Source organism: Nannobrachium achirus, assembly GCF_963921795.1.
Source record: "Nannobrachium achirus genome assembly, chromosome: 17".
NCBI lineage: Eukaryota > Metazoa > Chordata > Actinopteri > Myctophiformes > Myctophidae > Nannobrachium > Nannobrachium achirus.
Window position 1 is genome coordinate 56,111,734 of NC_137824.1, and position 144,179 is coordinate 56,255,912.

Consider the following 144,179-nt stretch of genomic DNA (forward strand, 5'->3'; position numbering starts at 1 on the left):
TGTGTGTGTGTGTGTGTGTGTGTGTGTGTGTGTGTGTGTGTGTGTGTGTGTGTGTGTGTGTGTGTGTGTGTGTGTGTGCAGGGGTGTCGCACCAAATTCTGGGCCCGGGGGGTACGAGGATTCACTGCGGGGCCCCCCCCCCCATGAATGTTCTTCGTAGGGGGGAGGGGGGTTTAACCCATTTAGACTGGGGACGCATTAGTACGCATTATTTTGGGCTTTAACTATTGAAAAATAGCATATATAAGCTCACAGTGTGGCACCGAGTGCCGCGCTGCGAGCTTGTAGATCTGGTGCTATTTTTGAAAAAAATCGTGAAAAGTCTTTGAATATTTCAAATCCTTCCAAGGTTTTTTGAAAAAAAAACATATGTTTCCCATCTCAAAATATTTAGTTCCGGGGACCCCCACAGAAGCAAAATTTGAGTTACAAATGTTCGCATAAAAAATACATAGATTCGAAGATTTTCACTACTTTTTCAAAAATAGCAGATCTACAAGCTCGCAGCGCGGCACTTGGTGCCGCGCCCCTCCACCTTGGGCCCTAGTAACTCAGTCCCACTCCCCCCCCCCCCCCCTTGTGACGCCCCTGTGTGTAGGCCTATGTGTGCGCTGGAGTGGGGGGGGGGGGTCGAAGGAGAAATAGATAAAGCATGTTTGGAGGAGGATAGAAAGCTAAAAATGGACAGGGGGGAAAAAAGGTTAAAAGAAATGTGGGGCCAAAGGCGTGAGAGAGCCCGGCGGGAGGAGACGGCGAAAGGAAGAGGGAGATTAGAAGTGATAACGGATGGAGGGGGGGGGAGGGGGGAGGGAGGGGGGGGGGGGGGGGGGGGGGGGCAGGCTGAGAGGAGTGCAGTGGACAGGGGCGTCACAAGGGTGGGGGAAAGTGTGACTGAGTTACTAGGGCCCAAGGTGGAGGCCCGGCCGGGGGCCTGGATTATTTTATACTTTAGCTATTGAAAAAATAGCAGATATACAAGCTCACAACGCGGCACAGAGTGCCACGTTGTGAGCTTGTATATCTGCTATTTTTGAAAAGTCGTGAAAATGTGTGCAAATCTTTGAATATATGGAGTTTTTAAGCGAACATTTGTCACTCAAATTTTGGGGGGGGGGGGGGTCCCTGGAACTAAATATGTTGAGATGGGGGTCCGTGGCCTACTACATATAATTTTGGGGGTCCTTCAAAAAATTGCAGACCTATACAAGCTCGCAGCGCGGCACTTGGTGCCGCGCTGTGAGCTTGTGGATCTGCTATTTTTCAATAGTTAAAGCACAAAACAATGCGTAATAATAATGCGTTCCCAGTCTAAATGGGTTAAACCCCCTCCTCCCCCTATGAAGAACATTCACGGGGGGGCCCCGCAGTGAATCCTTGTACCCACGTCCCAGGGCCCAGAATTTGGTGTGACACCCCTGGTAGTGGACACAGGCGAGTGAGCATTACGCTGCACTGGCGGAGCGGAGCGACGTTGAGACGTTCCGATAACATCACACATTATCTTAAAAGCATGCTTTAATAAAACTCCTGGAGAGAAAAGGGAGGGGGGAGGGCTGGGGGGGGGGGGGGGGGGTGCAGGCCCCATGCAGTTCAAAAACATGTTACTGATAGATGTACTTTCTAGGGGTGTAACGACATTGTAACTGAATCGGAAAATCGATTTTAATTTGCAATGATCTATACTACAGGGGTCTTCTACAGGGGGTCCTCAGAGTTACTACAGGGGGTCCTCCAAATCTTTGAGCGATAGAAACTTTGTCCATATTCGGAGAACTTGAGCCAAAAATAGCAGATCTACAAGCTCACAACGCCTCGCGCTGCGAGAGCTTGTAGATCGGCTATTTTCGGCAAAAGAGGTTTGGTGTAGAGGGGGAAAAAGAACAGACTAAGTACAGAGTGAAAGGTCAAGTTTATTCATTATTGACCGTTCAAGTGGTTAAATATCAGAAAACACAAATTGACATGAATCCAAAATACACTGATGACTGTGCTGTCAAACAATGAAACTACAGTATATGGAATCTATGAACAGGTCGTGGGGGTCCCTGCTTCATGTCTCTCTCAACTCTCTCTCAAGGGGTCCTTGGCCTGAAAATGTTGAAGACCCCTGATCTACTATATCGATATGCAACAGCATATATCGTACCGTTTTGGCTTTGTATTGTATCTGTATCGTTTAAAATACAGATAATCAGTATCAAATCGTTTTGCAGTGCAAATAATTGATTGTATGGAAACCAAGTACCGGTATTTGTGCCTTGTATTTAGCAATTTTAAGAAGGAAAATGAAAAAGAGGGGTTTAATTACTTCTCCATTCCATATAGCTACTCTTGGTCTATCGATAGATGTGTGTAATCTCTGTGGTCAAGGTGCAGGTTTGTCCATATGTGTTGAAATATAACGTCCATGTATTTGCTAGAGAATCACAGTGTTTTCTTATTTATATCCATAAAAATAGATTCTCCCTTCAAAACATGCACTATTGACACGTTTCACACAGATTTAATGTCTTTGCTAGATAGTTACTATATCGATTTTAAATCATTGAATCAAATCGTATCGTATCGCCATGAATGAACCAATATCGTCCATGTATCGTATCGTCAATCATGTATCGTGATGCGTATCGTATTGTTGTTAACCCATTCAGAACGGGTACACTATATTGTGTATCATTATTTTATGCTTTAACTATTGAAAAATAGCAGTTATACAAGCTCACAGCGCGGCACCGAGTGCCGCGCTGCGAGCTTGTAGATCTGCTATTTTCGAAAAAATCGTGTCTTTTGAATCCTTCTAAGATTTTTTTTGAAAAACCTATGTTTCTATGTCAGCAATCTGGCCGGCCATCGTCAAAGAAAAGGTCCTTTTCACTTAACTGGAGCTCAGTTAGTCTGTTCTTGAGAGACTACTATGTCAGTGGTTCTCAAACCTTTTCATGTGAAGGACCCCCAAAATGATATTTATTTGGCCACGGACCCCCATCTCAAAATATTTAGTTCCAGGGACCACCCAGAAGCAAAATTTGAGTTACAAGCGTTCGCTTTAAAAAATACATATTCAAAGATTTGCACACATTTTCACAACTTTTTTCAAAAATAGCAGATCTACAAGCTCGCAGCGCGGCACTCGGTGCCGCGCTGTGAGCTTGTATATCTGCTATTTTTCACCGGTTAAAGCATTCAGTATCGTTACACCCCACAAGTACTTTCCCCTCTTGTATTTGTCTAACCCCTGATCCTTGTTCCTCACCATTCCTTTGCACTCGTCAGCTCCGTTTACAGTCCCAGCGGTGCGTCCTGGATTACTTCTTATCCACTTATCACATTGACGTTTTGTTCCCCTATTATTATTATTTTTTTAAGTACAACTGACTTGAATTTCTCTGTAGAAAATGTTATGACTCGTCAGGCGCCTTGGTGAGAGGACACGACAGACATCCCAGGGAGCTATGACCTAATCACAGGGTTCAAACGGGTGATTGCTTGAACTCCGACCTCTGACCTCCTATTGGAATCATGTGTGTGAGTCTGAGATGAGTCAGTAGAGCAAGGGGGGTCTTCAACGTTTTCAGGCCAAGGACCCCTTATTAGTTGAGTGAGAGATGAAGCAGGGACCCCCACAACCTGTTCATAGATTCCATATAGTTTCAGTGTTTGACAGCACACTATCATCAGTGTATTTTGGATTCATGTCAATTTGTGTTTTCAGATATTTAACCACTTGAACCGTCAATACTTAATAAACTTGACCTTTCACTCTGTACTTAGTCGGCTCTTTTCCCCCTTTACACCACAGCTCTTTGCCGAAAATAAAAACGCCTCGCAGCGCGAGGCGTTGTGAGCTTGTAGATCGGCTATTTTCGGCTAAAGTTCTCAGAATATGGACGTTTAAAGTGGTTAATATAAAAAAGGCGAAAAAAAAGTTTCTATCACACAAAGATTTGGAGGACCCCCCTGCAGTAACTCTGAGGACCCCCTAGGGGTACCGGACCCCCCTGTTGAAGACCCCTGCTGTAGAGCTTTTCTGAGAGAAAGTGGAGACATTGTGGAGGCGTCTTCAGCTAATACTCGCCTCCTGCTTTGGTTGGGAAATAAATAAAAAAAAAACACAAAGAACCATAATTAGAAAGATGTAATTGATCTGAGGGCACAAAATGTGCTGAAGCAATTTTAAGTGAAATTGACTTTTATATTGTCCTTTTATAACTCAATATCCTATACCATTTGCCACAATGGCAAACCTATAGTAAAATATCAGCTATAGCCTAATGGATATAAATTGCATCTGTGCTCCAACTAATAAACTTTTGACAACGTGCCGGGGAAGGAAAATGTCCCCATACATGCCTTTTTTTTAAGCTCTGTCTCTATTTTACTGTCTTTCTCTATATTTTCCTTCTTCATTCGTATAGTTCTCTGTTCCCTAAACCACAACAGTTGTGGGGAAATCAGTCCCAGCTGTCAGCACTTTGATTTGATTGTAGAATGTGTCAATCAAGCCGGGACATGTTGTGCAAAAATCAAATTCTAGTCCACTCGTTATTTCAGCTCCCACCAAACTCTTTGTCGTTGGAATTATCTTTTGACTGTCACACGGAATTGTCTTCGAGGCCTGCAGGACTCAAGGCTAAACTGACCAGCGCATCTAATCTTTTTTTTTTCGTTCCTTCTCTGCCAAAGCAAACCGAACATGAAAGCCCAGATTTATTCAAAACAAGTCGTTCGTTCTGGTTCTCTTTAAATGTCTTTTTGCTCCTAGCGGTAATACCGAAGTTGGAGGACAGATGTGAGATTATTTAACATCCCGAGATGTAAGAATGCTCCAAATTCAGAATGTCAGCGTCGAGAGAGAAAACCTGGAGTCAAACCTTGTTAATTTATGGAGGTCGTTGCTCAGTCTCGAGTAGGACATGCAGGGGTGTCACCCCCAAATCCTGGGCCCTGGGTGCAAGGATTCACTCACATATTGCGCTTTAACTATATTGAAAAATAGCAGATATACAAGCTCACAGCGTGGCACCGAGTGCCGCGCTGCGAGCTTGTAGATCTGCCATTTTTGAAAATCGTGAAAAAGTCAGAATATTTCAAATCCTTCTAAGGTTTTTTGAAAAAAAAAAAACTATGTTTCTATGTCAGTGGTGCTCTAATATTTTAATGTATGAAAGACCCCCAAAATGATACGTATTTGGCCATGGACCCCCATCTCAAAATATTTAGTTCCAGGGACCCCCTAGAAGCAAAATTTGAGTTACAAATGTTCGCTTAAAAAGTACATATATTCAAAGACTTGCACACATTTTCACGGCTTTTCAGAAATAGCAGATCTACAAGCTCGCAGTAGATTGTATAGAGCTTTTTTTCCCCCGCTATTTTTCAATAGCTAAAGTATAAAATAATTAGGGCTCCCTCCACCTTGGGCCCTTGTAACTAATTCCCACTCCCCCCCCCCCTTGTGACGTCCCTGAGGACATGCCTATTGCTTTAGCAGTAATGCAGGTCTGCCTGGAAGGGTTCGAGTCCCCTGCCTCTGCCAAATGTCACTCTGCTGTCAGGAGGAGGATGTGGATCAAAACCAGTCAGGCTCATTCAGATCTCTTTCTCTCTCTCTCTCTCTCTCTCTCTCTCTCTTTCTCCTCTCTCTCTCTCTCTCTCTCTCTCTCTCTCTCTCTCTCTCTCTCTCTCTCTCTCTCTCTCACTTTAACTCTAACTCTCACTCTTTAAAGCAGGGGTCTTCAATGTTTTAAGGCCAAGGACCCCTTAGCTGAGAGAGAGATGAAGCTGCAGGACCCCCAGATTCCATATGGTTTCATCGTTTGACAGCACAATCATCAGTGTATTTTGTATTCATTTCAATTTGTCTTCTCAGATATTTTACCACTTGAACCGTCAATACTTCATAAACTTCACCTTTCACACTGTACTTAATGTGCTCTTTTTTCCCCTCTACACCAAACCTCTTTGCGAAAATAGCCGATCTACAAGCTCAGCTTGTAGATCTGCTATTTTGGCTAAAGTTCTCAGAATATGGAGGCAAGGGTTCAAGTGGTTAATATAAAAAAGGAGAAAAAGTCACACAAAGATTTGAAGGACCCCCTGTAGTAACTCTGAGGACCCCCTAGGGGCCCCGGACCCCCTGTTGAAGACCCCTTGCTTTAAAGGGATAGTTCAATAACTTTTTTTCTATCAATTACTCACCCCATGGAGACTTAAATTCATGGATATTTTTTTGTGTCTTCAGAGAACAATGCCGTCTCCATAGGGAACCACTGCTGGTCATCAAATGGTTGTCATAAGAATGCGACAAAAACTAAAAACTATCCATGAATTCGAGTCTCCATGCGGGGTGAGTAATCGAAGAAGAAAAAAACTATCCCTTTAACCCCCCCCCCTCCCTGGTCTGTCTCTATGTTTCCAGACAGACAGAATCATGGCTGCTTCAGTTTGTTTTGGTCCTGTCCCGTCTAAATGTGTTCTAAATGGCGAAATCCAAAAGGGAATTAAAGAAAACTCAGACAGCGCGACGGAATGGAGAACCAGCAGCATCGTATCACCATGGGGTTTTAAGAGGATATGCCCTATGTATGTACTTTCCAGGATTGGAATGGGAAAGCATTTAGTCCTTCGCTTTGTTGGCGCCTGAAATAGTGTTCTGTGTGAGAGAGGGAAATATCCAGCATTCATGAAACATTTCAGAAAATGAAAGATAAATCCGTGTGTGCGTGCGTTCTATATCTCTTCTGTCGGGTCAAAACCTCCTAACTCCAAAATGTTCATTTTCGGGAAAATGAGCTCAAGTGGAGTTAGGAGGTTTTGACCGAAGGGCTTTTTACTACTTTTCATTGGTTCAATATTATTTTAACCAACACTCAGATGTAAAGGGTGTTCAATAATAGCACATATTTATGAAAAGAAGAGTTGGCCAAACAGGTGGAGTTAGCTGGTTTGGCAGAAAGTGTGGAGTTAGGAGGTTTTGTCCCAAGCACTTTTACTACTTTCCATTGGTTCAATATTATTTTAACCAACACCGACTCAGATGTAAAGGGTGTTCAATAGCCCTGATTCATGCCAAAAAAAAAATCAAACCTCAAAAATTGAGTTAAAGGTGTATTTAGTGATAATGAAAGTGGCCGGGGGTCATCTTGTCCCTTACTGGCCTTACAGCGTGGAAATGTTTAGTTTTTTATAGATTTTTTACATCATTAAAATGTTCTCGTTTTGATCATTAGACCCAATCGCTGAATATCGGTAGGCCTACGTCTCCAGCTTCAGGATATGTATGATACAGATTTACTGTGGCATTTTATGAGTTCAGTAGTTTACAATCTAGGCATTTAGCAGACGTTCTTAATTCAGAGCGACTGTGGTTATTTTGACCATCATAACTAAACATCATAACATAATTACGGCCATACTCTACCCTGATTGGTCGAGGACTGGCTGGCCACCTCTGAAAACCGAATCTACCGGTATAGCTATGCTCGTAACAAGGGCCATGGTGGAAGTCCTTATATGGTCAGCACACATTCTAGTGAGGAGAATGAATGGAAAATGTACCAACTATATTTTTATTTGAATGGAATACAATCACTGAATATATACACCTTTAAGAGGTTTTGTCCGATTATGTTGTTCGAGTGGGTGTAAGGTAGTATATATGTTTGAAAACTTGTAAGAATATATCGAATTATATAAGCATGCCTCCGTGCCTATGCGTGTGCGCGTGCATGCACACCTTCCTGCAAATGGACCGGCCCGTTGGTAAAAGGAAGTCTTTGGCCCTTCTGTGATCTCCTGTCTTTATGTGTCCTGGAGAGCCACTAAAAGCTTTCTATTTACCTTTCACACTGTTCCCCCCACCTTCAGCACACAGGGAGAGATGGGCCCACGGAGAGAGAGAGAGATAAAGAGGCAGAAAGACACAGAAAGAAAGATAAAGAGATAAAGCGAGAGAGCGACCGAGGTAAGAGAAATAATAAGCCCAAAGGACTGACTGAGCAGGGGTGTCGTGTCGCACCAAATTCTGGGCCCTGGGTGCTATAACTATTGCGCAAGCTTGTAGATCTGCTATTTTTTGAAAAATCGTGAAATTAGTCTTTGACTATTTCAAATCCTTCTAAGGTATTTTGAAAAACTTATGTTTCTACCGCTATGTCAGTGGTGCTCAAACTTTTCAGGTGAAGGACCCCCAAAATGATAAAAAGTATTTGGCCACAGACCCCCATCTCAAATTATATTTAGTTCCAGGGGACCCCCCCCCCCCCCCCCCCCCCCCCCCGCTTAAAAAAAAGATTTCCACACATTTCACGACTTTTAAAAAAAAAATAGCAGCCGCGCTGTGAGCTTGTATAATCTGCTATTTTTCAATAGCTAAAGTATAAAATAATCCACTGAGCATGCCGTCTAAAAGTGGTCTAATAGTTGTATAGATTTGAACGTTTTTTTTTAGTCGTCTAAACTTAGACTAGACGACTAATAGATGTCTAATAGTCGTCTAAACATTGACGGTATACATTTAGACGACTATTAGACATCTATTAGTTGTCTAGTCTAAGTTTAGACAACTAAAAAACTTTCAAATCTATACCACTATTAGACCACTTTTAGACGGCATGCTCAGTGGGAAGGCCCCTCCACCTTGGGCCATAGTAACCCAGTCCCACTAACCCCCCCCCCCCCTTTGTGACGCCCCTGGACTGAGAGAAAAGGAGGGAGAGAGAGAGGCTCCTCTGGCGTGGGGGTGGACAGCTGGTCCAAAGCAGGCGTTTTTAGACTTTAACAAACCGTGACACGTCAACGTGTAACACAGACCACGACACAGCAACACGTAAAACGCCTCATTGACTCCTTCACAAGGCCTCAAGGAGAACACAAAGAAAACCAACCACGCTTAAGCACACTTCAACTGCAAACATTAATCAGCGAGGAAACTTTATGAGTCGATGGAAAGAAATATGATTGTCATAAAATGAGCAAAACAAACAGGGCAAATTGGAAGTTCCTTGGCTATAGCTGGAATCACCCCAGGACGGACGGCTTTGGCGCGGTGAACAAAGGTGTTCAGAGACGTACCCTGTGTTTGGCTGTTGTCCTTCACTCCTCCCTGGTTTGTATTTGTTCGTTTGCCAGCGTGCTTGTCAGATGTCAGGCTTATTAGGAGTCATCAAACATCATCTGTCTGTCATCTGGCTCTGCTCTCTCTCTCTCTCTCCTCTCTCTCTCTCTCTCTCTCTCTCTCTCTCTCTCTCTCTCTCTCTCCACTCTCTTTTTCTTTCTCTGGCCCTCCATCGGAATCAGGCATGTGCACACATAGACATCAAAAGGGGGCTTGAGCCCCTGCCCTTTTACCCGTCTGTAAAAAGTGCCCTCTCCAGACCATGAATGCGTTTTTTACTATGGTGAAAGAAATGTGAAATTCCCACTTTCCATGCCATACCCGAAGGGCAGCATTCAAGAGCATTGCCTTGTCCAAACTCTCCTGAACTTGAATGTAGCATCTTACAGTTTTTTTCGATTGCTAAAACACAAAAAGCTAAAATTAGGCACAAGTTTCACAACCTTTACTTCTGTCCCCAATCGCTTGACTCAATTTGTTACTACTTTAGATTATCTTATCATATTAGACTCTGACTTCATGCGGCACTCTAGGCCAGGGGTTTTCAAAGTGGGTGACGGGGCACCCTGGGGTGCCGTGACGGCAGTCCAGGGGTGCCGCGAGATAATTTGATAATATTTGGAATTTATTTGGACACTTGAAAAAATATTTTAGTATCATTTTCAGTTATTTTCAGTCAGTTCTAACCAAAATGCCTATTATCTCAACATTTTCCTCGCAACATAATCACTAAAATATCGTCACTGTCTGGCAGAAACCTCGTATCACCAAGTTTCAAATGTATACGTCTTTTGGTAAAGTAAAGCCCTGCTTCATCATACAAGACTGTCGCGCAAATAGTGAAAACAGCCGATCTACAAGCACACAACGCGATCGCGATGCAAGGCGCTGTGTGCTTGTAGATCAGTCAATAAAATGTTTTGTCTGCATATTTGTGTGCTGTTTTATGTTTGTCTATGAGAGAAGTGGGCATACACTGGGTCATTTTACAAAGAGGGAATTCGTTCATTTACCAGAGTAATTGTCATTCATTCAGTGTTTTCCATTTCTATAATTGTGTTTTTCAATTTTGCTCTTCAGTGTTCTGTACATGCTTGGTAGTGTTCAGCCTAAAGCTTAGTTGTGTTTATTCAATGAATGGTAGGTGTGTGTCATGTGAAAATATGGCTGTTTACCAAATGAACAAGTTTCCATTTTTGTGAACATGTTAAGAGATTTGATGGCAAAGAGTTGTTTTGCAAAGGGATGCCAGGGTTTAGCAATTTGTGTGTGATGTTTGGAGTTTTGTGTGTGCAGTTTTGAAAAAAACATACATTTTTGAAAAAACGTGTTTTAGCAATCGAAAAAAACTGTATGTTGAAAGAATTGCCCTCTCTGTGTAGAAATCCAATGTCGTTCGCCACATCTCCAGTATTCACTTGATTATGCTTAGTCAGTGTGGTATCAAAAACCACACTGAATGTGACGCGTTGTGAGCTTGGAGGTCGGCTATTTTCGGCATTTTCACCAAAAGGCCCTTTTTGAAATGTAAGCCCCTGCCCTCTCTATAATTCTCTGCACGTCCCTGATTAGAATTTCTCTCTCTCTCTCTCTCTCTCCCTCATTCTCTTTCTCCTCCTCTCTCTCTGATTCTTTCTCACTTGACACCCCCCACACAAAATGCAATGTAAACCCAGCGATGTGAGAGAGAGAGAGAGAGAGAGAGAGAGAGAGAGAGAGAGAGAGAGAGAGAGAGAGAGAGAGAGAGAGAGAGAGAGAGAGAGAGAGATAGTCCAAGAAAGAGATAGTAATACAGGCAGAGAACGTGTGAGAAGACCTTGGTATAAACACAACAGCAGCCATATAAACACGCCAAAAAAACACAAGTCCCATACAAAGAATCTGAAAGAATCACACACGCACGTCCGCGCACATTCACACACACTCATACACGTGCGCACGCACACACACACACACACACACACACACGCACACACGCACACACACACACGCACGCACGCACCGCACGCACGCACGCACACACACACACACACACACACACACGATTCAATCTTTTCAATTCAAAGGGCTTTATTGGCATGAGAAAACATACGTTTACATTGCCAAAGCAGAAGTGTACACATGCAGTACAATGCAATCAATCAATAGAATACAATCAAAATAAAACATGTACAGTTTGAAGGAGTGGAACAGTTTTCATGAATGGAGATTACTGGATGCAGACAGTGCATGGATGTGTACACAATGATCGGTAGTCTTTAACACATCGGATGCCCACGTGTGTCTACAAGTCAATTTCTTTGATGTCGCTGGAGGCCCACGACGCGTTTGACGCGTTGTACAGTAAACTATACTGTACTGTATACTGCACTTGGCTACCGCGGTGATGAAACAAACTCCATTTCCCAACATGCAGCGCGCAATTACGTCACCCGGACGTGCTGTGTGTCTCGTTGACTTCCTGTTTAGCGGCTGCACAAAAATGCTGTTTTCTCCGGATTCTCTTCCTTTTTTAATTTTTTTCTCAAAACGGCAGCCTCTTCTACATGCCGTAACACAAACACTGTGGCTTAGAAATTATAAAAAACGGTCCTGACTGAAAGAAAAGATTTTCGCGAAATAAACAGGACATACTCGGATTACATTTACTCTGATTACTTTTCTCGCCAGTACTCTCGCCGGTAGGTAAAATGACGCGTTGCCATGGGCACCAGCAAATTAAGACGTCAAAACCACGTGGGCGTCCGATGTGTTAAGATGTTGTGTTCCATTCGATATCCTCCTCCTATCACAGCAGCTCACACATCTTGCTGCTGTGTTTGCACATTGTCGTACTTCACCCAGCAGGTATGGGAGTTTTTTATCATTGGTCAAACTCTCTTTGTGTGGTTATGATCTTTTGCAGTATGTGTCTCTAATGTCTTGGTACAGTGGGCAGGCGGTTGGGAAGTGTAGTGTGCAGGTTCTCAATTTGGTGTTTATCCCATTTGTCCAAATCTTGATTTGCAGATGGTCCCCAGATCTCTCAGCCATATAGGGAAATTGGTTCTATTACTCCAGTCCAGTATTTTAAGCCAGGTTTTTATGCGGTGACTGCCAATTATCACAGACACTGAAACATTATTAGCGAGAGTTTTCCAAGCATTGCTCGCATCATCTACATTAAGGTTGGCAGTCACAGCTATAGTGTGTCTTTAGATGTTAATACAGAGCCAGTTAAGGTTGAGAAACCGCCATGAACTTTTGCGTGCTGTGTCAGAGACTGTCGTGCTACGGGCATGCGCGCGTGCACACGCATGCACACGCATGCACGCACGCACGAACGCACGCGTGCCGACCTCGGTTGGCTATTTTCGGTGCTTGATAACACACTAAGCATAATCAAGTGAATACAGGAGATGTGGCGTACGGCCTGGATTTCTACACAGAAAGGGAAATTATTTTAACATAAGATGCTGCATTCAAGTTCCGGTTTAGTTTGGACAAGGCAATTCTCTTGATTGCTGCCTGGCTACAGGTATGGCATGGAAAGAGGGGCATTTGCTTTTCTTTCACCATAGTAAAAACTGCATTCCTGGTCTGGAGAGGGCACTTTTTACAGACAGATAAAAGGGCAGGGGCTCAAGCCCCCTTTGATGTCTATGTGTGCACGTGCCTGACACACACACACACACACACACACACACACACACACACACACACACACACACACACACACACACACACACACACACAACACACACACACACACACACACACAGCAATTCAAACCATTCATATGAATCAACACCAAACCCTATTTTCCTCCTAATGACTTTTGAAAACATGTCGAGAAGCCGAGTAACACGGCGGACGACAACGACTCATGTTTTCCTAATGGAACGTTAAGTCAACAAGCATCCATGGGAGGATGAAAGACTCCTCACACCTTTAGCGGCTTAACCTGGCAATTGATTAAATCATAAATCAACCTCATCCCGGCCCTGGGCCAGGCCCCCCTCCCCCCACCACCACCACCACCACCCACCCCCACAAAATGGTGGTGGAAAGGTTCAGCCCAACCCAGCGCCCTCCAGCTAACGTGCTAACGTGCAGTGGGGGTGGAAAACGTTCCATCGCATGCCAGCGGACAAGCTTGAGGTGGAGATGCAGGCACGTGCACACATAGACATCAAAAGGGGGCTTGAGCCCATTGCCCTTTTATCCATCTGTAAGAAGTGCCCTCTCCAGACCAGGAATGCAGTTTTTACTATGGTGAAAGAAATGCAAATGCCCCTCTTTCCATGCCATACCTGAAGGCAGCATTCAAGAGAAGTGCCTCATCCAAACTCTCCTGAACTTGAATGCAGCATCTTATGTTGAAAGAATTGCCCTCTCTGTGTAGAAATCCATGCCGTTAAGGCACATCTCCAGTATTGACTTGATTATGCTTAGTTCAGTGTGGTATCACGCACCGAAGATAGCTGACCTCCAAGCTCACAACGCATCGCAGCTTTCTTGGAGGTCTGCTATTTTCGATATTTCCACCCAAAAGGCCCTTTTAGAAAATCTCAGCTCCTGCCTCTCTAACATTCTCTGCACGTCCCTGGCAGGTATAATGCTTAGGTGCTATGGGGTGAAAGCAAAGGGTGAGAAGGGCGTGTAGACAATAATTTATGTTCGGGGGAGGAGGGCCGGGGGGGGGAGGGAGGGAGGGTGGGGGGGGGCAGAGAGTCAGAGAACAGAAGGTGAAAAGACAAACAGGGATGCAAACGTGTCAGAAAGACAGCGGGGGCGGATAAGGCCTGATTTATACTTTGTCGTACGGCGGCGTGTGACAAATCAAATCAACCCGCTTATGTAGTGCTGCCAAAACAGAGAGAGAGAGAGAGAGAGAAGGAGAGAGAGAGAGGAGTGAGAGAGAGAGAGAGAGAGAGAGAGAGAGAGAGAGAGAGGAGAGAGAGAGAGAGAGAGAAGAGAGAGAGAGAGAGAGAGAGAGAGGAGAATGGAGGGAGGGAGGGAGGGAGGGAAAAGAGAGAGGGAGAAACAGACAGAAAGAGAGAGAGAGAGAGAGAGAGAGAGAGAGAGGCAGAGGAGGAATGCAGTAAATCCCTGGGCGACTCAACAATCCTCTGGAGAAAGAAAAGAGGAATTTTATGTGCTGCAGGTGAGCAGAACACAGAGAGAGAGAGAGAGAGAGAGAGGGAAGAGTAGAGGGAGAGAAAGAGACGGACAGAAAGAAGAGAGAGAGAGAGAGAGATGCGGGGGCGGCCGAGGGAATTTGAGGAAAAGTGTGAAAGGGTCCTGATTGTAACCAAAAAAAAAAGGGGGGGGGGGGGGTAGAGGAGGATGAAGCGTGCAAAATGACACGAAAATGGCTTGTCGTGCAGTCAGACAGAGGGACGGACACGCACACGCACGCACGCACGCACGCACGCACGCGCACACACACACACGCACGCACACACGCACACACACAGAGAGAGAGAAGGCGCACGGATGGACAGAACAAATAAAAGGCAGAGGGACATATGGAAAAAAGATTGGGAAACTGTGACGAGAACAGAGAGAAAGACAGAGACAGCGGAGGAGGTCTGCGAGCGGGCTAGCGGAGCGCATCTGTGCATCTTAAGATGCGAGGCAGAGAGGGGGGGGAGGAGGGGGCGGCGGGGGGGTTTAGAAATGCAGAGAGAAGCTGCTAAACAGGACTCTCTCTCAGAGTGCAAATAAAAGTTCTTTAACAAGAGGGCCCCGTATGTCAGCTCCTCTGTAGGCCATAACTCTTCTATTAGATCACAGACTGCCAATCATATGGATATGGGTCTCGGCGGGCTTAGGAGAGCACAACAGGGATTCTTTTTTCAATCAATCGGCACCAAAGCTGATAGACTGAACAAGCCAATAATGTCAAAAACCTGTCATTCACAGTGTTCTACAGGATCTTTGCAATGGGCCTGGTGGTGTACAAGATACACTACCCCAGTGGTTCTCAACCTTTTCTGGCCACGACCCGCAAAATAATCATATTTGAACTGAGGACCCCCCCACCCCTGATGAGCACTAAGAGTTGAGGAATTACATTTTGTATAACACGGTTCTATTGTGAAAAAAAGCATGATCTACATGTCACAACAACGCTCGAGGCGTTGTGAGCATGTAGATCGGCTGTTTTCACAATTTCTGGCTCTATAGGTATTCCTTAAATTGTCACTTTAGAAATGTGCATATACCCTTTATACACTTACATTCTATGTTGGTTTGTTTACTGTTGAGTGAGAAAACAATGTTGCACATTAAGCTAATCATCTGTGGACCCCCCCAAAATATGTTGGCGACCACCCTGGGGGTCCCGACCCACAGGTTGATCACCACTGCACTACACCACTAAGATACGCATGTACCTGACAAAATACTTTAAAAATGTTAAGATGTCCAAAATTACAACACCAGTCCAGAGGCAGTGCCACAGATCACGTTCAACCCAGAGTCAGCTCAAACAAAGGGTCAAACTCGTCCTTCTGCTATACCACCAAAATGTGGAACGCCTTACCGAAGGCCTTAAAGGAGTGTGGATCACTAGCATCCTTTAAAATCGCCCTGAAAAACCACTTACAAGCGGCAGCCACTCGTAACTGGTAAAAACAAACCTAGCCTTACCCTCCCCCTGACCCTTCTATTGTAAATATCTACTGTATATATATTTTTCTGCACTGTTTTCTTTTTTTTCCCTTCTTTTTTCTGACTATCTACTGCATAGTACGGGGGCAGACCTCCATTCAGAAACACCCCCACTTAGAAACATCCCCATTCAGAAATACCCCCACTGAGGTTAGGGTTAGGGTTTATGTGCATAGTACTGTGTTCTATCCGTCTGTCATTCAATGTTATATGAGATGCTTAAAGTGGTTTCCTGTGTTAATAAGCCATGTGCTTTCTAGGATTTCCCTTTCGTTGACCTTGTACCAGTGAACTGCAAACTTCTAATAAAGTCTTCGATCAATCAATCAATCAATCAATCAATCAATCAATCAATCAATCAATTCTATTCCTATCTGCTGAGTCAACCGATGAATCAGCCAAATACGAGTTAGCCTGTAATGTATCACTTACAGTAATTTGTCTACTTCACTGGTGATGAAAGGGAGAGAGAGGGGCGGTGGAAAAGACAACAGTGAGTGATGGGCGTAAGATAGTCGCGCACGGCGAGTCTCCATTCCAACCCAAATTCTGCACGCAGCTAATGACTCACACACGTGCTGTGTGCCTGCAGCCCACACACAGGAGCAAACAATGCACGCAACTCTGACAGATGCTCGCACGCATACACACATGATACGTGCACACACATGAGGCACATGCGCAAGACACACACACACACACACACACACACACACACACACACACACACACACACACACACACACACACACACACACACACACACTCACTCCACACAAAGCTGCCTTTGTTGACTACTGGTCGCCCCTCTGATGTCTTTTGCTGAATGTAAAAAACACACAGGGCTCTGGTTCAGTGGCGTCAGTTCAGAAAAAGCTAAGGTATGGCAACATGACTGGTGTCTTGCACGCGCGCCTTAGGCGCAAAAGGCATGATACATTTATTTTTAAGAAGTACATTTAATTTTTTTCCCTAGTTTCTACGGTTTCTTGGGCTGAATATGGCAGCCTGGAGTGATGTTAGTAAACGTGCCACAATTAACAATAATGCATTGCACCTGTGCAGCTGACCTGCGGAACCTGGGAATATACCATTTTGTCAAGATGGGGAGAATACAAGTGTGGAGAAAATAATACCTTGTTAAATTGACCTCGTTGTGAAATTTTGAATTTGTAGTTATTTTACTGTAATTTTATATCATAATAACCAGCACAGATAGACAAAGAGACATTCATGGATTTATAGTTAAAAGTAACTTTTATTTTCCGCCCTGGACCCAGGGTATGGCAGCTGCATACCCCTGCCATACCCAATTGACGCCCCTGCACAGGGCTCTGGATGCGTGCGTGTCTGTGCGCGCACGTTTCGGCTGCTGTGCCGTGTGTGTGTTGTGTCAGGGTAAACCCTTTCGCCCCCTTGCCTCTGCCTTAGTCATGAGTGTCACTGAAACTATGTGTCAGTAGGCTAGTGAGTCGTGACACAGCCAAAAGTCTTGCATAAGTCATTTCCTGATTACGCAATGACTGTCTTTGAGGTGTGATTTTGTGTCCGGATGTGTCTGCTTGTGTGTTTCTGTGCACACATGCGGGTGCACTTGCAATGTGGGCCTATTGGTACAGTAAGTGTGTGTGTGTGTGTGTGTGTGTGTGTGTGTGTGTGTGTGTGTGTGTGTGTGTGTGTGTGTGTGTGTGTGTGTGTGTGTGTGTGTGTGTGTGTGTGTGTGTGTGTGTGTGTGTGTGTAGGTGGCTACACCTGGTATTAGGTCTATACTACTAGACCCCTTCCTTTTCCCCTCTACACTAAATCTCGGCAGAAAATAGCAGATCTACATGCTCACAGCACGTCAAATGACATGATATGAGCTTTTAGATCTGATTGCTAAAACGGTGGTGCTGTTAAACGCTTAACTCATAACGTCATTGGCTGGGGTCCCCCAGGGGTCTGTTCTTGGTCCCTGACCCTTTCCCCCTCTATACCAAATCTCTTCCCTGAAAAAATAGCTGATTTACAAGCTTGCTATGTGATGCGTTGTGAGCTTGCTATTTTTGTTAAAAGGGTTGAAGGGTTCATGTTCTTAAGGCTGCAATCTCAGTTTCTTTTTATTTGTATTCTTTTATTTGTTCATTTGCACATTTAAAACAAGACATTTGTAACAACAGCATAACAAATAATGTCCGCGTTAGGTTAGACTACATTGAGACAGATATTGAGAGCCTTTTTCAACTAAGTGCTTGGTCAGAACTACTATAATATAAATATTTCACTACACTTTTATCTTTTTTATTCTTTTTTGGGAGACTCCTCTGTGTACCACGGCACAGAGGGGGGCTCAAGTACCACCAGTGGTAGCATATCATCACTGTCTGGCCAAAACCTCTTAACTCCATTTTTGAGGTTTTAGATTTTTTTTTGGGCATAAATCAGGGCTATTGAACACCCTTTACAGATGGGTGTTGGTTAAAATAATATCGAACCAAAGGAAAGTAGTAAAAAGTGCTTGGGACAAAACCTCCTAACTCCACACTTTCTGCTAAACCAGCTAACTCCACCCGTTTGGCCCTCTCTTTCTTTCATAAATATGTTGAACACCCTTTACGTCTGTGTGTTGGTTAAAATAATATTCAACCAATCAAAAGTAGTAAAAAGCCCTTCGGTCAAAACCTCCTAACTCCACTTGAGCTCATTTTCCTGAAAATGAACATTTTGGAGTTAGGAGGTTTCGGCCCGACAGCAGAGATATGTACCATAGGTTGAACCACTGGTATAGACTATAGTATAGAGGGTATCTGCACATTTTCTAAAGTGACAATTTGAGGACTTTTTGATACCTCTAAAATGACAAATTTAACATTGGCCAAATTGTCAAATATTGGAGGGAGAAATTGTGAAAATAGCAGATCTACATGCTCACAACGCCTCGCAAGGCGTTGTGAGCATGTAGATCTGCTATTTTCACAACAGGAGGATACCTATTGGAGGATACCTATTGGTTGACAAGTGATACATGCCTGAAACTTATAAGCGTGACATCTCCTCTGCCTTTCGGTTGATTGTCAGAGATGTGATCTCTCATGCAGGGTTCAAATTACAGGCAGGACGTACAGTAAAAGTTATGGATCGCAGCTTTAAAAGGTTTTCAACTATTTCACCCAATAGTGGGTGTCAATGGCGAACCAACCCAGCACACGATGAGAAGGGACTTATTATGTGAATATTCTGGAATCTACTGGTTTCCCAAACACTGGGGCGGGACCCATTTTTATGGGTCGCAGACACATTTTTATGGGTCCCTACTTTTTTTGATTTCCTATATTTTGTTTTTTAATATTATTATTACAAAACATTTTTTTTTAAACATTACCAAAAAAAGCATAGTTTTTCATGATAAGAACAGATATATCAATGTGAAAAAGTTATTTCATGAATAAATAAAAGAAAAATCTGAAAAATACCCATAAATTAGAAAATATTGTGATCTTGTGGATCTGCTATTTTCACTAGTTTGGGTCCCAGGGGAAACGTCTAATGTCTCATTTGGGTCAAGGGCTAAAAGGTTGGGAACCACTGTTCTAGAATAGGACACAGTTTATCAAGCTGTGGGCCTTGAGGATATTGCAAATGGGCCCCTAAATAATTGCTAAAACACTAGATTTGAATGACAATGTAACATTAAAGAAGTAGTTCACGGAACTTCACGCCCAAAATGACTTTTTTCTATTGATTACTCATGCCATGGAGACTTGAGTTCAATAATACTTTTGGGTATTTGTCGCATTTGGGTATTTGTCACGCAAGACAAAAAGTGTGTTATAGTAAATTTACCTCCATTGATTCCGGATGGAGACGCGAATGCATTTGGATCCCCATCTGGAATCAATTGGGGGTACATTCATTGTAATCAAATTATTGTCTTAGGAATGTGACAAATACAAAAACATATTATTGAAAGTCAGGTGAACTACTCCTTTAATATAAAAAAGGAAAAAGAAACATGTAAACACAATCTCACTGTATTTTTCTTTAAAGGGGTTCCTGACCTCAATTACACCCCCAAAAAATTAACATTCATCATTCAGTGGTTTTTCTGTGATCTTTAGTTTTTGGAATAATTAGGCTAGATTACAGAAAAACCACTGAATGTTGAATGTTCATTTTTTTGGGTGTAATTGAGGTCAGGAAACATGAAAAAAGCCACACAAAAAAATATATGTATTTTTTGATGTCATGACTCCTTTAAAACCTTGGAAAGTGAGTTTTCACGCCGGCATGGTGATCCGGGCACGCTAGGCTGCAATGCCAGCCTGACGGCATGTCGCGGGTTCGAGTCCCGTTCCTTCCTACTGTCTCTTCCTACTTTGGCTTATCCCTAGTTATTTTAACCCATTCAGAACGGGTACACATTATTGTGTATCATTATTTTATGCTTTAACTATTGAAAAATAGCAGATCTACAAGCTCGCAGCACGGCACCGAGTGCAGCGCTGCAAGCTTGTAGATGAAAAATCGTGAAAATTAGAATTTTGACCCGATCTTTTGAATCCTTCTAAGGTTTTTTGAAAAACCTATGTTTCTATGTCAGCAATCTGGCCAGCTATCGTCAAAGAAAAGGTCCTTTTCACTTAACTGGAGCTCAGTTAGTCTGTTCTTGAGAGACTACTATGTCAGTGGTTCTCAAACCTTTTCATGTGAAGGACCCCCAAAAAGATATGTATTTGGCCACGGACCCCCATCTCAAAATATTTAGTTCCAACTTCCAGGGAATGTAGAATGTGAAAACATCAAAGGCAGGCCTTAAAAAGTGCACTACCATCTACCTCAAGGAGTTCTCTATTTTTCTTGAAAAAAAAAAAAAAAAAAATTGCACTAAAATCTCCATGGTTGCGTGGTATCGAAAATGGTATCGGTATTGACATTTTTCAAAATATATGGAAGTTATAAATCCAGTGTCGTGACAAGCAGTGCATGCGCGCTGTGCAGTGTATGACAGTGGGTGTGTGCAGGTGTGTACCTCTGGGGTGATGGAAGGGAGATCCTCATTGATCCCTTAATATCTGTCCTGAGGCAAGGAGAGTCAACCACAAAGCATGGGAGAGAGAGAGAGAGAGAGAGAGAGAGAGAGAGAGAGAGAGAGAGAGAGAGAGAGACAGAGAGACAGAGAGAGACAAAGCGTTCAAAAAGAAGAGGGAGACTCAATGCGTGTTTAAGGCAGAAAACAGTGAAAGGAACTTAAGGAAGTATATTTAAAGAATATATATTTATCAGGTAGTTTAGATGATGTTCTCACACTAAGAAGGGAATACTGTAAAAGGTCCTGGAATAAATTCCTTACCAAAAAATGTCTTCACCAATGTGTTTGTAAAGGTGTCTAGTAGTAACACATCTCACAAAGACTGAAATTCAGTTTCCCTTGGAGAATCCGTTACAGCTGATGAAAGTTGGGAGTCCCATTAAATTAACAACAGGATAATACACACCAAAATGAATATGCTTTAAGTAGCATGTGAGGGGTCAAACTAGGGATTTTTAATGATTCTGAATCCATTGCAAGCATTTGTTTGGCACAAAAAAAACATTCCTTGGGGTAGAAACAGCCCCCATACAATTATTGTTTAGTGACTGATGAGTCATCACTTTTCAAAGTTTTGTGGGAGCCGCCTTGACCCCAAGGAATGTTTTCCGTGGTGGAAAAAGTACTCAATTTTTTTACTTAAGTAAAAGTATCAATACTGCAATATATAAATAGTCTGTTAAGAGTAAAAGTACGGAATTCAAAATGTACTTTAGTAAAAGTATGAAAGTATTGGCATTAAAATGTACTTAAAGTACAAAATGTTTGAAAATAGCAGATCTACAAGCTCACAACAAGTCACGATGCGACGCGTTGTGAGCTTGTAGATCGGCTATGTTCAAATAGCCAAGGTATAAAATAGGGATAAAGTTGTTAATGTATGTTTTATAATATCATAATTTATACGTGCAAAGTAACTAGTAACTAAAGTAAAAGTAGGCCTACAATATTTGCCTCTGAGATGTAGTGGAGTAGAAGTGAAAGTATTGGAAATTGGAAAAGTACAAATGCCTCCAAATTGCACTTAAGTACAGTACCTAAGTAAATATACTGAGTTACTCTACGCCACTGAGGAAGACACAACAACAGCCACCATAAGAAGGACAGAGAATGAGAGAGCGAGGGAGAGTCATCTCTCGCCCCTCGCTAGAGACACAGGGGCTTACTGAGACGAGACACAAAAGTGTGAGTCCATTGGTGTCGGCACGTGCTGCACACATAGACATCAAAGGGGTCTTGAGCCCCTGCCCTTTTATTCGTCTAGTAAAAAGTACCCTCTCCAGACCATGAATGCCGTTTTTACTATATGGTGAAAGAAATGCAAATGCCCCTCTTTCCATGCCATACCCGAAGGCAGCGTTCAAGAGAATTGCCTTGTCCAAACTCTCCTGAACTTGAATGCAGCATCTTATGTTTAAAGAATTGCCCTCTCTGTGTAGAAATCCATGCCGTTACGCCACATCTCCAGTATTGCCTTTTTTATGCTTAGTTCAGTGTGGTATCAAGTACTGAAAACAGCCGACCTCCAAAGCTCACAACGCGTCGCAGCGCGACGCGTTGTGAGCTTGGAGGTCTGCTATTTTCGATATTTTCACCAAAAGGCCCTTTTTTTTTAGAAATTTCAGCCCCTGCCTCTCTAACATTCTCTGCACGTCCCTGCATCGGTGGGATTATGAGAGGCGTGTACCGTCGGACGGGGCTGTGTTTGTACCTGCGTCTGTCCATGCCAGCGTAAATCCCTCTGTCACATGCAGCTCAGAGAGAGATGTGTTTGGGAAGAGGAGCTTCGTGAGATAGTGGGATGGGGAAATATACAACGGGAGGGTGTGGGAGAAAGAAAGAGAGAGAGAGAGAGAGAGAGAGAGAGAGAGAGAGAGAGAGAGAGAGGGTGGAGGAGGGATACGATGCTGGGGCGGAGGGCGCGAGGGAGAGAGAGATGAAAGCAAAAAAAAGAGAATGACCATAAATTTTCGTCAAGACAGACAAATAAAAACTGCCCCGCCTCTGTCTCTCTCTTTCGGTGATGAATGTGAGTCGGCCTTTGTTTCACGAAATGCCCCGACCCCCGAATTCTTCTCCCCTTGTGCCGCTCACCCAAAACCATCCCTATAAAACTAAACCATCGCAAACAATCATCCCAAATGTACAGTCTCTCTCTCTCTCCTCTCCTCTCCTCCCCACGTCTCCCCGAATGACCAATAACACCACGCTCAGTACAAAAGCTTTATATATATTTTTATTCTATTCTCCTCCTATTATGGTACATACAGCGTTTTCACACCGGAAAGAAATAAATAAACATCTTGATCAATAAATATCATAGCGATAATATGGTCCATAACCTTGATGCATGCAGGCCGAGGCACAGAGGCCAATTTGCCATGAGTTTATATTTACAAATGCAACTTTATGTTGTTCATGTCTTGCCCTTAACACCTTCTAAGCCAAGGGGGGCCCCTTAATGTTAAAACCGTACTATATCGCACATCCCCCCAGGGACTCTCAGCCAGGCCGTCTATTCCCGGACTTTGTCTTTAAAACCGGAATAAAAGCTTTTGATCCGAAAATCGGCGATCGTCTAACCTTCCCTAGTCACCACTCGTGCACTGATGGCTCATGCAGACCGTGCATGAAGCAGAGGTGACGTCAGCGCCTCTCCTTCTCCAAGGCACCTTCCACCCATCCGTTTACTGTCTACACACTCGAGCTCCTCCTGCAGCCATGCTTGGGGCTATGCTAGCGAAACTTTTCAGTTCTGTTCTTCAGTCACACATGGACTATTTGCGGGGACATTTACGTGAAAGGATCGCGCACGCGAAACGCACGGGGACATCGACGATCGGCCAAAACCCCCATTCTATCCCAACGGAGATCGAGAAAATCATGGTGAGTTACTGGCCTGGGGGGGAAAAAAAAAGAAAAAACAGCGGCGCTGTTCAAGATGGAGGGGCTGCGGGGTCATGTTTATAAACATAATATTATGTCTCAGATCACAATACAATAATAGAAATTTCACGGCTAATCTACCAACCACCATTCTATTTCGGACTGCAACGTGTTAATAATAATAATGAATTTTGGTCTATAGAATGCACTTTGAACATTGCTGCTTGTAAATTAAACTTGCCCCACGATGCACATGGGCGATGAGTTCAGCTGCCATATCTGTTACATAAAATCTAAAAACTAAAAAGGAAAGATTGTGGATATAGTACTTTTTGTAGGACGTCTGACCTTAACCGTACGGTAGGTTTTTTCTTTTATTAGCCAGCCTGAATGGAAAAACAACAAACAGGGGTCTTCAACGTTGCCAAGGACCCCTTAGTTGAGAGAGAGATGATGCAGGGACCCCCACAACCTTTTCAGAGATTCCATATACCGGTAGTTTCATTGTTTGACAGCACAATCATCAGTGTCTTTTGGGATCATGTCAATTTGTGTTTTCAGATTTAACACTTGAACCATCAATACTTAATAAACTTGACCTTTCACTCTGTACTTAGTCTGCTCTTTTTCCCCTCTTTTTCACGTCTTTGCCGAAAATAGCCGATCTACAAGCTCACTGCGAGGCGTTGTGAGCTTGTAGATCTGCTATTTTTGGCTAAAGTTCTCAGAATATGGATACTAGGGTTCAAGTGGTTAATATAAAAAAATAGAAAAAAGGTTTCTATCACACAAAGATTTGGCGGGTCCCCTGTAGTAACTCTGAGGACCCCCTAGGGGTCCCGGACCCCCTGTTGAAGACCCCTGTAGTAACTAAATAACACATTTGGCACAAAATACGTTTTGAACCAGAAGCAGCATAGAAATCGGTGACAACTTATGGCACCACTGCGTACCATGGTAAATGTGTGCGTGGGTGTGTGTGTGTGTGTGTGTGTGTGTGTGCATGTGTGTGTGTGTATGTGTGTGTGTGTGTGTGTGTGTGTGTGTGTGTGTGTGTGTGTGTGTGTGGAGCTGTTGTCGAGTTACAGTAACCGTCCGGCTGATTTCTGATTGCTCAGCAAACCCCTCATATACCCCGTCTTTTCCACCCCTCATCCGCTGAGTCAACGGCTCAACGCCTCCCTCCCCCCTTCCCTTCTCCTTTCTGCGTCCCCAGCATCCCCCCGGCCATTACTACAGCCTTCTCACCCTCCCTTTGTCTCTCCCCCATTCATAACTTTCCCCTCTTCCCTCAGAGAAAATGAATGTTTGCTGATTCACGCGTCTAAGGGTCACTGAATCAGCCCTCCGCTCAATAGTCGTACTGTCTGTCCGTCTTGCCTGTCACCCTCTGTGTGTGTGTGCGTGCGTGCGTGCGTGCGTGCGTGCGTGCGTGCGTGCGTGCGTGCGTGCGTGCGTGCGTGCGTGCGTGCGTGCGTGCGTGCGTGCGTGCGTGCGTGCGTGCGTGCGTGCGTGTGTGTGTGTGTGTGTGTGTGTGTGTGCATGACTGCGTGAGTATGTGTGTCTAGCCACCTACAGTGGTATTTCTGTTGATCTATGAGCCGTGAAGTCCGGTAACTCAGGCCAGCCTCGGTGGCTTTGGCCTCAATGAGCTGCTATGTGCATCAGGCCAGTGACAGTGCTGGTAATGTGCAGGCTTTGTGTGTTATATTCCATTAGCGCTGCTGGTGACTTGCCAGATCGTCCTTCATTCACTTTATTCCCCCACACCAGCGGTATGGTATGAATGAACGCACATGAATGAATGTGTTTATGTCTTTCTCTGGCGTGTGTTCATGACTGTGTGTGTGTGTGTGTGTGTGTGTGTGTGTGTGTGTGTGTGTGTGTGTGTGTGTGTGCGCGTGTGCATGTGTGCTTGTTTGTGTGTGTGCTTGTTTGCGTGTGTGTGTGAGTGTGCACGTGTGCTTGTGTGTGTGTGTGTGTGTGTGTGTGTGTGTGTGTGTGTGTGTGTCTGTGTGTGTGTGTGTGTGTGTGTGTGTGTGTGTGTGTGTGTGTGTGTGTGTGTGTGTGCAGACTGTGCACGCTCGCACGCACAAGCACGTGCATGTGCACGCTCATTTGCGAGTCCGTTTGTGTGTGCACGTATAGCGAGTGAGTTAAACATCCGTAAAAAAAAAACGCACTCTCAATCAGGCGCCGCGCGTTCGTTCATACATCACACACAGATCCAGTCCGGTCGTCGGCCTCTAGTCTGTTGCAGGTTTTAATGGACAACCTTCCTCTTCATCCTCTGAGCCTCTTCTTCAGGCGTTTAAAGTCCTTGGCCGAGCGCCACAGCCAGCTCTGCAGCTCCCGCAGCACCCAGAAGCCCTCCACCTTCCTGGAGAAATCGTTCACTCTGTACTTAGTCTGCTCTTTTTCACCTCTTTGCTGAAAATAGCCGATCTGCAAGCTCACAACGCCTCGCAGCACGAGGCGTTGTGAGCTTGTAGATCTGGTATTTTTGGCTAAAGTTCTCAGAATATGGATACTAGGGTTCAAGTGGTTAATATAAAAAAGGAGAAAAAAAAACGTTTTCTATCACTCAAAGATTTGGAGGACCCCCTGTAGTAACTCTGAGGACCCCCTAGGGGTCCCGGACCCCCTGTTGAAGACCCTTGGCCTGTAGTAACAAAATAATACATTTGGCACAAAGTACGTTTTGAACCAGAAGCAGCATAGAAATCGGTGACAACTTAAGGCATCATCCTCTGAGCCTCTTCTTGAGACGGTTGAAGTCCTTGGCCGAGCGCCACAGCCAGCTCTGCAGCTCCCGCAGCACCCAGAAGCCCTCCACCTTCCTGGAGAAGTCGTTGAGCGCCGCCGGCCGCACCGCCAGGAGCGGAGAGGACGGGGGGGAGGAGGAGAGGGAGGACAGCAGAGGGGAGAGGGGAGGCGACAGAAGGGCGACGGGCCCCCGGCGCAGGGACAGCGGGACGGGCTGTGGCAGGAGCGTGTGCCCCTCCTCCCCCGTCCCGAACTGGTAGAACAGGGAGAGCGTGGAGAGGGGAGGGTGGAGGGTGGGGGCGGGGAACAAGGAGCGAGGCGCGCGGCGCTGCTGCAGGTGGACGGGCGGGGACGGCGAGGAGGCGGCGGTGACGAGCGTGGTGGTGGACCCGGGGTCTTGGACCGCGTACCTGTAAAAGCGATATTTAAATCTTACTATAGTATATCATATAAAACTGAATTTCCACAAAGGTAGAATGAGTATGAAACAATATCGTTGTTGTCGGGTGGAAAACGTGGATGTCCAAAACCGTTTGTTTTGTATTCATCATTTTAAAAGGGATTTAAAATAGTGAAAACAGCCGATCTACAAGCACACAACGCCTCACGGCGCGAGGCGTTGTGTGTTTGTAGATCGGCTGTTTTCACTAATTTTGTGCGACGGCTTTGTATGGTGAAGCAGGGATTTACAAATTTGAAACTTGGAGATATGCGGTTTCTGCCCGACAGTGACGATATTATATATTTAACAACAAAGTTGAGAGCTCTCGAGGCACACTCATGCTAGTGTCCTCCCGACTGTCAGGGGCAGTCCCTTCTTATAGGAGAACAGCAGTACAAGAATAGCTAAAGATACAAGTCTATTCTTACAGAAGTCTTCCATAGATGGACTGATGACGTATAGGAGCCAGTCAGCACTTGGCAGCTGTTCGTATCACAGCTGCTGTCAAGTTAGTCTTATGTGGAAGGGACATAATCTAATACACAGTAAGTTTGGGAAATACACAATACTACATATTAGCCCCTTTTCCACTGACATGGCCCAACACCACACCACTCCACACCACACCGCCCACTTGTTTCAGGTTTTCCACTACAAGGAGCTGGGTAGAGTGGTGTGAAAGAGGTACTAAACGTGGTACTAAAAAGTATCCAATCCAGAGAAGCCAAACAGGGTCAAACACTTCATAAAGACTGATGATCACTCATTGACTTTTCATTTAGACCACCATGATATCGTTGTAATACATGATAATAGATTCTATTGTGTTATAAACACTATTATAATCTATTATAAATTATCATAGTAATACATTAATACTTTATAGTGTATTATAATCACAGTTATAATCCATTATAGTGTATTATAATTAGGATAGTTGTAATACAAATGTATATTGTATTATAATCACAGTTAAAATGGTACATTTGTTTCTTACCGATAGGAGTAGATAGATACCGTCGATAGATACCTTTATTATCCCAAGGGGGAAATTCAGAGTACTTTTGTGTAATGGAAAATGTAGATATTTCTATGTGGTGTGGTGTAGTGTGGTGTGGTGTGGTGTAGTGTGGTGCTAAAGCTGCAGTCCAAAAGGGGCTAATTGACAGTCGTATAACTAATTTCCACTACATACCCCCCCTTCTCTCCGCCGATGCGCTCCTCCCTCTCGTCGGCGTCCTGAAGCTGGAGGTGGTAGAGGTTGTAGCTGTATTGGTCGTCGTTGTTGTTGTTGTTGCCGTTGGTGTTGGTTTGGGGGCCTTGTTGTAGCGCTGCAACGATTAACCGATTAATCGTCATCAAATCAATTATTCAACTAATTTAGTAATTGTAATTGAATCGGCAACTAATCGCTGGAATTTGTCATAATATCGTACAGAAATATAGGGTCAAGAACAAAGAATATGACTTGAATATTTATTTTTAAATGACCTATTTGAATAGAGTACTGTTACCCTTTAGCCTTACAAATGTGTAGCTATTCTTTAACACATCTGGTGCCAACCCCGAGTTTCGCGAGTTTGTATTGGTACCAATGCTGTGCCAACCCCGAGTTTCCCGAGTTTGGGCCGTTTTTGAAAAAAAAGAAAAAAAAAGGAAAAATTAAAAAAAAAAAATTGGACCTCCAGAAATGTATTAGGCATGATCGCGATCGCGAAATTGCATGTTTAACCCCCATACCAACCCATTCTTTCAAACATGGCAGCCATGTTTGTTTACATCTGAAGAAAACATAATGGCCCATAAATCATGAATGCCTGAACGGATTTCCAAGCAGATTTTTTTGTTTGAAAGCTGTGAACAGTGTGCACACACGTGGTGCATCAGCTAGGCATGGGCGTGCACTTTTTACACAATTGCGCAATTACATGGAAGTCTATGGTAACCATGGCAACGTGGGACATTGAATAGAAAAAATCATAGCAACATAAGTGTTAATCAGTATGCAGTCAGAAAAATGTATTTATTTTTTGTCTTTTAGTAGCAGACTAATCGGCAGCTGAGCAACATGTCATAAATTATGTATTTTTGAATGAATTATTCATCTTTAATGTCTTTTTTGTTTGTTAAAACATGTCTAAAAGAACCTCAAATCTAATGTATAAGGTAATAGCGAAATATGTGCCGTAATCCGAGTAATCGATCAATCGTTTAAATAATCGACCGATTAATCGATTATGAAAATAATGGTTAGTTTTAGTTGCAGCGAGGGTCTGTCACGATGTGACATTTTACATGACGATTAATTGTCACTCAAATAATTGGCGATTAACAATTTAATTGTGTTTTTGTCGTTGATAATTACATTTCTGTTTGGCTTTTAGGCTCTGAAGTCGTACATGGTAGATATGACACATAACCTAAATATACAAAGAAATTACTGACATATTTGACAACTTACTACTTAAAAAATAACTTTGATAGTGGAAATAGCCGATCTACAAGCTCACAACGCGTCGCAATGCGACGCGTTGTGAGCTTGTAGATCGGCTATTTCCACTATTTCGGACATTTTTCAACATTCACGATTATGACGATTATGACAAAATAATTGCGATAATGTCAAGTAATCACGATTAGACGATTATGTAATAATTGTGACAGCCCTAGTTGCAGCCATAGACTGTAGAAAAATATGGACGAAGCGAAGCCATTCTATGCAGCGCAAATGGCCCTTTCTACTGAGAGGGCCATTTGAATGAGTGTCGCCATCATAGAATTGCAAAGGCATCAGAGATGCTATTGGCTGCCAACGGTCACGTGCAACGCAGAGATACATGGGAGAATGTGTTCGGAGCCTCCCGAAATACAGCACACGAAGAAGAACACAGCCGGCTGGTATCAGTTTAGTTGGCCACGCCCCCCCGCAACTTTATCATTTATTTTAAAATACATTGGACCACATTTCGACAAAACGAATATGATGGTGATTGAAAGGCAATTTTTAACTAGCGATAGGAACCATACAGTATTCATGAAAATGTTAATTAAGGTTAGAAAACGAAAGGAGAAAATGAATGGGATCCAATGGTGGACAATTCTTTTTGCGATCGGCCGGGGGGGAAAACAGCGCAACTAGCGGCCAATCATAGGAAGTTTTAGTTCCGTATTGGAATCATTTTAAATCGGCCCCTGGTTGCAGCCCTACCTTGCTGATACAGTGAGCCGGTGCTCCCGCTCCCCATGTGGGACACTGGGATCAGAGGTCCACCGGGCTGCCCCGGCTCCTCCTCCTCCTCCTCTGCGATGCTCAGCAGCCTTCTCCTCCTCCCCCATCTCTCCGCCCCTCCCTCCCTCTCCAGCTCCTCTTCCTCCTCTTCCTCCCCTACTCTGTCCTCGTCGTCGCTGATGAAGGCCCATGCATCCCAGCTCTCGGGCTCTCCTCTCCTCCCCCTCTTCCTCTCTCTCTCTCCTTTGCCCCTCTCCCTCTCCCTCGACCCGCCCATCCTGGATCCTCCACCTCCTCCTCTGGTCACCTCCGCTCCTCTCCTGCCTTCTTGCCTCCGTCTCTTTCGTCCCGTCGTCTCCCTGGCGCCGCCGTCCCCCCGCTCCCCTCGGACCACCCTGGCTCCTCCCCCTCTCCGCTGGCCGCCGGCGCGGTGTCTGTGGCCTCCGTCTGGGGACGGGACGACATGAAAATGTCATATCGCCATTGTTGTGACAAAATAAATCGTGATTTACGATGTAATCGCGATAATCAAAATCCATTATCCTGGGGTGGAACATTTGCCAAAAAATAGCCAATAGCCAATTGATCAGCTATTCTTTGGCAAAGACATTTGATAGAGAGTGAAAAAAGACTCAAGCACATATATTATAAGTACCTTTTACCAATTATAGAGGGTTTAAGTGGTACCGGATATGTTGCTCGGCAAATAAAAGGTGAATTGATCCCAGTGCAAGACAGAGGACGATATCACAATAAATTAAATCTCCACGATACGATTATCGCAAGTGTTTTTTTATCACGATAATATTGCGTATCGTCCCATCCCTACCTCCGTCCCTGGCCTTGTACAGGCTGTGGCTCATCAGCGGAGCCGGTCTGCTGCGCCCGCTGTCGCCCCCCACCTCTCTCCGCAGGTACTGCAGCTCGCCGCTCCCGTTGCGCACGGCGATGGCGGAAGGAGGAGGCAGCGCGTAGCCCAGGGTGGTCATCAGCCCGGATATGGACCCCAGCAGCCCGTCCAGACCGGTGCAGAAGTGCATCAGGGACGTCTGCAGGTAAGGACACAGCGTGGAGCGGGCCAGCTCCCTCACGGCCCCCAGCAGGATGGAGTAGGCCCGTTGGTTCTGGGCCAGCCTGGCCCGGTTCTCCAGGCCGCGCCAAAGCTCCAAGCGAGTGGCGGCGCTGGGCAGGGAGAGCGCCGTGCTGTTTGGCCGCGGCGGGGAGAAGTCCTTCTCGTTGAACGGGGGGCCCAGGTAGGTCAGCTAGATGGAGGGGAGTAGATGTGTTTTTAGTCTCTTGATTAGGGCAGGGCGATATGGAAAAATACAATATCACAATATTTTTCCAAGCGGTATCACGATACACGATCTTATCGCGATTCTTTTTCATGGCGATTTTTATGGTTATTTTTCAAGTTTTTTAACAGTACAACCACCTATAAGGTAACAAAAACTAAAAGAAAATGGAGTGACAGACCATTTAGATCAGTGGTCCGCAAAGTGGGGTCCAGGGACTCTCTGGGTTCCCTTTGGGAGGTCTAAACTGACCCTTACAAGTATGTAACTCTGACAGTTTACAAATGAAACCAAATGGACCCGTTAGGGTAATTTGTATACTGTCAGAGTTAAGGCGAGACCTTGCCATTGTAAAGTTTGAGAACTACTGATTTAGACCAAAATGCAGGTTAAAACAAATTCTGCAATGAATCTCTGTATTAACAATTCAACAAGATTTTTTTTATAAGGATCCCTCATTGTATCACAATATATACGATATCTCTGAAAAGGGATATCGTAGAGACATTGTATCGTCTCAGCGATATTTATCACCATATCGCCCACCCCTACTCTTGATAGCTATGAACATGCCTGCCTATGTTCAAACAGAATTGTGTCCGCAAATACAACATTGCCATTGACCATCCATGTGCACACAGCTGCCATTTCGCATTTACGTCACGCCTCGAGTGTGACGACGCAAGAGCAAAGATGGCCGCCGGTGCCGGGGCGAACATGGTCAGTTCGCGCACGGCGGCGTCAACGAAAACAACTCACATATGTGTCTTTGATTTCTTTGAGCTGGTGCTCCAGGTATTTGGTCAGCTCGTAGGTTCTCTCTATGGACGTCCTCTCATTGGCCAGGTTGTGGGAGGGATCCAGGAAGTGAGCGGACGCCATGCCAACAGCCAACAGCAGGACCAGCTGGCTTGGACTGCGGACTGCGGAGAGAGAGAGAGAGAGAGAGAGAGAGAGAGAGAGAGAGAGAGAGAGAGTTTGAGTTTGATTAAAAACAGCAGACAGTGCGAGATGTTTCTTTGATGAGATGCATCTCTTAGGGCGTCCAAATAGTAGTTAACACACTCCAGAGGTACCCGTAATCATAACAGCGTGGGGGAAAATGTGTCTCTGGGATTTGTTTTTTCAAGACACTGTGTGATGATTTATCTTGGATGCTGTATCTTTAAGCCACTTAGAACGGGTACACATTTATTGTGTGTCATTATTTTATGCTTTAACTATTGAAAAATAGCAGATATACAAGCTCACAAGCTTGTAGATCTGCTATTTTTTTTTAAAGGCGTGAAAATCTGCTATTTTTTTTAAAAGCCGTGAAAATGTGTGCAAATCTTTGAATATATGTATTTTCAAAGCGAACGTTTGTAAATCAATTTTTGCTTCGGGGGGGGGGGGGGTCCCTGGAACTAAATATTTTGAGATGGGGGTCCGTGGCCAAATACATATCATTTTGGGGGTCCTTCACATGAAAAGGTTTGAGAACCACTGACATAGCAGTCTCTCAAGAACAGACTAACTGAGCTCCAGTTGAGTGAAAAGGACCTTTTCTTTGACGATGGCTGGCCAGATTGCTGACGTAGAAACATCTTAGGACTCAAAAGACACTTATAGAATCGGGTCAAAATTCTGATTTTCACGATTTAAAAAGAATGGCAGATCTACAAGATATATCTGCTATTTTTCAATAGTTAAAGCATAAAATAATGATACACAATAAATAATGTGTACCCGTTCTAAATGGGTTAATAAATGTGATGGTGAGAGGATGTTGCGGCTGGGAGCCGCACACACACACCTATACGCCTGTATGCACGGTTCCCAACCTTTGCTAATGAGCACACGCCACAATGTTTATATAGGGGTTTCTTTTACAATATTCTGGTTTATTTCTTCGTCTCTATGGCGATGGCCTCGTCCGTTTACATATTGGCATATCACGATCACCTGACGCTGCCAATAAAGCTTTTTCCGTTTCCCGTCTAATTTTAGCTAGTTTCTGATTGTCGTGGGTTTACTCTGCCGTCAAATAAAACCTCCATTAATAGCCCGGGACGGTCAGACAAATGGCTCTGTCATGCAAACAATGTGCGTGCATAATTCGTCACTGTCCTTTTCTTCCAATCTACCTTCTTCCTTCCTTTCTTCCTTTCTTTCTTTCTTTCTTTCTTTCTTTCTTTCTTTCTTTCTTGCTCTGGCACACAAATAAGCTCTCACAGATACTCTTATACTCTCTGTCACACACACACACACACACACACACACACACACACACACACACACACACACACACACACACACACACACACACACACACACACACACACACACACACACATTCTCATTCCCGCTTTACAATAGTAAACATTAATGTGTGTTCGTGTCAATTGTTTGTGTGTGTGAGGGACAATGAATGAATGCCTTTGAGTCTTTATTTGGATTCTTTTGAGTGCATGTGTAGATGTTTTATGTTACTGCTCCAGTATTTGTACCCATGTGTATACAATTACATATGTTTAGTGCATTTGACATGCTTTCAGTGTATACTGTACTGTACATACAACAGGACATATTGTATGTGCCCACACATACTGGAAGTGTGCGTGTGCGTGCGTGCGTGCGTGCGTGTGTGTGTGCGTGCGCGTGTTAGTTTGTATATAAGTGCTTGTGTCTGTCTGTCTGTCTGTCTGTCTGTCTGTCTGTCTGTCTGAAGGTGTGATGGAAGATAACAGTGGGAGTCTTTTTGAGGCTTTCTCCTCTGGATTCAAACAGAGAAAATTGGGTGTTGAAAAGGTAGTTTCGTAGCAAGAACTCCATCAACTTCCTCTGGTTCACAGAATGGCTGTGTTGCCACCCTCTGGGACAGTGTTCCCCAATTAGTTTTCCCCAAGGGCCGAATCATGTCTAGGGTACCAAGCAAGCCGAGGGCCACGACATTGCAGGGGGCGACCGCGGCGTTCCCGCTATACTCCAGCGACAGTTCAGATATCGTCGTTGTCGGGTGAAAATCTTATATGTCCAAAACAGTTCGTTTTGCATTTATAATTTTTAAAACTATTTAAACGAGTGAAAACAGCCGATCTACAAGCACACAACGCCTCGTTGTGTGCTTGTAGATCGGCTGTTTTCAATACTTTTGTGCAACGGCCTTGTATGATTTGCGAAAGAACGTACGAATTTTGGAGATACGAGATTTCCACCCGACAACGAGGATATACTAGTGTTGTTGCTGCTCTTATACCACCATTATTACTGGGGTTGGTGGGGGCCAGACAGAACCCTGCTCTAGGATGTCTCCTCCTCCATCATCGTCCATCTCTCTCTGCCTTTTTGTGCGCCTTTCGATTGGAACCCCCCCCCCCCCAGCTCTCTCGCTCTCTTTTGCTCTTTACAAACTTGTAACTTACACAAACTTCTTTGCTGCTATACCCTGCTTCTCTCTCCACCTCTCTCCTTCTCTTAAAGGACAACTTTTTTTTTTTTTTTTACAACAGCGGTTCATATTTTAGATTGTAATTAGAAAAAAGAAAAGATGAGTGCATCTCATGTGCTTTCTATTGTTTTAGCGATTTTAGTATTTTGATTTCAGTTGGTGGGGGGCATGCGTACAAGGGGGGAATATGTATTTTTAGACACAATAAGCCGGCAATTTCTTTGTTACTATTTACACCAGCCCCCATAAGTCACATCTGCCCATGAAAGATTGAGGTGCATCTTGGGAATGAACTTTTAGAAAGGAGATGCCAGCACTCGCTTTAGAATGAAATCTTTGATTCTTCATTTCAAGATGCCCCAGCAGCACAGCAGCAAACACCGGACGTTTCGACCCGTCTGGGTCTTCCTCAGCGTGATACACGCTGAGGAAGACCCAGACGGGTCCAAAGGTCAGACGGGTGCTGGCATCTCCTTTCTAAAAGTTCATGCGTTCCCTGAGCCGTGCACCCAAGACAAGTATTTGATGGAACTGTGTTTGACGAGTGCTCCTCTCTCTCTCTCTCTCTCTTCTGAAGCATCTTGGGAATGGGCTTATTGTGTCTAAAAATACATATTTAGCCACTTGCATGCATGTAACTCCAAATCGTTAAAATCACTAAAACGATAGACAAAGTTTTCCTTTAAAGACAAGGCAACAGATACTTTTTATGTGAAAATTCTCGATGCTGGGACTTTCTGTTTGAGACTGTTTCTCTAAACTCTGAATAAACAATCGCAAGGATACTTATATCATCATCACTATACATTTAAGTTAACATTTTACAGAATTTCACTATTCATCTCATGTGCTGGCAATTTGTAACTGCACAGTTCTATTCTGCTACTTGTACAGTCAGTCACCTTTTCAAAACTGCCATATAATTGTATGAAAAGAGAAACTCATTGGGCCTCATCATTCACTAGCTCGTTTCCACACAAATGTTGTACTTCTGCACTTTTTTGTCTGTGAAGTTTGACGAATGTCTGCTCAAACTCACGTTTGCTCCGAGGGGAGGACTCACATGGTAGGCTACCAAAGCTTGCATATAGCATTAGAATGCTTTATTTTACGTGTAAATACAATTACAACAGTGCCAAAAAATCCAATAAAATATTTAGGTGCCCAACATTATAAACACATATGAATAAAAAAATATATGTCAAACGATTGTGTCTGTGTTTTGTGATTGGCTTTGGGATTTGTTTTCTTTTTCAAGGTTGTCTGGCCCTGTTACAGATGTTGTCCAAAAATCATGCAGGTCGGTACACAGTATCTCTATAGCCATTAAACTAAACAGGTATTTCTTACATTGATGCTCCTACATATTATCATGCAAGCACCAGTTAAAGTTACTTTCCATCCCTCATATACTGTGTGCACAGTGCACATCCCATAACCCACACACTGCACATCATTTCGGAGCTCATATCTTTGACGGGTAAGGGCTAGTTTATTATTAAGAACAGTTATTTTTCATTAAGAAACAGTTATTCTTCGCTGCAATACTTATTTGTAATGTTAAGCTATATTGTTACCATTAACCTCCGTGAGTCTGTATTTTCAAGAGCCTACAATAAACGTATACAAAGGTGATGTCTTTCGCAAAAATGTGTCATTCTCCCGGGAAGCAGCAATGTGCCGCAAGGCATCTAGTCTGCCGGAAACCACAAAAGAAGAAGAACGAAGTGACATAACTTAAGGACCCCGACCGCATTCTCAGTCAGGCCGACCATATTTTCCACCTACACCGCCGCCGCGTCACTTGACAAAAATGTTTAATTTGTGACTGAAAGTTTGTGACGCATGGACATGGTGCCATTAGCAGTTCCCTGCGCTCATTCATTCTTTCCCATCCTCTCTGGTCTGTCTCATCTCTCTCTGGTTCCCGCCCTCCTCCTGCACCACTCTCTCTCTCTCTGACAGCCAGACGGCAGGCTGTGATTCATGCCTGTAATTATGGACCAAACACGCTGCTGTTCAACAGGTATGAAATATGGATTGCACAACGTGTGACCCTGTCAGCTGTTCTCTCTCTCTCTCTCTCTTCCCCTCTACCTTTCCCTTTTTAACACTGTATCTACTGTACACACAGTGGCGTCACGTCAGTTCAGCAAAAGCTAGGGTATGGCAAAGATGGGAGCCCTCATGTGGACAGCCGAAAAAAAATGGTTTTGTCCGCTTTTTCCCCGGGTTTCTACGGTTTCTTGGGCTGGATATGGCAGCCTGGAACGGTTATCAAGTGCAGCTAAACATGGCATGGTATAAAGCGTGCCACAATTAACAATAATGCATTGCACCTGTGCAGCTGACCTGCGGAACCTGGTAATATACCATTTTGTCAAGATGGGAAGAATACAAGTGTGGAGAAAATATCTTGTTAAAGTGACCATTTTGTTACATTTTGCATTTGTAGTTATTTTACTGTAATTTAACAACATAATAACCATCACATATAGACAAAGAGACATTCATGGATTTATATTTAAAAGTAACTTCTATTTTACCCCCTGGACCCAGGGTATGGCAGCTGTATACCGCTGCCATACCCAATTGATGCTCCTGTGTACACATGCTGATTACAAACTTTGATTTAACATTAATTCCACCTTCTTACCTTAACCATAAGCCAGCTCACCCTAACCTTAAAGGAGAATTCCTTTGTAATTACCTTAATCTGATGTTATCATATCCCAGGACTAGTGGTAGAGACGAGTGGAAGAGAGTTTTTTAATTACACATTTTTTCACCTCAAGTCCACCGCAGCACCGATGGCGTGCAGTGTGGTACAGCACTCAATTGTGTTTTCTCCTATGATGTTATCCAAATTCCCGTTGGAGCCACTGTAATCCACTATGGCTACGGTAATCATTTGGGACACAAACACCGTGGACAATATGATGCAGTCGATACAAATAATCGATTTAGCACTATACCCGCATGCGGTCGGAGCTGCGCTGAACGATAGAAAAAGAAAAAAAAAAACAATACAGCTCTGCTCTACCATTTGTCATGGGGTATAATTGATGACATCAGATTAAGTTAATTAAAACACTATAGTTCAGTCAGCGCCTGCTGGCCTACTGGTCTAGGCGCGTAGGCACATAGGCATTGATGCCTGACGGCATCGCAGGTTCGATTCCCGATCCAGACGACCTTTGCCGCATGTCACTCCCCTTCTCTCCCCCCGTTTCCTGTCAGTCTACTGTCCTATAGAATAAAGGCATAAAAGCCCCAAACAAATCTTTAAAACACTAGTCCGGAATTCTCCTTTAACCATGACCTCATAACCCCCTTACCCTAACCTTAACCCTAACATATTATGCCTAAACTTAATCCTGAGTGGCCGCTTGGGAATTGAAAGGTTGCCGTTTGATCCCCAGCTCCTCCTGGGTTAGAGTCTAAATAAGTATGTTTGAGTAATACTCTCAACTCCTAATTGTTCCCGAGCATGTTGGCGCCTTGCATGGTTGACTTCGTCATTGGTGTGTGTGTGTGTGTATGAATTAGGGCATTAACAAAAAAGTACACAAGTCGACTCCCACCAGAGAAAGTCGAAAGTTGGAAAAAAAAGGGGGAAAAAAACGTTTTATTGTGAAAATAGCAGATCTAACACGAGACGTTGTGAGCATGTAGATCGGCTATTTTCACAATGTCTGCCTCTATATATTTGACAATTTGGACAATGTTTAATTTGTCATTTTAGAGGTATTAAAAAAGTCCTTAAATTGGCACAAAATGTGCAGATACCCTTTATACACTTAAACTGTATGTTGGTTTGTTTACAGTTGAACATTAAGTTAATCATCTGGGGAGCCCCCAAAATAATTGGGAGGGTTGTGTGTGATGTGATGACGTCATCAAGCGATAAAGTCGACTTTTTACTGATAGAGCGTTTCAGGCAAAAATCGTGCACTTTATGAAAGAAGCATGAAATTTGGCACACAGTTAGAACATGCCATATGGAACATTTTTGGCTATAGGGCCATCGCAGATTTGTCTTGGGAAACTTGTGGGAGCCAATCAAAGTTGGGCTCTCATAGACTTTACTATACAGGAAAATAATAGTAGCATGTGAGGGGTCAAACTCAAAAGGTGTTTTTTCGGGATTCTGAATCAATGCAAGCATTTGTTTTGCACGAAAAACATTCCTTTCCGAGAACCGGCCGCCACAAAACTTTGAAAAGTGATGACTCATCACTAAACCATAGTTATATGGGGTCCGTTTTTAGCCCAAGGAATGTTTTTCCTGCAAAACAAATGTTTGCATTGGATTCAGAATCCCCCAAAACACCTAGTTTGACCCCTCACATGCTACTTAAAGCATATTTATTTTTTGTATTATTTTACTCTATAGTAAAGTCTATGAGAGCCCAACTTTAATTGGCTCCCACAAGTTTCCCAAGACAAATCTGCGATGCCCCTATAGCCAAAAATTTTCCATATGGCCTGTTCTAACTGTGTGCCAAATGTCATGCTTCTTTCATAAAGTGCACGATTCCATCAAAATACTGCCCGAAACGCCTGGACTGACTTGCAAAAATCACAAGTCGTTAATGCCCTAGTATGAATGGGCGAGTATAAGGCACTTTGGATAAATGTACTACATAAATGCAGCACACGCACGCACACACACACACACACACACACACACACACACACACACACACACACACACACACACACACACACACACACACACACACACACACACACAAAATAACTGATATTAATTATAAAGTGGATTGTTGTCCCTCCTTTTCTTCCTCCTCCGGCCTCATCTGCTTTCAGTCTCTTATCTCCGCCATGCCTCGGGTCAGAATAACAACAGCCTGTTAACCCCGATTAGCTCTATTTTGCTAGGTCCATCGCCCCTTTTCCTCCCTCTTTCATCCTTCCATCACGGAGAGCCCTTGGGGGGGGTTTAAGCGCTCTACTTAAACGCCCGGCCAAAGCGTTTATACCCTCGACACTTTCTCGGCGGGACTTTAAGCAAACATGTTGGGACACTAAAGCAGTCGACAGCTACCTCCTCTGACGCAACCGCAAGCTTTAGCTCGACGTAAACATCAACATGCTCTCCCCGAACTCGCCAATAAGCCATGAGCCAGACCTCCATTACACTGAGGTCTGGCAGGGAGAGGGGCTTTTTTCATGTGCCACTACTTGGTCAGTTGAGTTGTGCATCGTTCAACAATTGAGTTACATAACGAAATACTTGGGTAAATCATTTAAATTGGACAGCGGCAGTTGGGGAGTGGGGGGGGGACCAGTCTGCTTCCCGGGGGGTGGGGTGGGGGTTGCCAAACATCATCAAACATCATCATAAGCAAACACGAAACACAAATTCTTGTTTTGGAGAGAGAAGGGATTCGCTCCAGCGAGCGACACAAACACCCAGGGGGTCCTCAGAGTTACTACAGGGGGTCCTCCAAATCTTTGTGTGATAGAAACCTTTTTATTCTGAGAACCTTAGACAAAAATAGCAGATCTACAAGCTCACAACGCCTCGGCTATTTTCGGCAAAGAGCTTTGGTGTAGAGGGGGAAAAGAGCAGACTAAGTACAGAGTAAAAGGTCAAGTCTATTAAGTATTGACGGCTCAAGTGGTTAAATATCTGAAAACACAAATTGACACGAATCCAAAATACACTGATGATTGTGTTGTCAAATGATGAAACTATATGGAATCTATATGAAAAGGTTGTGGGGGGTCCCTGCTTCATCTCTCTCTCTCAACTAAGGGGTCCTTGGCCTGAAAACGTTGAAGACCCCTGCCCGACATTATGGACTGCAAGCTGTCGGCTGTATTGGAGAAGCTTCTCACAACAACGCGCTAGTCTGTAAATGCAAGGCAGCGCCGGCCCACGCACTCATCATGTACACACCTTTTAAAATCCCTCAGTCAGAGCAACAAGCCCCGCCGGCTTCCAAATGGCCAAACCTCTTTGGATCTACCCGACCGCGGCGCATCATCACCTGTCAGGGGTTATAAGCGTCTCTCTGTGATGCCTGAACATTTGGAGCTCATCAGCCCGCCAAACAGCCCGCCATTAGCATCAAAACACCCTCTGAAATCAACTCGACCTCATCGCCTCCGCATGTAAACAGCCCCAAGAGAGAGGAAGGATGTGCACTTCTTCTTCTTGTGTGTAAAGAGAAGAAGAAGAAAAAAAAGAAACTCCTCGGAAAGGAATAAACTGGTATAAAAAAAAAGAAAAAATACGTCGTCTTGGCAAAATTCAATCCGAACCGTTCCAAAGTGTTTCCTTTTGTTTCTAGCCACATGTCAGCGACGGTTGCCAGACATAAAAGGGTCTTGTTGTTTTGATTGAGCGCTGACACGGCTGAAAGCATCCTCCCATGGGAATAAAGAAAACACTACTCTTTTGTATCATTTGGACGTAAACTGAGATAACTGAAAACCAGAGCCCGTGTTCCCTCTATATATATAACATTATATTGAGTAACTGTAATATAGTTAGTGTATGAATGTCCCCGACTTCAAGGGCAGGCCCTGGAGGCTCGCGGGGCTGTGTCTGTGTACCTGGCACTGGGACCACACTCCACAGGGCAGGGTTGAAACCAGAACATTCTCCGTGGGAGGATTGCGTTACAGCAACACACAGGGTTTCCCTGCAAACAGTCGACCATGACCTGGCGCTGTTCATGTGTGTGCGTCTGTGTATTCCTAAATGCATCTCTTTCTTCATACTCTCGTTGTTGACGGGTGGAAAGCTTGTATGTCCAAAAAACGTTTGTTTTCTATTTATCGTTTTAAAAAGGTTTTAAACTAGTGAAAACAGCCGATCTACGCGAGGCGTTGTGTGCTTGTAGATCTGCTGTTTTTCCACTACTTTTGTGCGACGGCTTTGTGTGGTGAAGCAGGGCTTTACTTTGCGAAAACATTTAGACATTTGAAACTTGGAGATACAATGTTTTTGCCCGACAGTGACGCTCTGTATCTGTTGGCACACTCATATACGGTACATTTGTTAGGAAAATACAGAGAAAGGCACACACTCACACATACACGCTCAAGTGTGCACACACACACATGCACGTGTGCACACACGCACGCACGCACGCACGCACGCACGCACGCACACACGCACACACGCACACACACACACACACACACACACACACACACACACACACACACACACACACACAGGAGTTTCGTTCTTCACAACAGAATCATATTTATCTATGGTTTGATGTAAATTCAGACTCGCTCGTGTCTGGCTGCCATCTGTACGACGACAGGGCTGAATCGAAAGTTAGGGCGCCAAACATTCTGTGCGTCTTTGGCGGGGTCAGTATTTAAATTCTAAGTGTCAGGGTTCATAGTTGAATGCCAGTGCACAAGGTCGTGTTTAGAGAACCAAGAGATCCTTGTCGCCCACTTCATGCGCAAAACCCGGGTGACCAGGGACGTGCTGGCCATTGGGAAAAGCGGGACAACTCCCGAACAGCCGGTTCATTCCCGGCCGGTCCAGACCGGTCATTAGGAAAAAAAATTACTGTTTGCACAAAAGTAAAAATTAAACTGTTTGCACAAAAGTAGTGAAAACAGCAGATCTACAAGCACACAACGCCTCTAAATTTTTAAAATGATAAATACAAAAACGGTTTTGGACATATAAGGTTTCCACCCGACAACGACGAAATATAACTCATGTAATTGGCCCACTGGCTTGTCACTTTGTCACAAATATTTGAGTAGCAGCAGTGCTATAGAGAGAGATCTCTCTCTATAGCGCGCAATGAGGGCCTCTCAAACTCTTTTTCCCGGGCTGAATCAGGGGCCCAGACCCATCCTCCTCTGCGGTTGTTGCATCTCTACCCTGCACGGCGACTAGCATTTCGTATTTCCCAACAATCACCATCATTTTGAGGTTTTAAACAAGCATTTAAGCAGCATTTGATATTGTGGGAAAGGTATGTGCTGGTGGTGAGCCCCAGTCAAGGAAAATGTAGATCCGGTGCCAAAAAGGTTGCCCTTCCCTGTTCCAAACACTTGAAACCATATAGGTGGCCTTAAAGTACTAAACAAAGCCCAGGCCATGAAGCATTAGAATGTTAGAGTTAAACTCTGGATTTTATTGTATAGCCGGGGACCCACAAGCCCAAAAGCTCAAGGAATAGGACCTATTTTTTTTATATTTCTAGTGGAGTCAATGGGACAGTGAATATACAACTGGCCATAACTTTTTTTCGCGATGTTTCCGGCAGAGCAGGCATCTCATTCTGTGGACCTTAATGACCAAACTAATAGATGAAACAGAAATGAAAAGTATACGGCAGAAAATCACAGGTCCCCTCCCATTTTGGTGACTGGGTCCCCGGCTAGTATGTCTCTGTTCCAAAAGTAGATGCTCCACATGATCAGCATACTATCCAAATAGCTAATTATATATTTTTTAATTGTATGGTACATATCGTCACTGTCTGGCCAAAACTCAATTTTTGAGGTTTTAGATTGTTTTTCCATTTGGCATAAATCAGGGCTATTGAACACCCTTTACGTCTGAGTGTTGGTTAAAATAATAATGAACCAATGGAAAGTAGTAAAAAGTGCTTGGGACAAAACCTCCTAACTCCACACTTTCTGCCAAACCAGCTAACTCCACCTGTTTGGCCAATCTTCTTTTCATAAATAAGGGCTATTGAACACCCTTTACGTCTGTGTGTTGGTTAAAATAATATTGAACCAATGAAAAGTAGTAAAAACTCCACTTGAGCTCATTTTCCCGAGAATGAACATTTTGGAGTTAGGAGGTTTCGGCCCGACAGCAGAGATATATTCTTGTGATAGTACATATTAGGGCATAGCAGTGGGTGTGGTTTTCTGGTGCCATTCGTTTGATTTTCAAAAATATTAATATAAATTATTTTAAGCCTATAATCAAGCCATCCAGGATCCTGGAGAATCATAGCCATAAAACATTGGATTCTGTGGAAAAAGAATGTTTAAATATTTAATATGATATAATAATATAAATATAGATTATATCATTTTAATAAATACCCTTTGTTTAGCGGTTTTAACTTTATTTTCCTCTTTTTTTCCACAGAATCAAAGATGTTATGGTCATGAATCGCAGGATCCATGGATGGCTTGATACTAGACATAAAATAATTGACATAAATATTCTTGTAAATCTCTATGGGGAAAACGAATGGCCGGTGGTACCGGAAACCATGCCCTACAACAGCTTTTATTCAAATAACGGTGAAGACATTCAATGTTTGGACAAGAAATTACTCACAACACAAACGACGACGACGGTGAAAATTTACATTATAGGTTAGGCGTGATGGACATTTTGCCTTCATGGTTCAAGATAGTTCACACCGGTACGTGTCATTTTTGTAGAACAGCATCATTACCTAAACATTACCATTCGACGTCTCCAAAAGAAATGTATAGTTAATTCGACATATGTTTTTTTTTTAGGAATATTTTACTCTTTTTAAATCATATTACTTCATTCGCTCCGCTGGTTTACATTTCGTCACTGTCAGGCAGAAACCTTGCATCTCCAAGTTTCAAATTTGTAAATTTGTCGCACAAAAGTAGTGAAATCTACAAGCACACAACGTTGTGTGCTTGTAGATATGCTGTTTTCACTAGTTTAAATCCCTTTTAAAATGATAAACACAAAACAAACGGTTTTGGACGTACAAGGTTTCCACCCGACAACAACGAGAGTAGGGCAATGTATTTGAAGGAGTGGATATATGCCTAACTTTGGTAGCAAGATTCTTCAAATTTCTCGCAGTCCTAAGCCCTTTTGTACATCAATAGGGCTTACTATCATCCAGCTAACACTTGGCAGACCCGTGGTAGGACCCAGGCCAAGATGTATCAGAACTCCCAATTCTAGAAGAAGGATTAGATCTCTGAGCCAGAATCAAAAGAGGATTGTAATGTCTTGTCTTGTGAGAGATTTATTCCTATGTAACCGTATACCCGCTGGCAATCAATCCGCTTTGCCTAAACACTTTGCATAAATATAAACACTGTCATGGGTTAGGGTTAGGAACCGATGCACGGAAATACACGCACGCGTGCACGCGCACACGCGCGAACGCACACTCTCACTGGTGTTAGCATCATAGGCTGAGTGGACAGTGCCATGCCTTAACCCATTTAGGCCTAAAATTAGTGGATGCTTTAACTATTAAAAAATAGCAGATTTGTGCCGCGCTGCGAGCTTGTAGATCTGCTATTCTTGAAAAAGTCGGGAAAATGTGTGCAAATCTTTGACTATATGTATTTTCAAAGCGAACGTTTGTAACTCAAATTTTGCTTCTGGGGGGTCCCTGGAACTAAATATTTTGAGATGGGTGTCCGTGGCCAAATACATGTCATTTTGGGGGTCCTTCACATGAAAAGGTTTTCAGAACCACTGACATGGCAGTCTCTCAAGAACAGACTAACTGAGCTCTAGTTAAGTGAAAAGGACCTTTTCTTTGACGATGGCTGGCCAGATTGCTGACATATAGAAACCTAGGTTTTTTTCAAAACACCTTTGAAGGATTCAAAAGACACTCGGGTCAAAATTCAAATTGTCACGATTAAAAAAAAATAGCAGATCTACAAGCTCGCAGCGCGGCACTCGGTGCCGCGCTGTGAGCTTGTATATCTGCTATTTTTCAATAGTTAAAGCATAAAATATTGATACACAAAATGTGTACCCGTTCGGAATGCCTTAAGCCTGCGGGCACAGGGAGGAGGGGGGGAGAGATGGTGCGGAGGTCAGGGTCATGTTATGGGCCTGCGTACAGTTAGACTGTTAGAGGCCAGATTTATGTGCAGTCTGTACTCAATCAAATGTGCATTCCTTCACTAACTCAACACACACACACACACACACACACACACACACACACACACACACACACACACACACACACACACACACACACATACACACGCACATGTGCACGCAAACATACACACATAAACGTGCACACCCACACATATTAAGACAACCGCATACATGCAATCACACACACACACGCACACGCACACGCACACGCACACACACACACACACACGCGCGCACGCACGCACGCACGCACGCACGCACGCACGCACGCACGCACACACACACCGAGACCAGAGCGACACATGCACGCGTACACATCAAGGATGTGCAACTGGTGAGATGTGCACGGTGCACATGTATGCAAGCAGGCACACCACCAGTGAGTGATAAAAAAATACGCAATAAACACAACTGTTGCTCTCTCACGCACACTTTTCCCATCTACTGTCCTTTGAGATGTTCTCGTTCTGGAGCGGGTTCAAACCCAGATCTGAATTGATCTTTCTTTGGCACGGGGCTGCACAGAGGGGGGTTTGCCAAACAACATCAATGACCCCGGCACCGTGGGGAAATAAAAATAAGTGTTAAAAAATAAAAGTTATGGTTGCGCTTTATCTAGACATGGTCTTGGCGGCCTAAACATCCAACTAGACAATAAAACTAAGCTCTTTGTGCCTTTGTTTAATTGTCTTTCTCACTACGGCACGTCTCTCCCCTCCAACAAACCATAATTTACTCCTTTTAAATCGTATTACTTCATTCGCTCCGCTGGTTTACATTTCGTCACTGTCGGGCAGAAACCCTATATCTCCCCAAGTTTTCAAATTTGTACATGTTTTCGCAAAGCAAAGCCATTGCTTCACCATACAAAGCCGTCGCACAAAAGTAGCGAAAACAGGAGATCTACAAGCACACAACGCCTCGCGGAACGCGAGGCGTTGTGTGCTTGTAGATCGGCTGTTTTCACTAGTTTAGATCCTTTTTTAAAACGATAAACGCACAACAAGCGGTTTTGGACGTACAAGGTTTCCAACCCGACAATTTCCCTTCCTCTCTCTCTCTCTCTCTCTCTCTAGTTATATCCTTGAACCATCAAACCCATGTGACTTCCACTTTAAGGTTTCCCTGCCTTCCCTTACCTAATTACCTTTCTGGTCTCTTCCTTTTCCCCTAATTGGCACCACTCTTTCCCTCCATCCATCCTTCCTTCCTTCCTTCTTTCTTTACCTCCTCTCAGTCAGACTTCGGTTTCTAATTTACCCCCCCAGACACACACACACACACGCACACGCACACACACACACGCACACACGCGCACACACACGCACGCACGCACGCACGCACGCACACGCACACGCACACGCACACACACACACACCCTTCTCTTCTCGGTTACTCCCCCCCACCTCCTCCACTCCCCCTGGCTCTTAATCTTTAAAAATAAATATCCTGAAAAAGCATGCACAAGATTCCCTCTGTTTTGATTTCTGTCCCTCTCTGTTCTTCTTTGCTTCCGCTTGGAAAAAAACTAATAAAATGATAATAATAGGAGCGGAGAAAGTGAGGAAGAGAGAGAGAGATGGGGAAGAGTTTGAAAATGGTATACTTAAAGGGGGGATGGGGACAGTTTACAGTTTAGGCATTTACCAGATGCTTTTAATCCAAAGCGACTTACAATAAGCAGGTAACACACATCACTATAATAAGCAAGATAATGTGTCAGTACATTAACAACAATATAACAAATGCATAGGAATATCGATCTAGAAAAACAATATCATAGGTAGACCATGCACCTAATCAGTAAAAAAAAATCTAAAACCTAAAAATACTATCTAGCTCAGTATTTTCTCACCCACTGTGCCTGGGGACCTTTGGTGTGCCCCTGAGAAGGGTCAAGTGTGCCCCTTGAAACTGCTTGAAAGCCAGTATTGTATTTATCATTTTAAAAATTATTTAAACTAGTGAAAACAGCCGAGTGAGTATGAAACAATATCGTTGTTGTCGGGTGGAAACCTTGTATGTCCAAAACCGTTTGTTTTGTATTTATCATTTTAAAAAGGATTTAAACTAGTGAAAACAGCCGATCTACAAGCACACAACGCCTCGCACCGCAAGGCGTTGTGTGCTTGTAGATCTGCCGTTTTCACTACTGTTGTGCGACGGCCTTGAATGATGAAGCAGGGCTTTACTTTTCGAAGAAACGTACACATTTGAAACTTGGGAAAATACAAGGTTTCTTCCCGACAGTGACGATATTTACACCCCTGTATTATGTTGGTGTGTCCATGGATTCTCTTGGAACATGAAAAGTGTGCCCATGCAGAAAAAATCGAACCTCTGTTCGAAGTGGAGCTGTGTGTGTGTGTGTGTGTGTGTGTGTGTGTGTGTGTATGTGTGTGTGTGTGTGTGTGTGTGTGTGTGTGTGTGTGTGTGTGTGTGTGTGTGTGTGTGTGTGTGTGTGTGTGTGTGTGTGTGTGTGTGTGTGTGTGTGTGTGTGTGTGTGTGTGTGTGTGTGTGCAACAGCGCCCCTCCCTTAACATGTGTGGTCAGAAAAGGTTACTGCAGGCTACATACAGACAGACAGACAGACAGACAGACACGGACGGAGACAGACCCACACACACGGCCACGTATAGGGAGCTTGTGTTCCACACAGCTCCAAAAAAGGTTGAGAAACACTGATCTATAGCTTCATGTATGGTTGAGAGAGTTAGTGTTAGTGTTAGTGGAGAGAGAGAGAGATAGCATAGGGAGAGGTGGAGGAGGAGGAAGAGAGGAAAGGAAGGAGGGAGTACAAAAGGAGTTGGTCGAGGGAGTGTACGATTAGAAAGAGAAAGAGAGAGAGAGAGAGAGAGAGAGAGAGAGAGAGAGAGACGGTGAGGGAGAGTTTGGTGAAGTGAGGGGCCATGTTAATTTGGGAAAAATGTAAACAGCATGTGTAACTGTTCAAAGCGTGACCGACTCATTTTATATCATTCCCCCTCTCTCTCTCTCTCTCTCTCTCTCCCTTTCTGTATTCCCTCCTTCCCTCCTTCCCTCCGGGTGCTGCAAACTTCTGTCAATCGGGAATCTGCACCGCATTAACCCCTACCACCAATTTCTGTCCTCCAACGCCCCCCCCCATCTCTCCTTCTCTCTTTCTTTTATAGTCGGCCTACCTCTGTTTATTTCTACCTGTCCCCCCGCCCACACACACACACACACACACACACACACACACACACACACACACACACACACAGAAAAACACACACATACGCGCACGCACGTACGTACGTGCACACACCCTTCCCCCACACACATCCTCCTATAACATCCCTATATATAGTCCGTGAAGAATCGAGGATGGCGCTGTGCGAGTTTAGGATGTGAAAGGGTTGATTTTTCTCTTATTTCCCCTGCATCTCTCTCTCTCTCTCTCTCTCTCTCTCTCTCTCTCTCTCTCTCTCTCAGGCACGTCGTACACGCATAGACATCAAAGGGGGCTTGAGCCCCTGCCCTTTTATCCGCCTGTAAAAAGTGCCCTCTCCAGACCATGAATGCAGTAAAAGGTGAAAGAAATGCGAACGCCCCCTCTTTCCATGCCATACCTGAAGGCAGCATTCAAGAGAATTGCCATGTCCAAACTCTCTTGAACTTCTTGAATGCAAGCATCTTATCTTGAAAGAATTGCCCTCACTGTCCAGAAATCCACACACCACATCTCCAGTATTGCCTTTTTTATGCTTAGTTTAGTGCGTTATGAAGCACCGAAAATAGCCGACCTCCAAGCTCACAACGCGTCGCAGTGAGCTTGGAGGTCGTCTATTTTCGATATTTTCACCACAAGGCCCTTTTAGAGATGTCAGCCCCTGCCTCTAACATTCTCTGCACGTCCCTGCTCTCTCTCTCTCTCTCTCTCTCTCTCTCTCCCTCGCTCTCCCTGCTCTGTCCTGTCGTTCTGATGTGTCTCAGGGTGCGGGGTCCACCCCATGGCGTGGGCTTTTAGGGCCTGGAGCGGAGGGGATGTTGCTCTTATCTGAAACACACCGACACTAATTCAGCCCTCCCAGGCAATAACATGCCTTGTATTATGTGCAGAGAGAGAGAGAGAGAGAGTGTGAGAGTGTTTGTGTGTGTGCGTGCGTGTGGATGTGCGTGCGTGTCAGTGTCTCAGAGAGTTTATAAACGTGTGATACTGCAGTATGTGTATGTCTCATGTGCACTTTAAAAGCTGTGTTAATTTAACTCTATACCAGGGGTCTTCAACGTTTTCAGGCCGAGGACCCCTTGGTTGAGAGAGAGAGATGAAGCAGGGACCCTCACAACCTTTTCATAGTTTCATTGTTTGGCAGCCCAATGTATTTTGGTGTATTCTCGATTCACGTCAATTTGTGTTTTCAGATATTTAACCACTTGAACTGTCAATACTTAATAAACTTGACCTTTCACTCTGTATTTAGTCTGCTCTTTTTCCCCTCCGAACCTCTTTGGCGAGGCGTTGTGAGCTTGTAGATCGGCTATTTTCGGCTAACGTTCTCAGATTATGGAAACTATGGTTCAAGTGGTTAATATAAAAAAGGAGAAAAAAGTTTCTATCGCACAAAGATTTGGAGGACCCCCTGTAGTGGCTCTGAGGACCCCCTGTTGAAGATCCTTGCTCTATACGAATGGATCCAAATGGACCCAGCACTTTTTACACTGTCAGAGTTGAGTTAATGCTGGGAAGGTTGCTGCGTGTGAGTGTGAGATGGAGTGAGTGAGCGAGAGACTGTACTCTGTATGTCTGCACATATAGTCTGATTGTTTGTGATAGAGTTTGTGTGTGAGTGCGAGCGTGCGTGCGTGCATGGGCGGATGTGCGAGGAGGAGTGAAAGGAAAACAGTGAAGGCAAAGCAATATGTTCTATAGCGTCACTGTCGGGCAGAAACCTCGTATCTCCAAGTTTCAAATTTGTACATTTTTTCGCAAAGCCAAAACCCTGCTTCATCACACAAGGCCGTCGCACAACAGTAGTGAAAACAGCCGATCTACAAGCACACAACGCCTCGCGGTTGCGAGGCGTTGTGTGCTTGTAGATCGGCTGTTTTCACTAGTTTAAATCCTTTTTGAAATGATAAATACAAAACAAACGGTTTTGGACATACAAGGTTTCCACCGGACAACGGGGATAGGCCGTACTGTGTTCTATTTGCTTTCTCAATCTGTCTTTGGGAGCGTTTATTCTCAGACCCAACTTAAGTTATTTATTGTTCTTCCAAAGTTACACAAATGTTTCCGAACGACCGCATGTTTCTGGAGTGGACTGGTGATAATGACCGTACATTTGATACGTTTAGATTTTCAATTAGGACCACCTAAAGCTCGAGACTATAGAGAGGGTATGCGCGTGACATCATCGTCATACCCAGAAATTGTACGGGAACGCCTACTGAGTGGCAAAAATATTCTTTCTGGCCTTGATGGGCCCATATATCCAAACAGAAAAGTCCTATCTGATTGCATTAAACGGCATAAATGACATGACAAACTCACTTTGCCACTCACTTTGCTACTCGATTTGCCATTCACTTTACGCATGCGCGTACCCTCTATACCAGTGGTTCTCAGAGTGGATTCCAGGGACACTGTGGGTTCCTTTTGGGGGCGTCTAAATTGACCCATACAAGTCTGTAACTCTGACAGTGTACAAACGGAACCAAATGAACCCTATAGCGGGTCCATTTGGTTCCATTTGTACACTGTCAGAGTTAAGGGGAGGACCTTGACATGTGAAAGTTTGAGAAACACTGCTATATACCAACAAAACAGAGAGAACGGAGAGAATAGGAGGGGGAAAGCATGTGGAGAGGAGAGAGAGGGGAGCTGATTTTTTTCTTCCCTTTTGTTTTAAAGCTTGTCGCATCATTTCGTCACAGAGCGAGCGTTCAAGCTCATCTCTGCCTGTCTGTCTGTCTGTCTCTCTCTCTCTCTCTCTCTCACTCGCTCTCTCTCTCTTTTCCCCTTTACAGACATGCAACAGCAGCCGCAAGGGTAGTCCCAGGGGGCAGGTGTGTGTGTGTGTGTGTGCGTGCCTGCGTGTGTGTGTGTGTGTGTGTGTGTGTGTGTGTGTGTGTGTGTGTGTGTGTGTGTGTGTGTGTGTGGCGTGTGTGCGTGCGTGCGTGCGTGTGTGTGTGTGCGTGCGTGCGTGCGTGCGTGTGTGTGTGCGCGTGTGAGTGTGTATCTGTGAGTGTCTGCATCCATGTGTGCGTGCGTGTGTGTGTGTGTGTGTGCGTGCGTGTGTGTGTGTGTGTGTGTGTGCCTGCGCGTGCGTGCGTGTGTGTGTGTGTGTGAGCGTGTATCTGTGAGTGTCTGCATCCATGTGTGCGTGCGTGCATGTGTGTTAAGAGAAGGCAGAGACAGAGACAGAGACAGAGAACTCAAGAAGTGTGTGTATTCGTGTGCGTGCGTGTGTGTGTGTGTGTGTGTGTGTGTGTGTGTGTGTGTGTGTGTGTGTGTGTGTGTGTGTGTGTGTGAGAGAGAGAGAGAGAGAGAGAGGGCGAGAGAGAGAGAGTGTGTAATGTATGTGTGTCCTAACACCCTGACTAACGTGTATCATGTACTTTCTCATATCGGTGACAGCTAACTAGACAGGGGTTTTAGCTGCTCTGACCTCCTCAACCCCCTTCGCTTTTTCTTTTTTCACACAATGAATGAGACTTCCCCTCTCTCTTCCTCTCTCCTTCCTTCCATAACACACACGCACACTTGTGCGTGCACGCACGCACACACACACACACACACACACACACACGCACACACACACACAGGGACGTTCAGAGAATGTTAGAGAGGCAGGGGCTGAATTTCTAAAAGGACTTTGGGGAGAAAATATTGAAAATAGCAGACCTCCACGACGCGTTGGGAGCTTGGAGGTCAGCTATTTTCGTGTTTGATACCACAGTGAACTAAGCATAATCAAGTCAATGCTGGAGATTTCTACGCAGAGAGGCCAATTCTTTCAACATAAGATGCTGCCTTCAAGTTCAGGAGAGTTTGTACAAGACAATTCTCTTGAATGCTGCCTTCCAGTATGGGGACTGCCCATAAGTCCGAAGGTTCATTAGTCCGAATTTAGTTAGGTTACTGGGGTTAAGGTTAGGGTTAGGGTTAGGGTTAGGCATAGTATTCTTAACAGATTCAGACTAATGAACCTTAGGACTATGGCATGGAAAGAGGGGCATTTGCATTTCTTTCACCATAGTAAAAACTGCATTGATGGTCTGGAGAGGGCACTTTTTACAGAGGGATAAAAGGGCGGGGGCTCAAGCCCCATTTGTGTGCACGTGCCTGCACACACACACACACACACACACACACACACACACACACACACACACACACACACACACTTCTTGGAACAAGTGAAAAGCACCTTTTAATCTCTAGCCTGCCTTGTTTCTTTGCCATGATCCATTTCTGAGCCATTTTCTACATGGATGCTGAAGTTAAACTATTTCACGGTGATTTCTCAAATAAAACATGTCATGGTCTATTCACATTTGGTATTTTTATATTTGAAGCAACATTGATTTCTCTACATCAAATGTAATGTGTGCATTTTTGTTTATAGTTTGTGACCCGAAATGTCAAGATTATGCCACGTGATGGAACATGTCTCTGTTTTAACTAAAGGGATTAACCAAAAGGTTGGACATTTTCACTTTGTATGGGGCCAATCAATTAAAACATTCAGATGTGCGAGTGCGACATATAGGATCTAAAACATTTCTCACTAGATAGAAGGCGGACAATAAAACATATAAAAACGACTTCATATTATTGTGTATTAATTGTGTATATTAATATTTTCTTTTTCTGGTTATTAAAAACAGTGTTTTAATATGTTCTTGTTTTCTAAAGCCTATGCTTTAGATAAATTCAAAACCGCCTCATAAGATTTTCATCAAGGACTTACCTCCACAAATCCTTTTCATTTTGGACGAAATCCTTTTATTTCCGTTCAGCACGCTCTCATGGGTTCATCCACGTACAAGCAAGCAAATAAAGCAATTACGGTCCTCTTGTCTCCCAGCTCTTTCAATATTTCGTTTCCCTCTCTGCATTTAAAACTTTCGCAAAACTTTCTTGCACTGTTGGCTAAATTAAAACTATCCCCCCCCCCCAAAAAAACGCACACAATTATTGGGAAACGCACAAAATAATAATTTAAAAAAAATCGATCTAATTCGATAAGTAATGTAGGCTATATTTAATCATCTGATAAGCTATAATTAATATAGGTTGAATTAAAATAAATTCTGCGGGTAGCCTATTGTCTCATCCAAGGTGACGGTCCACAGACAGACTGACTGACTGACTGACGGGTGCGTGTGGTCTCAGTGACAGACTGACTGACTGACTGACTGACTGACTGACTGACGGCGGAGCTTTTTGTAATGAGAGAGAAAGTCTTCCCCCCTCCTCCTCTCCCCTCCTTTTTTACTCCCTCCTTCCCATTTTCTTCTCTCTCTCTCTCTCTCTCTCTCTCTCTCTCTCTCTCTCTCTCTCTCTCTTTCGTCAGCCTCCTCCTTGTCTTGGTGATTCACCAGAGTTGACGCATGGGCTAAACTTGACAGAGACCTGCTTGAACCACGGGACTTGTCACAACTCATTTCCATCTCTCGGTGCTCTCATCATCCACTCATCCTCTCCTGGTCGTTTGATGTCTAATCAGTGCCTTTGTAAAGGATGCGTGGTGTGGGTCCAGGTCAGTCAGTGGGCCTAAAAACGTCACACAAATGCACTGCCTCTCTCTCTCTCTCTCTCTCTCTCTCTCTCTCTCTCTCTCTCTCTCTCTCTCCACACCTATGTTACTATGGCACTGTTCTTCTCATTCCTTTGGTATTAGTTTATTGACTGTAAGATTAGTGCGAGCTCCTTTTCTCTCACCTCTAGCTGTCAGTCAGTCAAGTCAACCATTGTAGGCTACACTCGACTCATCACGCGCTCGCACACATTGTGAATGTGCACACACGCGCACGCACGCACGCGCGCGCACGCACACATGCACACAAAGCACTGGTTGACAGACCTATAGACTTTATCCTGTAATCATAAATTATTTCTGCTACCATTTTGCCAGGAAATAACACGACTTCTCATATGTATCACTGTCTGATGGTTTAAAAACATTAGGCTTATTACTTATTACTATGTGCTGAAAGCTACTGACTGACTGACTGACTGACTGACTGACTGACTGACTGACTGACTGACTGAGAGAGATAGCTTAGGCCTACTACACCACAGCCAAGCTTCAAGAGTAAAAAAGAAAGAAAGAAAGAAAGAAAGAAAGAAAGAAAGTGTATATAAAGTATTAGGTTCTACATTGTAATGTGCTGCTTTGACACTTCCACCTGCCACTTGGTGGTGCTATTGTGCATGTTGATTCACAGCATTGTTAATTGGTAGCCTGTCATTGTGAGTGACACCTGTGTCATTTGTTTTCCAAATTTCCACACCTCTTTTTCTAGAATCCAATTCCTTCTCAAAATAGATTTATTTTGCAGTCAGTTCAGTTTGAAGATTTGCTACATCCAAGCTTTCTCTATTAATGGCTCAAAGTTTGATGACTTGATGTCCATCACCTGCATGCCTACAGGCATACATAAGATGTGCACTCAATCTTCTGTAATATCATATGTGTACTTTAGACATTGATTGATTGATTGATTGATTGATTGATTTAATAATTTACGAGAAGTTTGCATATAGTACAGGACAACAGTTCACTGACACAATGTCTAAAAGGATAAAGACCACAAGAAAGCTGTTAGGCTTGTTTGCATTGAGGTGCCAATGTAGGCTACTCAATTCATACAACATGAGCGCTGCTGTATTAAAGGAGTAGTTCACCCCCACAATGACTTCTTTTTCCTATTGATTAGTCACGCCATGGAGACTTGGGTTCAATCACATTCCTAAGACAAAATATATCATTATAGTAAATGTACCCCCATTGATTTCGGATGGGGACCCAAATGCATGGCCCTGGATGGGGATGCAAATAAGGCCCTGGACTGGGACCCAAATGCATGGCTCTGGATGGGGACGCAAATAAGGCCCTGGATGGGGACCCAAATGCATGGCCCTGGATGGGGACGCAAATAAGGCCCTGGATGGGGACCCAAATGCATGGCCCTGGATGGGGACGCAAATAAGGCCCTGGATGGGGACCCAAATGCATGGCCCTGGATGGGGATGCAAATAAGGCCCTGGATGGGGACCCAAATGCATGGCCCTGGATGGGGACGCAAATAAGGCCCTGGATGGGGACCCAAATGCATGGCCCTGGATGGGGACGCAAATAAGGCCCTGGACTGGGACCCAAATGCATTTGGGTCAGAATCAATGGGGTTAAATTTAGGGTCAATGATCGAGTCAATTTATCCCCATTTATTCTCACCCAATTACATTTGGGTCCCCATCCAGGCCCAGCATGCATTTGGGTCCCCATTCAGAATCAATGGGGGTGAGTTTACTATAATCATTTTTTTTTGTCTTGAGAACGCAACAAATGCAAAAAAAAAAAGTAAAAAGATCATTATGGGGGTGAACTACTCCTTTAAGCTAAATATCCTTTGATGAGCAGTTAGCCTTTTTGATTTAACAAATTCAGTGACACTTGAAGATTTGATTAATTGTTTAGTTGAGTAATGTTGAACATTATGTTGAAGATGTTCTTTCATTTGGTTTATCCTTTTTTCGTTTCACTATTATTCATTAAAACCTGGAAGATTATCCCAGAATCTGCACTCTTTGAGGATTTAATTTTGAGTTTATCATGCTGGATAATATGAGCTATAATTCAGGTCAAGACAGCATACACAATACACATAGGTCAAGACATGAAAGAAAAATAAAAACTATTGTAGGACTTATTCTAAAAATACCATGTTCAAGACATAGTCTGTTTTATTGTGTTTACCAGTGATGGAAAGTAAGTACATTTAGGCTACTGAAGTACTGTACTTAAGAACAATTTTTAGGTATATGTAGCCTACTTTTGAAATCTATTTATTTGAAAACTTTAGTTATAGACCTATAGGCCTAAATATATTTGGCCATTTGAAAATCTACAAGTCATGCGATGCATTGTTGTGAGCTTGTAGATCTGCTATTTTCAAAAGATTCTTATAGGGCTACATTTGAAAACATAAAATAGGACATTTTGCATAATGAGTATAGGTCTATAGGCTACTTTCTACTTTTGGATCTATATGCACATTTGGATACCAATACTTTTGTACTTGGAATTCCGGATTTTTACTTATAATGGAGTACTTCTACATTCCAGTATTGATTGACTACTTTTACTTGAGTAAAGAAAGTGAATACTTTTCCCACCACTGTCCGACACTGAGATGGTCATTCATTGGGTCGAGCAAGGTAGAAGGTGTTGCTCATGCCACCCAGTGGCAATCGGTAGCTATTGCAGTCTGTTCCGACCCTTTTTGTTTTCAAACAGGGACAAAATGTAAAATAGAATTTAAAAATAAAATAAAATAAAAAGAAAGATGACTACTTTGTTTCGGATTTTTTGAAAACTTGAAAGCCTTTTTGGTCATGTTTTTTGAAAATGTTTTGAAATAATAATTCATTATTATTAATTATATAATAATAATAATAATAATTAAAAACAAAATGTAGGAAGCAAAAAAAAAAAAATCAGGGACCCATTAAAATTGGTCCCGACTCCCGACCCACTGTTTGGGAAACAAAACATAGACCGTAAAAAATATAAAATGTGCTAAAATGGACCAAAACCTGACCATACCGTACCGGAAGTAAATACTAGCACCATTTCCTTTGCTGTGAGCGATTATTGCTACCGTAGGAGACGGTGTCGCATAAATTAGAAGGCGCGGCTTGTGATTGGCTGGAGCGGAGGTCTGGAGCGCTCGGCTGTAGTCACTTGGAGCGCGCGGTGACATGCCTAAACACTAACCCAAAGTCCAAAACCCCTCAGTGAAACTATGCCTAACCCTAACCTTAACCTCAGTAAAACTATGCCTAAGGCTAACCCTAACCCTAACCTCAGTAAAACTATGCCTAAACCTAACCCTAACCTCAGTAACCGGCGAGTAGCCGACGCCGGTGAACGGAAAAGAAGCGCTCCTTCCCCCACCGTCTCCTACGGTAGCAATAATAGTATAGCTTCCTGCGACGTCAGTGTTAGCCCCTGATGCTACACGCGGGAAACAGGCGAAGACAGTCTGCCGTGATCACACTGACAGTAAGGCATGAAGTTTATACATTATGTCGCTTTGGTTCTGTTGGCGTTTGCTTTAATGTAAAACGGGAATGAACTGCATTAGATCCAAATAGCAAATAGGCTTCCATTGGGTGTCGGGAACTATAACTATCCTAATGACTACTGTAGATCACACATTGTTGCTTTGTAAAACCTCGCTTCACCAGGCTTTCCGCAGCACCCGTGGGAAGCATGGTTTCTATTTGTGAATCAACCCGTGTGATCCGGTCTACAGCCCGCCCACTGTTTCCGGTTATTTACACGCATGCAATACATGCAAGAAACGTTTCCGTATCCGGTATAGACCAAGACCGGATCAGCGACTTGCGAAGCAACTTGATCCCAGTCTAGTTGTTCTGTAGGCTACTAACGGTGGCCTTGCATCGCTTGTTGTCGAGCGCTTGATTTGCTACAAACTGATGCACAGAGCGGGCTGTACTTTTCATATCAAAGATTTTAGGAGATTTAGCCTCTCAGACCCAAAACCTGTTGTCGTTGGATAGTATTTTGTCCACAATTCCATGCTGCATTGACGTTGGTAGCCAGGAGAGACAACAACAGACTTCTTTTAAATGTAGTAATGGAGGTGTATAACAATATTTCTTGAGCTTGTCATGAAACTGGTCCATTTGGTCTCATTTCACACTCCCAAGAGTTAAAGATCTATAAGGGTCCATTTGGTTACCAACTCCATCATTTAGCTGGGGACCACCTGGTTGGAACCTCAGGGGCCACTGGTTAGGAACCACTGTAACTATGATCAAGTCGACAACAACAACACATGCAACAATTAACATGGACACGGCTTGAAACAAAACAGGCGCACCCTTTAGCATTCCGAGTCGGCGCTAGCTTGTCTGTTTCTAATGGTCCAGCAGTGAGCAGTCTGAGCACAGCAGCACTAGTAAGTTTTACCTTTCTGTCACAAAGCCTCGACGTGACCTAATATGTGTTTTAAACTGGCTGGCATCACGTGAAACAAAATACTGGCTCATACGATTAAAATGTTACTGCTGCTACACCCTTTATGTTGTCAGGTAATCATAGCTGCTTAGCTCCCAGCACTGTGCATAAGCATACGTGGTGGAACAAGTAAAAGTATCAATACTGCAATATAAAAATACTTAATTGCAAGTAAAAGTCCGGAATTCAAAATGTACTTACATCAAAAGTATTGACATCAAAATGTACTTAAAAGTATCAAAAGTAAAAGTACTCATTATGCAGAATGTCAGATTTCAAGTTAACACATGTCTAAAATATCTTTTGAAAATGGCAGATCTACAAGCTCACAATGCTTGCATCGCTATCGCTATTTTCAAATGGCCAAAATGTATAGTTGAAGCTTTCAAATAAATGTAGTGGAGTAAAAGTACAATATTTGGATCCGAGATGTAGTGGAATTAATATAAGTAAAACTATTTGAAATTGGAAATACTCACATAAAGTAATTTACCTCAAAATTGTACATAAGTACTTTACACCACTGGTGCATAAAGCTCGTACAAGTAGGCTAACTAATTTGACAAATAAATAACGCCATACTAGATTGAAAATGTATGCAGGTTCTTTGTCTGGGTTTGATTCTTATTTTAGATTAACTTTTAAAGTGTCAATTCTAAACTGTAAAGTTTGTAGTACATACGCTTGATACACGTTTTACTTTATTACTGTTTTGTAGCAGCTACAGTTTTACTGACATGTTTTCTTCATCTTGGGATGTGATCTGGAGCATCTAATGCAGTGTTTCTCAATCTCTTTTGGCTTGAGTACCCCCTTTCCCTGATTTCTGAATCCAAGTACCCCCTTTACCCGACAACATTTTGCTCATAAAATTCCAATTAAGCCAATACATAGTGGTAGGCCTATATGATATTGATAACCCCCATTTCAAGAATATAAAATCACAATAATTAATGGAGTGAAAGAGTTTCAAACTGTGCCTCCTGAGCACTGAGCAGATGTATTTTCAACACTATGGCCAAAACATTTCAGTCCAGTTTTCATGTCAATAACTATAAAACTTTCAAGCACATCCCAGGTGCCTGGTACTATTTAATTTGGGGTGGCACCTATCAGGCTTACACCAATTTCTCCATGTGGCATCACTAAACATAACAGTACGTTTCCCCCCCTCCTAATTCAATGTTTTTTTTTTTATTATTTAACTATGAATAATATCATCAAGATTTTTTGGGGGGCAAGTACCCCCTGCAGTACCTCCGCGTACCCCTAGGGGTACACGTACCCCCATTTGAGAAACACTGATCTAATGTATCCAATAGCTTTTGCAGTGGTAGCCCCAACACTTTGGAATGGCTTACCACTTAGCCTTGCGTAGCCAGGCTTTACTCATCTGCGAAGAGAAAAGCCTGGTGACAATATAAGGCAGAAAGCGTTCAACTTCCGCCGTGTGAGCTTCCCCGGAAGTGAGCTTCCCCGGTTTTCCCCTAACGTAATTTCCGTTAAACGCAGCACTTCCGCTAGAAATCTTGGAACCAACCGGAAGGCATATTGTCTACAAGGTGCTTACCACTCTATAATAAATGCAGAGTCAGTAGATGCCTTTATTAAAGGTTTGCTAAAAACCCACTTGTTTCGGAAATATTATGGTGTGTAAAAGCTTACTGTCTTCGTGTTCATTTTCATGTACTGTGTTTATTCATTTGTATTGTTGCCAGACCCAGGGGGTCGGCCTACATAAGGCTTTGTCGGTCTGTCGGTCGGTCGGTCCCTCTTTTCCTCAGTGTCCCTTTTTTCCTCAGTGTGCCTGTGTTTGCCTCTGACTGCTCATCTGCCCCTCCCTTCCCTTGCTCGGCTGATTGCCTTGAGTGCCGTCACCTGTACGGGACCAGCTGAGTTGAGGTGGCTGACGAGCTGCTGAGACTATAAATTCCTGTGTGTTCATTTGTTAGTTCAGTGCTGCAAAACATTTGCCCCACAGCCATACTAGTGAAAACAGCCCATCTACAAGCTCACAAACATTTCCAGCTGCTCAGCCTATAAAATCCTGTGTGTTCATGTGTTAGTTCAGTGCCATACTAGTCAAAACAGCCGATCTACAAGCTCACTACGCTTTGTTGCTGAGACTATAAAATCCTGTGTGTTCATGTGTTAGTTCAGTGCCATACTAGTGAAAACAGCCGATCTACAAGCTCACTACGCTTTGTTGCTGAGACTATAAAATCCTGTGTGTTCATGTGTTAGTTCAGTGCCATACTAGTTTTCATTGCGGGTCTGGCACAACCAGGTGACCTGGTCTAGTTTATATTGTTCTGCTTGTTCATTTGCATTGTTCATGTAGTTCTGTTTTTGCTTTGTGATGTTTTTGTTTTATTTTATGTATTGTACCGCAGTGTTTCTCAACCGTTTTTCTGCATGGGTACACTTTTCATGTCCCAAGAATCCATGGCCACACCAACATAATATGGGGGTATAAATATCGTCACTGTCGGGAAGAAACCTTGGCTTGTATCTCCAAGTTTCAAATTTGTACGTTTCTTTGCAAAGTAAAGTCCTGCTTCATCATACAAGGATGTCTGTCGCACAACAGTAGTGAAAACGGCAGATCTACAAGCACACAACGCCGTGCTTGTAGATCGGCTGTTTTCACTAGTTTAAATCATTTTTAAAATTATAAATACAATACTGGCTTTCAAGCAGTTTCAAAGGGCAGGCACACTTGACCCTTCTCAGGGGCACACCAAAGGTCCCCAGGCCCATTGGTTGAGAAAGACTGTTGTACAGCACCTGTCCTTGTGACTTCTGTTTTGAAAGGCGCTTTATAAATACTGTTACCTAATGTACTGTATTTTCACCTCTCTCACAGTAGAGCATCGGTCGTGGCCTGTGGACGAGATGGGAGACACACTGGAGTTCAATGAGATCTATCAGGAGATGAAAGGCTCCTGGGTCAGTAACTGAACATACCTGCTCACATTATGCATGCATCCCCTGAACGTCATGTCACATAACACAGCTATTCAGTCTATGCTAGCGTACAAATGGACTCATAAGGAAGGGTCCCTTTGGTTCCATTTGTATGCTCTCAGAGTTAGAGACCTTTTAAGGGTCCATTTGGAACCCCCTCCAGGAACCCAGAGCCCACTTTTGAGAACCACTGCTTTCAAAGATGCCACCTTCTCCCTTTAACCTCTTAAAATCACTCCTGTGTACAGCATGCATACTAGATTATATTCACACAGCGGCATAGCTGAATGGTTAATAGGGCAGGGGTTTTCAAAGTGGGTGACGGGGCACCCTGGGGTGCCGTGACGGCAGTCCAGGGGTGCCTCAGAATAATTTGATGATATTTGGAATTCAGCAATATCACTACATCAATATCACTTCACCATGTGGAGACCTGATTTGCACTGTACTTGATGAGTTATTTTTCCATCTACGGCCTACTACTCTTCACCAAAAATAGCAGATGTACAAGCTCACAACTCGTCACGTTGTGACACGTTGTGAGCTTGTAGATTTTTGGTGAACCTTCCCCCCCGGAATAGGGATACTGGGTTTCAAGTGGTTAAACGTCAAGTATAAAATTATTTTCAGTCAGTTCTGATGGAAACTGATATTTCTCCCTGACCTAGTCTACCGTATCTCAGGTGAAAAGATGTGCATATTTGCGTCGCTTATGTAAGATTCTTAAAATTAACAGTGTAATTCAGGGGTGCCGTGGATGAAAAAGTTATTGCGACCGTAGGTCGCATTTACTACCAAAACCTCCACAGGCTGTCCGTGAGTGAGTCCGTCAGTCACACGTCACACTCTTGCCCTGCTCATATCTCCGCAACCGTTGCCCCGATCCATGCCAAATTTTGCACACACACTCCTTACCTGCCAAACTACAACCTCCAAGGACCCCCGGAGCTCCAGGGACCCCCAGGTCCCTGGGGGACCCCCAGATGTAAAAAATGACCAAATGTGCTAAACTGACCAAATGACCACCCCAACGGGGCTGCTCACGGGGAATTCCCGGGGACCACCGACTCCTGGTGCTCCAGAACGGATGCAAAAGTGGTGCCGCCCCCAGTGGAGGACCCCCTACACTGCAGCTCACATAAAATGCCGTAACTCCGGCTAGGAGCGACCGGGACAGCCGGGGCCGGTACCTATTCGTCCGCCTTGGCGGCGCGGAGACCCCACCCCTCATTTCTCACATGGCCCTCTTCTAGCGCCACCATGAGGCCGATTCTTGCAAAACACATTTTTGGACACTGCTCCTAAAATTTTTGCCCTAAAATCACGCAAATCGGTACACAGTATGTCTACACTCATCCCATCAACATGAATCTCTCCCATATAGCGCCACCTCCAGGCCGATTTTTAAAAACACATTTTTGGACACTGCTCCTACAGATATTGCCCTAAAATCACGAAAATCACTACACAGTATGTCTACACTCATGTCATCAACATGGATCAGGAAGATTTTGGAAAAACACATTTTTGCCCTATTTGTGGAGATAAGTGACCTACGGTCGCTTATCTCCCGATTAGGGAGTCTTACTGGTTTATTTACAGGGGTGACCTGAGACAAAAATGTTTGAAACCGCTGGGTTAGGGAGCCCGCCTGGGGAACTAGAGCCCCTGGTTGTCCCAGGTTCAATTCCAGGCCAGTGTAATGTGTCCCTGAGCAAGACTCTTAAAGGACAACTCCGCCCCAAATCACTTCTAGGCTCATTTTCCTACTTATATTGATCCAAAAAGACTGTCCATGGGGTCTATTAGGCAGAAATGCCCTTGTTGTCCAGTTTCCCCAGCAGAACCCAGCAGCTCTCATGGCATAGAGTGGAGCCCATAAGCCTATCGCTTTTACACTATTTGTTGTGGTCAAAAGTGTTTTTATTTTTCATGAATGTGGTACTAGTTGTCATTACAAACACGTCCATGTCATCGTTGTCCCACACAAGCCATCACACTCGGCTAAACAGGGGTTATGCTTTTATGTGTTTTGCCAAGTCCCGTAAAAGATTCCCTTTGATTGGACAGTGCAGTCACTTTGATTGGCACTTGTGCCGAATGATCACCCCAAAACATTATTTATTAGATTGTGGTGGCTTGTGTGGGACAACCAAGGCATGGATGTGTTTGTAATGACAACTAGTAACACATTCATGAAAAAGAAAATCACTTTTGAACACAACAAATAGAGTAAAAGCGATAGGCTTATAGGCTCCACTCTATGCTATGACAGCTGTTGTGTTCTGAAGGGGAAACTGGACAACAAGGGCATTTGTGCCTAATAGACCCCATGGACAGTATTTTTGGATCAATATAAGTAGGAAAATGAGCCTAGAAGTGATTTAGGGCGGAGTTGTCCTTTAACCCCTAATTGCTCACACGCTCCTTGTGGGCAGTGATCAGCTGGGTTGGGCTGAAAATACTGAATTTCCCTCACGGGAGCAAATGGGTATCTACGATGGTGCCATTTTTGCAAAAAAAACGGGGTGGCAACGTGGTGGTATTTCATTAATTTAACACAGGGTGCCCAGGATTATTCAACATTTAATCGGCAGGTGCCCATGGCAACCCGCCATTTTACCTACCTTTGAGGTCCTGGCAAAAAAGTAATCAGAGTAAATGTAATCCAAGTATGTCCCGTTAAATTTCACGATAATATTTTCTTTCAGTCAGGACCGTTTTTTAAACAATCGCGAGCCACAGCTCTAGTAACGTCCGGTAGAGAAGGCCGTGTTTTAAACATTAACTCTCCTACTGCCAGATTATTTATTTATTTATTGGGTCTGGCGCCATCAAAAAGCGGCTTACCTTTGCGACGTTATAGTAGATAGACAGACAGACATTTATTTTTTTATTTTTATTTTTTTGGGTTGTGCAATAGTGCACTTTGGTCTGCCAGGCAGCAGAGGGCGGCGTCATGCGAGAATGAATGTGAATTTGCCTGTTATGTGTTGAAGAAGAAGAAGACCAGTCACTGGCCACAGAGCCTTACAGCCGGAGGAAATCAACAAGGAAGTGAATTGTTCTCCGTTGATCTAACGCATAATGGATTTTTTACACCATCACCGCGGAAAATGTGTTTACAGTAGACGGCCGCGCGACCCCTCATCAGCTTACAGTCATCAGACGAACGAACCGAACGAGCGCCGTATTGGCATCGAGGTTCTGTAAAAAATGGGGCGAACGTTAACGTTCAAAGCGTGGGAAGAGTTAAGGTGATTTAAAAGTTAAATTAGGAGAAAACTGCATGTTTGTGCAGCAGCGTTACAAGGAAGTAAATCAGGGAGACAGACTTCCCGGTCACGTGACTTCGCGCTGCATTTCGGGAAATGGAGTGTTTTTCGTCACCGCGGTAGCCTGGTACAGTAGCTACAGTATAGCAAACGCGTCAACGGGCACACAGAGACATCAAAGAGTTTGGCGTGTTGACACTTCGTGGACCTCTAATGAGTTAAGCCCGTATCAGAGTGTACGGTGGAGAGCTATCCACCGCAAATTTGAGGTGGAAAGCTTTCCACCTCAAGTCAGAAAATAAGTGCAGGCCATCATAGTCACGGCCCAGCGGGCCCACGGTGAAGTCCTTTACCCCGTCTAGACCGGTTCAGGTCGACCAATCAGTGAACGGGGTGTAGAGCCTGTCTGTCTGATAGTAAAAACAGAGATATGTGTCGGTACTCGCGGTGGAAAGCTCTCCACCGTGAGGAATGATGTAACGGTGTAGTTTCATGACTCAAAAAGACTCGAAAAGACTACACCGCGGTGGAAAGCCTTCCACCGCCCAGGCGACTATGATGCCGGCTTTAGTAGCCAACCTTGGAGGTGTCCATCAGCCTCGTAAAAAGACAATGTTATAGCAAAATGGCTGCTGTGTGAATATGGTCTATGGCTGCCAACACAGTGGAGCTTAATTAATTTGTTGAGGAAATGTTTTTGGGGAAATCTCGCTCTTTCGAACCGCCGTCATTTCGACAAAGGAGCGTCGGGAGGGTTAGCGACTCACCCCACGGAGGTAAGGGTTAGGTTTGGGTGTTGAAAAAATGACATGTAGAAACAGGGAAGCTATCCCATGTTCTTTCACTCCATAACTGTAGAGCACTGTGGTACAGTATGTGATGGCAAACTTTTAAAAGCCTTCAGTATATTTTGCTGCTCTAAATAATGGCCCTGATCTTAAATACATTTATTGTTAACTTGTGGTGGTATACTAAAGTGAGAATTTTAAATTAACAGGTCTTGAAAATTGGTGTTTATTAAATCTGCATCTGATTATACTGTGAAGTTCTTTGCTAAAAGTTGAATTTATGTAAAACTAGCTAACAGTGAGTGTGTACTGTACACAGTAAAATCCTTGTTATTCTAACTCGGAGTTTACAAATGGAACCTGGAACTGTTTTTAATCACTAACATTTTTTATTTCACACATTTTAACACTTATGTTGCAATGATTTTTTCTCTTCAATGTCTCGCGTTGCCATGGTTACCATAGACTTCCATGTAATTGTGCAATTGTGTAAAAAGTGCACGCCCATGCCTAGATGATGCACCACGTGTGTAGATGCTGTTCACAGCTTTCAAACAAAAAAATCCGCTTGGAAATCCGTTCAGGCATTCATGATTTATGGGCCATTATGTTTTCTTCAGATGTAAACAAACATGGCTGCCATGTTTGAAAGAATGGGTTGGTATGGGGGTTAAACATGCAATTTCGCGATCGCGATCATGCCTAATACATTTCTGGAGGTCCAAAAAAAAATTTGGAAAAAAAAGTTTTTGAAAAAAAAAAAAGTTTTTTTTTTTTTTCAAAAACGGCCCAAACTCGGGAAACTCGGGGTTGGCACAGCGTTGGTATCAATACAAACTCGGGAAACTCGGGGTTGGCACCAGATGTGTTAACAACAACCTAAAAAAAATACACATACAGGTGTGCTAGAAATTATTCAACCCCCTCTGACAAATGTGTTCATTAGTGTAACCACTGTTCCTATTACTTGGAACTTGTCAACTATGCTCAAACTGTACTTTTTGGAACATTCAGTGTCTTTGCAATTGTTTTATATCCTTTTCCTTTTTTTTACAAAGCAATAATCTCTTCTCTGAACTTTTCTGACCATTCCTTAAACTTAGCCATGTTTCTAATAGGCCAGTCAATCTAAGCTAAAAAGGGGCATGACCCAAAAGAAACTGCAATAGTAATCATTCAGGGTTTTTTATGATCCTTAGGGTCATCCAAAACACATATTAAAAATCTTCCAAAATATTCTCAGTGGATCAAGGTAAATTCAGGGGGTTCAAGTTTGGGTCCCTTCACTTACAATACAGCAAAAAATACCCTCCAAAAAGTCTTCTTTAAGTAGCATGTGAGGGGTCTAACTAGGGGGTTTTCATGATCCTGAATCCACAGCAAGCATTTGTTTGCTGTTTGTTTTGCTGTTTGGCCAAAAACAGACCCACAACACTATGGTATAGTGACGGTTTAGTGACGAGTCATCACTTTTCACACTTTTGTGGGTCCATTTTTAGCCCGAGGAATGTTTTTTGTGCAAAACAAATGCTTGCAATGGATTCAGAATCATGAAAACCCCCTAGTTAGACCCCTCACATGCTACTTAGAGAAGATTTGTTTTAGGCATCGTTTTCCTGTATAGTAAGTGAAGGGACCTAAACTTGAACACCCTGAATTTACCTTGATCCACTAAGAATATTTCGGAAGATCTTTGAGCCTAAGGATCATAAAAAACCTTGAACCATTACTATTGCAATTTCTTTTGGGTCAAACCTCAGATTGACTGGACTATAACTGCTATAATCACAGTCAACAAGTCAACAAACCTCTAGTCAGGCCAGATTGCACATATGATGCAACTATTTAAGCTCTTGATTAGTCAATTGCAGTTGATTACAGATGTTTTCAGGTATAATTAAGAGTTGAATAATTGAAAGTGAAAATGGCGTTGAAAGTGGCATTTAGCATTGAATTTGGAAAAAAACACAACAGATGTTACTTTTGAGCCATTTACATTGTTCTTGTATGATTTATGTATTTCATTCAGTTGTCATGTTGTGAATTTAGCCAATAAACCAGATTTGCAGAGAAGGGGGGGTCGAATAATTTTGAGCACAACCGTACATAGAAAACCACAAAAGAACAAAAACAACAATAAAAGACCGACACGAAAAAACATAATTTTACATTCTTTTTTTTAATGCTTTTTATTGCAATAATTTCAATTTTACATTTCATATTTCACATTTTATATCCATAGATGCAATTATTTTCTTTTCTCTTTTTTTTATATAACACGTGCAAAAAAAACAAAAAAACACCACCTACTTAACTCACTTACTGCCAATTTAAAATGCCCCTCGAGTGGCACTAGTGCCAGAAGCCTCCATAGACTCCCATGTAATTTATAGTGCACAGATCATGCACGCCCATGCACAGATCATGCACCATGTTTGTGCAGGCTGTTCACAGCTTTCAAACAAAAAAAAAAGATTGGAAATCCGTTCAGGCATTCATGATTTATCAGCCATAATGTTTTCTTCAGATGTAAACAAAAATGGCTGCCATGTTTGAAAGATGGGGTTGTATGGGGGGTGGAACATGCAAAATCGCGATTGAAATCATGTTTACTAGATTTAATTGGGTCCCAAAAAAAAAAAAAAAAAGATTTTTTTTTTTTTTCCTAAGTAAAAGTCGCCCAAAGTCGCTTGGCAGGGAACTCCATAGTGAGAAAGTTGCTCTAAAAGTCGCCTGGCACTGTATGAGTTAACAACACAATAGGAATACATAGAATAAAATAAAAATAAAATAAAGAGGCTTTTTCGTTTGACGTCTGTGCCTAAAACACCCTTGGTCTGAACAAAAACACAAAACGAAATGGATCGAAAACAAAAAGAAGAGGGGTTATGTGGGCATGCCATCCTTACTTAAAAGATACGCGGCCCACCTCTTTTCAAAAACGTTTTCCTTACCATTAATTCTATATGTCACCCTCTCCATAGAGTACATGTCCTCCACTTTGTCCAACCATTTATCCACCCTGGGAGGTTCCAAACTTTTCCAACCCCTTGATATTTGTTTGAGTGCTGCATGTAATTCTCAAAATCCAGAAGAGATATAGATCTCTGCTCTGCAGGCTTTTGGGACGTGTTCCCAGAAGTATATTGTGGTTTTGTAAATTTAAAACTCTCCCAAATATTTGTTCTATTATTTGTGTCACTCTTGACCAGAAAGTTTGTATTTTGGGACATGTGAAAAAAATATGGGTGTGATCCGCATAGCTCTCCCCACATTCCCTCCAGCAACCGGAGTTTGTAATTTTACATTCTTACGCCGCTAATTTTACTGTGTGCCCTTCTGTCACCGCAGAACGATGGGCGCCTGCGTTTCAGCAAGCAGAACGTGGTCTACAAGAGCAGCAAGACGGGCAAGGTGGACAACATCCCAGCTGGGGACCTCAGCGTGGCCCAGTGGAGACGTGTGTGTTTGGGACACGGCATCAAACTGACCACTAGCACCGGGCACGTCTACAAATATGATGGCTTCAGAGATACAGTAAGTCTGTGCTCCTGTGCAGGGGTAGGAAAGTGGGACTGAGTTACCAGGGCCCAAGGTGGAGAGGCCCTAGTAACTTTAGCTATTGAAAAATAGCAGGTATACAAGCTCACAGCGCGGCACCGAGTGCCGCGCTGCAAGCTTGTAGATCTGCTATTTTTTTAAAGTCGTGAAAATGTGCGCAAATCTTTGAATATATGTATTCTTTTAAGTGAACATTTGTTGCTCAAATTTTGCTTCTGGGGGGTCTCTGGAACTAAATATTTTGAGATGGGGGGGTCCTTCACATGAAGAAGTTTGAGCATCACTGACCTGAAAACATAGGTTTCTTGGCACACATTTTCACGATTTTTCAAAAATAGCAGATCTACAAGCTCGCAGCGCGGCACTCGGTGCCGCGCTGTGAGCTTGTATATCTGCTATTTTTCAATAGTTAACATTCATGGGGGGACCGCAGTGAATCCTTGTACCCAGGGCCCAGAACTTGGTGTGACGCCCCTGCTCCTGTGCATGTGTGTACTTGGCACTATGGATTCAGTTAGTTAGGGGGAATTTCTCACCTTTGCTTGTGTGAGAGACTGTGATAGAGTTGGAGTAGTAGTCACAATCCCATTATTATTACAAGTGAATGTGAGCACAAATCCTAACTGATTTCAAACATTTCTTTTTGTCTACCAGGTGTACAACAGTGTTACTTAACGCTTAAATAAATGCCAGCATGCATTTAGGTTTTAAGCCTTCATCAGCCCTCGTGAACGCTTAGCCCTGCAAGACCCGTATTCATTTCTACTTAGCAAAAAAAATTAAAATCAGACTGTGTTGTAGGAGTCCTATTCAGAGGAAAATGTAGTAATGTTATTTTTTTTAAATATTTGTGTAAGGTTGTATAGCCATAAATCATAAATCATGCTCTAATTTACATTTTGAGGATATTTTTCACAATAATAACATATGTACATGTTCTATCTAGACATTCTAATGATCACCAAAAACATCACCAAAAACATTGAAATAAACACGGTTCCTCTGTTGTGCACGCAAACGTCCAAGAACAGCCTTAAAACCACTGTGGAAACACAGCAGCAACGATATGAATAATGTTGATGCAATGTTAACGATGAGACTGATGATCCTAGCAAGATTACTCTCCAAAATTACTTCCATCCCTCTTGTGACACTGGTGTAATGAAGCCTTCCCGTTCTGTTGAGTCCCACTGAGTTCCCTTAAAATGCAATTTGTGCATGTGTGTATGGGCGTGCCCGTGTGTGTGTGTGTGTGTGTTTGGGCGTATGTGTTTGCGCTGCTGGGCCCGTCCCGTCCGTGCGCGTGTGTGTTTGACCTGTGTTTTGCTATCATCAGCATGTGAAAGAGTAGCTGCTCTTTCCCCAAACCTTCTAATGGGATTAATGAGGGAAACCAGCTCCAGCATGTGCGTTCCATAAACACCGCAATCATCGGCTCATGTGAGTCAGTGTTTATATCAATCTGTTGAAACAGTTTGGCTCGGCAGAAAAAAGAAAAGGAAGAAAAAAGGGCTGTTTTGTGTTTGTTTTTTTGTCAGTGTAACTTTGTCTTTTGTTTCCTCTGAAACGTATGCGGTGCACCGCCGCTGTGCCAGTAAACAACCGTGTTTACTGTGGCCATTTACGGGCATTTTTAAAGTTTGCGGCCAGCCAGGGCTCCGCGAGTTGGAGCGCGGTCTCTGGGGTTTAATCAGCGCGTATTGTTGGAGATGGATCCTCTCTCTGTCCCGGAGCGTCGGGCATGAAGTCATTGTTTATTATCCATCGGCCGTGTCAGTGCCCAGGAATCCACTGGAGGTCTTAGCTGCTAGCTACTCCACTAAACCAGCCCACGGGCCTTCTCTGTTGCGGCCAGGGAATGGGGGGGGGGGGGGGGGGGGGGGGGGGGGGGGGGGAACTGGGACTGAGTTACTAGGGCCCAAGGTGGAGGGGCCTTAATTATTTTATACTTTAGCTATTGAAAAATAGCAGATATACAAGCTCGCTGCGAGCTTGTAGATCTGCTACTTTTGAAAAGTCGTTTTAAAATAGAACATTTGTAACAAATATTTTGCTTCTGCGTCGGGGGCCCCTGGAACTAAATATTTTCAGATGGGGGTTCTGTGGCCAAATACATATCATTTTGGGGGTCCTTTAAATGAAAAGGTTTGAGCACCACTAGAAACAAAAAAAGGATTTGAAATATTCAAATATATTTATTTATAATTTTTTCACGATTTTTCAAAAAAGAGCAGATCTACAAGCTCGCAGCACGCTGTGAGCTTGTATATCTGCTATTTTTCAATAATTAAAGTACCCAGGGCCCAGAAAATGGTGCGGCACCCCTGCTCATGTGTTCGTTTCCTACGGCAGCCCTGTTTAAATACGAGTGGACGCTTGTTCTACACGCGTGTAGTAGCCATGTCTGTGTATACATGTGTGTGTGTTGAATGGATAACATTGACGTCATAGTTTATATTGAGAGCATGGGCACAGGACAAGCGGGGGACATGTCTCCATTCCGACATGTCTCCATTCCGACAGTGACTTCTTATTGTCGGAGTGGCAACACTTCCATAGGTTTAGGGTTAGGGTTAGAGATAAGGTAAAGGGCTTTGCACACAGACGCGTTCTGTTGCACGTTGAGATGGGGGTCCGTGGCCAAATAAATATCATTATGGGGTCCTTCACATGAAAAATTATGAGAACCACTGACATAGTAGTCTCTCGAGAACAGACTAACTGAGCTCCAGTGAAGTGAAAAGGACCTTTTCTTTGACGATGGCTGGCCAGATTGCTGACATAGAAACATAGGGTTTTTCCAAAAATCTTAGAAGGATTCAAAAGACACTTATAGAATCGGGTCAAAATTCAAATTTTCACTATTTTTCAAAATAGCGGATCTACAAGCTCGCAGCGCGGCACTCGGTGCCGCATTGTGTCAATAGTTAAAGCATAAAATAATGAAACACAAATTGTGTACCCGTTCTGAATGGGTTAAATACGAGTGGACGCTTGTTCTACACGCGTGTAGTAGCCATGTCTGTGTATACATGTGTGTGTGTTGAATGGATAACATTGACGTCATAGTTTATATTGAGAGCAATGGGCACAGGACAAGCGGGGGACATGTCTCCATTCCGACATGTCTCCATTCCGACAGTGACTTCTTATTGTCGGAGGTGGCAACACTTCCATAGGTTTAGGGTTAGGGTTAGAGATAAGGTAAAGGGCTTTGCACACAGACGCGTTCTGTTGCACGGACAAAACAGACTATTGCATTTTTTTTTTAAGAAAACAATGATTCTCTACGACCTCATGCACACCGGCTCCGAAGTGGCTGCGGCTGTGCGTTTTTTGTTTCTTGATCGAAACCAGTTCGTTTGTGCGTCTTGTCGCATGCGGTAAAAAACTCATTGACTCATTTTATGACTCCTTTTCGGATCCGCGGTGTGGATTCCGCACAGCCTTGCACACCAAATCCAATGCGTTTTGCTCATACAGCAAACGGAAAAAAACACAACGGGTCCCGTGTGCAACGGGCTTTAGTGTCGGAAAAGGAGACATGTCGGAAAGGAGACATGTCGGAATGGAGACATGATGTAACCCACGCATTGTGGACGCAGGGCAGGTGAAAACTACACAGATCGGATGAAAACTAGACCGATCTGGCTGAGGGCTCGTCTTGGCCAAAGGAGGGGAACTAGAGATCTTGAGGCTAAGTTGAGTGTGGCAGTCGGGGGGGGATAGATGATAGTTTCAAGGGCACTTGGAATAAATCATGGGATATGTAGTAATAGAAGTCAGCCGTTTGGGGGATTGAGCAGATCTTTTGCACGTGGTCTGTGAAGGATGTATTGGGAAATTAGTGTTTATTCTGATGAAATGAGGTAAGCAACGTCGATTCTGCCAACACGGTGAATGGATGCGGTACATAAAAGCAGGCCCGATTGTTACGATCTTTGTTTCATTGTCTTCCAGTGAAGAATTGGGGTTGGAAGAAATGGTAAAACCATCCAATCATTACATTACTAAAAAGCTTAAAGGTTAAAAGAGAAATTGCAGGGTAATTAATTGCCGTCGTATATTTTTAAGACTATTATGTAATGCTTTGGTAGTCATTTAATTTAAAGCATTCACAGACCCCTATACTAGATTTGAGTAGGACCTACTGTACAATGGGGAAAATGTAATATCTGTGCACCAAAGGTCTTGCAACTAAACAAAGAAAAATGAATAATACTGAATAAATAAACACATTTTGTATACATACTGGGGATGGGACGATAAGCGATATTATCGTTTATCGTGATAAAAAAACACTCGTATCGTGGAGATTACATTTATCGTGATATCGTCCTCCGTCATGCACTGGGATCAATTCACCTTTTATTTGCCGAGCTGCATATCCGGCCACCACTTTAAACCCTCTATTGGTAAAACATACTTAATAATAATATACATACTTGAACTTGATAGCCTTTCTTTTCACTCTCTCTCAAATGTCTTTGCCAAAAAATAGCCGATCTACAAGCTCACAACGCGTCGCAACCGCAACACGTTGTTGTAGCTTGTATATCTGCTATTTTTTGGCAAATGTTCCGCCCGAGGATAATGGATTTTGATTATCGCGATAATATCGTAAATCGCGATTTCTTTTGTCACAGTAATTGTGATATGACATTTTCATATGGTCCCGTGCCTAACACACAGACTGTCTTTCTCCGTCCTTGCTGTATGAAGCAGGGACCCCCACAACCTGTTAATAGATTCCATATAGTTTCATTGTTTGACAGCACAATCATCAGTGTATTTTGGATTCATGTCAATTTGTGTTTTCAGATATTTAACCACTTGAACCGTCAATACTTAATACACTTGACCTTTCACTCTGTACTTGGTCTGCCCTTTTCCCCCTCTACACCAAACCTCTTTGCCGAAAATAGCCGATCTGAGGCGTTGTGAGCTTGTAGATCTGCTATTTTTGGCTAATGTTCTCAGCATATGGACACTAGGGTTCAAGTGTATGCATATAAAAAAGGAGAAAAAGTTTCTATCACACAAAGATTTGGAGGATCCCCTGTAGTAACTCTGAGGACCCCCTAGGGGTCCAGGACCCCCTGTTGAAGACCCTTGATTTAGATTTATACTTTGGTTGTGTGCCAGTGTCGCGCAACGCCGCAACCCAAGCGTAAATCAGGCGCTACAGACAGGCAGATATCCAGGTGCACAAACTATTTTTCCACACAGTCTCATTGTCTTATCCCCCACACGCGTGTGTGCGCACACACACACACACACACACACACACATGCACAGAAATACGCAGACACACCGCAATCACTTCCACATGTGCATTTAGGACTGTGTGTGTGTGTGTGTGTGTGTGTGTGTGTGTGTGTGTGTGTGTGTGTGTGTGTGTGTGTGTGTGTGTGTGTGTGTGTGTGTGTGTGTGTGTGTGTGTGTGTGTGTGTGTGTGTGTGTGTGTGTGTGTGTGTGTCCTCTCCAAGCCTGCAGGATAAATAAACAGGCTGATTGTCAGTGAAGGGGGGGGGGGGGGGGGGGGGGGAGTACAGTGGGAGCGAACAGATTACGTTCACCTCCGGTGTCCCACGGGGCCGTGCGGTGGGCGGGGTTCTAATTGAGCTGTGATTAATTAAGCCCCCTCCGTAGGGGGAGGACGGGGTGTATGCTTTTTGTTTATGCTAGGTCTTGAACCGTGCAGCCGATGGACTGCTGCGCTAACTTTGATGATCTCTCCTGTTTTGTGTTTTGCTCCCCTCTGGCCAGGGATGTCACTCCAAATCCTGGGCCCTGGGTACAAGGAGTCACTGCGGGCCCCCCCTAAATGTTCTTCATAGGGGGAGGGGGTTTAACCTAGCCTGGCGGTGCCAGCCTCTTATCACACACTTCACTAAAGCCAGGGGGTGATGTTGTGCGGTCTGGTTTATTAACCAGGCTAGGTTTAATTTTATCCCTTTCCGTCACTCTTTCCCTTCTTGCCCTTTCCTCATGCCTCACTGACCCCTGTGTTAAATTCATTTGATTTCTGTTCCACTGTTTGGTTTCTTACGCTTTCTGTCTCTGTCTTCCCTCTGCCCCCCCCCCCCCCTCCCTCTGTCTTTCAGGACTTGGAGAAGATCTCGGACTTCTTCAAGGCTAACTACAAGCTAGAGCTCACTGAGAAGGACATGTGCGTCAAGGGCTGGAACTGGGGCACTGCCAAGTTTTCAGGTAAACACAAATGTTTTGTCTTACGACTTTTGAGGGGTTATCAAAATGTGTTATTAAAGCCCTTACCCAGCAAGCACGGTCGGTCAGGACCTGAACCAATCAGTGACGTCTCCATTGGGGCCAGATCAAGTCAAACCATGACTAGTCAGATCTGGCCATAATATCACCTGATTTCAACCAACATAAATCCTGCCCACGAAAACGGACATCCTGGATTAATTAGAGTGGTTCTGATCGAGGCCAGATAAATATAACTAGTCAGATATGTCCCAGAATATAACCTTATATGCTCATATTTCAACTAACATTACAAACAATAACAATAATCCTATTGTCCATATGACGTCCTGGTAATGACATGAAGATCGTCCCCATATGGACTGTGATCTGGCCTAGTTCTGAACGTCACCGGAGTCACCGGAGGACGTTGTCATAACGTCATTATGATGTCATTTGGCTTGCAGGGTAACCTTAATTGAAATGCAAAACATATCCCCGAATTCTCGAATATTAACCTCAACGTGAATTGTTTTCATGTTTGTAAACTCAAATTCAAATTCCCAACAACCTTTTCATAGATTCCAATATAGTTTCATTGTTTGATAGCAAAATCATCATTGTATTTCGGATTCATGTCAATCTGTGTTTTCAGATACGTATTTAACCTCTTGAACTGTCAATACTTAACTTGACCTTTCACTCTGTACTTAGTCTGCTCTTTTTCCCCTCTACACCAAACACCTTTGCCGAAAATAGCCGATGTGAGCTTGCCTTGTAGATCTGCTATTTTTGGCTAAAGTTCTCAGAATATGGACGCTAGGATTCAAGTGGCTAATAAAGAAAAGGTTGTTATCACACAAAGATTTGGAGGACCCCCTAGGGGTCCCGGACCCCCTTTTGAAGACCCCTGCCATATAGGGGCTTGCTTCCGTCGTGGTCCTGTGTCAAATTCTGAAACAAACGTCTTCATTTAACTTGCTGCCCTTCGGTTAAAGGACCAGGTCACCTCTGGGACAACCAGATCTTATTTTATTGTTGTGTGGGACACGATCAACACAATCCTGAGTTATTTTTTGTGTTCAATCTGTATTTTTAGATATTTTAGTATTTCAGCCGATTTCAGCATGCTACAACTGGTCATATGATGCAAAATGCATCATATGACCAGTTGTAGCATGCTGAAATACTAACATATCTAAAAACACAGATTGAACACCAAAAATAATTCAGGATTGTGTTGATCGTGTCCCAAACAACAATAAAATAAGATCTGGTTGTCCCAGAGGTGATCTGGTCCTTAAAATCATTTCTATAACCCTGTTCCTCTGCTTGTCGTCCACTTCAGGGCCACTGTTGTCGTTTGACATCAACGACAACACGGCGTTCGAGGTGCCCCTGTCCAGCGTGTCCCAGTGCGCCACGGGCAAGAACGAGGTCACCCTGGAGTTCCACCAGAACGACGACGCCGAGGTCTCCCTCATGGAGGTCCGCTTCTACGTCCCCCCTGGCGCGGGAGACGAGGGCCAGGATCCCGTGGAGGTAAGCCCCGTTAACGGCGAGGAGCGGTCTCTAAACTGGCTGGTCTTGGTTGGGTTTCTGCCCCAGTGCCCCCCACAAGAGGGTTGTAACATGTAAAAGCACTTTGTACTAGGGCTGCACAATTAATCGTTTTTAAAGCGAAATCGCAATTTGGAACCACGCAATTAGCAAATCACAAAGGTGCATAATAATCGCAAAAGTGATTTCTGTGTGACGGTGGCTCCCCTCCTCCGTCGCCTGCACACATAGGAAACTTATGGTGTGTCTTAGGGTGTTTTTTTTGCCTTGATGAAAGCAAGGCAACGACATACAGTACTTTCTTCCTTGACAATAATCAACCTTTTAACAAAAAAAAGAAAAAAATGTTTTGTTTTAATTAAAAAAACTATCACTTATCCTTAAAATAAATATATAAATAGTGCGAATAAAATCGCAATCGCAATGAAAAATCGCAATTAGATATTTTTCCAAAATCGTGCAGCCCTACTTTGTACCAGTTCTTCTGACTGCTCTGGAACCGGGAGTCTGAAGCTAACTTGTCTCTGGTCCCGGGGTCTTCAACGTTTTCAGTCCAAGGACCCCTTAGTTGAGAGAGAGATGAAGCAGGGACCCTCCACACCCTTTTCATAGATTCCATATAGTTTCATCACATCACAACAGCACAATGACAGCACAATCTTCAGTGTATTTTGGATTCGTGTCAATTTTTGTTTTCAGATATTTAACCACTTGAGCTGTCATTACCTAATAAACTTGACCTTTTACTCTGTACTTAGTCTGCTCTTTTTCTCCTCTACACCAAACCTTTTTGACCAAAAATAGCCGATCTACAAGCTCACAACGGCTCGCAGCGCGAGGCGTTGTGAGCTTGTAGATCTGCTATTTTTGGCTAAAGTTCTCAGAATATGGACACTAGGGTTCAAGTGGTTAATATAAAAAAGGTTTCTATCACACAAAGACTTGGAGGCCCCCTGGTAGTAACTCCGAGGACCCCCTAGGGGTCCCGGACCCCCAGTGTTGAAGACCCATGCTCTAGTCCACTGTTCTAAGTGAGAACCTTTAAGTCATGTTTACTGGTCATATAACTTGCCACGGCCCATACATCCAGTATGAGTTGCTTGTACAGGCTGTGGTCATTTCTCCTCCCACCAGAGGGAGCTCCGACTTAAATTAAGCCAGTTGGTGCTTGAACCTGTGACTTGAGAGCAACGGGTATCCACTGGACCTTGCCTCTGAATATTTGATGGAAGGACCACTAATTGGCCTGTAAAGCGGCAGCTGTTTTGTCCGCGTAGATTCAGCACTAACAGGAAGTGTGTCCTCCTCAGGCGTTTGCGGCGAACGTGCTGTCCAAGGCTGACGTCATCCAGGCCACAGGAGACGCTGTGTGCATCTTCAAGGAGCTGCAGTGCCTCACGCCCAGAGGAAGGTACGGGAAACGACACACATGCACATTGCACACACAACCATAAACCATAAATGTAAACCCAAAATGTGAGTTTTGTACTACACAGCATGTTTAACCCATTTAGGCGTAGAATTATTGAAAGCTTTAACTATTAAAAATAGCAGATATACAAGCTCACAGCGTGGCACCGAGTGCCACGCTGTGAGCTTCTACATCTGCTATTTTTTTGAAAAATCATCTTTGAATATATCTTTTGAAAGCGAACATTTGTAACTTAAATTTTGCTTCTGGGGGTTCCTAGAAGTAAATATTTTGAGATGGGGGGCCCGTAGCCAAATATATATCATTTTGGGGGTCCTTGGTGTGAAAGAACCACTGACAGAAACTTTTTTTTTTTTTAAACACCTTTTAGAACCTTTTTAGATTTAGAAGACACTTATAGAATTGGGTCAAAAAATTCAAAGATTTGCAAAAAAAAATAAGATTTTTCAAAAAATAGCAGATCTACAAGCTCGCATTGCAGCACTCGGTGCCATGCTGTGAGCTTGTATATCTGCTATTTTATTTTTAATATTTAAAGCATAAAATATTGGATAATGCGTTCAGGCCTTAACCTGCTTTTCAGTGACCGTCATACAAATCTTTTGATGAAATGTTAGCTTAGTATAGGGGCGGCATAGCTCAGGGGTAGAGAAACCGCCATTAGAGCATGAAGGGTTCCCGAAGGGTTCCCAGTTCGAATCCGGGCTCCCCCCGAGTTAACGTCGAAGAGTCCTTGAGCAAGACTCTGAACCCCTAGTTGCTCCCGGTGAGCAGGTTGGTGCCTTGCATGGTTTCCTCCGCCATCGGTGTATTAATGTGTGCGTGAATGGGTGAATGTAATGGGTGAATGTAATGCACAATCTCTGTAAAGCGCCTTGGATAAAAGCGCTATATAAATGCACCATTTACCATTTAGCTTCTGGCACCATACTTATGCCGGGACCGTGTCTTTTACAATAGTGCACCTCCTCTCTTGGTCTTTTCACCTCTTCTTCCACTTTGTTTTTCCTACTCGTTCAGGTACGACATCCGTATCTACCCCACGTTCCTCCACCTCCACGGTAAGACGTTCGACTACAAGATCCCCTACACCACCGTGCTGCGTCTCTTCCTGCTGCCGCACAAGGACCAGAGGCAGATGTTCTTTGTGGTAAGAAGTCTGTCTGCCAGCCCAGCCTCTCAGCCTGTCCTTGGTTGTTGTTTTTTCCCCTTTCATTTAATTGAGAGCAATTATTGAGCTATGTAATGTGGTGTATCATTCTCATATGTTGAGTAAATTCAGCAGTAAATATTTATTGTGTCCACAGTAACGCATGCCGCTGAGAGATTTAGCGCTCTGCCTTTCATAACCTGCGGATGCGTTTCATCTGTCTCGCTGTCACTGCCCTTCCGTTCGCATTCCTTCTAGGGCTGTCATAATTATTACATGATGGTCTAATCGCAATTATTTGACATAATCGCATTTATTTGACATAATCGCAATTATTTTGTGATAATCATCATAATCGTTTACATGTTGAAAAATGTTTATATATGTCCAAACATTTAAAAAAAATAGTGGAAATGGCAGATCTACAAGCTCACAACACGTCGCGGTGCGACACATTGTGAGCTTGTAGATCGGCTATTTCCACTATCAATGTTATTTTTAAGTAGTCAAATATGTCCTTCATTTCTTGTGCAACTTCAAAGCCTACAAGCCAAACAGAAATGTAATTGTCAACGACAAAAACACAATTAAATCGTTAATCGCAATTATTTGAGTGACAATTAATCGTCACGTAAAATGCCGTGACAGCCCTAATTCCTTCTCTTTTCTCCCCTCCTCCCTTCTTCTTCTCTCTTCTCCTTTAACTCTCGTCCTGTGGTTCTTCTCTCTTCTCCTTTAACTCTTGTCCTGTGGTTTCTCTGTGCAGATCAGTCTGGATCCTCCCATCAAGCAGGGTCAGACACGCTACCACTTCCTCATCCTGCTCTTCTCCAAGGAGGAAGAAATCAGTCTCACCTTAAACATGAGCGAGTGAGTTTAACCCAAGACGATGGGAAGCGAAGAAATGCCAGCTTGGCTTGATTTTCCCGTATCTGTATCACGTGGATTTACGTAGGACTAGACCTAGACTGTAGGAGGAAAACGGGCCTGTGGCATGCAAACTTAAATGAAAAATGACCCCTATGTCATAGGGAAGGGTAACTTTTGTTACAGATTTTGTCATTATGTACACCAGTGATTCTCAAAGTGGATTCTAGGGACTCTGTGGGTTCTTTTAGAGGGGTCTAGATGGAACAGGTCCATGTGGTTCCATTTGTACACGCAGAGTTAAGGAGAGACCTTGAAATGTAAAAGTTTGAGAAACACTGATGTACACCAATGCGTCTTCTGTTGGATGTTTTACACATGGGCTTTGTATCATGACATTCCTCTTGTTTCCTTGTCTTCCAGGGAGGAGGTGGAGCGTCGTTATGAGGGGAAGCTCAGTAAGAACATGTCGGGCTCTCTGTACGAGCTGGTCAGCAGGGTGATGAAGGCCCTGGTCAACCGTAAGATCACGGTGCCCGGCAACTTCACGGGGTACGCATATTTTATATTAACCTTTTTGTTGCCAAGCATTACAATCTTCAATGTCTTCAATTGCCAGAATCTTACATTTTAATGTGCACGATGTGCACGGATGATGCACTACACGTGTGCACACCATTCACAGTTTTCTTCAAATGTAAACAAACATGGCTGCCATGTTTGAAAGATAGAGCTGTTCTGGGAGTCAAACATGCATATCGTGATCATGCCATATATATATATATATATATATATATATATATATCGGGAAACTCGTGTTTGGCACAGCCTATACCAAACTCGGGAAACTCGTGTTTGGCACCAAGTAGAGCCCTGCATAGGGAGCGCGCTCCCGCGGGACCTGCAGGACCCGTCACCATATATTGCGGCGCGGGCGGTAGTTTAATCCCTGCGGGAGGGGACGGGCGGTCAAAATAAACTCGGCGGCGCCGCAAAATCCCGCACTCTCCCGCAATAAGCTTTTATCTATACTTTAGCAAGATGTGAATATGTAGAGAATCAATGTAACTTCCCCTGCTGAGCGCCTGAGGAGAACGCATGGACCTACAGCACGTGGAATTTCTCTTTCTCTCTCTCTCGCTCTAACTCCCCCTCCCTCCCTCTCTCGTCTGTTAACGGCTAACCGGTGGGCAGATATTTGCGGCGGCATTGTCACTCACTATTTAGCCTAAATAACAACTATTTATTATAATGTAGTCCCATCGCCTATGTCCAATCGCAATATAAACACTTTACCTCTGTTAACAACCTCACAAATGCTCCTCTCTCGCGCACGTAGGCCTACACTAGTCCTGTTGGTTTTGGATCTCAATGGATTATACAAACGTCAACGTGCCTTCTTTAGCAAGTCAAGATGTGAATAGAGAACGCAATTCTCCCTGCTGAGTGAGGACAACGCACCCACATTGATACAGTACGTGGACTGGAGTCTCTCTTTCTCTCCGCCAAGTTCTCTCTCTCTCTCGCCTCTTGCTCTCTCACTCCGTGCCGTGGCTCCCTCGCTTGCCCTCTCCCTCTCTCTCTCTCTTTCTCTCATTTGTTCTCACCAACTGTCAGTCCGTCACAACTATGCTCCTCGCATGGCGCACACGGCACACTTTTTTGTTTGGTAATGGTTTTGGGTCTCATTTCAATGTGCCTTCTTGGGAGGGAGGCTGTTGGACGTTCTGCGGTAATGTGTGCCGCGGGAGTCCGCGGGTCAAAATTCACATGATTTGTTTGTCGCGGGTGGGAGCGGCGGAGAGGAAATTACAGCGGGCGGTCAAAAATGAAATCATTGGCGGCGCGGGCAGGAGTCGGCAGAAATCAGGCGGGAGCGGGTTCAATAAATCAGTCCCGCGCAGACCTCTAGCACCAAGTGTGCTAAGCAAACGTGGTCCACTGGTGGGACTATTCTTACGGCAGGCCCCTGAACAGTGTTTCTGCAATGTTTGGTGCAGATTGCAGCAACATTGTGCCTGTGGCCCCCCCGAGGGTCCCTGGGGTACCAATGTGACCCCTGGTATGGCAGGTCTCTACTTGTTGTTCTTGGGAGGGTATGGACCACTGGTTCTCAAAGTTTAGTGTCTTCAGTACCCCTCTCCCTGATTTCTGTCGATTTGATTGATAGAAGAGTTTATTAGCAGTTTGCAATAGAAAAAAGTACAGTTTCATGACGGCACAAATCACTGGTACAAGGTCAACTAAAAGGAGATCCTAGAAAGCCTTACGGCTTGTTTACACAGGAATCACTTTATGTATCTCATATAACATTGAAAGACAGACGGATAGAACATAGTACTTTACCAAGGATAACATCAATTTCAAAAGCAGAAAAATGGGAGCATGGGGGCTTAGTCTATTTACAAGTCTCGAGTAGCAGCTGCCTGAAAGTGACTTTTCATACCCATTTTGAAGGCGGCTAGGGATTTGCACTCCTTTAAGGCTTGCGGGAGGTCGTTCCACATGTTGGTGATATAGCAGGAGAACGAGTTAGAGCCTTGTTTAGTACTCCTGGTCCAGACAACCCACATGTTTATTTCTTCAAACAGGGTTCCCACGGTCATGAAATTACTGGAAATATTTTGAAATTAGAAAAATATTTTTCCAGTACTGGAAAAGTTTTGGAATTGATCAAGGGTCCTGGAAGGTCCTGGAAAAAATAGCTATGCATTGTCTTTGGTTATTGATTTTGTTAATACCTCTGAAATGACAAATTAAACATTGGCCAAATTGTCAAATATTAGAGGCAGAAATTGTGAAAATAGCAGATCTACATGCTCACAACGCTTCGCGTTGCGAGGCGTTGTGAGCATGTAGATCGGCTATTTTCACAATAGAACCATGTTATACAAAATTCCTCCACTCGTAGTGCTCGTCAGCGTCCCCAGTTCAAATATGATTATTTCGGGGGTCACGGCCTGAAAAGGTTGAGAACCACTGGCATACACTACCTGTCTTTGGGCATTGCGCACAGGAGTAAGCAACTTGTTAATGAGCTGAATTATTGTTACTAGCCCTTACCCGTTCAAAGATATGAGCTCCAAAATGATGTGCAGTGTGTGGGTTATGGGATGTGCACTGTGCATACAGTATATGAGGGATGGAAAGTAACTTTAACTGGTGCTTGCATGATAATATGTAGGAGCATCAATCAATGTAAGAAATACCCGTTTCGTTTAATGGCAACAGCGCCCCTCCCTTAACATGTGTGGTCACAAAAGGTACTGTAGGCTAAATAGATATAGATACACCATAAAAATGCTATTATACAGCATACGATTTGTGAAAGTGACAAACGGGCTTCACAGTTATGTCAGGTGTGTTCATATGCTGATGGTGATGCGATTTCAGATCAATTGCTCCAGCCACCGAGGAGAAACGCTGTTTCATACAGACAGACAGACACTCACTCAGACAGACATTCGCAAAATTATAGTATAGATATAGTCCTGTAAATTGGGTTAAATATCCTGGAAAAGTTTTGGAAAAGTTTTGGAAATTAATTGGTAAAAATGGGTGGGAACCCTGTTCAAAGCAATACTGATTAACACAATGCTACTCTTCCCTCTCTCTCTCTCTCTCTCTCTCTCTCTCTCTCTCCTGTATTGTTCTGCTCCTCCCTCTTGCAGCCACTCGGGGGCCCAGTGCATCACCTGCTCCTACAAGGCCTCCTCTGGCCTCCTGTACCCCCTGGAGAGGGGCTTCATCTACGTCCACAAGCCCCCGGTGCACCTGCGCTTCGAGGAGATCTCCAACGTCAACTTCGCCAGAGGCACCACCACCACGCGCTCCTTCGACTTTGAGATCGAGACCAAGCAGGGGAACCAGTTCACCTTCAGCAGCATTGAGAGGTACAGTAATGATGGTGACACAGCCACGCACACACATGAACCCGAACCTCGCACCCATCTAGCATAGACTGTTATAGTTGATATGAGTCATGCAAATCACTAATCTACTATATATATCGTCACTGTCGGGCAGAAACCTTCTATCACAATACTGAATCAAGCAAATTAAAATCTGTTCAGGGTGTTCATAAAAGCCTGATTAGACGATAAAATGACCAAAAGTTTTTGTGAAAGTGAAATATCCCTTTAAGCCCCGCTAAAGGAATCCACAGAGTCCCTGGAATCCACTTTGAGAACCACTGACCTCCTAAACCAAAGTACACCGATTATAATTTGTTAAAAGCTTCTACCAGTTTGCTATTACGTCCCATTTAGCTAATTAATCATCTCCTGGATACGTCTCTCTTCCCACAGAGAAGAATACGGGAAGTTGTTTGACTTCGTCAATGCCAAGAAACTCAACATCAAAAACAGAGGCTTCAAAGAGGTAACCGCTTTGAACGTTTTACTTTCTGCACATTTACTGTGGTTTCATGTGAGACTGTATTCCATCCCTGTTCATTGTATTGACCCTTTTTGTTGCCCCCTCTCCTGTGTGTCTGTCATTGTAACACCTGTAGAAGAAGGTGGGTATGGTTGTGGGCGTTCCCTTCATCAAGTGGGCACCATTGTGTGATCTTGGTTTGGAGTGATTAACGCTTGCATGGTGTGTCAGTGTGGGTGTGTATACTGTGTGTGTGTGTGTGTGTGTCTGTGTGCGTGTGCGTGTGCGTGTGCGTGTGTGTGTGTGTGTGCGTGTGTGTGTGTGTGTGTGTGTTGGGCAGCAGGGAGCCTGTCCGATAATCTCTTGAGCTCTTTTGATTGCTGTGATTGACATGGAAAGACCTCATAATTTCACTACTAATCATAGAATACGATTTTGTCAACGTTGGCTTTGGAGGACTGCGAGGGCAGGAAGGAAGGAATGAGAGTTGTGTGTGACTCTGTGTGTGCAATGTACAGACTAACGTTTGGCCCAAAAGTTTGCTTTTTTACTTTAACCATAAAGAAATCTGTAATTGCTACGTTGTCTACAGGATTGACTTCATTTCCCTGCCCATAATGCTCAGTGTAGAGTCCAAACATGCATATCAATCCAGCCAAAGACTTTACTGCCATATGTGACAGGGTCATCTGTTGCCCTACTTATAGTGCGGGGCGTTAAGGGGAGCAAATGCTAATTTCGTGCAAATTTGTCTCAAAGCGCCACATTTTGCACAGATGTAGCCCAGGGCATGCTTTAATGATTCAGCTAGGTTGCCCGAGTTTGCGACCTTTGGGGTCGCCACATCGGCCAAATCAAGTTGGGCTCCCATCGACTTTCTATACAGGAGGAAAATACACAGAAAAACTTTTTTTTTCTGGGTATTTAAATAGGATGTGAGGGGTCTAACTAGGGGCCCCCAGAAAATGATGGTTTAGTGATGAAAAGTGATGACTCATCACTAATCACAGTTTGTTTTGTGGGTGTTTTCTGGCACCCTAGCCAAATCATTAGAGCATGCCCTGTGTGCAAAATGTGGCGCTTTAAGACAAATATGCACGAAATTAGCATTTGCTCCCCTTAACGCCCCGCACTATTACAAGGTCAGCAGAGGATGTCAGTTAGAGAATAAATGAACCTGTCCTCCTACTGTATTGGTGGCTGCTCAGGACATGGCTTATTCTTTCTGTCTTTCTGCCATTCAACCCTGACATATTATATGGTAATAGTAAAATGCTTATTGCTTCCCAGATGACATTACAGTACAACCACTGACATGCTGTTAAATGAGTGAAGTTAGATTGAGTTGGATGAAAACTTGAAACCAGTTACTTTTGGTATCACCCACTTATGGTGCTTTTCCACTGTATAGAAACCGTCTTGACTCTGCTTACTTTTGGTACTGGGTACTTTGTTTCCTACTCTAGATGGTACCCTTCAACATACAGCTAGTCATTATTTTGCTAACGGGTATTTGGTAGACCATATTCACACCGTGGCCATCTTGGATCACATGACTTCCTGGGATAGCAGCCTGCATTACAAACCATTGTGAACAATGGAGCGATGGTCCCAAAATATGAGTTCTGTTCAACCAATTTCTTTTCACCAAATTGACAAATGGGCAGATGACAACATCGACATCCCCAAAATGATTAAATAGAAGGGCTACAGTAACTTGATTGATTACATCCACGGTAACGATATTCAAGGTAAGTTTGGTTGCAACCTTACTGTGTACAAAGACTTGCTATCTGTGCAGTGCTTGCTCCACCATCATTTTTAACTATTTGTTGTTAGATTATTCCTGATTAATATGCAAAAATCACGATACAGTAATATTAACTATATGATGGCAGAGCAAGCACTAGTCTGCACAGATACTGTAGCAAGTCTTTGTACAGAGTAACAGTGCAACCTAACTACCATGAATATTGTGGATGTACCCATGGTAACATGTCATTAGGTCGAACACCCTTTAGATCGACCAGCAAACTCTATCCCAAATCCTAATCCTAACCTCAGTAACTCTATCCCAAACCCTAATCCTAACCTCAGTACCTCAGTAAAACGGTTTCTCTGAAAACCCCGTCATTTACGACCTGGCAAAAATGCCTTCCGTGGACACTGCCCCCTTGTGGTAAACGGAACAGGCGATCAATGTTCTGCGCGACCTCAGCTGTGCTGTTTTAAACGTGGAACAACATATGATGGGAAATGATAATCAAACCATTGAAAGTCCTGCCAAATTTGAAGTATTATGGAAACGGGTTACCACATCTTCAGCTTGACTTAACGCTTTCATTTTGAATCGATTAAAGTGGGATTGCTGTCTGTGCATTAACGCATCTTTTTTGAATTATTATTTTTTTACCAATCAAATAATGAATGTATATCTTTGCAATATTCGTTGACAGCCTTAGTAGTGTCTATAGGGCATAATGATGGCACCACTCCACTTTGTGTGCATCCAGGAAGTGGTGTCTCCTCCTGTTGCATTGTGGGTTGTGTAGTTCCTGACGGTACAGTGTATCTTGCAGGGCATGAAAGGTACCAACAACGAGTACAGTGACTCTGATGAAGACCAGCACGACGCCTACCTGGAGAGGATGAAGGCCGAGGGGAAGATCAGGGAGGAGGGAGACGGCAGTGAGGAGTCGGATGGCGAGAGCGGTGAGTGACAGCCCCAAGTCAGCCAATTGGATTGGTGTGATAGCGTTTGGCGGTATACATCAGTAGCCTGGCGAGGCCCGACGTCATCTGCGTTCACTCACTCATTCCTTCCACAGTATAACGTCTGGCCTTCGGCCTATTGGCAGCTTGAAAAGTGGGCGGGAGTACTTGCCTTGACAGACAGACTCCTCTAACCAATCAGCGTAGCAAAACATCTCTCAGCCAGTCGGAAGAACGGCAAACAAACACGTTTTTTCGGCCGATGAACTCCGCTAGCACATCCCCTGTGTTACTTTTTAATTGTTGTAATTGATTCCAACTCTGAAATAACTGCACTTATGCTTGTTTTATTGTTAGAGCGTTAACTGTTACACTTGTTGCATCGCGAGGGCAGCCATTGTTGTTTTGAAAATGCTGCAGCATGGATCTACGTCACCGTCTACACATGGACCAATTAGGGAAAGCTTTTCACTTGTTGTCAGGAAAGACTACGTTTGTTGTGCGGAAGCAGTCACTAATTGGCCCCGATCAGAGAATAATCATAATACTCGCTGCCAATACCTGGAAGTCCAGACGTTATACTGTGGAAGGAATGAGTGAGTGAACGCATATGACGTCGGGCCCCGCCAGGCTAATACATCAGTGGTTCTCAACCTGTGGGTCGGGACCCAAATGATTTTGGGGGGGTCCCCAGATGATTAACTTATTGTGAAACATTGTTTTCTCACTTAACAGTAAACAAACCAACGTGAACTTTAAGTGTACAGAGGGTATATGCACATTTCTAAAGTGACAATTTAAGGATTTTAATACCTCTGAAATGACAAATCAAACATTGGCCAAAATGTCAAATATTAGAGGCAGAAATTGTGAAAATAGCCGATCTACATGCTCACAACGCCTCACATTGCGAGGCGTTGTGAGCATGTAGATTTGCTATTTTCACAAGATACAAAATGTAATGCCTCAACTCTTAGTGCTCGTCAGGGTGGGTGGGTCCCCACACTCCCTAGTTAGAATATGATTATTTTGGGGGTTGAGAACCACCGGTCTACATAACGGCACCATTGCATTCAGGATATGGTCACTCATTGATCCACACCACATTCAGGATATGGTCACTCATTGATCCACACCACATTCAGGATATGGTCACTCATTGATCCACACCACATTCAGGATATGGTCACTCATTGATCCACACCACATTCAGGATATGGTCACTCATTGATCCACACCACATTCAGGATATGGTCACTCATTGATCAGGATATGGTCACTCATTGATCAGGATATGGTCACTCATTGATCCACACCACATTCAGGATATGGTCACTCATTGATCCACACCCCATTCAGGATATGGTCACTCATTGATCCACACCACATTCAGGATATGGTCACTCATTGATCCACACCACATTCAGGATATGGTCACTCATTGATCCACACCACATTCAGGATATGGTCACTCATTGATCCACACCACATTCAGGATATGGTCACTCATTGATCCACTGCATTCAGGATATGGTCACTCATTGATCAGGATATGGTCACTCATTGATCCTCACCACATTCTCCTCATTTTCAGACGAGTCGTTCAACCCCGGAGAAGAGGACGATGACATTGCAGAGGAGTGAGTGACTTTTTGACTTTTTTTTTTTTTTGACACCAATATATTCACACTTGTCCCTCCCTCCTTCCCTCTCTCTCATCACTACTTTATATAGCCTTTTATTGCGACCGAAGGTCGCATATACTCTGAAAAACCGTGTCGCTTGAGTGACCTTCCTTCCTTCCGTAACCTTCCTTCTGTAACCTTCCTTCTGTACGGGAGTGATGTCAGTGTGATGTCAGCGAGTTGTGACATCACTTCCTGTGCGGGGCGGCTACACGAAATGTGGATAACACTATATATGGAGATAGTCCAGTCCATCATGTCATATGGGACTACCGTCATAGACAGTAGCCAAAAGAGAAGGATACACAAGACTAAGAAAGACAAAAAAAAAGAATAAAAAAGAAAAAAAAGGAGGAGGAGGATAAAGATACCAAAAGGAGAGAGAAGAAAGGGTGGATGAGGTACAATGTGTCTCAGAAAAGAAAATGTAACAAGGAGGTGGCAACGGGGAGGCTAGATAAAGTTATTAGGCCTGGATCCGACTTTAAGTCGACGCACAGGATTCCAGAAGTGTAGCGCTTATTCGCTCTTGTATCAAACTGGTACTCTAAACGTTCTTAGAATTTAATATATATTTTCTAAAGTAAATATGGGGGCGGCTGTGAAAAAAAGAGAAGAATAAAAAATAAAAAAAGGAGGAGGAGGATAAATATACCAAAAGGAGAGAGAAGAAAGGGTGGGTGAGGTACAATGTGCGGTATCCTCCTTGTCAAGCTCGACGTTGGGCATTTGGTCCTATACATGGAGAAATGGAGCGAACCTGTTTGGCCTAAACATGGAGATGTGGTACAGAATGACTCATATATGGGCATAAAAAGTATGTCATGTGACATCACTTCCTGTACAGACAGTCAGACAGACAGACAGCCATTGACTCCGGCCTAACAATGGCTACTGTCTATGACGGTAGTCCCATATGACATGATGGACTGGACTATCTCCATATATAGTGTTCTCCACATCTCCATGTTTAGGCCCAATCGCTCACACCCTAGGTGGGGTTGGCGATAGGGCCTTTCTGTGTGGAGTTTGCATGTTCTCCCCGTGTCTCCTAGGGTTGATACCCTCACAAAACATGAACAAACTCCCCCCAGAATGATAACAACTAGAATCGTCAGAGAAACGCTGTGGTTGGCCAGATGGTCAAGAATTGGCCCTTTAGGGCGAGGTCGCATGTCACCCTGAGGTCGCATTCCACCCTCAGCTGTCTTACTAGTTATATACACAGTTTTGGCAGAGTATTAACTCATTTACCGCCTCTCCAATAGTCCAGAGAAAATCCCTCTGTTCCTCTCCGCCGGGCACGATAATCCTGAGACTTTATTTTGCTTTAATCGCTATAAAACATTTAAAAGTATAGTCGTGGTTTATCGCGGGTCGTGCTCTAATCACCTTCAGAGAAGTGCTTCCGGTCGCATTTCCTTTCCGTATCCGGCTTGATTGGTAACAGTAGTAGAGGCAGCTCGGCGATGGAAGCGTATTTTTCCGATGGCATTTTTTTATTTGAAAGCTGTGATCGGGGGGTGTACACACGCCTGGTACATGATCCATCCGTGCACAGATGTTGCGCGATCTGCACGCACGTCCCCCCCACGTTAAAGGACCTACACCATGAATTTTCACTTTTTCTATTTTAAAACCTTTTTTTGGGGTCCCACTGGCACCTTCTATCCTCACAAAGTCCTATTTCTGACCGTTGTGTCTTTCTCTGGTTTTGGGCAGACAGAGATGAAAAGCTTTCCACGGGTTCTCAGAACAGTGCTGTTCTGAGAGTTGACGAGAGTGACGTCACTCTCGGATTCCCGTTTTTTTTTTCAGTCAAAAAAAAAATGTTTCAAAAAAAATCTTTTTTTCAAAACTTTTTTTTTTCAAAACTTTTTTCTTTTCAAAGAAATGCAATGCAGTCATTCAAATTTTTTTTTTTTTCAAAACTTCAAAAAAAAAAATTTTTTCAAAACTTTTTTTTCAAAAAAAGGTACAATGTGCGGTATCCTCCTTGTCAAGCTCGACGTTGGGCATTTGGTCCTATACATGGAGAAATGGAGCGAACCTCTTTGGCCTAAACATGGAGATGTGGTACAGAATGACTCATATATGGGCATAAAAAGTATGTCATGTGACATCACTTCCTGTACAGACAGTCAGACAGACAGCCATTGACTCCGGCCTAACAATGGCTACTGTCTATGACGGTAGTCCCATATGACATGATGGACTGGACTATCTCCATATATAGTGTTCTCCACATCTCCATGTTTAGGCCCAATCGCTCACACCCTAGGTGGGGTTGGCGATAGGGCCTTTCTGTGTGGAGTTTGCATGTTCTCCCCGTGTCTCCTAGGGTTGATACCCTCACAAAACATGAACAAACTCCCCCCAGAATGATAACAACTAGAATCGTCAGAGAAACGCTGTGGTTGGCCAGATGGTCAAGAATTGGCCCTTTAGGTAGGGATGGGTATCGTTAAGATTTTAGCGATTCCGATTCCGATTCCGGTTCTGCTTATCGATCCGGTTCCTTATCGATTCTCTTATCGATTCTCAGCCCCCTCGCCATGCAGGGGGCTGGTCAGAAATAGTGGCCAATGGTCTTTTCTACCTCCTCCACTCCTTATTCTCCTCCTGTCATTTTCTTCTTTTTCTAGTTTTTATTTATATTTTTCACCCAAAAAAGCTCAATCCAACGTCCCGTTTTTGCAGTGCTCAGAATGTGAAGGCACAACTTATTTTTTTTACAGTGTAGCCCTAATATGGATATAATATTGATGCCAGCTGATCATTCACTGAAAGGCCTAAAGTTAAAAATACATACTACTGTATATAGCCTATATTTGTAATTGCTGTGCCATTGCTGCTATGTCTGTGTCACTGTTAGAGCTGCATGATTATGGCAAAAACTTTATTTTAAAATTATGGCTACATATTGAGATAATTTATTTCAAATATTATTAAAAATATTATTATTGAATAAATATTGTTTTAAAACGATTGTCTTAAAAGCTAAAATAAATAAGGTTGCATTTGTTGTTTTCAAGGTGAGAAATTTACCTTATGTCACAGTAGTCTGACTCTAGTCTATTCCTTTCAAATATTTAAGGGCAAAATATTACCTCATGACACTGTTCCTGTTGTTTGGGTTGTAAAACCTCTGTAAGGGACTTAAAATGTTAAATAATACATTTCTGTTGCTTAATGTACTTTGTGAAACTATCGGAGGATACTATAACGACTTTTAACGGGCTTCACCTGGACATGCATTGATTAATCCAGCGTGCGGACAGACACACAACGACACCACGCAAAGTGAACTGACTTTTTTTTTTTTCAACAACAGAGAAACGGGAGGTGGTTTTCCTTTGAAACTGGCTAAAATAAAGGGACATTTAGGCTATAGGATGGCTTTTTCTGTACCTTGCAGCCTTGCAAGAGCTTTTGCAAAGCTGTTGCTTTCTGTTAAATGAAAGTGAAAGTAAACTCCTTCTGCATGGACCGTCTGGAGGCAGGAAAGCCTGGTGACACGATGCTTTTTTTTTTCTCTTCTTCTTTTTTGAGACGACATTGACAGACACAGGATTATGGAATATATCCGTACATTGCAAAGGTAACCAGCACCATCTGTATTATGTAGGCTGCCACTATAAAGTAGACTGCCTGCTACTTGTTATGTTTGCTTTAGTTAGTCACAGGACCAGAGCATCAGACAACATGTTGGCTGCTTCTAAACAAGGCAGCGCGTCGCGTGTGTGACGTGATGTCATCGCGCATATGCAGGAATCGATAGCAGAATCGTTAAGGACATTGGCTAACGATTCCATGGAACCGAACCACGGGCAACCGGTTCTCAACAAGAACCGGTTTTCGATACCCATCCCTACCTTTAGGGCGAGGTCGCATGTCACCCTGAGGTCGCATTCCACCCTCAGGTGTCTTACTAGTTATATACACAGTTTTGGCAGAGTATTAACTCATTTACCGCCTCTCCAATAGTCCAGAGAAAATCCCTCTGTTCCTCTCCGCCGGGCACGATAATCCTGAGACTTTATTTTGCTTTAATCGCTATAAAACATTTAAAAGTATAGTCGTGGTTTATCGCGGGTCGTGCTCTAATCACCTTCAGAGAAGTGCTTCCGGTCGCATTTCCTTTCCGTATCCGGCTTGATTGGTAACAGTAGTAGAGGCAGCTCGGCGATGGAAGCGTATTTTTCCGATGGCATTTTTTTATTTGAAAGCTGTGATCGGGGGGTGTACACACGCCTGGTACATGATCCATCCGTGCACAGATGTTGCGCGATCTGCACGCACGTCCCCCCCACGTTAAAGGACCTACACCATGAATTTTCACTTTTTCTATTTTAAAACCTTTTTTTGGGGTCCCACTGGCACCTTCTATCCTCACAAAGTCCTATTTCTGACCGTTGTGTCTTTCTCTGGTTTTGGGCAGACAGAGATGAAAAGCTTTCCACGGGTTCTCAGAACAGTGCTGTTCTGAGAGTTGACGAGAGTGACGTCACTCGGATTCCCGTTTTTTTTTCAGAGTCAAAAAAAAAAAATTCAAAAAATTTTTTTTTTTCAAAACTTTTTTTTTCCAAACTTTTTTTTTTCAAAGAAATGCAATGCAGTAAAAAAAATTTTTTTTTCAAAAAAAATTTTTTTTTCAATTTTTTTTTTTTCAAAACTTAGAAAAAAAAAATTTTCAAATTTTTTTTTTTTTTCAAACATTTTTTTTTCAATTTTTTTTTTCAAAAACTTTTTTTTCAAAAAACTTTTTTTTCAAAAACATTTTTTTCAAAAAACTTTTTTTTTCAAAACTTTTTTTTTCAAAAAACATTTTTTTTTCAAAAAACTTTTTCTTTTTCAAAAAACTTCTTTTTTTTCTGGAAAAACCCCACTAGATGCGCCCCTGAGCAAACAGAGGCCGTTTTGGTATTGCAGCTGGAGAGCCTCATTATAGTAGAGCTAGAACAAACAAAAAGAATGGTCAGAGTGTTTTTTGAGGGTTAAAACCTGTCTAAGACTCAATTTTGAGCATATATTTATACAAAAAATATAGTTTTAAAAGCATGGTGTAGGCCCTTTAAAAGGAAGGACGGCGCGGCAGTTAACCCCTTCAGTCGATGTTTAAAAGACGGCAAATGAGTTAATGTCCTCTGCCTCATCACATCAATGTATGTTATTATGTTTGTATGTGTTTTTTTTTTCTTCTTTCTTTAATTATAATAACTACATGCTTGACAGACAACTTCTTTGTTTTGTTTCTTCCTTCTCTATTGGTCAGGTATGACAGCAATGCCGAGGCGAGCGACAGCAGTGAGGGAGGAGACGGCAGTGATGACGAAGGCGGCGCCAAGAAGAAAAAGGTCAAGAAACCCAGAGAAGTTAAAGAGAAGAAAGAGAGAAAGCCCCGCAGAGAGGTGAGAAACTGGGAACCATGACGGGTCCATGGCAGATGATATGGAAACGTGAACGTGGAAAACAAATGACTGTACTGCAGGGTTCCCCAATAGGCAAATGGCCCGCGGGGGGCTACTGTCTGGCCCCCGCCAACCCCAGTAATAATGGTGGTATAAGAGCAGCAACAACACTAGTATATCGTCGTTGTCAGGTGGAAATCTCGTATCTCCAAATGTGTACGTTCTTTCGCAAATCATACAAGGCCGTCGCACAAAAGTAGTGAAAACAGCAGATCTACAAGCGCACAACGCCTCGCGGTGCGAGGCGTTGTGTGCTTGTAGATCGGCTGTTTTCACTAGTTTAATTCATTTTTAAAATGTTAAATTCAAAACTAACGGTTTTGGACATACAAGAGTTTCACCTGACAACGACGAAAACTGTCGCTGGAGTAGTGGGAAAACCGTCGCCCCCTGCAATGTTGTGGCCCTCGGCTTGGTGCCCTAGACATAATTCGGCCCTTGGGGAAAACTAATTGGGGAACCCTACTGTACTGTATTGTATGCCAGGCTGAAGAGAGGCAATGCGTCATTTGTGGTGATAATGCATTATTATCTCTTACCAGTATTATACCCTTCTATGTCTTAGGGTTTAGGACCTTTTAACCACTTACTTACATAAGCGCCCCCTACAGACGGGGCTCGGTTGCCGCGGGCTTTCTCGCTTAGATCAGCGGGGATCGCACCGATTCAAAGGAGCTTTATTGGCATGAGAAAACATACGTTTACATTGCCAAAAACAAGTAATCAAAACATAATAAAAACAGTTGAAAATGGGGAACATTCGTATATACAGTTGGAGGGGGTACAGCATTGTGTAAACAGAGCTATGTCGCATTTTGTCGTTATGTATACACAGACAGGGTATGAAGCTTTTTGGGACAGATATCAGCATTTCTTTTTTCTCAATACAATTTCAATAGCATGGAAAAGAAGGAAAAGAAATCTTTTATCACAACAGTTCACAAATCTTGCTGCTGTGTTCGCACATTGTTGTATTTCTCCCAGTAGGTATGGGAGTTTTTTGTCGTTGGTAATGTTTACAAACTCACATTGGGTGTGCGTAATCTGTGGGAATCAATCCAACTCTTGCCGCCCGCAAGAACGAGCACGCGCGCGAGACTTTCTCACAGGACCGTGCCCGCCTTCCTCTCCGCTCCTGAACTTCTCCGCGCGTTCCAAATAAGCGCCCGCCTCTCATTGTAAATGAATGGGTTCTTATGTTTAATTTTGAGTGCTTTTTGATTCATAAGTTACTAATTGAACAGCGTCTGTATCATGCTTTTACATTTCGTTCAGGTTAAGGTCATGTTTCTACTAGTCAATGTCTCAAGTATAATCAATCCAAACATTTTTATTATGTGTCCACGCATTGCAGAAGAAACGGAAGGAGAAGGATGCCAACGCCCCCAAGAGGCCAATGAGCGCCTACATGCTGTGGCTCAACAACAGCCGTGAAAGCATCAAGTCAGAGAACCCGGGCATCTCCGTCACTGAGATCTCCAAGAAGGCTGGGGAGATGTGGAGACAGATAGGCAAGGAGGACAAGGAGGTGAGAGAGCAGCAAAGAGTTACTATACACGGACACAATGGTTATAATTCAATACGTTTCTCTTATTTTGGATTCTTATTTATTGTGTATATATATTTATTTTATTGTGTTCTGGGTTCCCACGGTCATGACATTCCTGGAAATATTTTGAAATTAGAAAAATATTTTTCCAGTACTGGAAAAGTTTTGGAATTTATCAAGGGTCCTGTTATTGAGCTGAATTATTGTTACCGTATATAGTCCTGTAAATTGGTTTAAATATTCTGGAAAAGTTTTGGAAATTAATTGGTAAAAATGTGTGGGAACCCTGCGTGTTATTCAATTCATTTAGGATGAATGGTGTCAAATAAGGTAATGACTAAAAGTAATACATTGCCGGAAGTTGTCTGAACCCAAACAGACATCTTGAAAATTGCTTTAACAGGTCAGTCAAAATATAATTTTCTGTTTTATATGAAAGGTATACTGAGTAGCATTCTGCCACTTGTCTTCCACTTGTCTGCCTCCCGCTCCTGGTTCTTTGTTTTTGAGTGGTGGTAAACCGCTCCATAGAGTGGCTGTGTGTGTGTCCGTAGCCTTTTTCCTCAGCGTTTTGCCATAGTAAAATGTGTGTGTAGCATAGCCTGTACATCCTAGACTCAAATCCTAGTCTGAAGACGTTATGCAAGCACGACCACCGCTCACTTCACATTGGGTGTGATTTTTCATCTGTACCTGTCTCTGTCTGTCTCTTTCAGGAGTGGGAGGCGAAGGCTGGAGAGGCCAAGAAGCAATATGACATCGCCAAGAAGGAGTACAAGGAGAGCGGTGGAGGAGCCTCGGCCTCAGCCTCACCTTCCAAAAAGTAAGAGCTGGTAACGCACGCGCAAACGGACACACATAGTGCTTGCTTTTCTCGATGCATGATATGTAAGGGATAACATCTCGGAGATGGCATATCAACCTGAAGTGCTCCTATCACTCGATAATGACCGCTGAGCAAGATGTTATCCCGCTTATTGAACGGTTACTTACTAAATAAATGTAATACATTGACCCAAGTAAAAAAAGCAACAAAATATTTCCTTGCTTACAGAAGTGAAAGTGTTGCACTGGCCGTCCACAGAGAGCAACGTCGCCTCGACGCAAACATGGAAGCGTTGATCAAATAGAATCCATATTTGGTCACTGCATTCATTGTCTATTTCTCACTTCAAATGTTTTCGAAAAAAAATCTTGAGAGCAACGTTTAGTTGTAAATGTCGCTGTGTGTTTGTTTACATGGCTGACATGTTGGATACGGCACAAGATTCACGCAGTGCAGCCTCAGTGCAGCAGGTCTTCTGAGCCTTTGATTAGGCATCGGTCTGTTATCAAGCTGAGCGGTCTGTTATCCAGAAATATCAGACCGCTGATTTCAGCGATTGACCAATCAGAATCAAGCATTCAGACAAGCCGTGCAATATACGTATTTAACACACCCTTCAACCCCCTCCCCTCTCTCTCTCAGGGACACCAAGAAGAAGGCAGGCAAGAAGGAGGAGAAGAAGAGGAAGTCTGCAGGAGGAGACAAAGAGAAGGAGCGAGGAGGAGGAGGAGGAGCAGCAGGAGGCAACGAGAGCTTCAAGAGCCGAGAGTTCATTGAGACCAGTGAGGACAGCTCTGAAGAAGACCGGAAGAAGGCCAAGAAGAGCAAGAAGAGCAAAAAGGTAAAAGTTGTTTTCAACCCGTTCATTCACACAATAAAACTCCTTAGATGACATAACATCTAAAGGTATCAGGGATGGGACGATATGAATATTTCATATCACGATTATTATGACGAAAGAAATCGTGATTTACGATATTATCGCGATAATCAAAATCCATTATCCTGGGGTAGAACATTTGCCAAAAAATAGCCGATCTGCAAGCTCACAACGCGTCGTAGATCAGCTATTTTTTGGCAAAGACATTTGATAAGAGTGAAAAAAGACTATCAAGTACGTATATTATAAGTACCTTTTACCAATTATAGAGGGTTTAAGTGGTACCGGATATGCAGCTCGGCAAATAAAAGGTCTCCACAATACGATTATTGTGAGTGCTTTTTATCACGATAAACGATAATATCCCTTATCGTCCCATCCCTAAATGGCTTAATGGATAGCTTAATAGCTTAATAGAATAAAATGTTGTGCCGCTTGTGCATTGAGAGACCCTTAAGAGTGCTTCCCAGAGGGCAGCTTACGTATGTTTTGTATGTTTATTCACAGCCAAAAAAGGCTGTGAATAAACTGGCACCAGAATTAGCCTGTAGCTATGCCCCTCCAAAAAGCTTTTGTCCAGTGCTAGCTTAGAATAACTCCCTGCTTGCCAAGGCTTGCCTATACTCTTCTTTTATTTTGCCAAGAAAAACAATACCACATCCGTCTCTCATAATAAATTATTCTCTCCATTGTCAGGAATCCGATGAAGAAGAGGAAGAGGTCTTGTCCACGCCCCCCAGTTCGGGGCAGGAGTCTGACTGAAAACACACACGCATATTATGTACAAACCTTTCCATCCACACACATCCAGACATCACGGACCAAGGATTTGCAGTACCACTTCTGTGTTACATCCCACAAATAACTCTTGCGCAGACAAATGAACCGAGAGACGACCCAATGGATATAGTTTGTACTTTTCTCAATCGCTTTCTTCTGTCATTTACAATACAATCTCACACTGTGTGGCCGACTCAACCATGAGCCCATGCAACGTTTGAACATTTATTTCACTATTGGGATTTCCTGCAGAAAACCTATTGACCTGGTGGTGTACTTGTGTACTGCATGTCCCACAGTGCTCAAAGGATGTTTTCATGCCACCCATGGAGATGGTATCATTTAGATTTGAAGTTAAGAGTTGCTCATTGTGGATGGAGAGGAAATGGGCGAAGGGGTTTAGGGTTAGACCATTTTTGTTTTGTTTTAGAGAACTAAAAAAAAAAGAAGTCAGTTGATGTGTTCATTTTGTCGTCGTGTCCTGTTTTCCTGTTTTCAGGTTGATTAAATAAATTGTTCTTTTGTAATAAATTTCACTTTTTGAGTTTATTCAACCTCCTATTTTAGAGGCCAGCTGATCTGCTGTAGATTGTCTGTAGCCCAGGCAAAATGGGTCTTACACCCAGATCATTCCTCATTGGATTGTGTTTACACAACGTCCTGAGACCAACCAAACCGCTGTTTTGACCTCACGGGCACCCTTACCTGTCTGTTTGACCCTTACTTGTCAAACAGACGAGAAGATCCTCTGCTCCTCCCCTCCCTTTCTAGGCTCTCCTCTCCCTGCTCTGGTGCAGAGCAGAAGCCGTTTGACAAGTAAGGGTGCCTATGAGGTCAAAACAGCGGTTTGGTTGGTTTCAGGACGTGTAAACACAATCCAATAAAAAAAGACTAACTTTGAAGCTAAAGAAATAACCACACTAGAATAAAGACTATCTACTCTGTTAGTTATGAACAGGGGCAGCTGAATTCTAGCAACAGGGGCAGCTATGAAAAAAATCAACTAAAGCAGGTATGAAGGGGTATGCTAAAAGGCATATGACAATGTGCACTGCACATTGTCATCCGAAACAAGGAATCGTCCACGTCTGTCCATTGGACATGTATGTATCCAAGCTGCATAATATAATGCCTCCTCCATCTCCCTGTGTTTATTAATTCTGCAAGTTAAAGTTCAACTCACAATGTAACTGCAGGTCCGCCGCAAAATTGCAGCGCAGGCGTTAGCCTATTTATCTGCGGTTGACGGTCGTAAACGGGCGATCAAAAAATAAAACCAGCGGCGGCCGGAGGGACTCGCAAAATCTACCAGCAATAAAGCAGACAGCAAATACTTTAGCAAGATATGAATATTTACGAAGACGAGAACGTCTCTCTCTCTCTCTCTCTCTCTCTCTCTCTCTCTCTCTCTCTCTCTGCCCCTCGTCTTGCCCTCCGCTGGCTCCCTCTCTGCGCTCCGCGCAAAGCGTCTCCATTTGGACACGATAGCGACAGAGAGAGTGTGCGCGCGAGCAAGGGCGAGAGACCCACACATCGGCCTATATTATATTAGGCCTATAGCCTATAATAATCAGAAATTAAATCAATGGGGGGAGGAGGCGGCCAGAACGGTCAGAAATCTAATGAGAGCGGACGGTCTGGAGGGGGATTTAACCTTTTATAAATAACAATGGATTTAACCCGCACATGGCTCTATATTGCCTGTATTTGAGACGGATGGATTCACACCAACAGTGAAGCGTTTGCTGTAGCGAATCGAAACCACCGTTTTTTTGTGGATTTGCATTTGTTTCTTTGTTTCGAAAAAGAATACGGATGCATCTTCACACATGCCCAAACGTTGTGTATTTTCCGACAATACGTTAGAGGATTTGTTTTAATCGCAATAAAACGTGCCTGTGTGAATGCCGCCTGAGTGAGTGAGCAGATATTTGGGTATTGGAATTTAATGGCTACGGAGATTCTGAGCGTCCTTCAGACCTGGGGGCAGACGGATGCAGACGTTTGTATTATATTCTTTTGGTTCTCGGAAACCATTGGTTTGATTTAATTGCTACTAACTCGGCACTAGTATGCACATATCCATGACCACCTGTGTCCCCCACGTTTTAACTCCCATAGCCCAGAAAGGAGAAGAACTCATCTATTGAGATATATTGTTCCTGTTGGCTTTAGGCCAGTGGTTCTCAACCTTTTCAGGCCGTGACCCCCAAAATAATCATATTTTAACGGGGGAGCCCCCACCCTGACTAGCACTAAGAGTTGAAGCATTACATTTTGTATACCACGGTTCTATTGTGAAAATAGCAGATCTACATGCTCACAACACCTCGCAACACATGTAGATCGACTATTTTCACAATTTCTGCCCCTCATATTTGAGAATTTGGCCAATGTTTAATTTGTCATTTTAGAGGTATTAAAAAGTCCTTAAATTGTCACTTTAGAAACGTTCAGATACCCTCTATACACTTAAACTTTATGTTGGTTTGTTTACTGTTGAGTGAGAAAACAATGTTGCTCATTAACTCATTTGCTGCTATGGCCGAGGAGCCCAAAAATATCCCACTGTACGGCCCTGCCATGCCCGAGGAACCAGAGAATTTCCAGTTTTTTTCAACAAAAAAAAAACTGACCCCAAAAAATGTAGTAGGCATGATAGCAATCGCGAAATTGCATGTTTAACCCCCATAACAACCCCATCTATCAAACATGGCAGCCATCTTTGTTTACATTTTAGGAAAACATAATGGCTGCTATCTCATGAATGCCTGAACGGATTTCCATTCGGATTTTTTTGTTTGAAAGCTGTGAGCAATGTGGACACACGTGGTGCATTATCTAGGCATGGGTGTGCATGATCCGTGCACTATGAATTACATGGAAGTCTAGGGAGACAGGGGCATATGAGAGTACGAAGGTATTGTTAAATGGCAGCAAATGAGTTAAGTTAATCATCTGGGGACCCCCCCAAAATAATTTGGGGACCCCCCGGGGGTCCTGACCCACTGCTTTAGGCAACCATAGGGCTCTTCATCAAGGCCATTTAACCAGGCAGCATGGTTGGATTTGTGTTATAGGAGGGTAGATGGAATGCAGTGATGCAGAGATGGTGTTTGAAAACAGAAGTTGGGGCTTAAGTACAGTGGTTTGTAAAAGCACGGCCATCTTCCAGTTTGAACCATGGATTTATTGAACAGGGTGGTTTTTAACAGCCAGAGACATTAAGATGTGTGGTTCAGTCCAGGCACGTGCACACACAGAAGACATCAAAGGGGGCTTGAGCCCCTGCCCTTTTATCCGTCTGTAAAAAGTGCCCTCTCCAGAACATGAATGCAGTTTTTACTATGGTGAAAGAAATGCAAATGTCCTCTTTCCATGCCATACCTAAAGGCTGCATTCAAGAGAATTGCCTTGACCAAACTCTCCTGAACTTGAATGCAGCATCTTATGTGTAGAGAGGGCAATTCCGTATTGACATCTCCTGTATCGACTTGATTATGCTTAGTTTAGAGTGTATCAAGCAACGAAAATAGCCGACCTCCAAGCTCACAAGGCTTGTGAGCTTGGAGGTCTGCCATTTTCGATATTTTCACCAAAAGGCCCTTTTAGAAATGTCAGCCCCTGCCTCTCTAACATTCTCTGCGCGTCCCTGGTTCAGTCCCACTTTTACAATGTCCGACTCCAGGATGCCATGCTTGCTTCATCATCACAATCGCAAGAGGCTTGTGAGAGAGAGTGGGGTGGAGATGTTTTTTTCATCTTAATGTATTGTGTGTGTGCGCGTGTGCTTGCGAGTGTATGTGTGCGTGTGTTTTTTGCTAATCATTTCCTGCATAATGATGATCACTTTTACATTACAGTGGTTTCCGCTTTCACAAAAATCACATTAAAGTGGTCTTCTGTCCCTCTCTCTCCCTTGTTTTTCTAGACTCACAACGACATATAGATTTGAATCGTGGCCATTACCGTAAAGCACGTGCCCCAGTGGTCAAGGCGGATTTCGGTGCGCGCTGAAAGGTCCCGCAATTGGCTTCCAAATCCAAAGTATGTGAGTGTAGAATAGGTTATGGTTGTTGAGCAGCCCTGTATCGCGTTACTGTTAATTGACCGCAGACATAATGGAACCACTTAAGAAATGACATCTTGCAGGGGTCTCTCCAGGCACACATCCATATCGGCACTGTCGGGCAGAAACCTCGTATCTCCAAGTTTCACATTTTTACGTTTTTTCGCAAAGCAAAGCCTTGCTTCATCATACAAGGCCGTCGCACAAAAGTAGTGAAAAAAGCAGATCTACAAGCACACAACGCCTCGCACCGCGAGGCGTTGTGTGCTTGTAGATCGGCTGTTTTCACTAGTTTAGTTAGTTTTTTTTTTAAATGATAAATTCAAAACGAACGCTTTTGGACATACAAGGTTTCCACCCGACAACGACGATATTCTGCCTTTAGACTACATTATATTATCACACTGAGAGGCAACGCTGCAGTGTATTATTGAGAAATGGTCATATCACGTGTAACCACCATGCCATAAGATTGATGATAGTTTGTGTCATTTCTAAATGGATTTGTAAATCTTGTTTCATCGTGTAAACCAGGGGTCTCAAACTCAATTTACTGTGGGGCCGCTGGAGGCAGAGTGTGGCTGAGGCTGGGCACATGCACTAATAAAACAAATTAGTGCATGTGCACTAATTTGTTTTATTATTATACTGTAGTTTCATACCAGTCTAACAACTACTGTATCTGTATCTCCCCATCAAAGAAATAAAAACAAATCCAATCTTCTCAAATATCTTTTTTATTTTTTAACACAAAATAAGATAAGATGAACAAGGACCCTGCTGTAAACAAGTTGTGTTTAACTAATGGAACATGTACTACCAGTAAGACTCCCTAATCGGGAGATAAGCGACCATCAGGTCGCAGCGTGATTTTAGGCCAAAATGTGTAGAAGTGTGGAAAAATGTGTATGTAAAAAATCGGCCTGATGGTGGCGCTATATGGGACAAATGCATGTTGATGAGATGAGTGTAGCCATACTGTGTACCGATTTGCGTGATTTGAGGTCAAAATCTGTAGGAGCAGTGTGCAAAAATGTGTTTGAAAAAATCTGCCTGATGGTGAAAATCGGCCTGAAGGTGGCGCTAAATGGGACATATCCATGTTGATGAGATGAATGTAGACATACTGTGTACCGATTTGCGTGATTTTAGGGCAAAATCTGTAGGAGCAGTGTCCAAAAATGTGTTTGAAAAAATCGGCCTGATGGTGGCGCTATATGGAACAGATCCATGTTGATGACATGAGTGTAGACATACTGTGTAGCGATTTTCGTGATTTTAGGGCAAAATCTGTAGGAGCAGTGTCCAAAAATGTGTTTTTAAAAAGTCGGCCTGAAGGTGGCGCTATATGGGACAGATTAATGTTGATGAGATGAGTGTAGACATACTGTGTAGCGATTTGCGTGATATTAGGGCAAAAAATGTAGGAGCAGTGGCCAAAAATGTGTTTAAAAAATCGGTCTGAAGGTGGCGCTAGAAGAGGGCCATGTGAGAAATGAGGGGTGGGGTCTCCGCGCCGCCTTGGCGGACGAATAGGTACCGGCCCCGGCTCTCCCGGACGCTCCTAGCCCGAGTTACGGCATTTTATGTGAGCTGCAGTGGAGGGGGTCCTCCACTGGGGGCGTCACCACTTTTGCATCCGTTCTGGAGCACCAGGAGTCGGTGGTCCCCGGGAATTCCCCGTGAGCAGCCCCGTTGGGGTGGTGATTTGGTCATTTTTGCACATTTGGTCATTTTTTACACCCGGGGGTCCCCCAGGGACCTGGGGATCCCTGGAGCTCCGGGGGTCCTTGGAGGTTGTAGTTTGGCAGGCAAGGAGTATGTGTGCAAAATTTGGCATGGATCGGGGCAACGGTTGCGGAGATATGAGCAGGGCAAAAGTGTGACGTGTGACGGAGGGACAGACGGACGGACGGACGGACAGACAGCCGGTGGAGGTTTTGGTAGTAAGTGCGACCTGACGGTCGCAATTATCAACTGTTTTGAGGTTCATATAAAACTCGCGGGCAGCACTAACATTAAACTTTCATATTAAGGTGGGGGCCACAAAATATCGTCTTGCAGGCCGCAAATGGCCCCCTGGCCGCCAGTTTGAGACCCCTGGTGTAAACGGAGGGAATCTATGTATGCATGAATGGTCATAGCTACAGTATTTTGAGTATTTGAGACTCCTGTTACTGAACAAACACTCTATAGCAATGAGTACTACTGGAATATAGAGCTATTTAAAGGTGTAGTTCACCCTCAAAACCACTTTTTTTCTATCAACTACTTGCCCTGTAGAGACTTGAATTTATGAATATTTTTTTGTTTTTGTCGCATTCCTAAGCCAATAATTTGATTACAATGAATGAATGAATACCCCATTGATTCCGGTATCAATGGGAGCTTTATTTGATGATCATTGGGGTATCAATGGGAGCTTTATTGGCTTAGGAATGTGACAAAAACAAAAAAATATCCATAAATTTAAGTTTCCGTGGGGTGAGTAATCAAAAGAAAAAAAGTCATTTTGGGGGTGAACTACTCCTTTAACACATATTTTAACCAAAAGAAAATCCCTTCCCCTACTTTAAGCTATAGGATCATGATGACCCATTTTATTTAGGATCATTACCCAATTTACAATTTAGGCATTTAGCAGACGCTCTTGATCTGTGCATGTGCAGATTTACTACTGCAGTCATAGTAGTAAGCAGTATCGGTTAAACAACTTGGTGACAGCTTTACACAACGCAAGAAATGTGTCCACTCAGCAAATGAAGACGAACGAGGCGCCATGGCTTGCATATTGCTCAGTCTTGTGTGTGTGTGTGTGTGTGTGTGTGTGTGTGTGTGTGTGTGTGTGTGTGTGTGTGTGTGTGTGTGTGTGTGCGCGCTTTCAAAAGTGCTGAACAATAGAGAAAGAGATGGAGGCAGAGGGAACATTTCAAATGGGAGATATGCATTATTTGTGGTGAAGACCAAGTGAGTGGTGGACCAAGGAGAAAATGGACCAGGCACATGCACACATAGGCATCAAAGGGGGCTCGAGCCCCTGCCCTTTTATCCGTCTGTAAAAAAGTGCCCTCTCCAGACCATGAAAGCAGTTTTTACTGTGGTGAAAGAAATGCAAATGCCATGCCATACCTGAAGGCAGCATTCAAGAGAATTGCCTTATGTATGCATCTTCTTATGTTGAAAGAATTGCCCTCACTATGGAGAAATCCATGCCGTTACGCCACATCTCCAGTATTGCCTTTTTTATGCTTAGTTTAGTGTGGTATCAAGTACTGAAAACAGCCGACCTCCAAGCTCAGGAGGTCTGCTGTTTTCAATATTTTCACCAAAAGGCCCTTTTAGAAATGTCAGCCCCTGCCGCTCTAACATTGTGTGCACGTCCCTGAGATGGACAAGAGGTTTTCAGTGAGGAAGGTTTTCCCTTGTGGGAATGGGAGGTACGATGGGAGGTCCAATATGTGTCCATAACCAATCAAAACAGAAAGGGTCAGCAACAACAATAAAGGGGGGGGAGTTGAAGTCCCCTAATCAGTGATGTGGCAGAGGAACATACTATTCTGCCGACAGTCTCAGAGAAACTGAGCTTGGCAGCGACTTCAGCAATAAAAGGCACACCGCCTTATAATCACACCACACGTCTCAGACTTTCTAAGAGGAGGATTCTTTTTTTTCTTTTTTTTTTGCATGACTGAGAAATCTCTTTTTTTGGGGGGGACACAGGAGAGTGGAGGACCTCTTCTATGTGCACATACCTGTAGCTATGGGCTCTGCAATCTCTGGGTTTGTGACTGACTTCTTCACCTATGAGACCACCAAGTCCGTGGTGGTCAAGAGCTGGTCCGTGGGGATCATCAACCGGATCGTACAGCTGCTGATCATCATCTACTTTGTCTGGTCAGTATATTAGTGGCATTAGTAGAAGAGCATATATTCTTGTCAGTGTGTCGTTTGTGCATAGTCAACTTCTATATCAGGGGTCTTCAACGTTTTCAGGCCAAGGACCCCTTACTTGAGAGAGAGAGATGAAGCAGGGACCCCCACAATCTGTTCATAGATATAGTTTCATTGTATGACAGAACGATCATCGGTGTATTTTGGATTCATGTTAATGTGTGTTTTCAGATATTTAACCACTTGAACCGTCAATACTTAGTAAACTTGTCCGTTCACTGTACTTAGTCTGTTCTTTTCCCCCTCCAAAGCTCTTTGCCAAAAATAGCCGATCTACAAGCTCACAACGCCTCGCAGCACGAGGCGTTGTGAGCTTGTAGATCTGCTATTTTCGGCTAAAGTTCAAAGAATATGGACGCTATGGTTCAAATGGTTAATATAAGAAAGGGAAAAATCTAATTACTATCACACAAAGATTTGGAGGACCCCCTGAAGTAACTCTGAGGACCCCCTAGGGGTCCTGGACCCCCTGTTGAAGACCCCTGTTCTATATCATCAATGTATTCCAAGCCACCCTTGGACATGCACCCTAGGGTGCCCCGGCACCCACCGTGAGAACCAGAACCACTGACCTAGTATCTGTGTCCACATGCTTTTTCCAAGCTCCAAACAATCTAGCGGGACTACTACAGAAGGACATAATTGTGTAAAATCTCACATACTTTTTCCCCCCTTTGTTCTATAGTTATGTCTTCATCTATGAGAAAGCGTACCAAGTGAATGACACAGGCATAGAGTCCTCTGTCATGACCAAAGTCAAGGGCTTTGGCATCCATAACAACCGGGTGATGGATGTGGCGGACTACGTCCAACCTTCCCAGGTGCGTGGCCCTGATAACATAATATGGTCAACACAGGGACGTGCTGGGCCCCTGAAACAGCCCGGGAAAAAGAGTTGGAGAGGCCCTCATTGCGTGCTATAGAGAGAGAGATCTCTCTCTATAGCGCTGCTGCTACTCAAAGATTTGCCATTTCAGATCATGACAAGTGACAAGCCAGTGGGCCAATTACATGAGTTATATTTCGTTGTTGTCGGGAGGAAACCTTGCATGTCCAAAACCGTTTGTTTCGTATTTATCATTTTAAAAGTGATTTAAACTACAAATGTGAAACTTGGAGATACGAGGTTTCTGCCCGACAGTGACCATTTACTTTGTTGGCCGCCCAGCCCCCAAAATGGAACGAAGGCAGACATTTTATTTAATTTTTTTTCTTAATGGCCCGACTGGACCGGCCGGGAGTGAGCCGGCCGTTCGGGAGTTGTCCCGCTTTTCCCAATGGCCAGCACGTCCCTGCGTCAACATAATATACTTACTTAAATGCCACACCTGCACACACGTAGACAATGTCAGTATGAACTATTAGCAACAGCACTGATCCCTCAAAACTAGGGGAGTAACGATACATTTTAACAGCGATACGATACGCATCACGATACATGGACAATATTGGTTCATGGCGATACGATACGATTTGATTCAATGATTTAAAATCGATATAGTAACTATTTAGCAAAGAAATGAAATCTGTATAAAACGTGTGAAAAAATCTATTATTATGGAAGTAAACGCTGTGATAATTTAGCAAATACGTGGACATTATATTTCAACACATATGGACAAACCCACACCTTGACATGAACACAGAGATTACACACATTTATCGATAGACCAAGAGTAGCTATATGGAATGGAAAGATAATTAGACCCCTCTTTTTAATTTTCCTCTTAAAATTGCTAAATACAACGCACAAATACTTAGTTTCCATACAATCCATTATTTGCATTGCAAAACGATTCGATAACGATTACCGCATTTTAAAACGATACAAAGCCAAAGCGGTACGATATTTTGCTTTTGCAAACGATATAGTAGATCATTACAAATTGAAATCGATTCAGTTACTATATCGTTACACCCCTACTCAAAACAGTTTCTGTTAACATTCAACCAGACATTATTGGCTTTTAAATAAATAAATTGCATCCACAATTCTTTTTTTTTTTAATGCAAACATTAATTATTTACATTATTTAGGTCTAATGCATTGGATTTTTCCCATCATTCTAAATACAAATTCATATTTAAAACAGAAATGGCCCTTTTTTCACAAATAAAAAAAATACTAATACTATGGAATGAGAAATGGCACAGGCAGTTAATACCAGCAGGAAGATCATGTTCTTAATCATGCCTCAATATCCTGGCTAATGTTATCATAATTCATATTAGTTGTTGTGTGTGTTTCTTACATTTAGCATACAAGACTATCTGAGTATATAAATTATACGTGCAGCACGTTCTGTTTAGAATAGTTACTCTACAGGTGTCATAAATTAGCCTCGCAAGCCATCCCGAGTTACGTCATCACCAATGTGCTTCCTTTCTCGGTCTGGTGTCCCTCCCATCGAGTCTCTTTATTAGAATTTGGTTCTCAATTTCCAATCAAAAGGCTGCATTTCGAGCGAACCCGCCTCACACCGCTCCTGATTGGTCGAGCGGCTGCTACAGCTCTCGCATTTTGACAACAAACATGGCGGACCCCATGTCCGATGCGAGTTCACAAATCACAAATAAAAGCTGCATTAAGCGAAGTTTTATCTGAAATCAACGGCATCTCATAACTTAAAAACGAACAACAGTTTGCACCTTTGGAATTTCTGTCTGGAAAAGACGTATTTGATGTTCTCCCGACGATGTTTTGATGCGCTGATGACTACTGACTGGACCTGTCAGTCAAAGTATAGTAATGCATTGTCTACGGAGGACTCCCAGACTCTCCCCTGGGAGAGTCTGGCTGTTGCGAGGCTAGTCATAAATATCCCATCATTCATTTATTCAATGCTAATGTGTAAAGTACTGGGAGCAGGGGCGTCACAAGGGGGGGAAAAGTGGGACTGAGTTTCAAGGGCCCAAGGTGGAGGGGCCTTAATTATTTAACTATTGCACCGCGCTGAAAGCTTGTAGATGAAGTCGTGAAAATGTGTGCAAATCTTTGAATATATGTATATATTTTTTTTGTATATTATATATATGCAATGAGGGCCTCTCCAACACTTTTTCCCGGGCTGAATCAGGGGCCCATGCATGTCCCTGGAATACATTCATTACTCTTCACATAGAATTGTTATATAGAATTATGTTAGACATATTATTATAAGAAATGACTTAAAAGTCTGGGTTTCCGAGGCTAAGAAATGACTAACAGCATATGCATTGTGTGTTAGGGTGCGAGTGTGTTCTGTATTATAACCCAGATAATTATCTCGGAGAACCAGTTCCAAGGAAAATGTCGAGAGGTGAGTACGCATTCAGCTCTTCAGCACTAGAGAATGTTTTTTTGTTTGTTTTAGGGGCTTTTTACCCCTTTATTCGATAGGACAGTAGACTGAGAGAAAATGGGGGGAGAGAAGGGGAGTGACATGCGGCAAAGGTCGTCCAGATCGGGAATCAAACCGGCGACGCCGTACCTATGTGGTACAGCATGCGCCTAGACCAGTAGGCCAATAACCTCGCCTACCAGTCTTTCTGGGGAGAAAGCCTGGTGTTCGTTCACAACAGACCGTTTGGTTTCCGCCTAAAGCGCGGAAACCACTGGAAGAAGCGGCGTCGCTTTGATTTAGTTCCCCTCGTTTGTTTCCCCAATCTCTATTAAAATGCTCGAGCCTAGTGTAGTCTTGCCAGTCGCTACCAGTTGGAATAAAAGATGCACATACCAAACTTAATTTTCGAAAGCAAAATTACGCCGCATCAAGGAGTTTATTAGGTAGGCCCTAAAACTATGTCCTTGGGTGCAGGGGAATAATTTGGGTTAAAACTGAATCCGGTTGATAGTTCCGGCCAAAGTGTAGTCCGTCTAGGACTACAACATGACGTAAAGTGGTTTCCGCTCCCGACCGGATCAAACCACGTAAAGTGAACTGATCCCAGACTAGTAGGCCAATGAGCTTATCATAAATATTTGGTCAGTCAGTGATCTAGAAACCCATTTCAAAGGCTGACTGGAAATGTTTGTAAAAAAAAAAAACATTCACTCGTTGGTAGTTTTAGATAGGATTGAACATACAATGTGTATTGTGTTAGAGCTGACTTACTGTACTGTACATCTTAATGTGTTTCTACCCCAGTACATCATGTGCATGTTGCTGTGCTTGTGTTCAGACTGTTAGCTTGTTCAGATGTGCAGACGAGAGAGACTGTGAAGAGCATATGGGTGAATCCTACCTTGGGAATGGTGAGTCCAGCTCCCAGCAATATATCACTTCTGGATCAGGATGTTAATTATTGATGGGCATAAAAGTAATCAAATTGAAAGATACATATTTATTTATTCATGTTTTTTAGGGTTAGGGTTATTTATATATGATTAAACATATCTCTTCTGTCGGGCCGAAACCTCCAAAATGTTCATTTTTGAGAAAATGAGCTCAAGTGGAGTTAGGAGGTTTGACAGAAGTGCTTTTTACATTGGTTCAATATTATTTTAACCAACACACAGACGTAAAGGGTGTTCAATAGCACATATTTATGAAAAAAAAGAGGGGGCTAATCGGGTGGAGTTAGCTGATTTGGCAGAAAGTGTGGAGTTAGGAGGTTTTGTCCCAAGCACTTTTTACTACTTTCCATTGGTTCAATATTATTTTAACCAACATTCAGCTGTAAAGGGTGTTCAATAGCCCTGATTTAAAAAAAAAATCAAAAACCTCAAAAATGGAGTTAAGAGGTTTTGGCCAGACAGTGACAGTTTAAACTGTACTATACAGTATACTGAGGAAATGGGGAGAGAGAGATGGGGAGTGACACTGCATTAGCAGCCTAGGTTTCAAAATTGAAAGATTATTAATATTGAGAGAAAGCGGTGGCTACCTGAAGCTTGAATCCCAAAACACTGGTGTCAATATCAGCCTTTAAAAACTCTGTCTCTCTCTTGTCTTGATCCCAGGTTTTGTAACAGGTAAATGTCTTCAACCCCCCAGTGACGAAAACTGGTGGTCGCATCTCAAATCATCAAGGAAAACAAACGGGACTCAATCTCCCAGTGTCCAAAACGGGACACAATCCTCCAGTAACGTGACACAATCCTCCAGTAACGTGACACAATCCTCCAGTAACGTGACACAATCCTCCAGTAACGTGACACAATCCTCCAGTAACAAAAGCGTGACACAATCCTTAAAAAGGGGTAGCTGTGAAGTTCAAGGCTGGTGTCCGGCTGAGAGGGAGTGGATCAAAGGGTAAAACAAACACACACACACACACACACAGACACACACACACACACACACACACACACACACACACACACACACACACACACACACACACACACACACACACACACACACACATTCTACACGCTACAATGGTTGTCATTATCATTCATATCTGTTCTCCTGTCCATCACAGTGAACCAATGCTGCACGTAGAAAACTTCACCATCTTCATCAAAAATAGCATCCGCTTTCCTCGCTTCAATGTCACGAGGTGAGTCACACACATGAATGAATAATATACACACATACAGAGACAGACACATTTAGACACATATGCAAATGTAACAATAGAGATTTGTACATGTGTTTGCCCGTAAGATAGACTCCCCACTGTCTCCTCTTCTATGTGGTAGCTCTATTTTCTCCAATCCAATATATCTTAATGTGGATGCATTGTGGGCAGCTTGCATAAAGTCAGTTGCTACTGGACTGCTTATAATTTGTTCTAATGTCACTATGATGTTCACTAATGCGTGTTCACTCACTGTTCTTGTGGTCGATCACCTAAAACCCCAAATGACCAACTAATCTCTTTCTTTCTTACTCAGGGGGAACTTCCCACCCACTCTGACAGCATCCCAAATCAAGCGGTGTAAATACGACCCAGTAAACAACACTCTGTGCCCAATATTCCAAGTGAAGGACATACTAAAGTACATTGGAACAAATGTGTCTTCGCTCGCTGACAAGGTCTGAACGTGTTTGCTCTTTCTCTCTAAAAAGGCGTGTTGGTATGTGTTTTATTATAGACTTCGGGCACCACTAGTTGGGGACCACATAAGTAAGTCTGGATCAGATACAGATATCCGTGGCCTGACAGTTCTGGACAACTGCCAGTCCGACTGAATTCTCACTCTGCACTGGACACTCAGACAGACAGACACAGGTTTAATGAATTTACAGATATATACATAGATAAGATATAAATAGAAACACAATTACACTTTTTTTCTTACTTTACATCACTTTTGTCAAGTGAATCAGTTGAACATAAGTAGATTAAGTACAATATGAGTCAAGTTTAGAATTAGCCTTAAAGGAATAGTTCACCCCTGAAATGACTTTTTTTTTCTCCTATTGATTACTCATGCCATAGAGACTTGAGTTCAATAATATTTTTTGGTATGTGTCGCATTCCTAAGACAACAATGTGATTATAGTAAATTTACCCCCATTGATTTTGGATTGGGACCCAAATGCATGGCCCTGGATGGGGAAACCGTCAGGTTAAGTTTACTATAATCAATTTTGTGTCTTAGGAATGCAACAAAAAACTAAAAAATAACATTGAACTCAAGTCTCTGTGGCGTGAGTAATCAATAGGGAAAAAAAGTCATTTTGGGGGTGAACTACTCCTTTAAGACGGTTCTCTCTTTCTGCAGTCTTTAATGCTTCCATTTCAAATGTTGTTTTATTCCAAGGTTGAACTGGTCTGTACTACTTTATGTCTTACTTACAGGTACACAACGTTGTTTAAAGCATTAGTAATAGTAATAAAAGAGGGGGAATTATTACCAAGAACAGTTTTGACCATGTGCCGTACCGAAGTTCTTATTCTAGGTTATGAATATCTAATGTAAACATAGTATGATATGTACCAGTGTTGTTTTTGACAGCAAATTTTGATTTAGTTTTAGTCACAGTCTTTTGAATAAAATGCCGTTTTGTTTTAGTCATAATTTAGTCACCTGAAACGTTTTAATTTTAGTCTAATTTTAGTCGACTAAATATCTTAAGATTTTAGGCGACTAAATCTACAGTTGATTTAGTCAACTGAAATTTATTTTGGCAGGCCTTGATGGCATCGTAATGACTGATTTTACACTTGTTTGAGTGCTGAGAATAGCAGATCTACAAGCTCACAACGCGTCGCACCGCGTTGCACCGCATTGTAGAATAGTTTTTATTTTGTTGACGAAATTGTCAATATATATTTAGTCTTCACAGCTTAGTTTTTATTACGTTTTTATTTCGTTTTCGTCAGTGAAAAAAACGCAGACGACAAGGTCATAGTTTTAGTCAACGAAATCAACACTGCTGCGTACGTTCTCTTTCCCTGGAAGATGAAGAAGAAAGAACTAGGATGTTGTCTTTGTCTCTGCCTCTGTCTTCCTTCCTCTTTCATCCCTCAGGGCGGAGAGATAGGGATAAACATTGAGTGGAAGTGCAACCTTGACCTGGATGTTGAGACGTGTTTACCCAGGTATGCAGGGGTGTCGCACCAAATTCTGGGCCCCCCGGGTACAAGGATTCACTGTGGGGGGCCCCTGTGCTTTAACTATTGAAAAATAGCAGATATACAAGCTCACGGTGCCGCGCTGCGAGCTTGTAGATCTGCCATTTTTGAAAAATCACGAACATCTTTGAATATTTCAAATCCTTCTATGGTTTTTTTTTGAAAAATCTATGTTTCGATGTCAGTGGAGCTCAAACCTTTTCATGTGAAGGACCCCCAAAATGATATGTATTTGGCCACGGACCCCCATCTCAAAATATTTAGCTCCAGGGACCCCCCAGGAGCAAAATTTGAGTTACAAATGTTCGCTTAAAAAATACATATATTCAAAGATTTGCATTTTGCACACATTTTCACGACTTTTCAAAAATAGCAGATCTACAAGCTCGCAGCGCGGCACTCGGTGCCGCGCTGTGAGCTTGTATATCTGCTATTTTTCAATCGCTGAAGTATAAAATAATTAAGGCCCCTCCACCACCTTGGGCCCTGGTAACTCAGTCCCACTTTCCTACCCCTTGGGACGCCCCTGCAGGTATGCCTTCACACAACTGGACCTCCCATTCAGGAGGAACAGGGTCGGCAAAGGCTATAACTTCAGGTGAGGGACCTTCCACGTCACTTATCTCTTTCAGTGAGTTAAATCGACAACAGACGTTTTACTGAGTACCATTTCGTTCTGTTCATTGACAGATTTGCCAAATATTTCATGACGGAAAATGGGACTGAATTTCGAACTCTCCACAAGGCTTTTGCACTTCGCTTTGACATCATGGTCACTGGCAATGTAAGTAATGTGCGTGATCTGTGAAAAAGCTAGTGTATGCACATGTAGGCATGCATGTGCATAGATGAATTTCACCAAGTCGTTTTGGTTTGAGTTGAGATATATACCGTCGGTATATGAATGTGTGTGTGAATGGTTGAATGAAATGCACATTGTGAAGCGCCTTGACATATTGTATGTCATATAATATGTCAGTGATGTCACATGACATACTTTTTATGCCCATATATGAGTCCTAACATGGAGATGTGGATAACACTATATATGGAGATAGTCTAGTCCAATATGTCATAGGAACTACCGTCATAGACAGTAGCCATTGTTAGGTCGGAGTCAATGGCTGTCTGTCTGACTGTCTGTACAGGAAGTGATGTCACATGACATACTTTTTATGCCCATATATGAGTCCTTCTGTACCACATCTCCATGTTTAGGCAAACTCCACACAGAAAGGCCCTATCGCCAACCCAACCTAGGGTGTGAGCGATAGGGCCTTTCTGTGTGGAGTTTGCATGTTCTCCCCGTGTCTCCTAGGGTTGATACCCTCACAAAAACATGAACAAACTCCCCCCAGAATGACAACAACTAGAATCGTCAGAGAAACGCTGTGGTTGGCCAGATGGTCAAGAATTGGCGCGACCTCGCCCTTTAGGGCGAGGTTGCATGTCACCCTGAGGTCGCATTCCACCCTCAGGTGTCTTACTAGTTAGTCACAACATGGAGACTTCAACATGGAGACTTCAATATTTTTCTTTTTTTTATCGTCGCATTCCTACGACGAAAAATAATGATTATAGTAAATGTACCCCCATTGATTCTGGATGGGGACCCAAATGCATTTGGGTCAGAATCAATGGTTGTAAATTTACTTGACCCTTGACCCTAAATTTACCCCCATTGATTCTCACACTAATGCATTTGGGTCCCCATCCAGGCCTATGCATTTGGGTCCCCATCCAGGCCTATGCATTTGGGTCCCCATCCAGGCCTATGCATTTGGGTCCCCATCCAGAATGGGGTAAATTTACTATAACACATTTTTTTGTCTTAGGAATGGGTCAAATACAAAACAAGTATTAATGAACTCAAGTCTCCTTGATGTGACTAATCAATAGAAAAAAAGTAATTTTGGGGGTGAACTACTCCTTTAAGCCGCTATAAAAATGCACCATTTCCCATGGATCGTATGTGCTGATATGTTTTAGTCCACATATTTGTTTTTACACGCTCCCGAGCCATAAAAGGATCCAAATCCCCACAAGAAGTACCTTTGTTAGTGTGATGTCACTGTGACTGTAGCTAAAAGAATAATCTCTGATGTTGGCTCAGACAGAAATCTTTGGTTTGTGTCGAGCTCGGCGGTTCTGTCAAATTAATTTTTCTGCGCGTGTGCACGACACGTGCACAGCTCTGATGAATATTTAATGATTATAATTCTTTAAACCACTTAAACCCTGTATACATTGACTGGAGTCCCTAGGGCTTGGGCCCAGTGGTGTGGTATGGATTTTTGTGGTGGCCCTCTAAATTCATGACGTCACATGCACGTCACGTGCGCGCACGTGCAGGCGCATGTGTGCACGCATGCCTGCCGCTCGGTGCTAATACTGTATAACACAACATTTTTAATGTAATTATATTTCTTTTTTTTTTTAATTAATGTATTTTCCTTTAAGTTTTATATAAAATAACTTTAGTTTACATAGACTTTTACAGACTCACCCACACACAGTAAAGTCTGCTAGCTCCTTTCTGTGCTATGCAGCTCTGACAAAATGAGTGATTTAAACTCATGACATGAAGAGTGAGGAGCTGCATAGCGGAGGGAGACGAGAGGTTCCGAAAGGAGCTAAAAGTCTGCAAAGAATGCTAGGTGAACGTATCCACCTGTTCCCGCAAGCGAGTATTCCTACCGTAGGAGACGGGGTTGCATAAATTAGAAGGCGCGGCTTGTGATTGGCTGGAGCGGAGGTCTGGAGCGCTCGGCTGTGGTCACTTGGACTGCGTGGGCGTTTATCGTGCGCTTGCCCAGGCATAAATATAACGATTGCATTCACCACGGCTTCGTAACTCGCGCGGCGCTCCTGGCCCGCCGCTTGCAATGTCGTGGACAATAACTGTGACATATCTAACCATAAAACGAGCGCTCCTTCAAACACCGTCGCCTACGTTTGGAACAATAGCTTCCCGCAAGACTTTACTAGCATTATCTGCAGGACACTTCCGGTTAACAGCAGACATACAAGCTCACGTCGTCGCGTCGCAGATGCAACCGCTGTGAGCTTGTAGATCACACTCGGCTGCGACGCCGGAAATGCCGCTCGCCTTCTGCGCAATGCACGATGGGATGTTGGAAAGTTTTGGATATGCTGGCCGCATATACAAGTGTAAATGAGCCTGCCTACCCGAGTATTGTTATGCAAAGAAGTGTTGACCGAGCCGTCGAGCCGTCACCATCACACAGCTTGACGACGTGCGTGCACACGCGTGTGCGTCTATGTGGGGCACGCGTGCGTACAGCTTGATAAGTGTGGGCTCGCCGAGCCCAACCGAGCCCACGGCATCTCAACCCTGCTTGGCCCCCTCCTTTCTTCCCTCTACACACCAAATCTCTAAAGCAAAAATACCCAATGTACAATCTCACAGTGCAGTGCATTGTGAGCTTGTAGATCAGCTATTTTTGCTGAATGTTTTCCACCCAAATTAGGGACGCTAGGGTTCAAGTGGTTAACCACAGTTGTACGAGAGATTGCATAATGAAAAAATATGTCCATGGAATACATTATTGATGTTGCAAGCAGGGGACGGAATGGAGCTTCGCGATTAGTCGAGCGTGCTGGATATATCAATATTGTCTGTCAAACAAATGTATTCTTTTGTCTGGCCGACATGAAACCCATGGCTTCAGGCCAGCTTTCTGGTGTGCATTGAGACCATATTTTTGGCAAATCTTTTTCATGCATTAAGTGTAGAACATATTTCATTTTGAAATGCAGCGCTTTTCTAAAAAAAACTACAATATTCTTACCAGAGTAGAAACACAGCCAAATGGAGGCCTTGATGAAGGACACAATTGAGGCTGTCACGATTATGACATTTTACAAGATAATGAATTAATTGCCACTCAAATAATTGTGATTAATAATTTAAATGTGTTTTTGTCGTTGACATTTCTGTTTGGCTTTTAGGCTTTGAAGTTGCACATGGCAGATATGACACATAATCTAAATATACAAAGAAATTACTGACATATTTGACAACTTTATACTTAAAAAAGAACATTGATAGTGGAAATAGCCGATCTACAAGCTCACAACGTGCCGCGATGCGATGCGTTGTGAGCTTGTAGATCTGCTATTTCCACAATTTTTTACTTAAAAAAAAAAAACATGAACATTTTTCAATATGGAGATGATTATGTCAAATAATTGCGATTAGACGATTATGTAATAACAATTCCTATAATTTGGCTCTATTTCACTCTCTGTCCATCCAGGCAGGGAAGTTCAGCACTATACCCACACTGATCAACCTGGTTGCTGCCTTCACTTCTATTGGACTGGTAAGGAGATCACTTTCAATCTGGCATGCCTATTTTGGTCTTGTCATTATAGTCAAATGTACTTATTTCTACTGTGTGGTTAATCAAATTGGATGAATGTGAATGCTGTATTTTTTTTTTGAATAAAGCGCCTCTATCATAGTCCAGGGTGAAGAGCTATCGCCTCACCGTGGTGTAGTTTTCACCTATAGGCCAGGGGCCAATTCTGATATCTTCACAAATTGGTACCACCCAAGGTGACCGTACGTTTTTTACATTTTTGACTTCCTACATGTCTCTAGTTTACATGTCTCTAGTTTTACATTTTTTCTGGGTCTCTTCTGAGACCCAGCTTAATTGATGTTATCAGCCGCTAGACTCTAGCGGCTGATAACATCAATTAAGCTGGGTCTCAGAAGAGCGGCTAGAGTCGTCCATTTGTAGCCCAAGGAATGTTTTTCGTGCAAAACAAATGCTTGGAATGGATTCAGAATCATGAAAACCCCCTAGTTTGACCCCTCATATGCTACTTAAAACAGATTAATTTTAGCCTTTTTCCACCCTGTAATTTAAAGTTAATGGGACAGCGACTCTAGTGGCTGATAACATCAATTAAGCTGGGTCTCAGAAGGGCTTATCATACCAAAATGTAAACTAGAGACATGTAGGAAGTCAAAAATGTAAAAAACGTACGGTCACCTTGTGAAGATATCAGAATTGGCCCCTGGCCTACTAGGCTTTGTTATACATTTGTAGGTTATAGCTAGAAAACTACACCGCGGTGAGGTGATAGCTCTTCACCCTGGACTCTGATAGAGGCTTAACCATTAACCTCCTCAATGTTGTACTGTGTGGCTGCAGGGCACGGTGCTCTGTGATCTCATCCTGCTCAACTTCCTGAAAGGAGCAGATCAGTACAAGGCCAAGAAGTTTGAAGAGGTACAACCTTCTTGTCTGAAACTTCCTGAAACTTTGTCGGCTCGCTGGCTTGTACATCTACAACAGGGGTCTTCAACAGGGGGTCCGGGACCCCTAGGGGGTCCTCAGAGTTACTACAGGGGGTCCTCCAAATCTTCATATCCTTTTTATATTAACAACTAGTGTCCATATTCTGAGAACTGTAGCCAAAAATAGCAGATCTACAAGCTCACAACGCCTCGCAGCTTGTGGATCGGCTATTTTCGGCAAAGAGGTTTGGTGTAGAGGGGAAAAAGAGCAGACTAAGTGTACAGGGTAAAAGGTCAAGTTTATTAAGTAGTGACGGCTTAAATATCTGAAAACACAAATTGACATGAATCCGAAATACACTGATGATTGTGCTGTCAAACGATGAAACTATTCTGTATGGAATCTATGAAAGGTTGTGGGGGTCCCTGCTTCATCTCTCTCTCTCTCTCTCTCAACTAAGTGGTCCTTGTCCTGAAAACGTTGAAGACCCCTGCTCTACAACCTCAGTTGTCGGCTGAAGCTAAGATTTCTTTGATGCTCCGTTGTGCCTCTCTCTCTCCTCACAGGTCTCTGGAGAACAGATAGAATTAGAAGCCCAGCTGGAGGCAACGCTCACTCAGAGCCCTGGGAGTGAGCTGTCAATCAAACAAGGAATGAAGAGTTCACATGACTCTGGAGCAGGGTCTCTCTCTGCTGATCCAGCCATCTGAGCAGGGTCTCTCTCTGCTGATCCAGCCATCTGAGCAGGGTCTCTCTCTGCTGATCAAACCATCTGACAGTTATTTAGCTGGCAATTCTGGAGAAAGCAACTCTCTTCTTGCCTCAGTTTGGGTTGCTCTCCATTCTGGTTTCCTGCAGCCTTGCATCCATCCCCTCATCATCATCTACAGATACGCTAGGACGTGTATCTTTGAGAAAAAACATACCTTTTGCGAAATTTGCGAAAAACTGTTGACCTCGTTTGCTTTGAAAACTCCAGCACTCCAGACATGTACAGGAGCAAGCTTATAATACATCCGCTTTTGGAAGTACAGTAGCAACAACAAAAGAGGAAACCTATCGATGTTCTTACATTCCTGAATGAAATTGTTATTACAGACACAGCTTGAATTGTACTTGCCGGTACAGAGCACCTGTCCTTATTACTTATAATTACATACCGCCTCTTCCTGGTGAAACTACAGTAGGTAGGGAAACCATGCACTAGTATGGGGGCACATCGTTGCCCCAGTGAACCTCAATCATAAACCCCAGAATATGATTTAACCGCAAAGTGCTACTTAAGTTGCCATTAACATAGTGACAACCATCACTTTATTTTATCATCTGATTATAATCTTTGGTACAACAAATAAAAAGCTAAATCTATCTGTGTTTGGAAAAGTAGGAAGGTAAAAGTAATACACTGACCTGACTTGTCACGGCTCATCCTTCGTCAAGACTTTGATTGCAATCTTGATAAACGTAATTTATACTTGATCTATTTCTGTTGCTAGCTGGATGTTAAGACTACGTTTACTCCATTTAACATTGTTCAATTCTTTGTGAAAATCAATATTGGCACAGAGTGCTAAACCTCAAACGAACAAAACATTTCAGTACATTTACAGAATATCAGGCTTCTCTGCTTATAACCATATTAAGAGCACCATGCACAAACTCGCTCCATCATAGTATCCGCCATAGGACGATGGATATTTGATTTTGAACACGGCAGGGAGAAAGTTCCTGTAGGCTGCAAACCCACAATGTATGTCATGCAAATAAGATATAGTATACACACAAGTATTTTACCAGAAATCTATAGGCTAATAATATTACCCATCATTTGATATGAGTATGTTGTAATAGTATGACACAAGTACTGTTCCATGAAGGTTGTTGTCAAATGTGATATGAAAAGTCCCCCCCCCCCCCCCCCCCACCATGTATTTACTGCTTGTTGAACCTACAGTACATGTAAACCCAGCCATACAAACGTTGTAAGAACTCTCATGACAACACTGCAAGATCTAAACTATAATAAATACTTTGTGCAATTCAATGATGTACTTTTAGTACTAACTATTCTTCTTATGATTGATGGCATGCAGGGACGTGCTGGGCCCCTGAGTTGTAGAGGCCCACATTGCGCGCTATAGAGAGACAGATCTCTCCATAGCGCTGCTGCTACTCAAAGATTTGCCATTTCAGATCATGAAAAGTGACACTGACGAGCCAGTGGGCCAATTACATGAGTTATATTTCGTCATTGTCGGGTGGAAACCTTGTATGTCCAAAACCATTTTAAAAATGATTTAAACTAGTGAAAACAGCCGATCTACAAGCACACAACGCCTCGCACCGCGAGGCGTTGTGTGCTTGTAGATCTGCTGTTTTCACTACTTTTGTGCGACGGCCTTGTATGATAAAGCAGGGCTTTGCTTTGCGAAAATATTTACACATTTGAAACTTGGAGATACGAGGTTTCTGCCCGACAGTGACGATTTACTTTGTTGGCCGCCCAGCCCCCAAAATGGAACGAAGGCTGACATTTTTTTTTTTTTTTCTTTTCTAATGAATGAACCGGCCGTTCGGGAGTTGTCCCGCTTTTCCCAATGACCAGCACGTCCCTGATGGCATGCAACTAAAATGATTCAAACTTATTTTCTCTCAAGTCCAGCTAGTCCAGCTATATAACAGATACTATGCTAGGAATCCGTATTGGTGAAGAAAATCTATGTACAATATGACATCACTTTGAATTTAAGTGTTGCTACTATGACATTGCAATGTTCTTGTCTTTGGATGAAATTATGCACCAACTTTCGTCTGCACACAATTACGCAAATACTGCCCATCCATAGGAATAAAACTGCTAATTGTGTGTGTGTGTGTGTGTGTGTGTGTGTGTGTGTGTGTGTGTGTGTGTGTGTGTGTGTGTGTGTGTGCGTGCGTGTGTGCGTGCGTGCGTGCGTGCGTGCGTGCGTGCGTGCGTGCGTGCGTGCGTGCGTGCATAATGGGGTGCTTAAGTGGCAGTGGCTTGTGGTGTACAAATGGGCCATTATTAGTGCATTTCTGGGGAGTTTGCATCGGACACACTGCACAGACTAATGGACTACAGGGAGATTAGGGTCTCATCATCAAGCCACTTTTTCAGCTTTTCAAATGGAGCAAAATTTGTAGAGAATTAATACTTTAAATTGTTGAATGCTATCCAACTAAATCCATATAATACTGTACTTCCACATACAAGAGATTCAAGGACTGAAGAATCAAGAGGGATTCTTGATCCCCCAAAATGTACTTTTGATTGGCATTATTGTGTATCGATCTGCTGCTCCGAAATGTTCATTTTCGGGAAAATGAGCTCAAGTGGAGTTAGGAGGTTTTGACCGAAGGGCTTTTTACTACTTCTCATTGGTTCAATATTATTTCAACCAACACACAGACGTAAAGGGTGTTCACTAGTACATATTTATGAAAAAAAGAGAGGGCCAATCGGGTGGAGTTAGCTGGTTTGGCAGAAAGTGTGGAGTTAGGAGGTTTTGTCCCAAGCACTTTTTACTACTTTCCATTGGTTCAATATTATTTTATCCAACACTCAGATGTAAAGGGTGTTCAATAGCCCTGATTTATGCCAAACAATCTAAAACCTCAACAATGTAGTTAATTAAGAGGTTTTGGCCAGACAGTGACGATATGAGAAATTGATTGATATTAGTGGTGATAGTGATCACATATATTGTTAGAATAATTGTTCATGCATTTCACAAGTGAAATTACTAAACACCCCCAGGGCCCTGTTGGGGTCCCTGGGGGTCACTGCAGGCTATACCACACTTCTCTCTATCCTCTTCTGTCACCACATACTCTGTCAACTAGTCTAAGGGCCACTAATAGATCAGATAGAACTAAAAAGCCTCTTAAGGGCTCTGGCAGTGGTTTATGAGAGCAGACAACTCTCCACTGTGGAGCAGGCACGTGCACACATAGACATCAAAGGGGGCTTGAGCCCCTGCCCTTTTATCTGTCTGTAAAAGTGCCCTCTCCAGACCATGAAAAATGCAAATGCCCTCTTTTCCATGCCATACCTGAAGACAGCATTCAAGAGAATTGCCTTGTCCAAACTCTCCTGAACTTGAATGCAGCATCTTATGTTTAAATATTTGCCATCTCTGTGTAGAATCCACGCTGTTACGCCACATCTCCTGTATTGACTTGATAATCGTTAGTTCAGTCAACTTCAGTGTGGTATCAAGCACTGAAAATAGTCGACCTCCAAGCTCACAACGCGTTGCGCTGCGACGCGTTGTGAGCTTGGAGGTCGGCTATTTTCGATATTTTCACCAAAAGGCCCTTTTAGAAATGTCAGCCCCTGCCTCTCTAACATTCTGTGCACGTCCCTGCTGTGGAGTGAACGGACAAAGGCAGTGACAGCAGCTGGTCAAGAGGATGTAATCATACAGATCAATACCAAAGATCTAATGGAGATGATGACAGCAGAAGAAGTTACATGTAGCTTTATGTCTGACATCTGTGATATTCTGTCATGTCAGGAGACCCTGATTCAAACCCGGGATAGAACAGGAAAGTGACATAGTGACAAATGTTCTTTTCAAATAATGAAACTTTAATATAGAAAAAAGATTAGCAATCCAAAAGGTTAACTGTGTTTATTTGTATTCATTTGTTTGCTTTGTTTGTTTGTTCAAAGTTCTGAAATGGAAGCTGAAATGTAAACTTTTTCAAATTGCTTTCAAGATTTAGCTTTAAAATGTTATTTAAATATATTATATATTATCATTATCACTATTAAAAAAGAAGAAAAAATATTGGTCAAAACATCGATAATTGATGGTCTAGGACTCAGTGTTTCTCAACCACTGTGCCTGGGGACCTTTGGTGTGCCCCTTGAAACTGCTTGAAAGCCAGTATTGTATTTATCATTTTAAAAATGATTTAAACTAGTGAAAACAGCTGATTTACAAGCACACAACGCCTGAGGCGTTGTGTGCTGTAGATCTGCTGTTTTCACTACTTTGCGAAGAAACGTACAAATTTGAAACTTGGACATACAAGGTTTTCTTCCCGACAGTGACGATATTTACACCCCGGTATTACAGTATGTCGGTGTGTCCATGGATTCTTGGGACATGAAAAGTGTGCCCATGCAGAAAAAAGGTTGAGAAACCCTGGTCTAGGTCATGACTCTCCAAAATCGGGTTCGGCATCTGACCCAAAAAACTGTTTGTTAAACTAACCCTGTTTTTTTTAGCAAGATATAGCACTGTGATGTTCAACAAGTGAACACTGATAGCCCCACACTCTTCACTACTATCTTTATTCTATCCAGATGCTTTCCTTTAACTCCCACTGCGAGCCCTCCCACCCGCAGGGACCCCTCCCACCCGCAGGGACCCCTCCCACCCGCAGGGACCCACAACCAGTCCCAGGGAGGAGGAGCAGGGGCGTCACACCGAATTCTGGGCCCTGGGTAGTGGGTACAAGGATTCACTGCGGGGCCCCTGTGCTTTAACTATTGAAAAATAGCAGATATACAAGCTCACAGTGCGGCACAAATCTTTGAATATTTCAAATCCTTCTGAGGTAGGTTTTTTTGAAAAACCTATGTTTCTATGTCAGTGGAGCTCAAACCTTTTCATGTGAAGGACCCCCAAAATGGTATGTATTTGGCCACGGAACCCCATCGCTGTGAGCTTGTATATCTGCTATTTTTCAATAGCTAAAGTATAAAATAACTAAGGCCCCTCCACCACCTTGGGCCCTAGTAACTCAGTCCCACTTTCCTACCCCTGGTGGTGACGCCCCTGAGGAGAGCAGATAATCTTCATTGTCATCATGCTTTACATCGGAATTAATACAACGTCCAAATAAGTCAGTGTCAGAATATTTCTGGAGCTTATTGCATTTAGTTCTTCTGAAATAAAGGCTGCATTTTAATGACGATAGGCTATATATATGCACAAAAACTAAATGTCCCCATAAATTCTCTCCTATTTTCACTAGAAAAGGGGATAATTACATAATGATCCTTCCCGTTAAATATTTCCTTCTCTCTTTTTTTTTGTCCTGTCAGAGATTATTACAGTATACGTATATTAAAAACCCCACATGGTGGCGCATGTGGTCCCCAAACACCCAGGAGACACGAGTGTTGAAACAGACATTGAAGTGTGCAAATCAATCACTCCTCTCCTCCAGTTGCTCTTTCTGAAAGCTGAGCCAGTTGTGTGTTCATGTGGCCAGGTTGAAATGGCCAGCAGATGGCGCCGCAGCTTTAAAGAACAGGGTGACTCACTGTCAAGAACCTTTTGAAGGTTCTGCTGTTCTGGTCCCAGAATGAACAAAGATCAAAGGCTAAAAAGAAGCTCCGCACACTGTAGATCGCTTAAAGGAGTAGTCCACCCCCAAAATGACTTTTTTTCTATTGATTAGTCACACCATGGTGATTTATTTTTTTGTATTCATCGCATTCCTAAGACAAAAACAAAAAACTAAAAAAAACGATAATAGTAAATTTACCCCCATTGATTCTGGATGGGGACCTAATTAAGGCCCTGCATGGGGACCCAAAATGCATATGGGTCAGAATCAATGGGGGTAAATTTAGGGTCAAGGGTCAAGTAAATTCACCCCCATTGATTATCACACAAATGCATTTGGGTCTCCATCCAGGGCCTTGTATTCCGGAATCAATGGGGGTACATTTACCATAATACATTTTTTTGTCTTAGGAATGTGACAAATACAAAAAAATATTATTGCAATTTCCATGGTGTGACTAATCAATAGAGAAAAAAAAAGTCTTTTTGGGGGTGAACTACTCCTTTAAGTGTTTTATTTTTTTCTCTTTTTTTTTTTGCTGTGCTAACCGCTCCTACGTCTGGCTTTGTCTGTTTGAATGCATGTATGTATGTCCCACACGTGGCTCATTGGCCAAGCCTCGCAGGACGCTTCGTGAAATGAACTCATAAAAAGCACCACTCACTCCACACTGGGTGTGATTATATTTTTAAATTTTTTATTTAGGCATCCAATGAGTGACGTTTCCAGCCAAAGCTCTTCAGTCTTAACTAGGAAAGGGTGCTCTTCGGAGCGCAGGTCTTCGCCAGGCCGGGTGGCCTCCCTGGGGGCTGTGTCAGTCATCATGGGTTGCGGCAGACATGATGTGTGTAATGTGTACTCCCCACTATAATGGGGACATCCTTGTTTTTAAAGGGATATTCCACTTTCAAAAAAACATTTGGTAATTTTATCGTCTAATCAGGCTTTTGGGAACACCCAGGACAGTTTTTGAATTTCTTCATTCAGTATTTAGATATTTGATATTCATTTTCCCCATTTTGCCCCCTTCCAGGACCTTCCTATACAAACCCATTATAACTTCAAACTCCATTTTAACCATGATAGATTCAATGAAAATATTTTTTTTCTGGTGACTCCTGACACCCTCCAAATACGTGAGCAGGCCGTGTTTTTTCAATAACCTTTTTCATTTATTTTTTATAATCTTTTATTCTATTTAATCATTTTCATTTCCCCCAAAAATGTATAGAAATCAATGGAAAGTTTTATTTCACATATTTGGAGGGTGTCAGGAGTCACCAGAAAAAAGAACAGGTCTTTTCATTGAATCTATCATGGTTAAAATGGATTATGAAGTTATAATGGGTTTGTATAGGAAGGTCCTTGAAGGGGGCAACATGGGGAAAATGAATATCAAATATCTAAATACTGAATGAAGAAATTCAAAAACTGTCCTGGGTGTTCCCAAAAGCCTGATTAGACGATAAAATGACAAAAAGTTGTTTTGAAAGTGAAATACCTCTTTAAATTTAGTTCAGGCGTTTCTAAAGTTATATTTTTTCATGTACTGAAACGAATACAGTGATGTTTGATTTCACTACTGTGCTAAGGTCAGCACAAACCAGTTTCATCGGGTGAAGATCACATGAGTATCATTTCTCTCCATCACTTACTTAGTCTGAAGAATCGCTCAAACCATCACTCGTTTGATGCCTAAATAAGAACAAGTCACTTAAGGCAGTGGTTCTCAACCTTTTCAGGCAGCGACCCCCCAAAATAATCATATTCTAACTGTGGACCCCCCACCCCGACAAGCACTAAGAGTTGAGACATTACATTTTGTACAACACGGTTCTATTGTGAAAATAGCCGATCTACATGCTCACAACGCCTCGCAACGGCTATTTTCAAAATTTCGGCCTCTAATATTTGACAATTTGGCCAATGTTTCATCTTTCATTTTAGAGGTATTAAATTGTCATTTTAGAATAGAAATGTCCTTATACCCTCTATAAACCTAAACTTTATGTTGGTGTGTTTACTGTTGAGAGAGATAACAATGTTGGGGCGCCCGCTGGCCTGGTGGTCAAGGCGCATACCATATACTAGGCTATGATGCCTGCTGGCGTCGCCGGTTCGATTCCCGATCCGGACGACCTTTGCCACATGTCATTCCCCATCTCTCTCCCCATTTCCTGTCAGTCTACTATCCTGTGAAATAAATGCATAAAAGCCCAAAAACAAATCTTAAAAAAAAAAAAAAAAAGAGAGAGAGAGATAACAATGTTGCACATTAAATTAATCATCTGGGGATCCCCCAAATTAAATGACCCACAGGTTGAGAACCACTGACTTAAGGGAGCTACAATGTGCAAACCTTATTTATTTATTTTTTGTTGCTTTTGATCTTCACTTGGTGCCGCTGTCGGTCTTGGTCACTGTTTAGTTTTCTTGCCAGTCTTCATCCTCTTCAATGCCTTGATCCAGGCAGGGAGAGTGTGTCGTGATGCCGGTGTCACCACTTGCTCCGTTTGCTGCATCCCCTGGTCCCCCTCCACGGACGAGTCGTCCTCGAGCACGGAGTCGTCGTCGTCGTCTGAGAGCGAAATGTCCAGATCCAGGGTGACGGGCGCGATGGCTATCACATCCTCCGAGAAACGAACTCGACGAGTCTCCTCAACTCTCCTCTGAGTCCGCGAGAACGTCGTACACAGGGATGGAGAGAAAGAGTTGGGAGTATAAGAAGATGAATTTGAAAATACGTTATTAACATTTTAGGCCTAGAATTATTGAATGCTTTAACCAGTGAAAAATAGCAGATATACAAGCTCACAGCGCGGCACCGAGTGCCGCGCTGCGAGCTTGTAGATCTGCTATTTTTGAAAAAGTCGTGAAATTGTGTGAAAATCTTTAAATACATTTATTTTCAAAGCGAACGTTTGTGACTAAAATTTTGCTTCTGGGGGGTCCCTGGAACTCATTTTTTTGAGATGGGGGTTCGTGGCCAAATACATATCAGTTTGGGGGTCCTTCACATGAAAAATTCTGAGAAACAAACACTGACATAGTAGTCTCTCAAGAACAGACTAAATGAGCTCCAGTTATTTGAAAAGGTCCTTTTCTTTGACGATGGCTATCCAAATTGCTGACATAGAAACATAGGTTTTTCAAAAAATCTTAGAAGGATTCAAAAGACACTTACAGAATAGGGTCAAAATTCAAATGTCCATGATTTTTCAAAAATAGCAGATCTACAAGCTCGCAGCGCGGCACTCGGTGCCGCGCTGTGAGCTTGTATGTCTGCTATTTTTCAATGGTTAAAGCATAAAATAATGATACACAATAATGTGTACCCATTCTGAATGGGTTAATTTAGACCAGCGCTATTCAACCTGCGGCCCGCAGGTTGTTCAATGAGGTCTGGCCTTGGCTGTTATCTGTGTGTTTCCTTCATTTTTAGACTAGTCATGTAGTGTGTTACAAAATCATTCTCAGTCGGGGATCCACATGCCCAAAAGCTCAAGGAATAGGGTTGTACCTGTGATGTTCTGCCGCACTTTTTATTTGTATTTCTGTTTCATCTATTAGTTTGGTCATTAAGGTCCACAGAATGAGAGGCCTGCTCTGCCGGAAACATCCGGCAGAGCTTTCATGTGAATATACAAATGGCCATAACTTTTTTTCGCGATGTTTCCGGCAGAGCAGGCCTCTCATTCTGTGGACCTTAATGACCAAACTAATAGATGAAACAGAAATAAAAAGTGCGGCAGAACATCACAGGTCCTCTCCCATTTTGAGGGACTGGATCCCCGGCTGTACTTTTTAGCTTGCGGCCCTTGGAATTTTGGTATTTTGCTGAGTGGCCCCTGAACCATCTGAAGTTGAGTAGCCCTGCCCCTGATTTAGACCACCCCTGAATCACACTATTAATTGAAATAGAAATATCAGTTTCCATCAGAACTGACAGAAAATAACTATACTTGACGTTTAACCACTTGAACTCCAGCATGCCTATTCTGGGGGGAAGGTTCACCAAAAATAGCCGATCTACAAGCTCACAACGCGTCTTAATAAAAAGTACTCCAGCATGCCTATTCTGGGGGGAAGGTTCACCAAAAATAGCCGATCTACAAGCTCACAACGCGTCTTAATAAAAAGTACTCCAGCATGCCTATTCTGGGGGGAAGGTTCACCAAAAATAGCCGATCTACAAGCTCACAACGCGTCTTAATAAAAAGTAGCTATAAAGGTTCAGATGAATTGTAGGCCGATTTTCTAAAATGGCTAATAATAACTATTATCACACAATCCATTTTTTATGTCTGCAATCACAACAACATCACTTTAACTGTGAAACATAAACACTTCAACTATTCCATCATTCCTTTTACAAACATACAATCAGTACTGTACATGAAGTGATATTATATTTCAGACCACCAGGGGGCTTTATAGTTAACACAATGGCCAGAACGTTAACAAAAAGATGGTTCATCTCACCTTCTTAGTCACCGTTTCCGTTGAGACGGATGACTGAGAATCTTGAGACAAGGAGTGTCTCAGTGCACTCCGGGGCACGGCAACGGGAGGACGAGAAGAGGGTGGCAGAGGAGATGACAGAGAGGACACTGACATCACGTCACCACCGCCATTATCATTTATCTTCTCTGTCTCATGGTGGGCAACACGGCTGATGGAGAAGCCTGGCAAATACATGGACTCGTCTGTGACAAGAGAGAAAAGAATTGCAGTTTAGGTTTCAAGCTTTTTCCACACAGAACGAATCACATTAACTACACCAGGGGTCTTCAATGGGGTCAGGCCAAGGACCCCTTAGCTGAGAGAGAGAGGAAGCAGGGACCCCCAGATTCCATATACATATACAGCCCACTTGTGCCGATATAGCAGTGGAAAAATTAAGAAACTTCAGGTGGCATAATGATGCTTTTAGAATATTTCTGAAATAGAGTGCTAGTGAAATGTTTGTGACTAGTAACATACCAACCTTTCATGCGGTACTGAGGAATTTCATGTTTAAATTTATGTGTAGACTCATTGATTCAAAGAATTAATTAATTATGGTCTTGACGGATATCACACAGAGTGATATAAGATATACATCCTGCTTCTGGAAACACTGGAGGCAATGTTTATATGTTTTTTAAAAAGGAATGTAAACAGTCTGGAACTGTATTTATATGTATTGTTTGTCTGTTTTTTGTATATATGTTTTTTATGGACCATGTGTCTGAAATAAAGTTTATCATCATCATATAGTTTCATCGTTTGGCAGCACAATCATCAGTGTATTTTGGATTCATGTCAATTTGTGTTATTATCAGATATTTAACCACTTGAACCGTCAATACTTAATAAACTTGACCTTTCAATCTGTACTTAGTCTGCTCTTTTCTCCCCTCTACACCAAAACTCTTTGCCGAAAATAGCCGATCTACAAGTGAGGCGTTCTGCGAGGCGTTGTGAGCTTGTAGATCTGCTATCTTTGGCTAAAGTTCTCAGAATATGGACGTTGGGGTTCAAGTGGTTAATATAAAAAAAGGAGAAAAAAAGTTTCTATCACACAAAGATTTGAAGGACCCCCTGTAGTAACTCTGAGGACCCCCTGTTGAAGACCCCTGAACTACACAGTAAAATCCTCGGGTGAACCTCGGCTAACTTTGACTGCAGTCTGTATACATGCATAATGGATTTGACCAGATTAAAAGCCATTTAGGACTAGAATTATTTAATGCTTTATTGAAAAACAGCAGATATACAAGCTCACAGCGCGGCACCGAGTGCCGCGCTGCGAGCTTGTAGATCTGCTATTTTTGAAAAGTCGTGAAAATGTGTGCAAATCTTTGAATATATGTGTTTTTAAAGCGAACGTTTGTAACTCACATTTTGCTTCTGGGGGGTCCCTAGAAGTAAATATTTTGAGATGGGTGTCCGTGGCCAAATACATATCATTTTGGGGGTCCATGACATGAAAAGGTTTGAGCACCACTGACATAGAAACATAGCAGATCTACAAGCTCGCAGATCTACAAGCTCGTTGCGTAGCACTCTGTGCCGCGCTGTGAGCTTGTATATCTGCTATTTGTCAATAGTTAAAGCAAAACATTACGCGCAATAATGTGTACCCGGTCTAAATGGATTTAAACTTCTTGTTCTGACCTCTCTTTGCCTCTTTCCTCTCTCTCACGTCCCCCTCCTCCATGCGGTCCTCCTCTCCTCCCTTCTCCTGTGACCGATGGACCCTCTTTCTGTTCAGAACTCTGTTCTTCAGGGAGGAGTTGTCCAGAACATCTGCTGGCTGTGAACAACCGTAGAAAACAAGGTGATGAACCTACAATTGAGTCATAAAAAACATAACGTAACGTAACTTTACAACATGACATGTCATACTAGCTAAAGGATCTCATAAACCTACCAATATATTTTTATTTAAAGTTATGTATTTTAGCAACTCTATTATCAGCAAAGTAATAATAATAAACGCATTCATCTATTATATCGTCACTGTCTGGCCAAAACCTCTTAACTCCATTTTTGAGGTTTTAGATTTTTTTTGGCATAAATCAGGAATTATTGAACACCCTTTACATCTGAGTGTTGGTTAAAATAATATTGAACCAATGGAAAGTAGTAAAAAGTGCTTGGGACAAAACCTCCACACTTTCTGCCAAACCAGCTAACTTCACCCGATTGGCCCAATCTTTTTTTCATAAATATGTGCTATTGAACACCCTTTACTTCTGTGTGTTGGTTAAAATAATATTGAACCAATGAAAAGTAGTAAAAAGCCCTTTGGTCATCGGCCCGACAGCAGAGAAATATTAGAAATTGTTCTTTCTTTGTTTCTTATTAAAATTATTTCAATGATTTTTTACCTTTGAAAAGGTGAAGTCTACTAGGGCTGTATTTTTCTGCTCTACTCCACTCTGTCCAGCTCTATTCCACTCTGCATGTGATTGGCTATGGCCATGGTCCATTGGCTCTGACTGGACGAGCTCGGTTTTATTATCCTGTGCTGGAACATGATTTGGTTCAGAAATGTCCATGTTTGCAGGCACGCAAACATCCCTTGATACCGGCGCTGTCGATGTCAAAACTGCAGCCGATTCGGGTTCTCTCATCTTCCATTGATTGTTTGTATCTCCTGGTCGGGTGTCAGTCGATGATGATGATTGGCCAGTGCGTTGGTCTTGGCCGTTCAGGGTGGCTCCTAGTCGGCTTGTTGACACTTCTAATAGTTTCTGATTGGCTAAGCCACCCGGTGGGGTGGGGCTTAGAAACCTGGCCCACTCGTGTCCCACGAGGATCTCGTCCAGTAAGCTGAAGGACCCCAGGCCAAATTCAATGTCACCGGGAGTTCTGTTAAAAAGAAAGAAACTTAATTTAAAAAATGCTATAATTACAATGCATCATAACAATGGGAGATTGTTTACTTGCAACATTTCCGAGATCAGTGCGCCTCACAACGCATCCGGGGACTTTGAGAGTCGGAACACTACGCATCCGGGGATGACGTAGGTCCATGGTCGCGGGCGTCCTATGTTTACTAGCGAACTTACTATCGTCGCCGATTTATTCCATTGGATCCAATGCAATCCGCCAATTACCACTGTTTCAGGGTTGTGCCACTCGCCTTCAGCTCGTGGCACAACCCTGAAACAGTGGTAAATCAGCCAACAACCCACTCCCTCTCATGGTAAATGGCTTACTTGTTTGACATACCTGGTAATCACAATTATTTTGGGATAATCATCATAATTGTTTACATGTTGAAAAATGTTTATATATGTTCAAACATTTAAAAAAAATAGTGGAAATAGCAGATCTACAAGCTCACAACGCATCGCAACCCAAAATAATCATATTTTAACTGGGGACCACCCAAAATAATCACAATTTAACTGGGGATCACCCAAAATAATCATTTTTAACTGGGGACCCCCCACCCTGACAAGCACTACATCTCACAACGCCTCGCAAATTCACAATTTTCACAATTTCTGCCTCTAATATTTGACAATTTGGCTAATGTTTAATTTGTCATTTTAGAGGTATTAAAAAGTCCTTAAACTGTCACTTTAGAAATGTTCAGATACCCTCTATACACTTAAACTTTATGTTGGTTTGTTTACTGTTGAGTGGGAAAACAATGTTGCACATTAAGTTAATCATCTGGGGACCCCCCCCCCCAAATAATTTGGGGACCTCTCCTGGGGGTCCCGACCCCCAGGTTGAGAACCACTGTCTTAAGGCACAGTCACACATACGTATCATCAACAGACTCTTCTGTGCGTTGACATTTCACCCCGTTTATGTGGGTGTGGTGACTCTTTGTCTGACTCTATATATGGCACTTTCACGAGCATCATAGAAATATTCATATGCACATTCTTATGTCGTGAGCTTAATGTGTCAATCAACATCTGCGTGAATGCCAGGGTGCAGACTGAATTAATAGGCTTAGTGACAGCTTGTGTCAGTGAAAGGGGTGTGTCTGTCAAGCAGAGAGCAAAGCAGTAGCAGCACAACTAACATCACAGTTATGGCTGGAATTCTCACTTCACAAATACCTCACATGCCTCATCTCAAGATCTCCCAACCTTGGCTGGTACTGTCGACCTAGCCTGACTGCAAGCGCCAGACTCAATCACACACTTCGTTTACACCACCCACCAACAGGGGGTGGTGATGTGCGGAGTATCAGGCTACTGTCGACCAGTGGTTCTCAAACATTTTAATTCCATGCACCCATAACTCTGAGAGTGCACTCTTATATGGAACCCCCTCAAGTAACCCAAATGGTCCCTGGACCCCACTTTGAGATTTATTCAGGCTGCATGCAGGTGTCAGACCTGACCTTTGCACATTTATTCAAAAAGGCTAATAGGAAAACTGCTTGCAAGCCATGTGTTGCCATATTTGAACCCATTGACTGGGCAATTGCCTGTCTCAGCAGTTAGAGCAGCCGCCTTGGAACCGGGAGGTCCCCAGTTCGATTCCCGACTCCTCCTGGTTTCGTTTCAAAATGTCCCTGAGCAAGGCATTTAACCTCTAGGGTTCAAGGTGACTGACTACTCCTAACTGATCTCTGCTGGGACATTAATTTCCCCACAGGTATCAGTACAAGTTACATAAAATATAATAGATAATATATAAAGTAACCTGTGTGGTTCCTATCACACGGCAGCCTTAGACAAGTGCTATTAAGTGTGTTACGTTTTTAAGTGAATGTATAATTGTCTGCATCATTTAACCCATCCTAACTCAATTATTAGGAGCAGTGAACAGCGATTCCCCCAGCACCTGGGGAACAAGTCCAGATCTCAGGCCAGTGCTGGAGGGAGTGTTTCCTTAACATGCATGCATTTTAGTGTGGGAGGAAACCCACAACATGTAGAAACATGCCAACTCCACACAGAGAGGCCCCAGGCAGCCACCACTGGGATTCCAAACCAGGACCTTCTTGCTGTGAAGCAACAGTGCTAAACACAGAGCCACCCCAAAACTGAGAGTATACAGCGGTGGAGCCAGCCATGCTATGCCTGGCACCAAACTGCCCATTGGAAGCAGTTATGGGTTCAGTGTCTTTCAAAAGGACAGACGATATGATGCCAGAAGCAGCCAGGAACTTTACGATTCTCTGGCGCCACTCTACCCTCAAATCACTGCCACCCAAGTTATGGTACAGTGGTTTGGAGTTTGGACCCACATGTTCCCCTGTTGGCTTATAAGATAAACTTGCATTGTCTCTCTCTCAGCTTTCCTTCTGAATGAAACAGGGACGTGCAGAGAATGTTAGAGAAGGGCCTTTTGGTGAAAATATCGAAAATAGCCCGACCTCCAAGCTCACAACGTGTCACGCTGCGACACGTTGTGAGCTTGGAGGTTGGCTATTTTCGGTGCGTGATTACCACACTAAACTAAGCATAATCAAGTCAATACTGGAGATGTGGCTTAACGGTATGGATTTCTACACAGAGAGGGCAATTATTTCAACATAAGATTTGGGCAAGGCAATTCTCTTGAATGCTGCATGCCTTCAGGTATGGCATGGGAAGGGGGCATTTGCATTTATTTTACCATAGTAAAAACTGCATTCATGGTCTGGAGAGGGCACTTTTTACAGATGGGTAAAAGTGCAGGGGGCTCAAGTGTGCACGTGCCTGGTCTGAAATATACAGTATACACACACACACACACACACACACACACACACACACACACACACACACACACACACAATACCTGTTGTGATCTTCTACAGTGCGGTCTCCTGAAAGCGCTGGAGGGGCATCAACACTCTTGGCCATTTCTCCCTCCTTATCTGACATGTTGGTGAGATTATGTGCTGTTGATGCATGGTTTTCAGGGGAAAGCTGTTGAATACAGAGGTAATGATTTAACGGTTTGATTTAACATTTCTATTAGGGATGTCCCGATACCGATATCAGAATCGGTACTCGCTCCGATACCTGCCTATTTTGCTCTACTCGTACTCGTCCGATATTGCTCAAGGCAGCGCCAAATACCATTTTGTTTCATAAATATATTGGTAACAAGTAACATATCAAAAGTCCTAAGACACAGTTTTGTGTGTGTTAGTTCAACTAATGAACAGTGTTTTCACCTTCTCTCACTCTAGGCATGACAATTTATTTATTTATTTTTTATTACTTAAAGCATTTTATTTTGGAGCACCACACTATTTAAGCACTTGTACAGAAACTTAACTTACAGTATCGGTATTCGGTATCGGCAAGTACTCCAATTAAGTACTTGTACTTGGTCAGCAAAAAAGTGGTATCGGGACATCCCTAGTTTCTATACTTTGACAATTACAGTGCAAGTTAAAGAAGAACAGTACTCACTTCTTTTTCATTCTTCCCATGTTCCTCCCCTTCACCCTCTTCTTTCCCTTTCTTCGTTAAACTCCCATGTCTCTCCTTCCATCGTTCCTTGATCTTCTGTGTCCATCTCCTACTTTTGGTCTCAGATGATCTCTTCTTCGGTTTTGGTTCTGGGACCAGTTTTGGACCCGAAACCCCTCTGTTTGGTGTGGTGCTCTTAGATTCACTACCTGAGCTTAGACTTGCCTCCGCAGTCTTAATTGACCAGGCATAAACTCTGGGAGTGAAGCCCTGAACAAGGGAGGGAGAAGTGTCCTTAATGTCCTGTCCCAGTAGACTTCTAGATTCAGTTGCACCCTCTGTCACAGTCCTACTGATTTGACTGGGGTACTGAAAGGTCAAGGGTGAAGTATCAGGAAGGGAAAGTTGGTCATCACAGGAAATGATTGGATTAATCGGAGAATTACCGTTCCCATCCCTTCCCCCTTGCACCCCGTCTTCTGCCCTCTCAAAGGAAGTGACATCAGCATTGTTTGGTGTGTTTGCAGAAACACTGTGCATATTTCCTGTTGGGGTTAACTCTGGCAACATTGCCTGTCGCGAGTCTCTGCTCTCAGCCCTATCACCGTCGGTGTTGTTTTTATGGGAGGGAGAGGAAATGACACCCAGAGAAGACGAGAAAGAGGTTTCCTTTCCCATGTCCAATGTGAGGGCATTAATTCCTCCTATCTTGCCTTTGAGGCCGAAGTCCCACACAGGTATTCCAAACTCCTCCCGAGAGTCCCACTTCCTCATTTCACGTCCCCCCATACCAGGACCCCCTCTGCCCTCTTCTGCTGGACCTCTGACGATGTCACATGGAGGTGACCTTGTCATTGCTGTCCCGAAGCCATTCACAGGGATGCTGTTGAATTCACGGACAGTTTTGCGGCATGGGTCTCCTCCTCTCCCTCCGTTCTGCCCCTGGCTCGGGGCAGCGGCGGTGGCGGGGCTGGTTTGGTGCTGGCATGCCTGACTCCCAGTGGCCGCCGGCTGGAGCTTCAGTCTTTGCAGCATAGACTGGAGAAGGGCCTGGGTGTCTGTGGTGGGACTGCGTGATTCAGACATCCAGGAATTGACTTTGGATACATGTATCTACTGTATACGAAATGAGAAAGGTCCACACAAGGAAGGATGCATAAAAAGATGAATGCACATGAATTCATTAAAAGAACAGAATATTCCTCAAGATCCAGTAGGCTATATTCAACAGGTCAGTCCAATGCTAAAGGGTACAATTTAAAAGGGAGTAGAGAGTATGACATCTTTCCAGGTGTGTACAGTGTTGTCCTTTTTGCTATAACGCTTCACCCTCTTGTCCAGTTGACCATCCTTGCCTTCTTAATACGCATTTTGAAGTTTACTCTCTCCTTATTTCACATTACACCATTTCTCTCCTGGCTGCTGTCAATGTTTTATCTCATGTGCATCTTATGTAGTATCTCATGTGCGTCGGCATCAGCTGAGAATCTTGCGTGTCTCTGCGTAAGTTACCTGTTTTGGTGCATTCTTCTTCTCTTTGCTCCTGACACCAAACATCCATGGTATTTTAAAAACCTTCGACGCTATATGCCTCGTCTGGCTTTGTTAAAAAATAAAAGAAAACTGTCGTTTTTTGCTAGTCAGCTCTTCTTCTGCCCACTCACTTCCTTCCTGTGTTACTCTGTGTCTTTCAAGAAAGGTAGATATGCGTCTATTTACTGTGCAGAGGCTGTTCAGTCACCCCTCTTGAGCAGCAATTGTCCAGGTCATCTCTCTCTGTTGTGCTGGAAGAGAGAGAGGTTTACTGCGAAGCAGCGTTCCATAGACCTTACAGATGCAGACCAACAAGAAATACCAGTGAGGCTAGAGTAGACACATAACTGTGTATTGACAGTGTCTGCCTCTCTCTCTCTCTCTTTCACTGCTATCATTTGATGTCCCTCCCTCCCTTCCTCTGTCGTTCTAGATCACACACACCCTCTTTCCACAGTGTAGTGGCCCTGGTGTGGCCATGTGGTCACAGGGCGTTTTGGGTGGGCATAATTACTATGTATATGTCTGAGGTTTGAAGGCTGGATGTTGGTAAATGTCATCTCATGGATGGACTATAGATTTGGGGGGAAAGTACTAGACTTTTGAGTTATTTCTACTTTACTTGAGTATTCCCAATTTTCAATACTTTTGCTTCTACTCCACTACATCTTGGATCCAAATATTGTGAAAACTTTAGTTACTAGTTACTTTGTGGATTTTCAGCTCTATAATACATTTTGGCCATTTGAAAATAGCCGATCTACAAGCTCACAATCTGCTATTTTCATATTATTTCTATACATTTCTTGAAAACTTGAAATGTGACATTCTGCATAACGCCTACAGCCTACTTTTACTTTTGGTAAACAATGGGAGTACTTTTTCCACCACAGTGGGGAAGTAGGTGATTAGTCTTACCTTTGGCTTTGTGTGGCACTGGTAGACTCATATAATAGGCCTATATATTTTTTCTAAATATGTACACTTATTACACAAAGTCATGGTAGGAAAAAGATGAAACTAAATGCATTTGTGATGTATTTGACGGTTTTTTAAAACCACATTTTCATGTGAGAAAGTGACAACCAGAACAGCAAACAGGTTTTGGAAAAAAAGGAAAGGGCTACACTTGTATGTATGCGCATGCGTACAGTGGCGTCAATTGGGTATGGCAGCTCCTTGGCTACAAGGGGGAAATAATAAAATGTACTTTTCATTGTGCCTGTTGGTATGGCAACATGACTGGTGCCTTGACTGACACCAGTCATGTTGCCATACCTTAGCTTTTGCTGAACTGACGCCACTGCATGCGTACAATGAAAACCGCGCCTATCCCACATGTTCTCCGTTTGATTGGTCGACAGTGCAGAGTGCAGACGTTCTGATTGGCCGACAGTGCGGACGTTCGTTATGGCGGCGTAAACAATGTGATGGTCGTTTGATTTAGGGGTTTTATCTTCACACAAATGTTTTATCGTGCTACAGGTTTCGTTGCATGGAGCTCAGGGAGAGCATATACTTAATACACAAGTACCAGAGGCAGCAGAGTGGACGTATTGCTCTTTGAAGGGCTCGAACTGTTCGTGGTTAGCATATTATAGTTGTCTATAAGTAGCCTGCTGTCAGCTGTCATCTCCATCGCCCTGCAAAGGAGACAACATGGACTGCGTGGTGACCGGAGGAAATGTGAAAGGTAACGCCTAAGTAGCAGTGGTGGAAAAAGTACTCAAATGTTTTACTCAAGGAAAGTATCAATACTGCAATGTAGAAATACTCTGTTGCTGCAAGTAAAAGTCCAGAATTCTTCACATACTTGAATGAAAGTACAAAAGTATTGGTAGGTCTATCATAATGTCAGTACTCATTATGCAGAATGTCATATAGATCGTCTATTTTCAAATGGCCGACATTCTATAGGGTTAAATTGGAAAATTCCTCTCATTTTATTTTTCCTTTTTTACTGACTATATCTACTGCATAGTAGCCTACGGTGTTCTATCCGTCTGTCATTCAATGTTACATGAGATACTTTAATGGTTTCCTGTGCAAATAATCCAAGTGCTTACTAGGATCTCCTTTTAGTTGACCGTGTACCAGTGAACTGTACCGTCATGAAACTGTACCTTTTCCTATGCAAACTTCTAGTTAAGTCTTCAATCAATCAATCAATCAATCAAATACTATATATAAGTAAAGTGCAAATACCTCAAAACAGTAAGTACTTAAGTAAATGTACTTGGTTACTTTACACCACTGCAAAGTACATCTCTGGCTACAAGGCAAACTATGTTAGTCATGATGGAAATCTAAATAAGCGAGCCGAACAGCAAGCCGAACAGCTTGCAGTCACACTCTCTTTTTGCATCCGTGTTGCATTTTTGGATGGACAAATATCCACATTTTGCTACAATTGATGATGATGAACATTGGTTGTGTGTGTGTGTGTGTGTGTGTGTGTGTGTGTGTGTGTGTGTGTGTGTGTGTGTGTGTGTGTGTGTGTGTGTGTGTGTGTGTGTGTGTCTAATTGCCATCCAGTGCTGGCCAAAGCTATCCACTCTTTGTCCAGGATAGGAGATGAACTCTACCTGGAACCTGATGATGATGGGGTATGGTTGGCTTTGTCTTTGACTTCTAATCTACACTTTTATATAGCAGGAATTGTTGTAACTCCTATTGCTCTGTCTTGTAGTTGGCCCTGCGATCTGTGAACTCCTCGCGGTCAGCGTACGCTTGCTTCCAATTCGCACCTCTCTTCTTCAGCAGGTAAATATTTTTGTTAGGATTTGAGTGAACATTAAAATATGTCATACTGTATTTCAGTGCTACTCTTGCACAAATTGTCATTGTCGTTGTTGTGATTATTATCATTATTGTTTTGCAGGTACACTATTTCCCGTGGATATGGCTTCCGCTGCAGAGTGGCCATCAAGGTATAATACAGTATATACGGTATATATATATATATATATATATATATATATATATATATATATATATATATATATATATATATATTTATAGCACAGTTCTAATAAATCACTTGATGCAGTATTAAGTTGTCCATCTTTGTTCTCTGGTGTGTGCAGTTCCTTCCTTATGGAAGGTCCATCCGTTGGGGTTTATAACTTCTTTTGTGCAAAATACTCCTTTTTCTCATATTTTTCCATGTCCTTCCTTCATCCATCCCATGTTCTTCTCTGTGTGTGTGTGAGTCAGAGTGTGCAGGCAGTGTTCAGGTCCCTGGCCACTCTGGAGAAGACCGTAGAGAAATGTCACATAAAGCTGGATGAAGAGAAGAACCACCTCACCTTCACCCTGCACTGTAAACAAGGTATGGATAGGGCTGTCACGATATGAAATTTTACATGACGATTAATTGTCACTCAAATAATTGGCGATTAACGATTTAATTGTGATTTTGTCGTTGATAATTACATTTCTGTTTGGCTTGTAGGCTAGGTAGTTGCATATGGTAGATATGACACATAACCTAAATATACAAAGAAATTACTGACATATTTGACAACTTACTACTTAAAAAATAACTTAGCCGATCTACAACGATTATGACAAAATAATTGCGATAATGTCAAATAATCACGATTATGTAATAATTGTGACAGCCCTAGGTATGGATAGTGTGCTAAGTGTGGCCTGCTGCTCTACAAATGCCTTCTAAATCAGGGGTCTTCAACAGGGGGTCCTCAGAGTTACTACAGGGGGGCCACCAAATCTTTGTGATAGGATCGTTCTTTTAAATTAACAACTTGAACCCTCACATCCCTATTCTGAGGAGAACTTTAGACAAAAATAGAAGATTTACAAGCTCTCAACGCCCTTTGCAGATCGGCTGTTTTCGGCAAATAGGTTTGGTTTAGAAGTAAAAAAAGACCAGACCAAGTACAGAGTGAAAGGTCAAGTTAACTAAAAACTAGTGGTGTGCAACAATTAAATATTTTAATCGCGATTAATCGCATGATTTATGTAGTTAATCGCGCGATTAATCGCAAATAAGTCATCAGCATTTATCAGGTCACAATGTAACCTTTCAAGTCTTTCATGGCCCTATTAACTTGGGAGTGTAAATATTTGCTGGATTTATGCAAAAGTATGTTAATCTTTTATTCTAAATAAATTAAAAACCTGAATAAATCATAATGGTATTGCATTAAACAGACTTCAGCTGATGGGTATAAGGATCTGCTAAATGATTACTGTTGTGTCCACCTTTATGCTTTAATTATACTTTGTATTTTTTGTTACATCAACAGGGATGGACCTTGTAGCAAATATAGCCCATATTGTAGCCAATGTTTGTAAATATGCGATTAATTGCGATTAAAATAATTAATCGCGATTAACATAACGGTGAGTTAATTGCGATTAATTTAGTTAACTCGGACAGCACTACTAAAAACACAAATCCAACATATACTGATGACAGTGCTGTCAAACAAGTATATGAATCTTTCGATGAAATCGATGAAAATCTGCATCACACATTTATACAATATGTAGAGGGGGTCCCTGCTTCATCTCTCTCTCAGCTAAGGGTAAGATGGCTTACAAATCCCCAAATGCAAGACTACTTACTGTCTTGGCTGTATTCTTTAAAATTGACATTACCACAGTGACTTTTCTCTAACTGCCCTTTGTGTGTGTAAATGTGTGTTTGTCATTGTTTGTGTCTGTGTGTCTTGGTTTGCTTGTATTCTGTAGGACTATTGAAGACGCATAACCTTGCTTTCCAGGACAGTGAGAGTTTACAGGCTGTATTTGACAAGGAGAGCTGTCCTAACGTACTCCGGACACAGCCTAGGTCTGTCAAAACTCTCTGCTTTGCAATGTAAAAGTTAGGAGTTATCCAGAGGGATAGAGTAAGTGCTGTAGTGCTTTTTCTCTGCTGGCATTCTCTCTGCTGTTGTGTGGACTGGAGACTCACTCTAGCCTTGAAGCCAGGTCAACTAACTGTCCAAGCTATGGGACTGCGATACACATCACACACATATTATCAAACATATAATTTTCCGAATGTCTGAGTGTGTGTCTGTCTGTCTGTCTGTCTGTCTGAAACAACGTTTCTCCTCAGTGGCTGGAGCAATTGATCTGAAATCGCATCACCATTAGCATATGAACACACCTAACATAACTGTGAAGCCCGTTTGTCACTTTCACAAATCATATGCTGTATATTAACATTTTTATGGTGTATCTACTATCTATTCTGCATCTAGCATGAGGCATATCTATTCTGCATCTAGCATGAGGCAACATGTTTAACCAGCTCTGTGTGTGTGTGTGTGTGTGTGTGCAGGCAGGCGGGTGTGTGTGCAGGCGGGTGGGTGGGCGGGCGGGCGGGGGGGGGAGGGGGGAACACAGTATCTCTGTAGCCATTAAACGAAACGGGTGCACACATGTACCCACACACTGCACATCATTTCGGAGCTCATATATTTGAACGGGTAAGGGCTAGTATTATATATTGGCCCAATTCCAATCCGCTCACTTACTGACTAGGCACGTGTTCATGTGAAGTCAGTGAGGGCTTGAG

At 43.1% G+C, this 144,179-nt stretch overlaps 3 protein-coding genes across 3 annotated transcripts in view; all 3 read left to right on the forward strand.

The window, feature by feature from the left end:
• Positions 1–57,970: 57,970 nt before the first annotated feature.
• Positions 57,971–99,632, forward strand: ssrp1a (structure specific recognition protein 1a). The gene is made up of 18 exons (XM_080745454.1): positions 57,971–58,027; positions 61,875–61,957; positions 69,390–69,575; positions 75,707–75,812; positions 77,158–77,351; positions 78,680–78,780; positions 79,822–79,951; positions 80,718–80,821; positions 81,242–81,370; positions 84,490–84,711; positions 85,126–85,198; positions 87,775–87,907; positions 89,502–89,547; positions 94,868–95,003; positions 96,418–96,591; positions 97,329–97,435; positions 98,081–98,279; positions 99,015–99,632. The coding sequence occupies exons 2-18, from the start codon at positions 61,904–61,906 to the stop codon at positions 99,078–99,080; spliced, it is 2,160 nt and encodes a 719-aa protein (XP_080601580.1). The 5' UTR covers positions 57,971–58,027; positions 61,875–61,903; the 3' UTR covers positions 99,081–99,632.
• A 7,295-nt stretch (positions 99,633–106,927) lies between these two features.
• LOC308302566 (P2X purinoceptor 3-like) lies at positions 106,928–120,610 on the forward strand (the record flags this gene model as incomplete). The annotated part of the gene is made up of 13 exons (XM_080746823.1): positions 106,928–107,061; positions 107,804–107,939; positions 110,346–110,417; positions 111,280–111,352; positions 112,061–112,352; positions 112,525–112,602; positions 112,940–113,081; positions 114,524–114,594; positions 115,160–115,225; positions 115,318–115,411; positions 118,908–118,973; positions 119,814–119,891; positions 120,467–120,610. The coding sequence occupies 13 exons, from the start codon at positions 106,928–106,930 to the stop codon at positions 120,608–120,610; spliced, it is 1,446 nt and encodes a 481-aa protein (XP_080602949.1).
• Positions 120,611–140,117: 19,507 nt separating this feature from the next.
• Positions 140,118–144,179, forward strand: part of rad9a (RAD9 checkpoint clamp component A) — a gene marked incomplete at its 3' end in the record, with an annotated part of 8,195 nt that continues 4,133 nt past the window's right edge. The window contains exons 1-6 of the mRNA XM_080746824.1: positions 140,118–140,321; positions 141,164–141,234; positions 141,318–141,391; positions 141,510–141,558; positions 141,845–141,959; positions 143,348–143,447. Coding sequence (XP_080602950.1) covers positions 140,288–140,321; positions 141,164–141,234; positions 141,318–141,391; positions 141,510–141,558; positions 141,845–141,959; positions 143,348–143,447 — 443 coding nt within the window. The 5' untranslated portion in view covers positions 140,118–140,287. The remainder of the gene's footprint in view (positions 140,322–141,163; positions 141,235–141,317; positions 141,392–141,509; positions 141,559–141,844; positions 141,960–143,347; positions 143,448–144,179) is intronic.

Excerpts from the sequence above, each read along its gene's own strand:
- ssrp1a (XM_080745454.1), top strand. The coding sequence starts at position 61,904 with ATGGGAGACACACTGGAGTTCAATGAGATCTATCAGGAGATGAAAGGC. Across the intron at positions 61,958-69,389 it reads AGGAGATGAAAGGCTCCTGG|AACGATGGGCGCCTGCGTTT; the intron begins GTCAGTAACTGA and ends CTGTCACCGCAG. Across the intron at positions 98,280-99,014 it reads AGAGCAAGAAGAGCAAAAAG|GAATCCGATGAAGAAGAGGA; the intron begins GTAAAAGTTGTT and ends CTCCATTGTCAG.